Genomic DNA, 144179 nt, shown 5'->3' with positions numbered 1-144179 from the left:
AGCTACAGGTAATTTAAAATCCTGGACAGACAAACGAACAGCCATAGTAGTGTATTTTATATAAAGATAATAATAATTAAAAAATAACAAAAACAATAATACATCAAATACATATAAGCCAGGGAAAATATACAGCTGAAAAAGAATACTATGCAGTTTATTACGTTAACCAAAATGGTAAAAAATATTACCTAAATTAAAAACTATTTTTACCAAATAAATGAATTGGAATTCTGATACATTTATATTTTTGAAAATAAGGTAACAATCAAAATTATGTTGAGAAAAATATATTAAGCAGAGGACAAAATAAAAAGAATACAAAATCAAACTATTCTGTAACGAATTTAGTGGGATTTCCATCCTTCATTGCTTTACTGATCTCAGTAATTCTCAGTCTTACTTTGTGCTCTATTTTTGAAATCTGTAAACTTATCTTATATAGAGTGATTAATAATTTGTAAAGCAGTGACTCAGTCACCTGTCATAGCTGCTGTTTTCTCCTGTTTATTAATATAGAATGTCAACATAGTTTTTAAGTCTATAGGCCGGGCATGAATCGTGTTCATTTTAAAATCTATGTGATTGATCAGGCCAATGAAATCCTCTCTAATGTTGTCATCTTCTCACCTGAAATGCTGTGAGGCCTCCAGAAATAGCCAGGGAAACAGGCCAGAATTTGAATGTGCCTTCCCAGAGAAGGTGCAGCCAAAGGCAGCCTGAACTCCCACTCTAGTGCTTGCTTTGGCCTACACAGTGCCAAATTGGGCTTAATTTCAAAGGTTTAAAAATATAAGTAATATTCACAAAATATAGCACAAGACCAGTCAGAGACAGAATGACCAGAAACCTCCAGCTTGTGTCAAACAAAGAATCTTTATGAAAGATTTATTCCACAAAACTCTAACAAAATATTTAAAGAGCAAAAAAGAGGCACATGGAGTTATCAACACAGCAATCCATAGTCCCAAAATACTACCCAAAAATTAGAATACCATAAAAAGAGGCAAAAGAGTTGAAAAGCCTGTAAATTGCAGAAATAGCAATACCAAAAAACATAAACTAACCAACCACTCAGTGCATACAATATACTGCAAGGGATTGCAATTCCCATTAGTTTTTATAGGACTGGGAGCAGTCTGTCAATGGAGATTAAAAGGTGACCCTGCCTCCTGGAGAACTATGCACTAAATTCAAGGGACTTGACAGATCAAACATCTACACACAGAAATAAAACAAAAAACAAAACTGATAGAAAATACATATTCATACAAATAACTAACATAAACAACAAAAATAACATAAATGTTAATAACAAAAAGCCAAAAAATGAACAAATGAGGATATTAAAACGGAATTTACATGTATTCAAGGGTGGTGCCCTTAATGTAAACATAACATCTAAAATTAGGTGTCAAATCTTTCATTTCTGTATCATACTTTGTTCCTTCAGCATTCTGTATTAAACTTCATATTATGTCCTTGTAGAGTATATTGTAGAGTCCCATAATTCAAGCCAAACTTTCATGTGAATAAGGAAAGATACTGCTGTAGACTTAAGTTGGAGTTACATTAACCATTTAACTGTAGAAAACAAGGTTAAAACGGAAGGGTCATTCTGCTAAATGAATGTAATCAAAATGGAAAATAACAAATCTACTACCTTTATAACAGTGCATGTCAGCAGCCTGCTGACAATATTTTAAGAAAACTATGTATTGTAATAGGATTGATGTACAACCTAAGATAATGTTAATTATCTACTGGCCCTATTCTCATTTAGCACTACTGTTACTACAAGTAAGCGAAACATGTAAATGTTTATAACAGGGGTCCCCAACTCCAGTCCTGGAGGGCCCCAGTGGCTGCAGCTTTTCATTCTAATCCTTTTTCTTAATTAGTGACCTGTTTTTGCTCCTAATTAACTTCTTTTGAATTCATTTTAATCAATTTGCTCTCGAAGAATTAGATCCCTTAATTTTTCTTTTTCTTTAATTAGTTGCCAAACAATAATGAGATACAAAATGAGCCAAAACATGACCAACAAAGTGTGTCCATCATACAATATCTGAAAATAAAGAAATATGAAGGTCTCAAGGATGTTGATCTGCTCAGGTCCCCAAAACATTTTAACAGTGCTCTTAGAAAAAAGAAAATCAACAATTTCAGAAATGTATGCCATTGCATAATGAGAGCAGCACCAAGCCATGGAATTAAAGAACAGGTTTAATTAACAACAAGAATTTGCATCTAATTAAGCAACCGGTTGGCGTGAAATTAGTTGGTCTTAGTTGGCTCACTCAATTCACATTTTATTTTTGTTTAAGGAAAGAAATGAAGCAATTCAGAGGAACAATGAAGAAATTTAGGGGAAAAATATAAATAAAAAATTCAATTGAAATTGATTCAAAAGAGGTTAATTAGCAGCAAAAACAGTGCACTAATTAAGAAAAGGGTTAGAATGAAAACCTTCAGCCAAAGTGGCCCTCCAGGACCTGAGTTTGGGACCCCTGGTTTATAATGATACAATGAAATGACAAAATAATTTGCATGGTATATCATTTGGTGGGTTATTATTCTATATACTGTACTTGGAAGTATTAAAAGAAAGCAGGAATGCATGCATGCATTTTGCTAGATGTAGTTTCACTGACTGTTCACTGAGTTTGAGAAAAGGACAGTAGACAGACACTCTTTGATGGCCACCCATTTACCTTTTTGAGCAGAACAGTGAAGTAGGTGCCCATCTGTGGCCATGAACTTTAGTGTCATTTGGAAATGATAATGCAGATCGAGGATGCATGGTGGGTTTCCAGGACTGTCTATGCCAGTAACTACCACTGGCTGGAAGTCATGTGAAGCTGATAGCTTTTTCTCACCAATAATATCTATGGAGAAACTAGGAGATAATACTGACCTATTATGATATATATATACTGTATATATATATATATATATATATTTTGTGGTGGGGCCCACACCTCTTTTGTATATGGTCTGGGGCGTTGCCCACAGGTGAAGAAAAGAAAAATAAAACACTTGTTTTATCAGTGTGCCTCCTGTGTCTGTCTGTGCCGGGTTAAACGCTGGTATAGTGCCTTTGTCACACTGGCGTAGTCGGCAGGATTCCTGGCCGTCTGTAAGGGTGGGACCTGTACTTTAATTTGTGTAACAACCAAGCACAGCAGCACAAGGCATGCAGCACAGATAAGTACGCACATGCGACAGGGAACCCGCGAAAAACAAAGGAGGCTCTTTAGGACACCGCTCCAGCCTGATTGGGAGGAGAAAGGCCAGACGAGCTCCAAGGACAGCAGGCGGACCTACGCACGCCATTGAGAAGTTAGTCTGGGTCCACATGCTTGGAAGAAAGGCCACCTGGAAGACGTAAGCTCAAGGACACGGAATCTATTAGGAGGTAGGTGCTGGATCCAGGGATCATCAGTTATTCGCCGTTTCCATATGCCTACCTCCTAGATGCAGAAGTGCCGGATGCGTGTTGGTGGCATGGGCACAGTGATTCCTGGAACGATGGCGGGGCATGCTCAAGTGAGAGCGAAATGGATCTGGGCCTGCTGTTCACCGAAAAACAGCAGCGGGAAGAGAAGCGTCTGAAGTCTCTCCCCAACTGGCTTGATCCAGTGGAGGAGGGGGTGGTGGAGAGCCAGGAAAACCTCCCCGTGGCAGGTAAGAGGGTGGAGGGGGTGTGTCAGTATCCCGCTGATAAAAGAGTACAGGCGGGAACGGAACCTTCACCCCAATTCCAACGATCGCCCGAAGGCTCGATGGCTCTCCGTCACCTGCTCTTGGCTATGTGGGAGCTGGAGAGTGTGCTCCAACCCATACAGGCTCTTTTGCAGATTCAGGGTCAGCTGCAGCAGACCATAGAGAGGCTGGAGAGGAGAGTGGACGCGGCAGTACAGGTAAGTGACGCCTGCACTGTAAATAAAGAAATAAGAGCACAGGGCAAAACGGCACCAGTATTGATCAGTTCTGGTTGCCAAGTAGCCGTGACTCCTATACGGGATGCAGCTATGATGACCGATCATGCTGTGGGGGTGGGACTGGCAGAGGTACTTATGAGGAGACAGTTGTTAAGTGCTGGCTGCCAAAGCACTCCACCCCAAGGTCAGGCAGTGGTCACACAGAAGTCCACAGGAGTGCAGACGGGATGGAGTCTCTCTTTATCCCATAGGGAGACCCAGACCGTCGTTGTGCCCCAGAATAAAAGGAAGAGCCTGAAAAGGGAGAAGGGTCTTCCAGTAGTGAGCAGCATGAGCCCAAGGGCTTTCAGGCGGTGGAGAGCTTCTCTCCACGGGGGGAGAGAAATGCCAATCTGGGCTGTGACAAAGTGGACTTTACCATCCTGCTTTTACGTCCGCAGGGCATAGGAGCAGAAAGGGGGGCAGTGCTGTTATGAATGTCAAAATCGGGGTCATGTCTGCAGGTGCTGTCCATTTAAAATGGCAGTGAATGCCAGGGAATGGTGTCGGGGCAGCACCTTGCCATCCTTCTCCTCTTATTGTTTTGCAGGAAAGACCTGTGGACCCAACAGCATCAGCTCCCCGTCCTGGAAGGAATCAGCCCTCGCGGGATGGGCCGCTTCACCCCACACGGCTCAGCTGAGGAAGGGGCAGTGTACAGGTATATTGATATATCTCTGTTATATAAAACAATCCTGCAACTCAAGTCCCGCGAGTCAAGACTTTGGCCATGAGATGTTCTCAAGTCACACTCTCTTCTCAACCATTTGTGTGAATGCTGTTGACAGACACAGTTCTTGCTCTCTCAGCTCTTATAAATTTTAACACTTTCCTCACTTTTAGTTCCAAATTAAAGAAGACATATTATGTCCAAATCTTATTGAAGAATTTCATCCCGAAGGATTATAAACAGTAAGAATGAGTACATGGGCAGTCCTAGCACTAAGAAACGGTTAAGTCAAATGAATTAAGGCCAAAAATGTTGATCGGTTACACTGCAAATTGATTAAATGCGTATCAGTAGACTTTGCTGAAACAGTTGGTCGTGCAGAAGATGAAAACATCAACTTAAAATAATCTGAAGAATATCTACAACCGTTAACACCGTCCGGTCTTCCTCTGCACAAATTACTGTAGAAAGAAAGATGTATCCAAGAAAGGTAATGTAGTACATCTTCAGACGATAACATTAGACAACAAAGGATCTTGATATGCTATTCATATTAAAACATTAACAGTTTCCTGTTAGAATAGCTTTTGCAAAGACAATTTATAAATCTCAGAGCCAAACATTCAAAAAAGTTGTTTTATACAGTATAACAGGGAGAAAGATATGACATTCAATCACGGGCAGTTATACATTGCATTGTCATGATGAAAGTCCAAACACAGAATCACAATTCAATGAGATATTGACGAAAATGTAATTAAAAAATTGCTTTTACTTAAGTTTTACAGTAAAAGTGTAAGTTTAAAAAAATTTTAGCATGTTAATTTTGAAAGCCAAACAGAGCAAAATCATATTCTGCAACAAATAACTTTAACGCAACATGAAACATTATTTACTTTCAAATTATTATGTTTTACTATTTTTTAATATAGTTAATTACTCGTTGTAATGTAAAATAGTTAGTAAATTGTACATCCACATCCCTATACGCGAGCGGCAGAACCGTAAAGAGGCTAGCGTGTAGTGCAAGGGTTGGTGAGCGAAGCAAGCAAGGGGCACCCCCTAGTGCCTGTGAATATATATGTATGTCTCTAGTATAAAAAAAATCTTGGGGAGGCAGACTAGGGAGATGAGACGTGATCTTCTCGGAAGACAATTTGAAGTCCTGCGAGAAACACTTTAACTTATTCCCAGCTCTTAAAACAACGACAAGCAAAATACGCAGCTCGCCAGCAGTAGAAAGCCAGCAGATGATCTGACCGCTTCTCTTTGCGTGCGTTCACCCTAACCCTCCTCTTCACAGTGCGAGCGGCAGAGACAAGAAGTGACAAAAAGGACAGCGACTGTACAGGCTTTAAAATGATCGACAGGCAGCGTGACAGCAGTAGCAGTAACAGAAAGACAGCAGATGATCTGATGGCATCTCCTTAGTGTGCATTCAGCCAACACCCCCCATTCAAAACTCCAGAAACGTTATACGTCCTGAGAGAAACAGATTTAACAATGCCCAGGGCTGGAAATAAAGGACAAGTATTGTTTTTTACAACGTCATGCAAGACAAGGCAGTGAGCCATCATTTAAAACAAGTCCATGGACATCTCTTTCTCTCTCTCTCTCTTGCACTCACTCGCTCGCTCTTTCTCTCTCTCCTGCACCAGCTTTCTCCTCCTGCTTCCTGCCTTCTCCTGCAACCTCCCATTCTTTTCTTTTTCCCTTTAGCCGACTCAAGCTTCTATTTAGAAGAGGACGTGGTAGTTGTGGCAATCAGCAGCTCCTGGGAATAATTACGGATGCGGACCACTTCTCACCTGTGCCCTTAGGTGCCCTTAGGCCTTAGGTGAGATATGCCCACATCATGAACACCTCAGGAACCGCTTCGGCCAAACACACCCCTCGCCCCCTCGCTAAGCCGCGAGTGCGGTGATTATTTATTAAAACTGGCCGTTTTGTGGACCCGCTATACCACATGAGAAAGCTGGGTTGAGAGGAGGTTACAGTTTTGAGGGAGAGTCCCTCTGCGTGATGCACCGAGAACAATGTACAGAACAGGGAGAGACTGAACACGTACGGAAATCATCGGCACGTACTAACCGGAAGTGAAACTGGCTTGTTTGTCACCCGAGTGTGTGGTCGTGAACAGATGCAAAAGTTTGGCAAACTTTTTGGTTGTAACCCGATTTGTATTTTTTCAGGGACGTTAGTGACCCGAGGTTCCACTATATAGTATATTCTCATATATTACACTTTGAAGCAATTGCATTAGAGTTGGTACAGTCCTGTTCTCCTTGCTTACTTGTAACAAGATGATCAGTTAAGTAATGAAACATTAGAAAAATTGTGATGAGAACAGGCCATTCAACCCAACAAGCTTGTTCGTTGTTTTCAGCTTGATTGTCCAAAATGATATCAATTAGAGTTGTAAAGATCCCTAAAATCATACTACTTTATAACATTTGTGCAAAATCTGTCCTTAATTAACAAGTTTCCACCCATATCCCTGTGTTCTTGTTGGAAAATTTATTTTGAAGTCATAACAGGATCTACTAATAACTAATCATATTAATTCCTCTCAAAATTTTACACACTTAATCATGCCCCATCTTAATCTCTGTTTGCTTAAACAGAAGGTTAAATTCTTTCTGTCTCTCCTCATATTTCACACCTCTTAGTTCTAGAATATGCCTAGAAACTCTTCTCTAAACATTTTTGGTAATATAGAGACAAAACCTAAACACAGTACTCCAGTTGAAGCCACACTAATGCATCATATAACTTAAGCATAACCACCCTTGACTTGTACTCTACACATCGTGATATATAACCTAACATCATATTATCTTTATAAATTGCTTCTGTACACTGGATTATGGCTTTTAGGTCCTTCTTATAAGGTATATTTTCAAATTTCAACAGGCAGTCTACAAAGACTGACAGGTATGCCATATTTTCTTAGTTTCTTTACAGTGGAATTTAATGTCATTTGGAGGACTTTTAATACCTGGATTTTTTTTTTTGCCTTTTCCTTACAGTTTGACCAACAAGTGGAGTCCTTCAAGCTGTTTGAGTAGCTAGTACCTAAGATATTCTAATACCTCATTAAGTCATCTTAATTTTGCAGAGGTGGAATTTTTTGGCTAATTCTGGAGCTGCTAGAGATGGTTATGGCATAGCAAAGGGTAAAAATTAAATAACAGCCACAAACTTGAATAAGTTATATATTGCAGGGGGTGTAGCCACTCCCAGCAGTATTGGGAAAAAGCAAAAGCCAGATCATTACAGGATTCACTTACACACACAACCACATACACATGAAGACAATTTGGAACAACCCAATAGCCTAAAACACACATCTTTGTGATAAAAGTGGACAGTTGGAATACACAGAGAAAACACCATAAAGACATTGGGAGAACGTGCAAACTCTACTCACTGCAACCATACTGTATATGATGAACATATGAAATCAGACATTTTTTACTGTGACTACTTTAGAAAGGGTTGCCCAAATAGTATTTTCACTTTGACATTAGTTCCTTTTTTAAGTGCTGAATATTATGAATCCATAAACAACACGCAGATCATTCTCCCTAAATTGCAACCCCTTAAGGATATACACACAGGGAATGATGGGAGGCTTGAAAATCCCTTCAATAGCATCCATCTCACAAACATTTTTGATTCTGTTGATATTAGAGTGACTGGTTTTAAGGATAAGAGAAACAGTGAAGGAGAGAGAGGGAGAAGCAAATATTTGCAGTGGCCACACATGTTGTAATGTTACTGCAGAAGGAAGAAGGGATAAAGAGGCACCATAGAGAGTTAGACACTGTTAAAAAAAACTCCAGACCAATAGAAGGCAGCCCACAACCCAGAATGAGAAAGCAGGGAGTGGGTTGATAGTCAGGAATTGGAAGGGCTACCCTGGAAACATAAATTTTCAGATGAGCACCTAAGAATCTTTACTGCAATGACACCAGAGAGAGAGATATTGTGGAATGAGAGATGAACAATAGAGTATTTGATGATACTTGGTGTGGAAAGAGCAAACTAGGCAGGGATCAATTGTCCATCAAATTAGGCCCTCACAAACTGCAATTTGTTATTTTACTGTTTTTACTCCTCTGTGCTATTTTTAATCCATGTCTTGTGTTTAGTTATTCAATAAATGTTCTATTTTCTTGTATTTTATGGCCTCCATGGCATTATTTTGAGCCAAAAGATTTATTATGAGGGAGCCCTTTCATTATTACAACATGTAAAGCAGTACATCTTGTTCTCTCGTACCTGTTATATATATAAGATGCTGATGAGCATTATAGAATTATTTCTTTCCTCCAAAGCATAAGCAATGACACAACAGTAAATGCATACTTGAAATGTTTGTTATGCATTGTAATGAAAGAGGTTTTATTAATTAATGAGGAAAATGAGTCCACACAAAATGTCTTAAATTTAAAAAGTACCACCTGCAACTGCTATTTTTCATAACTTTATACCTTTATGGTTTTTCACCTATAATGAGGTAATTTACAGACATTTCTAATGTGCTAAGTAACAGAAAATGGCTCATAAAAGCTTGTGATATACATGAAATATCTTTAATTTTACAAGGTAGATAGACATCTGTAGCATGTAATACAAATATTTTTATGAAAGTGGTTTTCCTCTGTAAGGTTTATTCCAAACATCATGTCATTTGAATGTTCACCCATCCTTTCATTTTCCAGCCCACTTAATCCATTTATAAGCCTCTAGGGGATCTGAGCCTATCCAGGGAGCATTTGCTGGAAGGCAGGAGCTATGCCATGCTATCACAGGGCACACTCCTAAACACACCCACTCACCCAGGACAAATTTGAATTCACTAATTAACTTAACATGCATACCTTTGGGATATGTTAGAACAAAATCAATGTAGCCAGAGAAAAACCTATGCAAAAATGGCAAACGTGAAAACTCCACACAGAGTACTACTTATTTATAAAGTCATTCCTTTTCTGATTTTTCTTGAATTATTTTGGAATTGCTGAATTTTGATTTCACTTTGACTTTAGTATCCTTTATATGAGAGACCATATACAGCACAATGTTGCTTATTCCAAATCAGAGTCATAAGTTGGCATTTTAAAGAAAACAATTGAATTGTGTCTAGTCAGCCCAGTTGTAGATACATTTAACCTATAAAATTAAAGCATTTCTTTCAATTGATCTTTTAATATTCTTCTCCATTTCTTATTCAAATTATACAGCTTCTATACATCACAGACTTTTTCAGTGTGCCAAAACAAAAACCTGAGAAGCATTGTAGCTTTGCCAGTGTTATAGTTAGAATTTGATATGTCCTGTTATGTTTCAGCTAAGATTGTTGCCCTGGCTTAAATCTGCTTTTTGGTTTTGTTGTGTTCGTAAGGATTGCTTATGTATGATTTGAAATCACTTCAGATTTTTTGTCTCGTACCTTCTAATTCACCAATACAAGAAAACCCCCATATACAGTATGATATATCATTCAACTAATCTTTATGTCTAGTTATGGACAAAATCAGGCTTTTTTTGGGTTCCCACTATTTTTGGCTCTCAAGTTACCAAAACCCCTCATTTTTAGGTCATTTATGATCCATATTTCTTGTAGGAAATTATATCCATATGAATAAACCAATAGATGTCTGCAGCAAAAATGATTAAAAGGACTTGAAGTTGTACATATCACATCAACCAAACTCAGGGTTTACCCCCTAATGGGATATGAGGGGTCAAAGTACTTCTTTTTACAAAACTTTGAAAAAATGGGGATCATTAATAATAGGCATGCAAAGTGTCATTTTATGCTATTTTGAATTGGCTGATCATAAATATGATAATATTTTTGATATTTGATTCTTTACCAGTGATCCTAGCCCTCTAAAAGCCACCCCTATGAGGTTAACCATGATTAATTTCAAACATAAGCATGTGGGGCATTGATTCGGACTAGTTCAAGGCCAGTTATCACAAATATGATGTTATATTTTATTTTTTATCCTTTACTAGGGACCTAGGGAATTTGTCTGTGTAGTATTCATGTAATTTCATTGATATGGTGTTTACATTTAATGTTACTTTTTGTGTTTGCTTGGATACCAGCTCCAGCAGTACTTAAGTAGAAGCTAATGAGCATTCAACAATTAAAACATTAATGATGGTTAGTCATTGCCACATGTTTTGAAATCTTTTTTTTTTTTGTACTTGTTAGGATTTTTTGTTTTTGACCACTCTATTTGGATAAGGTTCTGTCTTTGGATTTTATCTGGATTTACTCAAAAAACAATTTTTGTTCTATTTTTTTCTTTTCTACCTTCTTGTTCTGCCAGTTCATGCTTCACAGATTCTTTGATTACAATGTACAGGTAAAATTCCATTGCAACGAATATCTTTACAACAAAATTTTCATTACAACAAAGTAATTCATTCAGACAGTTTCCCCATATGACACGAGTCTATAGAAATCTTGTTATTACGAAGTACATTCAGCAGATACTTTCATTACAACGAAGTACCCAAAAGACCTTGAAATGCCTGAATGAATCATCCACAGAGCAGTTTTTTCTGTGGTCACAGCTCAGTTGTGCACAACGATCCCCAAACAGAAACATTGTAAAAACAAATTTCTTTGGGCATCATGCTCACCTTGAAAGTATATTATCGCAAGGAAATGCAGAGAAAAATTCTCGTCAGCATAACTTGTAGACAGGAGATTAAAATTAACACAAAAGAAGCTATTGAAATGATTGCAGATGCCTGGACGCAAGTCAAAGGTTAAAGTAAGCACAAATACAGAATCTCATTACAACAAACTTTTCATTACAACGGGATACTTTTTAGGTCCCTAGAAGTTTGTTGTAATGGAATTATATATATATATATATATAGATATATATACAGTGGTGTGAAAAACTATTTGCCCCCTTCCTGATTTCTTATTCTTTTGCATGTTTGTCACACAAAATGTTTCTGATCATCAAACACATTTAACCATTAGTCAAATATAACACAAGTAAACACAAAATGCAGTTTTTAAATGATGATTTTGGCCCACTCATCTTTGCAGAATTGTTGTAATTCAGCTTTATTTGAGGGTTTTTCTTTTTAAGGTCATGCCATAGCATCTCAATTGGATTCAGGTCAGGACTTTGACTAGGCCACTCCAAAGTCTTCATTTTGTTTTTCTTTAGCCATTCAGAGGTGGATTTGCTGGTGTTTTTTGGGTCACTGTCCTGTTGCAGCACCCAAGATCAGTTCAGCTTGAGTTGACAAACAGATGGCCGGACATTCTCCTTCAGGTTTTTTTGGTAGACAGTAGAATTCATGGTTCCATCTATCACAGCAAGCCTTCCAGGTCCTGAAGCAGCAAAACAACCCCAGACCATCACACTTCCACCACCATATTTTACTGTTGGTATGATGTTCTTTTTCTGAAATGCTGTGTTCCTTTTATGCCAGATGTAACGGGACATTTGCCTTCCAAAAGTTCAACTTTTGTCTCATCAGTCCACAAGGTATTTTCCCAAAAGTCTTGGCAATCATTGAGATGTTTCTTAGCAAAATCGAGACGAGCCCTAATGTTCTTTTTGCTTAACAGTGGTTTGCGTCTTGGAAATCTGCCATGCAGGCCGTTTTTGCCCAGTCTCTTTCTTATGGTGGAGTCGTGAACACTGACCTTAATTGAGGCAAGTGAGGCCTGCAGTTCTTTAGACGTTGTCCTGGGGTCTTTTGTGACCTCTCGGATGAGTCGTCTCTGCGCTCTTGGGGTAATTTTGTTCAGCTGGCCACTCCTGGGAAGGTTCACCACTGTTCCATGTTTTTGCCATTTGTGGATAATGGCTCTCACTGTGGTTCGCTGGAGTCCCAAAGCTTTAGAAATGGCTTTATAACCTTTACCAGACTAATAGATCTCAATTACTTCTGTTCTCATTTGTTCCTGAATTTCTTTGGATCTTGGCATGATGTCTAGCTTTTGAGGTGCTTTTGGTCTACTTCTCTGTGTCAGGCAGCTCCTATTTAAGTGATTTCTTGATTGAAACAGGTGTGGCAGTAATCAGGCCTGGGGTGGCTACGGAAATTGAACTCAGGTGTGATACACCACAGTTAGGGTATTTTTTAACAAGGGGCAATTACTTTTTCACACAGGGCCATGTAGGTTTGGATTTTTTTTCACCCTAAGTAATAAAAACCATCATTTAAAAACTACATTTTGTGTTTACTTGTGTTATATTTGACTAATGGTTAAATGTGTTTGATGATCAGAAACATTTTGTGTGACAAACATGCGAAAGAATAAGAAATCAGGAAGGGGGAAAATAGTTTTTCACACCACTGTATATATATTGTGGAGGATGGCCGGCCGTTTATCCCGGCCAATACCCCCAAGCTACAAGGTGGAACCCTCCTTGTAGCATGGAGGCCCACAGAAGACCAGCAGGGCATCATGGACAATGTGTTTTTTATGCACAGCCTTGCTAGATACAATGGGGGCCACAAGAGGGAGCTGCAGAGAGGACCGAGGACTTCTTCATGCCCTATGACCCAGAAGTTCGTCATAGGAAGAGCGATGGGCTTCCGGGTTGGAGAAGAGCTTTTACCTGACCCGGAAGTGATTGAGAATCACATGGACTGGGGATTGGGAACACTTCCGGGTCAGGGAATATAAAAGGACTGTGGGAGCTCCCAGATGGCAAACTGAGCTGGGTGGAAGGGTAGCAACGCGTCTGGGAGCCGGAGGATTATACGTATTTGTGAGTTGTGATTGAATATTTGAGTATTGTGGTGGAGAGTGTGCTTTGTGCACTGTGGCAACATTTGGACTTTTACCTGGTGTCTGGAGTCGTGGACAGGGGTTCAAGGGAGCAAGAGCGCCCCTATCTACCACTATATATATATATATATATATATATATATATATATATATATATACTGTATATATATGTTGTGGCAGATGAACAGGGACCTTGCCCCACCAGGACGCCTAGAGATGGGAAGGGGCAATATCTTCACTGGGGCGCAAGAGGGCAGAACCCCTGGATTGCATTAGGGGCACGGATATGAAGCTGGGAAGCACAACCCTGTGGATGTCCATGGCCACTGCCAGGGTGCGTCTGGACAGCTCCGGAGCCTTGGCATGCAGCACTTCCGCCACACCTGGAAGTGCTGCCAGAAGAGGAGCTGAACTCGCATGCAGCAGGAAGCACCTGGAGCACTTCCAGGTGCAATATAAAGGAGGCCGCCTCACTCCACTCGGGGAGCCGGAGTCAGGTGGAAGAGGACAGAACTTGCAAGAAAGAAGTGGAGGCAGCAGTGAAATAAAGGAAAAGAGAGTTAAAGAAAGGACTGTGAGTGACTGGTGCATTGTGCCATGCAGAACTGAAAATAAACGTGTGTGTTTTGGACATTGTGAGTCAGTGTCTGTCATCGTCGAGGCTGATCTTTCCACAATATATATCGTCAGACATGTAAGCTTAGGGCATGTTACATAATTTTGGGTCGATCTAAAATGTTATGAGGAAGAAAACTGATGTGCCACACTAAGTAATGCAATTTCCATTTTTGTCTTGCCAGAGGACAACTGATGTAATTTTCATGTGATTTCTCTTCAACTCCTCAACTGCTGCCTTCCTCTGCTTCAAATGTTGGCATCACCAAAAGGATAGTATAGGTCTTACTTGGAGCTCCATCCAGAGCAGACCTCTCTGGGATAGAAGTCTGAAAACTCAACTGCACTTTTTTTAAAATTTTTTTAACACCAGACATTAAGCAGGGTCACTTGTGTCATCCCAACCCATTATCTGCTCTCTGCATTTGCCACCAAACCTTTGTTTCAAATCACACCAAAAGCAAATAGTAGACGTCATGTAGTATATGTGTACGAAATTTCAGGTCAATAGTTCAAACTGTTTGCAAGCTACAGGTGATTTAAAATCCTGGACAGACAAACGGACAGCCAGGGTAGCGTAATACATAAGAAGATATATACATATATAATAGTGCTGGGAATCGATTAAAAAATAAACAAATAAATCATGTAATTATATGAAATTAATCATGATTAATTACCTTAAAACATACAATCATAAATAAATAAATCACAAAGTACATAAATACTGAATCACAAAATTAATTTAGGACAACACAAAGGAATTTTTAAAAATTTATGGAATAGTTTGTAGAATGGCCAACCAGCCACAAGCTTTTCCTGGTAGGTAACCATCCAAATAATCAGATTGCCTTTCAGACCTATAAATATATATATCTCTATTATTAAAAAATCTTGAGATGAGAAAAGACTATTTCCAGGAGGTTTTTTCAAGTCCCATGAGAAGAGACTATTGCCAAGAGATTTTATCAAGTCCCGCACTACTCTCAACCATTTATAGTTAACGGCCCACACCCACGGTTTTCTCACTTCTCATTCGAGTGAATGCCTTTAGACACAGTTTCTGTGCTGTCAGCTCTTATAAATTTTTACATTTTCCTCACTTTAAGTTCCCAATAAAAGAAGACTTATTATGTCCAAATCTTAATGAAGAATTTCCTCCCGCAGGGTTATCAACAGAAGAAATGAGTACACGGGCAATCCTAGCACAGAGAAACGATGAAGTCAAACAAGTTTACGTGAAAATTACGGTTACATGGCAAATTGGTTAAATGCATATCATTAGTCTATAATGAAATAGTTGGTGGTGATTGTGCGGAAGATGTAAACATCAACTTACAATATCCCGTAGAATATCTACAACCATTAACACTGTCCGGTCTTCCACCGGCCGAATTACTGTTAAAAGAAGGATGTATCAGAATTGTATTGCGTAGTTTATGTGTAAGTAATGAGCTATGTAATAGGACAGGATTAGTTGTATTCAAAATTGGTTGAACAATTCTGACATAAAATTTTAACAGGCAACAAGAAAGGTAATTTAGTACTTCTTCCGTGGAAAACATTAGATACCAAAGTAGATCTTGATATGCCATTTGTATTAAAATGTTTACAGTTTCCCGTTAGATTAGCATTTTCTATGACAATTAACTAATCACAAGGACACACATTCGAAAAAGTCGGTTTATTTATTAGAGAGAAAGAAACGATATTCACTCACGGGCAGTTATACGTTGCGTTGTCACAATGTAACCCCAAACACAGAATTGAAATTCAAAGCAATATTGATGAAAAGTTCATTCCAAATATTTTTTTACTGAAGTTTTACAGTAAAAGTATAAGTTTAAAAAGTATTTGCGTGTTAATTTCAAAGCCAAACAGAACGAAAACGAATACCTCTAACACAACATGAAACATAATTTTCTTTCAATTTATAATATTTTACTATTTTTTACTATAGTTAATCACTCGCTGTAATGTAAAATAGTTAAGTCTATTATGCATACAGTATATAACAATTCCTATGAAAATAACAATCTATTTAAATTGTACATCCACTTCCCTATATGCTAGTGTCAGAGCCGCGAAGTGGCTAGCGCATAGTACCCACACAGGGGTTGGTGAGTGAATCAAGCAGGGGGCAGAGCCCCCTAGTATGCATATAAATAAAAAATGCAGAGTTGACTCACTGACTGAGTGACTGACCGACTCACTCATCAACAAAAGCACCATTTTCTGTTTAATTAACAAGCTGAAATTTTGTAGTATGGTATATCTAGGCCAGTAGGTATCTGTTAAAGATGGACATTTCAATATATCAATAATTAAGGTTAAAAAGCCCCCAAAATAGAAAAACTGAATACACCAAAATCTCATAACTTCTTTGACCGATTTGACTGAAATTTAGTGAAGTTATAGAAAAAAAGAAAGATAACTGACCCATAGTTTTTATTTGTCCATACTTATCCATAATATTTGTCTATAATAATACTGTACTAATGTACCACGCAGTGCCAACAGAAGCCCGGAGAGAAAGACTAGCAGCCACTCATCGGCCTGTTTGAGGCTTGTCAGTATATCCAAATGAGGGTTTCCATCAGATGATTGGTGTAGACAAACAGCACCTTTGAGCAATATTATGCACTGACGAGTTAAGAAGGGGCACTGTCTTAGACAGGAAGAGATGGCATTGATATGTGCATATATTTGGAGCTGTGAAATGCAAGGATGAAGGAAAGTTCTGCTAAAAATTGTTGTTTCCATTCAAAATGCCTGTTTTATATTGCCTTTGATAAATTAATAGTATCCTTTTTGATTGATAATGCACCAGTTTTACACTGTATAATACATGTAAAGGTGGGTAGAAATTGTTTATTTTATTAGCTATCATTGTGTAAATACAGTATGGATGTACAGTAATAGGTTTGGATACCTTTCATAAAATTGTCCAATTTGTAGTGAGACAGGGCCCTGTACAAGGTTTTCTCATATAACACAAATGGTGACATTTACAATCATGTTGTAATATATATGAATGATATGCAGAATCTCTCAACCTACGCTACCACTTGTGAATTGTTAGCTGTGTTGTAATGTTTACAAGTGTATTATTTGTTAAATTTGAGGAAAAACGGTTGGTCAGTTAAAAGATTGTGCTTTATGGTTGATTTATTCAGAGGTCATGTTGATGTTTTCAAAACTATTAACTAATAATGATCTTGCTTAAACTCAAAACTGGTTACACGAAGCATTACAAACACATCACAATTTCCCTGCTTATCTGATGTGATGGAATTATTTCCGAACAATTCTCATAAAACAGGAAAAATTAAGGGTTAGGGTACAACATGTACTGTAAATATACTGATAATTTCAGACAAAATAAATTTTAAAAATCTGTGGCTAAATTTGCACATAAAAATACAGAGAGCACGAGAGTTGTGGTTGCTACATATACACAAAAATTTCTGAAGTGAACAGATTAGGAGTTGCTACATATGCACAAAACATCCCAATTGGAATGAACTTGCAGTTACTAAATATGAACCAAAAAATCCCAAAGTGAACAGACTTGAGGTTGTTAAATACATGCATAAAAACACACAATTTCTCAGAGCTGCTTTTACTAGGTTACACAAAATATATTTTTATGAACAGAGAAACTTCTGTTTGCCGTGCAAATCAAAAAAAAATTGCCTTGGCTCAAAAATAGCAATTATGGGTTTAATTATAATTCACACATTGATTATGAATCTAATAAAGAAATTCTTAAATGGTCCATGAGTGTTACATGTTCGTATTGTTGTGCATTGAAATAGACTGATGAACCACCTAGTATAAGATGCAAATATGGTGTCACAGGTGGCTGGGGGGGGTGACCCGGCTGGGATGCTATGGTGGCTATGCCCCTACAGGGTTGAGCTTCAAAGCTCTGTATCCGTGGTCACTGCCAATGTCTATGGTGCCCTAGACCTCAGCAATTCTGCCATACCCAGAAGTGCTGGGGGGAAGAGGATCAGGGGCACCCGGAGTGCTTCTGGGTGCATGGCTGGTACTTCCACCAGCTGGCAGAATCTAATCAGGACGCACCTGGAGCACATCCGGGTGGTCATAAATGGGGACGCCTCCCTCCGTTCGTTGCCTTGAGTTGGGAGTGGAGAAGGACGGAGCTCAGGAGGAGAGGCAAGGAGGAGAGAAAGAGGCATTGTATTGTTGGCCAGGACTTCTGGGGGAGATTGGGGTTGTGTGTTTCACTGTAAATAATAGTCGTGTAAATAAACATGTGTGGGTGATTAAAACAATGTCCGCCTGTGTCGGGGCCGAGTTCCACAATGGCATCCCAGATGGAACTCTCTGCCTCTTACAAGGCAGGGACCCCAAACAAATAATTTTGTGGATGGCCCAGCGCAGCAGGTGCACCTATACACATGCCATGGGAGCGGCTTGCACACAGCCCCACGAGAGAGACTCACCCCACGGACCGCCACCGGTCCGCAGAAGGGTTGTTTCAACCCACAGGTGGTGCAAGAGTGCAGTGGGCTCCTACGAGCACGCCGTCGCTGGAGGCACCCGGGATGGCATTGCGTCTAGAGAGGCCATGCCGAGGACGTCTCCTCGGACAGACAGGACCTGTTAGTTAAGTTCCCTGTTTGCCGGCTGCCGGCCCTGGAAGGCCACATGTGTTTTGAGTTTAGCAGGCAGGGACGGCCTGGATCAGTGTCGGTTTGCGGGGCTTCAATAGCATGGCGGCAGCAGGAGAAGCTGTGGAGGAGGAGACACAAGAGATCAAGAGATCACAAGCACGCCGCCGCACCTGGAAGAAGGGAAGCAAGATGGCTGTGGACCGGAAGTCCCTCCCTGAGACAGGCACGGGATTGGGCGGTGTGTCTTGCGTGCCTGCCGATGATTGGACTGTCCATCTCGGAACGGGGAAGGACCCGATTGGGCCGGTGGAAAGGCCCCACAGCAAGCTGCTGACGGATGTGAGTGACAGCCAGGTAAGTCAATCACCATCTGACTTTCTGTGCTTGCTTGCAGCTCTGTGTGAGCTGGAGGAGTGCCTTCAGCCTGCAGAGTCGCTTTCACAGGTGCTACGTGCCCTCCATGCGGAATTGCAGAGCTAGAGAGAAAGGCAGTCACGTTAGTACAGTCGGTGCGTGGGTGGACAGAACGGCGCGACGCTGGATCCTTCGGCCAGAACGGTACAGTGGGGATGGTGAGTAGAGCCGACCCCGTAAAGCATAAGGGAGACCCCACCGAAAAGGCCCAGGAGGTGAATGAACAGAACCAAGTAGGGGGGTCTCCGACAGTGGACATGGTGGTGGGTGTTGCGCGTGTGGTGAGGTTAGAGAGAGCGAGAGGGCTGGCAGGACACAGGCTGATGTGTGCCTTGGGTCCTAGCACCCTACGTCCCGATCCAGTGGCGGCCTCGCGTCACTCTACAGGGACACAAACGGGACAGGATCTATGCCTTTGCCATAGGCAGACCCAAACCGTCATGGTGTCCCAGAGGAATAGGAGAAATTGAGGGAAGAGAGCCAGTTCCTCCAATAAGGGAAGACGTGAGGCAGGAAGCTCACGTCCAGTGGATGGCCACCCTCTGTGGAGGCAGAGAAACCCCGAAGTCGGCTGAGGCTACGGGGGTGCGAGTGGTTCCAACCAGAGGGTCATGGAAACCTCAGAGGAGGTGTCAAAGGAATAGGAACTGGGGTGCCGGTAGGAGGAGGAACGCTGCCTGTGTGAGGCACAAAAGGATGCCAGGTGGTGGTGTCCATGCAGCATCTCCGCCCCTGTTTCTGCTTCTTGTTTTGCAGGACCAGGCCCTGGAGCTGCAGGAGTAGGACCCACTTCGGGGGTAAGCTGCCCTCACGGGATGAGCTGCTCTGCCCAATGGGTCTCAAGTCTTCACTGGCAGAGGGGCAGTGTCACAGATGGCTGTGGGGGAGACCCAGCCGGGATGCCCCGGAGGACTGGAGGAGGGCTTACACTTCCCCCAGACCACGTGTGGGCGACCGCCCTGGTAGCTATGGGGACCACGGGTACAGAGCTTTGAAACTCAACCCTGTAGGGGACCATGGTCACCACCAGGGGGTGCCTCAATGCCTATGGAGCCCTTGACCTCAGGACTTCCGTCACACTCAGAAGTGCTGGGGGGAAGTGGATCGGGGACACCCGGAGTGTTTCCGGGTGTGCAGCCGTACTTCCACCACACTGGGGAGTGCTGGCGGAAACTAATCGGGAGGCACCTGGAGCACATCCGGGTGGTCATAAAAGGGGCCGCCTCCCTTCATTCGTTGGCTTGAGTTGGGAGTGGAGAAGAACGGAGCTCGGGAGGAGAGGCAAGGAGGCGGCCTGAAGAGAAAGAGGCATTGTATTGTTGGCCAGGACTTTTGGGGGAGATTGAGGTTGTGTGTTTCACTGTAAATAATAGTCGTGTAAATAAACGCGTGTGGGTGATTAAAACGATGTCTGCCTGTCTGTGTCTGGGCTGAGCTTCACAATGGAAAAATCAAATTATCACCTTTTGAAGACTTACCAGGGCCTATTAAAAGTTTAATATTTGGTTTACAAGCAGACTCAGAACACTTTCTGAGTGTTATAAGAAAATGTAATAATATGTTTCAAATGATGTAATTTGGTGGAATACGAGTAATCAAGGGCAATTTAATGCCAAATTGTACAGAAGAAAGACAGATATATCATCATTGTCTTTATAAATTTTCCAGGCAAGGCTAGGTTACACAGGTAGTATATATATATATATATATATATATATATATATATATATATATATATATATATACGCCAGGAGGACCGAGAGGGCTTGTGCCTCCTCCAGACCGCAAGGTAGCATCCACCCTGGTTATGTTGGGGGGCGCCTCAGGTAAAGGGCTTGGAAGCCCAGCCCTGTAGGGACTCGTGGCCACCGCCAGGCAGCACCCTGGTGCCTGAATATCCCTGGAGCCCAGCATTTCCGCCACACCAGGAAGTGCTGGGGGGAAGAAGACAGGGGACACCCGGACGGCTTCCGGATGCACAGCCGGCACTTCCGCCACACTGGGGCATGTCTACGGAGGAGTGCCAGGAAGCAGCTGGAGCCCATCCAGGTTCCTATTTAAGGGGCCACCTCCCTTCAGTCAATAGCGGAAGTCGGGTGGAAGAGAGACGGAGCTGGAGAGAGGACTGGAGGTGGCCAGGAGAAAGGTATTGAGACTGTGAGGTCTGGACATTGGGGAAATGGTGCTGGAGGCACTGGGGTTTGTGGTGCACGTGACTTGTAAATATTGTAAATAAACAGTGTGTGGTGGAGCCAACTATGACCGTCTGTGTGTGTTGGGTTCAAGTCCATAATATATATATATGTGTGTGTGTGTGTGTGTGCATATATATATATATAGTAAGGTTTGTAAACTCTTTTGGGACTCCCTCCCCCCAATGGGACGACATGCCAATCAGCGTCCTAAAACAGGATCAGTGCATCTGTGGAAGACAGCTTATCAGTTACTAGGGCAACTGCAGGCTCCCAGTGCTGCAGCGGCTCATCACGAAAGCAAATCCGAGCCAACCACGGTTACTCTAAGGAACATTATAAATATATTTATATGGTGTTTATGTTTCAACATTATGTTTAGTGGTTATGTTGCATTTATTTTTTATTCATAATATACTTGACATTATTGTATAAAATGCTGATTTCCTGAGTCAAAGTGTGCTTAAAGGAATACTCTAAATTCAATCTCATGTTTTCATGCAGAATGAAATAAAATAGTTTTAGGATATAATAGAACATAATGGTGACCCATTCTGTCCACCAGCAATTGATGAGAAAAACATCAATAGAAGAAAAAAAAACCTCACGTTACTCATATCTCACAATCCACATGTCCGTTATCTAGTCGAATGCTAAAATGTGGAAAACATGCATTTTGTGGTAAACTATTATTGATACTTCCAGAAAGACTGCAAACAACGTAAACAGGAAAAATGTACTCCCATAATTCTGTGACTTTGAGTAGAAGACTCGCCTTGCCTCCTTATTCATTAGTTAAGAGTCTTGTCTTCAGTTTAAAAGCATAGAATTAAGGGAATGTGCATTTCCTGTGTACGTTGTATGCTGTTTCTCCAAAAATAAATGTTAACAATAATTTAGAAAAAAATGCACGTGTTTTGCACATTTTTAGCATTTTCTCTTGTTCTGCATAAAAGAATGAGATTACAGATTTTTCTCAGCCCTCTTTGCAGGTAACATATAAATATATATTTTTCAGTTGTGTAGTTCTTTAATTAAAATAAGAATAAGGATAAATTGGATTGTATTGAACAATGGTGTTTTAAAAATACATCTCAATATTTATCAACAAAGAGAACAAAAATGACATTTTCTGAATTACTTTGACTACACAATATTTCTTTGGACAATTCAGTCTTATACTGAGCATAGTGCTGGCTCAAGGTTTTGAATTGTTCGTTTTATCAATAGTTATAGATTTTAAACGTTAAATGCCAGCCTTTTCCAGTGCTCGAGGAAGATCTGATTCTTTGGTGAAGATAAAAATTATTGATGTTACATTTCTTGACTTATACTTTTATGTTGTTAAACAGAATCATGAAAAGGTTACATTAAATGCATAGCTCAATGACAGAACTATAGGCAGTGCGAGCAGTGTGGTTGCACCAGAGTCCATAGTGGCTGTGTGGTTTTTTATTTCAAAAGGCTTTATTATTAAACCGCTTGCATAACTGACATTGAAATTAAAAAGTTAATGAAGTTATCATCCCAACAACTCCATAAAGCTAACTTATGAATATTGACCTGTTATATAGCTTATATGCTTGATGAATCTAATTGACGTTGGTCATTTCTAAATTGGATTAAATTTATGAGATGACCCTAATTTATTTTTTGCACTAGAGCCTGTTGCAAATTCTTGCCACAACAAAACATCAAATGTGTAGTAGGCCTCCAAAAACACCAGACCCACTCTAAATTACCCTGGAAACTAGCAGTCTAACCTCTGCTCAAATGGCAGTTAGGTCTTCATTCAATGGCAGATAATACACTTTCAGTGTGCGAATGATGCCCAAATCTAATGGCTGAAGCACTGCTGTGCAATTGGGTGGGAGGAATTCAACGCAAACATTATCTAAATGCTGAAGCATGTTGTGGGCAGCACAGTTATCAATCAGAAGCCGAATCATCCTTTTCTTCTTCTTCATATTGTGAGGTTTCTGAACTCTTTTGGGATTCCCCCAATCCCCCCCATCCAAAGGGAATGTCACGCTAAAGTGCGTCTTGAAGTGTGATTACTGCGTCTGTGTAAGATTGTTTGTCCATTGCTGGGGCAGGGCAACAGCAGGCTTACAGTGCTGCAGTGAAGAGCCACAGAAGCGAATCATAAAAGATCAGGGTCGTGCTATAAGTCCCTGTCTTACACCCCAAAAAACGAGTCTGAGTCTCAGTACTTAAGCAAAACCAGCTTTATTCAACTTGAAACAGGAACAGCACGGTTATTTATTGTAGCGGGATCAGCCACTCTCCTATAAAAAGACACAGCAGTCAAGCAGGGTGGTGGCCTGGTTAATGGCCAAGTAATTCTGTTCCCTGCATTACCCATCGAGTTTGCTTTGGTGAAGAGATGCAGCAGAGCTGTGAGTCTGCTGTTGCCCCGGCAACATATAAACAGTTTTCCACAGATGTGGTGATCGCACTTCGGGACGCTCTTTGGCGTGTTGTCCAGTTGTGGGAGGTCCCAAGAGAGTTTAGAAACCTTACATTTTTTTGAATGAGTGCCGCATTAATAGGAATGTTTCTTGAACGAGCATCACTGAACCACATAAAAACTGCTTTTTTAGCGTCTTCAAATTCAGCAGTTTGCATATATTTGCAACCCGAAATTTTCTTCTTTTTTTTGCTCGGTCTATCAAGAAAGTTGACAGTGTCAATGGCAAAATTCACTGGCAACGTTGTTTTCTTTTTCGAGAGTATTTTTTCTAATACAGTGATACCTTGAGATACGAGTTTAATTTGTTCCGTGACGGAGCTCTTAAGTCAAAATGCTCTTATCTCAAATCAATTTTCCCCATTGAATGAATTGAAATGCCATTAATCCGTTCCAGAATCCCAAAAAACACTGCAATTTTTTTGTTACATGTTTTTAAATAAGAAAAATGTACTTATAAATAACGATTATTGTATAAAAACACAATACAATAGAATGTACTGCAATAAACTGGTTTTATTAAGTACAGTATAATGTACAGCATTTACCTTGGAGATCAGAAGAGTTGAAGATGCTGACGGAGGTGGTGGAGAAAGGCTGAACTGAATAACTGAATGTTATTCACTGATTTTTGCCCTTTTCGCCGCACCTTCCTCACTTTCATCTGCAGGAGTTTTCGATAGAAACCTGTCCAATGAGGTCTGTTTCATCCTCTCTTTCAGAATGTTTCTAAAATGCGTTAGGCAAGTGTCATTAAATACAGCTGCTGCGCGATCAGTTGTAACTTTTTCAGGATGTTTCTTTTCAATAAAGTTAATTGTTAGGCAAGTGTCATTAAATAGCCCTGCTGCACTATCTGTTGCAATTTTTTTCAGGGTTATCTTTTCAATAAAGTCAAGCGTTAGGCAAGTGTTGCGATCAGTTGTAACTTTTTCAGGGTGTTTCTTTTCTTTAAAGTTCGAAACTTTTTCCCAAATTGCAAACGCTTCCTTCATCTCACTTTATGAGGTAATCTCCTCCGCCTCTGCCTCTTCCGCGATACCGATCTGCAGAACCTCCGTATGTTGCCGCATCTGTAGTTCCATCAAATCCTCTGTCGTCATTTCCTCGGAATGCTCTTTGATGGCTTGTATTTCAAATTTTGGCTCAAATTTATATATATACAAAATAGCTCATAATACATCCACCATTTGCTTATCAAGAGATAGCAATGATGGCATATAGGCATATATAATGATGGCAAGAAGAGTAAAAAATTGGGAAACACATATTAGTGACCAATCAAACATTTGATTTTAAACAGTCACATACCATAGAAATAAGAGTATTTTCAGCAGCAACTCAAACAAGAGTTCACCATGCTCAAATAATGAATCTTCAGCCTTGTTTTAAATGCTGAGTCCAGCAGTAATATGGTATAGTAGCTCATTCCAGAGTTTGATTTTATTCATCCTCAGAATTTTAAGGAGGTGTGCATCTTGAAATTGCCTGGGAGCACAGACACCAACAAGTTCTGTAAAGGAAAGGAAGATAAACCTTTTGCTTTATATGTAGTACTGTGGTAGACAGTAGGACTTTAGTGATCTTCAAAATTTGACTTGATGTTATTTTTGGGGAATTATGTTATTTTTTGGACTGAAAGGCCAATGTATTTAATATTCTAAAAGAAGGTGGATAAAACAATTTCAAAGTAGGTGAAATGTGTTCTGGAAGCTGGAGTTATATGGTTGTACTGGTTAGTTCCAATTTTGACACTTGTTACTGTACCTTGAATGATTAGAACTGTCTGTCCATAAAGCTTAACTGCCAATTCTGCTTCAAATATTTGAAGGAAGTCGATTTTCATGATGATACATTTAAGAAACTGCAATAATTTTGTAATACTGCAAATCTAAGATGTTTAATGCATGTGTTACAAAAGTGCTAAAACTGGATGACTGAACATTGGGGCAAAATAATTCTCATAGTTTTTAGCCAAAATACAATTCAAGCATTGAGTATTCAGAATTGCTTTACTATTGTTAAAGTTACCACTCACTAGAAGAATTTCCATTTTTCTACCTTTAAAGACAAATAAATATCATTGATCTATAGTTTTGCATAACTATGCCATGACTGGTCCCAAACCCAGATGAGAAAGGAGGAGGGTTGGACGAGGGGCCAGCAACCCCTCCCCAGGAAAAAAAAAAAAAAACTAATGCTACAGAAACACCAAGAAGCATAACTACAAACATTACAGTCCTGGGAGAGGATGGACCTACAGCTGGAAGATGCATGACACTGGACGGTGACAGTCAGAGCCATCTGGAAACCATCAGGCGGATGATCATCATTTCCACCAGGACCACCACCAGCACCACTGGAACATGGAATGTATGAACAATGTTCAAAACCGGCAAAACCGTGCATGTGTCTGCAGAGTTGAGAAGATTTAACCTCAACATCCTGGGAGTCAGTGAGTCAAGGTAAACTGGTTCCGGCCAGAGAGTTGTTGCTGGAGAGCCCGGGGAGCACTCCTTAGACAGGAGACACACAGCCCATGAATAATGATTACCACCTTTCGTACAAAGAAAAGTAGGATTAATTTGGTCATGATACAGTGCTATGCCCCAACTAATGACAGTGGCGAGGAAGAGAAGGATGATTTCTACAACAGAGTGTGAGCTACCATCCAAGGCCGACCAAAGCAAAACATTATCAACATAATAGGTGATTTTAATTGCAAGATTGTTAGCAACAACAAGGATTATGAGGAGATTATGGGGTAGCAAAGTTTAGTTGAGATGAACGACAATGGGAGAGTGATTCACCGACCTATGCGCCACAAGCAACAAGATCATTGAAGGGAGCTTCTTCCATCACAGAAGAATACACAAGGAAACTTGGGTATCACCAGACCTGTTGATGGAGAACCAGATTGATCATGTGTGCATAGAGGGGAAGTTCTGGAAATCTCATCAGGATGTATGTGTCAAGCGAGGAGCAGATGCTGCTTCAGACCATCATCTTGTAGCAAGGTTGAAGCTCAAGTTAAAGAAGAACTGGTCTGGTAGTCCCAGCCAATGCCAGCATTATAACATCACCCTGCTGAATTATAACAACAAGCAAGAAGAATTCAGCATCACCCTCTCCAACAAGCTCCAAGTACTGCTGGAAGAAGACATGGTAAATTAAAAGTGGCCCTAAAACACATAACCACAAGGAGTGGATGTCAACAGAGACATGGAAGAAAATAAAAGAGAGGAAAACAAAGAAGTCAGCAGCAAATAATGCCAGAACAAGAGTTACAAAAGCCAAAATGCAAGAGGAATATACAGGAAGGTCAAATGCAGTATCAGTTTGCACAAACGAAACTACAAAGAGATGCTGGCAACAGAGACTGAAGAAGCAGCTTACCATGGCAATACATGGGACCTGTACGCCACCATCAACAAGCTCTCAGGGGAAAATACATCAAGTCAAAGAGGCCATTAAAAGACAGAGATGGTGGAGCAATACCAGATGAGGAGGGGTAGAAAAACAGGTGGGTGGTGCTCTTTGAGGTTACTTTTGTAATTATGTACTGTTTTTTTAAATGTGCCTCCATTTCATGTATTTTCTGGGTGGAGCCCCAGAATTATATTACTACTGGTGGGTCCTGACTCTGGATTTATTTGACAGCCGGAGGGAGAGACTCAGCCAGTAGATTATTGTGTTTGTTTGGATTTTAATTTTTGAGTATAGTTATTAGGGCGGCACGGTGGCGCAGTGGTAGCGCTGCTGCCTCGCAGTTAGGAGACCCGGGTTCGCTTCCCGGGACCTCCCTGCGTGGAGTTTGCATGTTCTCCCCGTGTCTGCGTGGGTTTCCTCCCACAGTCCAAAGACATGCAGGTTAGGTGGATTGGTGATTCTAAATTGGCCCTAGTGTGTGCTTGGTGTGTTTGTGTGTGTCCTGCGGTGGGTTGGCACCCTGCCCAGGATTGTTTCCTGCCTTGTGCCCTGTGTTGGCTGGGATTGGCTCCAGCAGACCCCCGTGACCCTGTGTTTGGATTCAGCGGGTTAGAAAATGGATGGATGGATGGAGTATAGTTATTTCCTTTGGATTCTTCTATTTTTACTCTCTTCTTGTTTCTATCTTTGGAATTCTATTTACTGGATAGTGTATTGGGACTTGTTATTTTGAGAATTTAGCTATGTTTTCCTTTTTTGTTAATAAATTAAAGATTCTTATTTGCCCTTCTGCCTCCTCAGTGTGGAAATTTTGCTACATTTTGGGACATATCTTGTTAATTTTCCCGTGCCTCATATTTGGGGCTTGCTAGCTTGGAAGCCTGCAGCTGATGTTGTGGGACTACCTGAATTTGAAGTGAGTGCCCTTGGGAAGGCTGGTAAGGTTGTGGGCCTGCTCTTTTATGATGCCTCACACAGCAATATCAGGCAGTTAGAGATAAATACAGCTGATAAAGCAAAAGATGACCCAAAAAGATTCTTTAAGTATTTTCATAGTAAAAAAAACAGTCAGGAAGGATGTAAAGTGCATCAGGAATAGTAAAGGGGAATTAAAATATACAGATAGGAAAATAGCTAATGCTCTAAACTTGCATTTTTCTGATGTCTTCACATGTGAGGAAGCAGATAACCTCCCAGCGGTAAAAGGAACTACTAAGGAGGTCATGAGTGATTTGGAAATTGTAGAGGGAAAATTACTGCTCAATTAATAGGCTGAAATCAAACAATTCACCAGAACCTGATAATATTTATCCTCAAGTTCTTAAGGTGGTTAGCCAGTATGTATAAAAACCCTTGACATATATTTTTAGGAAGTCACCTACGTCACTGGGCAGATCTAAGTAACTATTGTCCAGTAAGATTAACATGCATCACAAGAAAATTAATGGAAGAAATTATTGAGGGAAAGATTGAGCAGCACATGACAAGAACAGGAGTTTTACTGAACAGTCTGCATGGATTCATAAGAGGGAGGTCATGTTTTACCAACATGGTGGAATTCTATGAGGAAGCAACAAAAGGATATGATTAAAGTGGAGCATATATTATTTATCTAGACTTTATGAAAGCAGTTGATAAGGTGTCAGATAGGTTGGGCATCAAACGAAAAGAAATGGGAGTTCAGGGTGTTGAATGCACAATGGAAGGGCTGAAAATATCGAAAGTAAGACTTAAAAGAAAGATTCAGAAGTCACAGTGGACGTGACACTACCAACTACTGAAAGTATTCAGAAGGCATTAAGAATGCAAACAGAAGGTTAGGTTATACCTGTTGTAGATGCCACACGGGCTGGAAATGTAGTCTGGCAGGGCAGCCCTGGTGGGGTCACTGGGTGCCACAAGACGGTATTCCAGGGAAACAAGCTCCCTTCTCAAATAATGGACTTCCGTGTGACCCGGAAGTACTTCCATTGGGCAATCGCCCTGACACTAGAAGTACTCTAAGGTCTGTAATAAAAGGGACTGCACTCCCTTACTAAGGCGAGTTGGAGCTGTGTGCTATAGAGGCAACGCTTGAGTGGAGGAGGGCAGTGCAGTTGTGAGAGAAAATATTGTGGAGAGAAAAAGACCAGTGTTTTGTGCGTAGTGGTGATATTTTTAGAGGTATTTAAATAAAACCTTCTTTTATTTTTGATAAAGGACTGTGTTTTGGTGATCGTGTTGGGGTTTGGGGCTAACTGATCCCTGGGGTTTATCACGCTGTATAGTACAATGTGTGGAGTACAAGTACAAGGAGGTTATGCTGAAGCTTTATAATGCATTGGTGAGGCCTCATCTGGAGTACTGTGTACAGTTTTGCTCTCCAGGATACAGAAAGGACATAGCAGTACAGGGAAAAACTTCAGAGAAGAGAGAGACTAGGCGGATTCCAGGGCTACATGGGATAAATTATCAGGAAAGATTACAATAGTTGAGTCTTTTCAGTTTAAGCAAAAGAAGATTAAGAAGTTTGAAGTGTTTAACATTAGGAAGGTTTACTTTATATAGAGAACCATAGACACATGGAGCTACCAAGCTACCGAGTAGAGTGGCAGACAGTAGCCCTTGAGGGTCTTTGAAAAGTAAACTTTGTTGGGCTGAAAGGCATATTTTCAACTAGCTTGATCTAATATTCTAATTTTTTCATTTTTATGTTCCCCTTGATGTGAAAACACTTCATGTTCCTATGCTCATGAGCTATTAATTGTGTGTGAAGCTGTGATGACTATCTTATTAATGGACAAACTATGGGTTAACATATGCCCAATTTGAATGTAGAAATAAAGGGAAGACTTCACAGTTCTTAAGCAAATGAATGATTTTTTGTTCTGGCTTTGATTCTAGGTTTGTTTGGGGCTTTGAGTTCTATATTTCCCTATGAATGTGTTTTCCGAGTTCTACTTTTAAGTACTTCATTCTTTGCAACTTCTGTTTACTCTTTGATTTATAATTTCATCTCCGCCTCTCTGACAAGCTTTTCTGAATCAGTCTTATTTTCAGATTTAGACAATCATGTTAATACTTGTTTCCAAATGATATGTCCTAATAGAAACACATACAGAAAGAGTGGATTGATCCCAGCACTGAACCAGAGGAACACCATGTTTAAGTGCAGAAATGAATGGGGGAGTACTGGCCTCAGACTTCTATTCAAATTAAATAGGAAGTGAATATGAATTAAAACAAACTAAGTACCATGACTGATATACTGACTTAATGTTCTAGCTTGTGCAGAAGAACAAGAACATGCATCAAAACTGCATCATAAAAGTTAATAATGGTGGCATGTCCTGCAATGAAGGAGATTAGAATATCATTTACAACACAGTTTATAGTAAACTCTGATTTGACCAGGACAAAATTCAAAATTCAGTACTCAGATTTCTCATAAAAACTCATTTGCTTTTCTTCAAAATTGTAAGATGAAAAGGTTATGTGGAAATTTGCCTATTATTTAACATTAAAATCTGATTTCTTTTAATAGAGGTCTATCAATGGCTAGTTTGAAACACCCAGGGGACAATACAATTGAATAATTATTCACTAAATAAGTCCAGTATTGGTTATGCAATTACTGCAAGTGTCTTTTACCAAAGTATGGTTGAAAGAGAGTCTAGACTAAAAGCAGTAGGCTTCATTATAGTAATATTAAGTGGAATTAGTTCATACATTTTGAGTTTACTATTTGTCAGCCTAGTTACTGTGTTGAATAAGAATCATGGGTTATTAATATTTTTATCATTCTGGAAAAAATAAGCAAAAAACAGCATTTTTAAAAACCCTTTAAAATGTTCATTCCATGAAGACCCATGATTTTACACTTTAATTTATGACCTTCTAATTTAAGATGTGTGCTTTTATTAAACATGGTGAAATTAATTCACTTTGATTACAACTAAATCGAGAGTAACAGATTAATTGTAATGTCTCTTTCATATTTTAATGTATATTTTTAAAAGTATCCAGGCTTAGGTTTCTGTTTTTAAAAATGTCAATAAATCTTAAAATACTACAGCGTACTATGCTGTATCACAAATAATGTATTAGTTATTTTGAGAATTTTAGATTGCTTTTTACTCAGAAATAACACAATGGCCCCAAAATAGGACAGAAGGATTTTGTAGTATCACATAAGCAAAAAAATGAAAAATGAACATTAACATTTTAAAAAATGTATGTGTGAGAATGCTATTTATAAAAAGAACAATGTCAATAGCATTGTTCAATACAGCACAGTAAAATAAACAAAGTTAAGAATGACAAACTGAACAAATTACACATCCAACTCTGCATATCTGAGATGCCTTTTATCTCAATGTTCTGGTTCCATTTCAGCATTTATTATTAAGGGAAGAAGCAAACCAAGTAATTTCATGAAATGGATTCACACACAGGAGAGATAATTACATTGTGGATGTTAATGACATATTTAAAGTATGATTCTAAGAGAATGTATTACACTCAAAATTTAGATAAACCACGCACAGAAGAAAATCAGGGAATTACTTTTATTGAGGGTGTTAGCTACCACTGCAACAGAATGTGAATATTGAAGTCAACCAGTAAGATTACTTTGATACAACCAACAGCCGAATGTTGGATAAAAGTTTAATAAATTGAAGTACGAATATGTAATGAGCCTTGTAAATTGTCATACAACTATATTAAATTTTAATGGCAAATATTTGGACCTAAAAAGATGTAACTTTTTTGTAATATTCAAAGTACATCAAAAGCAGTAATAGTAGTAGTACAACAGTAGTAGCATTAATAGTAATAGGAGTAGCAATGGGATTGTCCATCATTAATAATCACTTCTAGCCTGATTTAAAGAGAAAACCATGAGGAGAAGCCACAACTAAACAATGCTGACTTTATATTAAGCTATGCTCTAGGAAGGAAACCGATATTTGACTTGCTTCCCAAAATAATATCAGTAATTAGAACTGCTTTATTTACTAATTAACAGTTTTAAAAACAATATGTAAAATGTTATGATGCAAAACTTTTTGTTATCTGAAGTATTAATATTGATACAGGGACACCAACTGATAAATCTCACTTTAATTTTCATTCCAAACGTTGGTTTCTGTATGGTGGCTTTAATTTTTTTAGGCATTGATTTTTTGACTTTAGCAGAAAGACTGTGATTCCATTCTGAGAATCCATGAAAATTAAGGTTAAGAAATCCATCCATTCATTATCCAACCTGCTATATCCAAACTACAAGGTCACGGGGTCTGCTGGAGCCAATCCCAGCCAACACAGGACGCAAGGTTAAGAAATATTTAATTAAAAATCATTTTCACCCTTATTTTTCCTCCTTTTTTCAAAATCAGAGATGCAAACAAATGTAGCTCATATTATAGGTAAAGGACAGATAATAACATCCATCCATCCATTATCCAACCCACTATATCCAAACTACAGGGTCATGGGGTCTGCTGGAGCCAATCCCAGCCAACACAGGGCACAAGGTTAAGAAATATTTAATTAAAAATCATTTTCATCCTTATTTTTTCCTCTTTTTTTCCAAATCAGAGATGCAGACAAATGTAACTCATGTTATAGGTAAAAGACATAATAATAATACTAAAAGTATTTGTATAGAACTTTCCCATGCCCTTCTACAGTAAGTGCTTCAAATGTACATTCTAGGCTACTTCAAGCTCACCTACATGCTTGGGGCAGAGCAATTTTAAAGTTTGCAGTTGATTTGATTGTGTTTTTTTAAATATTTGAAAGAAACCATACTGTGTGAAGGTAATTACATTTTTTGGGCACACCAACACGTAACTGAATTTATGAAGGTGTTCATGTGCTGTAAGGTAGCAATGCAACCAATACTAATTACATATTTGAATGTCACATTAATAACTTGTATAATATATAAGATTAAACGACAGGAGATAGACAGGTAGATTTTCGTAAGCTTTGTGGTCCACCAGCGCAATAATCTTTAGGAACATAAAAGAGATGGACAAAGCCCAGGACTGTCTATTCGAGTTTTCAGTAACGTGGTTCGCCATATATACTTATGGCTTATATATACTTATATACATATATATATATTACAGTATATACTTTTTTCTTTTTGCATATTTAGACAGAAATTTTGGCATGTGGGGCGCGTCTGTGGCCAAGGCGCCGAGATGTGTGTGATCCGAAGACTCAGGGGCGTACATTGGCGCTGCGGTCACTCGCGGTTCTGCGTTACTAATGACGGGTTGGCTACTGCGACTCCACACTTGGGTTTAGCGCACGACTGCTCAGACTTGATTTAACGCGCCCCTTAGAAGAGCCCAAGCTGTGTGTAAAAGGATGAACTCGAAACGAACCAGTTAGCAAGAACAAAGGCAAGAGAGAAAAAGGTTGCGAAAGTTTGCAGACTCCGGCAAAACTGCCTTCCCTCCCATTAAAGCGATTGGATTAAAGTTCGGAGGCCCCGCCTATGGGAGAGCGAGCAGCCCCCTTCCCCCTATCCCTGACGATTTTCACTGGTTTCAACGTTTTAGATTTTTTTATTTTCAAACAGCGATGCAATGAAAGACTACAAGAATTGTATCGAGCCATCTATATAACTCAGAAAGGCTGAGGTGGAATCGGCAAGCTTCTCTGCCAGGCTGGCCGCTGCGGTTTGCAAATCGGGCCGTCCGAAATGCTCTGGATCCAATGTGCTACAGTCGGGCTCTACTGGTGGCTCATTATAATATTGGAGGAAACTGTACTTGGCTACCGACACTCAGTCTACTGGAACAGGACCAACAACAGGTAAGATCATGGTGGGCCGTATGTGGGGGTTTGCTGGGGCCGAGCTGAGGGGTGTACGAGGGATGGACGCTGTCTGAAAAGAAACTTCTCAACTGTAGTTTAAGAAATTAGATGCGAGTGTAGTGAGTGTAGCGCACGTCATGTGCATCTCAAGTGCCCACCTAGCCGTGATTGAAAAACGTAAACCCGCCTGACCCAATTCATTATAAAGTAGAAAACACAGCTTACATGAGGAATACCTGAGTATTAGGCTCCTACTGTCAGGGTAGGCTCGCCCCCACGCGACCCAATACCCCAAAATGAATGGATGAATAGATGCCTGGATAGTTCATTCATTAGCATCAGATTTCACTTATTTGATTTTTTTCTGATTAGTTAAGTTTTGAAATTGCAGTTCTTCAATGGTGTTTCATGCTATAGAGTTTAAGACACTTTTGGGACGTGACTGTAAATTCCGCACATACCTAAATACGACGAAAGAGAAACCGCAGAGACCTGTGGGTGTTGGTTTGAAGCTCAAAAGGGTTGTGCACGAAGCACTTGAAAATCATAAAAGACAAGTTAGTGGGTGTGGAGAGATACCCCGGGCGAAATTAAAAGTCAGTTAGTGTACGCGGAAACAGAAGTGCTATGCTCAGTGATACAGAAAATATGTAGAGGACAAGAGACGTGGAAGTGTCCAGAGAACTGGAAACCTGAAGAGTAGCTTACTTTGGCGAGGCGGTGTAGAAATTTGCAAGTTAAGTCTTGAAAAAGTTGGATCGCACAAACTGGCTGATACATTTGCATATGAGAACAGACTCATGACAGAAATATTAATGCATTTTTTATATAAAAGTCAGAAGCACTGTGGTTAAAGTTGAAGACGGTATATACGGTACACAATCTGGCAATTGAGATCAATGTCTAAGGATGCATGGTGGCACAGTGGTTAGTGCTTCTACAACTCAACTCATGGGACCAGGTTGAAGTTTCCAACCAGTTTGTAGTCTGTTTAGATGTTTTCCCCATGGACTTCAACAGATATTTTTATCTAGTACATGCATGCTAGCTTAATTGGTAAGTACATTTTAATGTGGGATTCCAGCACTAGACCAACTGCCCTGTCCAGTATTAATAACGATACTGCCATATGAGGCTCCAGCTACCTAAATGGATGCATAGATGGGTATTTAAATTCAGAAGTATTCTCACATTTGCACAAGTTAGGCAATCAAATCTCTCCTGCATCTCTTTCAGCACCACTGCAGTGAGTCTTTTTTGCAGAGTGTTTCAGTATAATCTGATTGCCAGTTGGATTACCACATCTCATTCCAAGAATTATTTTCTATCAAAAAATTGAATCTGAGTTTGGGAAGCAGAAAGGAAAAGAATGAGGAATCTTTGTGCATTTTGTCCATCATGTGTATCACTTTATGAGCAGATGGATGGTTCTTGGGCAGTTTTAGGATATGTTCATCATTTGCTTGTGGACAGCCGAGATCTATCTATCTATCTATCTATCTATCTATCTATCTATCTATCTATCTATCTATCTATCTATCTATCTATCTATCTAACTGCACGTGTCATCTCCATTCATGAGAGTCCACTTGGTCAATGGATGGTAATGCAAGTAAAATCGGTAAGGTTGGTAGCAGTTTACAAAATCAGTGTTTTAAAAAATGCTAATAAAATGTTTGTTTTTTTTAAAAAAATTTCATGGAATATACTTTTTTGATACTTTGAATACAACATATATTCAAATCTAGAAGTATGAAAGTTATCTTAGCTGGCTAGTTATACAGTGTGAGAAAAATAATGTCTTTATCAAGCAATTCAATCTTTTTACAGAACTTTTATTTTGTAAACATTTTTAAACATTTACTAAAAAATTTCTGCTGTATGTATAGTTCTGTTATGTATGTTTTTTCCACCAAATGTTGCCTGATCTGTTGGTTATCAGTGGGTGGTTAGTGCTACCTTCTTATCAGAAATCATTTATATTTAGAAATAAAAAATTGAAATGATTACTTATTGAAATTATTGTTCAAACACTGCTTGTTTTCATTCATGTGTCCTTTAAATATTGTTTTGATTATGACAGCCATCACAAATCTTAAGTGCTTAAATTTACTATCAAGATCATTAAAAACAAAAAAATCAATATAAATAGCTTTGCTAGCAGGAACGGGGCAGTAGGTTAAATGATTTAATCATGTAGTATAAAGAATGACATTTTGCAAAAGTAACCACAAATTGATAGAAATGACTGAAAGTGAATATAAGGCATTAGAGGAAACCTAGAATTCATAGAGCAAAGCAGTTCATTGTAACCAGCTGTCACACTCTGTAGAATGCCATAGAGTATTTGTTTTCATGTGGGAGTAGTCACTTTTGCAAAGGTGAGAAATTTATGATTTAATTAAAAACAATCTGACTCATTAATACTCCTTTCATTTACATGTTTTTCAGCTTCTCAAAGGAATTGTCTTGGAAAAGCAATGCACTGCACTGCAAAAAGTATACAGTAGCTCTTCCATTCCCATTTTGTTATAAGCAGATGCATTGATTTCCACAGTATTAAATGCTATCCTTAAGGATTAATATTATGTGTGCAGGTTTCCAATGTTGATTTGGTCATGAGAAAAAAAAATCAGATATCAACCCTTTATTGTCCTGATTATTGTAATTTGTTCATTTCACTTTTGTCTTGCTCAAAAAATATTTTTTCTCTCCTCCAACCCTAGCTGTCTTTGTTTAATTATCACCAATATTCTTAAATCTTTCAATATCCTTGTCCCAAATCTGCACACCTACGTGACCATTATCTACTTGACCACACCAAATGCATTTAAGTTGTTATCCGAGTCATTTAAAGCCCTACCTTCAAATCCAATAGAGTGTGTAAATTAAGTCAACCTTTGAATGAGAGTTAGCCTTGTTTTTCTTCCTCATGAAAGCTTTGTCCTCCCTATATGTAAGATAAAGTGCCTCTCTGGTGACGTTACCAAGGCCATCTATGTTTGATGCTATGCTAGTGAACATATTGGAAAGGGATTTATAGAAGCTGAATGATAAGTGTGCCAGCTGGGAAAAGGACCTACCAGTCTGTGGGAAAAGAAATCATTTTTGTGAAAAATGCTTTTATTACCCCAGACTGAATTAAGTACCCTATACTCTATCAGCATTTTCTTAAGTAATTAAAAAAAAAAATCAAAAATATTTAGTAAAAATAAAATATGTACATAAAAGTGACTTCCAACACAGCTTTCTGGACATGATAAGCAATGTAGGCAGCAACATAAGTACTGAATAAAGCTTTATGTTTTAGGGTCTAAACTTGAGGTAAAGAGTGCATGTAACACTTTACACATTTTCATATAACCTGTTGGCAACGCGGTGGCAAAGTGGGTAGCACTGCGGCAGTTAGGAGACCTGGGTTCGCTTCCCTGGTCCTTTCTGCGTGGAGTTTGCATGTTCTCCCCGTGTCTGCGTGGGTTTCCTCCGGGTGCTCCGTTTCCTCTCACAGTCCAAAGACATTTGGTTTGGTTAGGTGCATTGGCAGTCCTAAATTGTCCCTAATGTGTGCTTAGTGTGTGTGTATTTGTCCTGCGGTGGGCTAGCACCCTGCCCGGGGTTTGTTTCCTGCCTTGCGCCCTGTGTTGGCTGGGATTGGCTCTAGCAGACTCCCGTGACCCTGTAGTTAGGATATAGCGGGTTGAATGATGGATGGTATATAACCTGTTATAAAGAAAGTAATATAAAGTTTAACAACAGATTATTATTGATCGAAGGCCATTCATCAGATTAAACATAATCATGTAGGAAGAACAAATTCTCTGAAATCGCTTGGGTTGAAAAACACATAGGTGGTATACTAGTATAGTGGTTAGCACTGATGCCTCATAATTCTGAGCGACTGAGCTTGAGTCCTGGCCCTGTCACTGCAGTCTATGTGTGAGGGTCTTTGGAAACTCTAAATTGGTCTGGTATGAGCAAGTTCTAGGTTTATGTGTATGTGTGCCCTTTAGGGGACTTGTGTTCCATTCACGGAACTAGAATTGGAGCTTGGACACAGTACAAGATCTTCCAGTAGTCCTGTAATGAAAAATGTGTTAAAATAATTGATAGATACAGTAAATGGATAGTAATAAAATAAAAGGTAAACAGTTGGTGGGTGCTGATCTTGCTATCATACAACATAGCAGTTTTAAGAAAGAACAAAATATGTGCAGACATCCAAAAAACCTAGAACAGTCACACACAATCAGTTGACTTTTATGTTTTGAGATGAATAGAATCAAAATAATTCTGCAGTCTATTGTTAAATAGACTGCAGAATAACAGTTTAATAACAGTAGCTTTGGGAAAGGATAAAAAAGACAGTGAGACATACAGAATTTGCAAAGTGTGCTTTGTTTATGTGACTATTTTGATAACAGATTTGAATAGGAGCTTTGAATTATTACACAGTTGTACAATGTGAGCTTGAATTGTGTATTGGTTGGCAAAACAAAGCATGCCACGACATACTGACGTGATGCTTTTGTATTAGCAATGAATGAGAATAGCCTCTTTGAATCCTATATACTAATGTGTTTTGTGCAGTGTCAAGACCCCATTGGTTGTTATTGCATGAAATTAAGAAAAATGTTTTTGGAGCATTATTTACTGTACCTTTGATTATTAATTTGAGACAGGTGATTAATAGAGTATTTAGGTGACATTGTTCTTGCATATGTATTCAATAGCTGATAAATTGTTGCAATGTTTGTTTGAGACAGAAATGCCAGTGAGACTGCAACCACTTTGTGTTTTAAATCTTTGAAATCTTTCTTGACTGCAGCCACCTCACCCTGGTTGCAAAGCTGAATTTCAATGGGGAAACTTTGTGATATAGGCACGGTTTTACTTATGACTAATCAATTAATGCAGATATACCCTGCCCATATAATATGCCACCCACCTCTATAGTGGTACAATTTTACTATACCTTCAACAGAGTATTCAATATTTGGTATACAGGCTGTTAGATTAAAGATATGAAGGTATCTTGTTTAGTAACCGCAATTGCTGCAGGTATAAAATGGAATGAAAAACAGATTATCTGGTAAGCATAATTTTAGCATAAAACTGTGCAAAAAAAAGAGAGCATATTTAGTGTTATTTATTAAACTGGAGTGAACGTGATTTGGGAGGAACTGCCTGTTATATTAAGGTAGGGCTTCACATTCTTCCACTGCGGAATAACAATGTGACAAAAAAATTAAAGTATGTTGTATGTATTGTGTTAATTTAAAACTGAGCATTTTGCTGGTACACACCCATAGCTTTTCTGCAGTGCCAGTTTGTCTGTTCCTTATACTGATAAAATTAATTTCAGTGTACATAATATATACAGTGTGTTGCTGAGGCTGAATATGTAGTCGGGTCTTTACCAAAGATGACTGTAAAAACATAGCAGTAGGAATTTTTTTTGCTGTATCTAGCTACCAAGCAGCTCTGTAATAGATTTAAGGTTAGTGGGGAAGAAGACACAACACTACGTATGCAGTGAAAGAACATTTTGGGTAATCTTTTAATCTGAATATCATTTGATCAGTCATAATATCCAAGAGCAAGGATAAAGAAAATAAAATCATTACATCTAAAACAGATGATGTCTCCATACGTATAAATTCAGTATAATGTATTGGCTATTACTCTGTAAAGTAAGTCGGCGTGAATTATATTTATAAAAGACTGAAATATATGTACCATAGAAGTATTAGGTGCTGAAATCAAGGCACAGATCTTTCACAGTAGACATCAGACATCACCATTTCTGAATATTATATAATGAGATTCATTTTAATAACTTAAGTCTGGGAATTGCTTTAAAACACTTTTGTGGAAGCTAAAAGTATGAGGCTACAATGTAATCATAAAAGTTTTTTTACAATTAGAAAACTCCCCTAAACAGAACCACCATGGTGGAACATGAAATATAACATAACAGGCATGGAAAATACATTATCTAGGAATTAAGTGCTCCAGATGGTTTGCAGCAGGCTGGGTGATAAGAAGGAGTTAAAAAAAATGATGGGTCGAGTCTGTCACTCTACATGAGATTGGCGACAACAGCAGGAGAAAGGTGATTAAAAAGCTGATGCCATGCCTTGCTTTTGATCACACCTATTTCCCCAACAGTAAGCAGCAATTACCTGGGCATCATTTGAAGTCATTTGAGCCTAAATTATTTTGTAAACTTTTAAACCTGATTGTATCCATTCATTTGTCTATTATTGAGACCTTCCTGGCTTCATTTGTGTCTCCAGCTTCATCTACATTAATCTACTCCTAAAACTACAGTTTACTCTTTGTTTTTTTCACAATTTTGCCTAGCTTGATTCATTATTATTATTAGCCTTTTAGTACTAACATTCATTTGTAAACAAAATTGCCAGCAGGTTGTGTTCTATCATGTGTTGCAGAGTCCTTCACTTCCACAAATGGAAACCTATTTAGTAAATCTCAGGGGCTGTAGAGAAACTGGTGGCTCAATATTGGATTGACTATGAATGCTGCTATCGTTGTCTTGACTTGAGTCAAATGGAACCAACCATATCTATCCTCGATTATGCTGGATTCATATTTGACATACAAGTACCTTCTAAGGTCTGTTACTAATTTTCTAAGCTGTAAATTTAAGCTTTCCTAAATACATGTTGTTTGTGCTTACTCATTAGAAACTCTTTTAATAGCAGCTTTCCTGTTATGCTAAAGCTCACTTACACAATTCTCAGTGGGTGTTTGTTGTCTTTATACAGTAGGTACTACTCTGTGGAATCACCTTATTAGATTTGCCCAATGTATGTGTCATTATTGGGGCGGTTATAAAAGCAGATTTCAAATGATCAAATACCTGTTGAGTCTTGTTAGTCCAGGAAAACCTTTGAATGTCTTTTTAGTCAGGCTCAATATAAGGAAAATAATTTCACTGAACTTCTTGGTAAACCAGCTCTAATGGTTGACAAATCGAATGAAATGTTGAACCTGTTTAACTGATGTGGTTTCCTCCCATTACAAAGTAGTCCTAAGTTTCTAATGGTCCATATTAAAACTTAGTTGAGAAATTTGATATCCCAGAAGCAAACAAAATAAGCTACTTTTAAGTTGATTGGATAATATTGAAGTTAGTAAGCAACTTGAAACCTTTGACTTCCTGTCATCTGCAGATGTTTTATTTTCATTTTTAAAAGACTTTTGTATTCATGCATTACTAATTAGAATACACCTCAAATTATTCTTTTGTGTTTCACACCTTCACTTTTGTCAAATACATTTGATTCACACTATTTCAGTACTGACATTTCCCACTGAATGTTCTAACAAGACGTAATTTTTGCTGTCCTCTGTAAAGTGAAGTCTTAATCTATTTTTCATAAATTAAAATATTAAGTATATAAAGTCTCTGCTTTATCTGTTGGAAATACAGTAAAGTGACTGCATTCTCATATGTACCTGTCTCCATTGAGTCTGACAACATGCAACTGGGATTGAGAAGCTGGGCAGTACACTGCATCACCACACTACAAAAGCTTTGTTTACTCATTTTTACCAAAGGTGGCAGAAATTCTTATGCCCACTGTATATAGAAAGCTTCCTGATAATTGTGTTATAAGAGCATATGATATTGCATTATTATCCATCCATTATCCAACCTGCTATATCCTAACTATAGGGTCACGGCGGTCTGCTGGAGCCAGTTGCAGCCAACACAGGGCACAAGACAGGAAACAAACTCCGGGCAGGGCGCCAGCCCACCACTGGGCGCACACACACACACACACACACATTAAGTTAGAATCGTCAATGCACCTAATCTGTATGTCTTTGGACTGTGGGAGGAAACCGGAGTACCTGAAGGAAACCCACACAGACACGGGGAGAACATGCAAACTCCACACAGGGAGGACCCGGGAAGCAAACACGGGTCTCTGAACTGCAAGGCAGCAGTGCTACCCACTCCACCACCGCGCCACCCGCATATGATATTATATATCTTTATTTTCAGAACGTTGTTGACAAGGCACCACATGAAAGGCAAGGCATCAGACTATTACAAATGGGAATTCAGGACATAGTTTGTAGATGGGTATAACAATGTTTATGATGCCTGCATACAAGACGACATAGATCTTAGTGCAACATTCCTCTGGCTTGATGTGGAGGATCATCAAAAGGCAGTACTCATATTAACCTCCTCTGTTTTGACGTCACTCCTGTGCAATGTTCACTTCAGTTCTGATATTCAAATTTCAGGGACTGTTTTTATTGTTGTCAGCCTTCATGGGCTGATCAGGATTTTCATAACAGACTATATTTTAAAGAGTCTTTGTGGATCCAGTTCGATGGGACTGCAGCCTGCATAATGGGAGGTTAATAAAGAAGGACTTAGGTTGTGTATGTCTGGTCTTAAAAACCTCAGGAAAGATATCATTTGTTTCTGTCAGAGAGCTAACAGTGTGATAATCAGAAAACTAAAGCATAGTAACCTTTTTAGTGAAGCATTTTTTGGTGAAATGAATTCTGCCCATTCAGAAAATAAGCTGGGGTCACAATATAAGCTAGAAGTTAATGAAGTGGAACAAATCAGTGGAACACCAAATTAACCAGGATGGTGGCGTATTCTTCTGGATTTATGTGTTAGTATCATCTGGAAGAAGGTGAAGTTGTATAAAATATTTCAGAGCTATTATACTTCCACAAGCTCTCTCAAGAGAACTTTATAACAGAGTAACAGCTATGTAAAGATTATCATAATTATAGCTTCCCTGTGTCATGTACTACATAATTTTGTTAGTTGTATATCTGAGCAATAAAGGCAAAGTGGTGTTCTTCAGCCCTCTTGAAGATTTTGGCAATGACTCAGGAAGAATTGAATGGATATGTCCCAGTCTTGCCTGTCACCTAACTGGTGTTACATCAAATGCTTAATGATCGTGCTTTACACAGAGGTTTGAGGGCAGACCTGGGAAATGGATTTGCACTCTGGTAGAAGTAGAAGTGGAGTGGAAGTAGCTATGAGTATAGGTTTCCAGGATGCACACACACACTGGTGAGGCCTAATCTGGAGTACTGCGTGCAGTTTTGGTCTCCAGGCTACAAAAATGACATAACATTGCTAGAAAAGGTCCAGAGAAGAGCACCTAGACTGATTCCAGGGATACAGGTTATGAATTATGAGGATAGATTAAAAGAGCTGAGCCTTTTCAGTTTCAGCAAAAGAAGATTAAGAGGTGGCATGATTGAAGTGTTTAAAATTATGAAGGGAATTAGTACAGTGGATAGAGACTGCTATTTTAAAATGAGTTCATCAAGAACACGGGGACACAGTTGGAAATTTGTTAAGGGTAAGTTTCGAACAAACATTAGGAAGTTTTTCTTTACACAAAGAACAATAGACAGTTGGAATAAGCTACCAAGTAGTGTGGCAGACAGTAAGGGACTTTCAAAACTTGACTTGATGTTTTTCTGGAAGAAATAAGTGGATAGGACTGGCAAGCTTTGTTGGGCTAAATGGCCTGTTCTCATCTAGATTGTTCTAATGTTCTGATGTTCTAATGATATCAGGTGTTTGCTTCTTGTAATGTGTTTTTGTACTTGATGTCTCCTCTGTTGCTTATGAGATCCGGAGGCAGAATATCAAGACACATCAAAGGCTGGAAAAGTATTGCAGATGATGTTGCCTTGGACTCATCGGATTGTGATCTCCAGTGTATGCTGGAATGGTTTGTATCAGTATGTTATGCCGTTGGGATGAGAATCAACACCTCTAGACAGTAGTGACTTTTTGTCTCTAGCAAGGAATAGACAGCTGCCCACGCGAAGAGGGGCTAAAGTTCCTTGAGGTCTGGTATGCAAATGAGGATAAAGAAGATTGATACAATGAGAACTAAACCAGACTATAGGACTGAAGTGGTAGGTACATCTTTGAACAAAGCTTTTGATTTACCAGTCACTCTACATTCTCATTCTTACCTTTGATGATGAACTCTGTGAAGTGTCCAAAACAAAGAGTACAAGCAGTCAAAATGAGTTTGTTGTACAGGGTTTTAAGGTTCACTGTTAATTGAGGAGCAGAGCAATATTGTGGGAGTTCAGAGCAGATCTCTTGCTTTTCCACTTCAGAAGAAGCCAGCTGAAGTACACTGGGCATATGGCTAGGATGCCAGACACACCGTGTGGTACAAGACCCAGTGACACACTCAGGACAAGTTAGGGGGATTTATATTTCTCAGTTGGCCAGGGAGTTTCTGATAATTCCTCAGGAGGAGATAGAAAATATTGTTAGAGATAAGATGAACACTGCAGCCCTTCACATTGAAAGGTAAACAGTGAAAAAATATGTTTTTGTCTGCATTTGTGTTATGGCTTTCCTTGTTTTATTACAGACACATATTGCAAAAAAGCTTGAAAATGTTTGACCCAAGGTGCATTTCTGTTAATTCGTTTTAGTCAACTCTTATACAGAACTATCTTTTAGCTTGGATGGTGCTTGGGCTAATTGTCTAATTGTGGCTGTCAGTGAGGTATTAGATTTATGTGTCTTTTTTACCCAGCACATGCTCTTCTAGTTTTCTTTTGCACCTTGGTCTTTAACTTATTGGTAAGGCAGACTCTTAATATGCATAATAGAAGAGATTAGTTAAAGTCAATAGTTGTAATGTGAAAATCTTTATTATGATATTGATTCTCAGTGTTTGGATGAATGACTTGGTATCCATTTATACTTATCTTTTAAATGATTTGAGGGATTGCCGGGAGTGGAAGGAGAGTGGGAGACAGCTTACACAGTGCTCTGTCTCCCAGAGGGCACTGGATGGCAGTGATCTCAGGCTCAGATCCCTACATGGGTGCCCACAAGGCATGTTGAGCTTTGACAGTCTAGTGGGGTCCAGTGGGGGGGCCTGCTGTTGGGCTCCAACCTCACCCAGAAGTGCTTCAGAGCTGCAGCCTCATATCTCTGGAAGCATTTCCGCGGATTGGATAAATAGAGCTGCCCTCCTCATAACAGAGAGCCACAGTTGGGAGGAAGAGAGACACAGCATGTGAGGAAGAACGAAGGAAGCAGCAACCAATGACTGAGAGAAAAAAGACAGAGTATGGTATCATACTTGTGGCTGTGGTGGTGACAAACGCTTGATTTGAAGAGTTTACTAACATATATTATTTGTGTCACAAATGTAGTGTGCTCTAGATATTTGCTGTTAATCATTAACTTATTCTAGGTCTGGAGATTAATTAACCTTTAGGTTTTTACAGCATATAATTGTGTCACTGGAAATAGTAATGCAGTCACAAAGAAATTAAGCTCACTGTGTGTAGGGTACCTTATCTAGACTTTTCCATAGCTAGATTGAGCAGTATGGATTGTTAGGCGTTCAATCAAAGTTAGATATGCCAAAAAGAAATCGATAATCAACTTGGAATAAAATAATATACTCCCATCTCATCTGGGGCTGAAAGACTTATGGAATAATATAATCACACTTGTCATTAAAATATTTTGGCAAGAGTAAAATGCTTGCAAGGTAACTTCTACAAACATTTCCACAAACAAAAAAAAAAACTTGTTATATTTGATCCAGTGGCAAGGAGACTGGGAGGTTTCATTCGACTGCAGTGTTCATTTGTCAAAAGAACCAATTTGATGTACCGCAAGGTATGACTTTCTTAGTCTGTTCTGTCACTGAGGTCTCAAATGATCCCAAGAGTAAGTCACATAGTGCAGCATCTCCTTATACAAACACTTGTACGGGAGGATATGGGAGCAGAATAAATGTAAAGGAATGTATGCCTACACTTGTGCATTGTACTGTACATATGTATGCAATGCACTATATATCTTTTTTATATATATTACTTGTGGCAGGATGTTGGACTGGAAGCAACCTAGTTGCAGATATATCCCCACATCTGACTAGTTAAGGAATTATAAGCAAGTTTCTTACACTGCCTATACACAAAGCAGTATTTTGGACAAAAGGGTGCACAAGGAATGCTTAGAAATGGAGATTACCATAAAATCACTTTCTGTATATAAAATAAAGATGAACCGAAGGTTGGTAAAATCCCAATGTGTAGGTTTTTACCTGACTTCCATACTCATCCACACATAACTAATATTCTAGAAACACCTTTTACAAGGCTATGTCTTTCCTGAAGTCCTGATTTGGTGTGAGTAATATGGCAGTCATATCCATGTGGGTTTTAAAAGTTTGTATCACACACTGAAATTACACTTTCCAGTTTGTTGTCTACAGCACCTGAGAACAGCTTATAGTTTTGTATTTTGTGATGTGTTGGGATCTCTTAATCTATCTTGCTTTCCTGATACATATTCTTAAGTAGTTTTAGTATTTTTAATTAACACCCCATTTTATTTATTTAAGGGGATGAAGTTTTTAACTATAGATCATCTGTAGCAGATAATCAATAATATGCTCATCTAATGTGCCACATTTTGATAAAATTGGATGAAGATCGATCTTAAGAAAAGAAAAACCTTCTGATTGCCTCTGTGGATTTAAGCTCTCTTATGCTTTGTTATTACATCAATAATTTCATTTATTGTAATCGCAGTAAAACATCTTAGCTAATAACACACGTTGACTTCTGAATGGCTACATTGCCTAGTTAAATGGAAATCAGGAATTTCTGTAGATATCTGTACATATTCATAATATTTAAGGAAATTTTAAGTTGACTAGGTTTCATTGTGGTAAGTTTATGCCACTGAATAACAAATGCATTTTTCTGTTTAGGGCAAACAGATAATAAATAATTTTATAATATAAAATAATAGCTCTCAAACAGCGGCCACATTGTATTACCGTAAAAATTCCATAATGGATATTCTGCCCTCTCTCCTGCATTACAAAAGATGGATAGTTCCAACATTAATATTAAGATAACAGCACCTTATTTTTTGATAGCCCTACCTAAGCCTGCATTATTGGTTTTAATGTGGTAATGCTGACAGTAAAATCCGTTTATGGAAAAGTAAGAAATACACCTTAATTCATGCTTTTCTTTCTGTCAGTTGTTCTGTAATGAAGCTGGCATTTTCCACTGTGCTGAGGCAGCCTGGGAAGGTGATGAAGTTTGGGAAAATGTGTGGTCAATTAACTGGTTTACGTGTTTTTGAAATTTCTGCCCATGCTGGGAAGTGTATTTCATGTCTAAAGAATAGTGCTTGATTAGACAAAGGACAGTTCAATAATGGTCACTTTCACTTTAAAGCGTCACTAGTGTATCAGAAAGCAGATTAACTACCACTTAAGTGTTTCATATAATTTTTTTTTTCTTTTTTAAATTGACAATCACAAAATAAGTATATATACCAGACAGTAAAACTATATAAGTATTTTCTGGACCAGTGAGTGCTGTTTAAATACTTTCAAACCAATGTAAGGTCAGTCAGTACATTGAAAGTATAAATAGAAAAGATAATAGGGAAGGCATGGTAAAACATTTTTAAAACCTTATGAATTCTCTTGAGTTTTTAGCTTATACTCCGAGTCACTGTAAGTAGGTCAGAGACTAAGCAAACCAAAAATACCTGCGTGAGCAAATGCATAATTTTTCTTAACATTAACAGAAAATCCACCTGCCTGTCAGTGTGAGAAAATTCAAAATTCTGTTAACATTTATTACAAATCTACTCAGAATCATTAGCATAACAAATCATTTTATAGTGAGAATGAACAAAATATTCACATCTGTAACAAAAATAGAAAATATAAATTTATGAAGGCAAACTGAAAATATTTAAATCAAACAAATCACAATTAAATTGCTGTTTACATTAGTAGCACCTTCCTGTGTCTTGGAAGATTAAATAATTATTTAAAAGATTAAAGGTTTACATAAACGGTAAAAGAAAAAATCCAATGAAGAATACGAACAAAATTATTTTAGAGAAAATAAACTCTTTGCTCAACACTGGTTAAATACATGTTCAATATTTTAGAAACATTTAAATATCGACTGTTAAAAATAAATTCTTTTACTGAAACTGCTTTTTCTAAATAGTGAGCTGTAAAAGTAACGAAAACAACAAAGAATAGAAATGTGTTTTCCTATAATGATCAACAAAATTAACCAGAACATTTTTAGCTTTAATTGAAAATAACAAAATGGCTGCTTCTTACCACTTAATAAATTATATTTTTAAAAGTGTAAATCTTTAAATTAAATACTGTACATAAAAGTTAATCGATTATCTCTGCAGTCCAAATAACACAAACTTTCACCAAAATTTTAAAATCCATTATTGTGTCTTGTGAAACAAATGCAATATTTTTGGTCATGTACAGAAAATTGTTGTTTTTTATTTGTTTACTGTTATAATAATAAAAATTAATCACAAATAGAAAATACATATTTTCATGAGCCGCAAGAAATTAAATCAAAAGTAAACATGTTGAATCTCCTGTGCCAAACATAACCACTGTCAAACAAATTGAATCACCAAAAAATTAAGTTTTATCTATCAATTGTGTTTAACAAAAATAAATCCAACAAATGAAGAAGCTGCTCATGTGTTCTATTAACAATAACAAATAACAATTTTACCAAAAATTCCTATCAGCAAGTCAAGAATACTAAGTATCAGGCTGTGTTTTACAGCTAGAATTTACTACTAGCCCAGTGGTATTTATGATATGTTTAAAAATGGCTTAATATCGTCACTATTTTATTATTTGTATATAAAAAATTTCAGAACCAAGATGGGTACTGAAAAAATATTAACTACTTAATTGTGTCAATATGAACAAAATCTGACTTCTGTTAAAACAGTATTATCAAGAACTCCAACCAATTAGTTAACCTTGAAAAATATGGTTCTTTCAAACACATTTCAAAATCCAATGATTGTTAAGCAGAATTGTTTTTATAATTTTTGAAAGAAAATGTAATCTTTATTCATGTTATAATATTGTTTTTAACCTACCTTTCTTTTAAAATATAATTTTTATTATTGACGCTTCACCTCCCACTTTCACAGTCCAAACCCTTTGTGTGTTAGTGACATCGTTATGCAAATGAGGTGAAACCCAGTTGTCTGGTTCGCGTGAATCTGTAGGTATTAATGTTAACAGTAGTTGCTTGATAGCTACAAACCAGGCATACAGAAAATAATCCATCAAGTAGAGGATAAATTGACCTTTTAATAACAGAGAATTTGCATCCAAAGAAAAGTAATCTGAAAAATTTACTGACTTTAAAAATACATTTAACCGTGTAAATGAAAACAAAATCTCCTCCATTATGTTATAATAGTGTTAACAATAAAATATCTTGCTAGTGTCAATGCATTTATTCTAGTTTCGTGATATTCAAATTACTTACCTATTTTGTAGTACAAATTCTGAAATTTCTTGTCAAAATAAGACAATTAATCTATTATAATTTTTAACATTCTTAAGAGACACTTTCTCACTCGTATTAATAAAATACTCATCCTTTAAATATGATTCAGCTAACAAAATAAAGTTTTGTTTTTATAATTACTAAAATAAGAAAGCATACAGTATATTTTATATATATTAAAAATACCATCATTGTGCTAACTGGGAAAAACTATACGCCTATTGTAAGACAACAGCATCTTTATATAATTAAAATATTCTTCACCATTGCCACATCTGACTGTTAGCAGTAGAAAGTAAACATACCATCTATTAAAATACCTACCTGCCAAAATTCTAAAAATATGACTTTGCTAAAAATAAAAAATATTCTGATTATATATAATTTTCTCTTCAGATATACAGTTTTAGGAGATCATATTAGTCCTTCCAGCAGTGGACACAAGGTAGCAATCCATTGCATATTGTTGTTAACAATATAAGATAAACATTCTATAGAGCAACATCATAAAACTACTAAATCATACTGTCTGTTAAAAATACGCAGTCACTACAATCATTACAATGCAAAAATTCACCCACATATCACTTAAGCTATTTCCTATTTGTGAAAAATAACACACTTTTTAAGTAGTTTTCCAATAATATACGCCTCCTGTAATAGCGCTCTTCACTCTTGCTTGAAAATAAGTCTAATAGCAGTTGCAGCAAATTTAAATTTGACCACAGAGTAAGTTGTAACTCTGTTTAAAATAACAATTATTTCACTAGTAATGAATGAATCTGTAATTCTATTGAAATTAATTTAAATGGCTCTTTCACTGAAATATTTAAATAATTTGTCAGTTTTCAGGTAACTCCAGAAGCCAATATGTAATTTTGTTTATGAAACATTCTCATTACATGCAGATCCATTTGAGGTAATAAAGGAAAATCTAAAGCAGTAACTAAATTATTTCACAAAAATCTTATTAATGATTACTGATTTACCTAATAGTATATTATTAATTCTATTTATGTTAAAGATAATTTAAATATCAAGTTTCTTTAAAATTAGTATTTAAAAAGGCTCTCCAAAAAACACTTCCAGAATGTGTGGATTGGAACTATGGTACACTCAGTTTATTAAGGGCGCACATCATCGAAACATGATGTATGTGCTTTATTTTTGCACGATTATTTCTTTAAATGTAGTGCTGGGTTTGATGCTTTGAGAGACAATGTTCCCATAAATGTACAGAGTATACATTAGCCATCATCATAACTGTTTAAAGATAAATTCTTGAATGTTAGATAGATAGATAGATAGATAGATAGATAGATAGATAGATAGATAGATAGATAGATAGATAGATACTGCCGTACTGATAAACAGTGAATTAACACTTGCAATAATACTTATATTCATGATACAAAAATGATCAAGCAGCGTACATTGTATTGTAACAACATAACTTTTTTTATGGTCATACTGTAACATAAAAAGGTGCCTTTTTAAAAAATATTTAAAATGTAATAATGCTTAGCACAAAAATGTTTAATTCATCTTGTATTTTCTATGTGATAAATTCATTGAAAGCCATCATTAATTATACAGACTATTTTGTGCCTTCTGATAAACTGCCAGTTCACTGTACATTCACATGCTCTGAACACACATAGAAAGAGACTGGTACCTACAAAAAACAAAGAACAAAGGCGTACATGCATTTGATTTCCTTTTTTCATTTATTGTTTTCTTCATTTACCTCATTTCTTTCATGAAATTTTCTAGTATATATGTGATTAGATTTGTTGATATTCTTCTTTTAATTAAGAAATGAAATTACCAAGCTAAAGCAAGTAGTCAGTCCTTGTGTTAGATGGATGGGAGAAACATAATTTTTACTTTAATATACCAGGTCCATATTTATCCTGCAACAGCAACCAGTGGATAACCTTAATTAAGTATGTCTATCTAATGGAAACCTAATTTATAGTTAATATAATTTGTAAAGAACTGCCCACCTTACTGTGACTGTGGTTTACTCCCTGAAAACCTTTAGTAGTCTGATATGGCTAGTTTCCCTGGCAAATTCATGTGAAGGTGTCCTCTTCATATGCTGTGCATATCCCTAGTGACTGGCTATGATTGCTCACTTACGCAATTCTTGTTTCCGTTTAGCAGTTTTATTCCAATTCTTTCCAAGCTTGCAATTGTTAGCCAGTGACAACTTGTCAATAAGAAGTTAAGATTTTGTGGGTGCTCGGAATAGCTAACAAAGCATATTATCCAAAGGTAGGGTAGCAAATAAATGATAAATCCATACCAAACATCTTGCCTTTGTCTTTGATTAAAGATAACAGGATAGGGTTCACTCCGATAAAAACATCCCTAGGCACAGTTGGAGATCAGATGAAATAAGTGCAGTCAAAAAAAAAGAAAAAAAACATCCTGGTGTTTCATCTGAGAAAGCAACTTCCATGACACGTTGAAACAGGGAGTCTGAAGCACTAAAACTAAGATTTTCTGAGAACTGTTAGGTGGTTTGGAAATTAGGAGTGAGGGGGGCACTGAAAGAGATTAGCTAGGGGTTGAAACACCACATGGCGGAGATGGGTATAGCAGTACAAAGATGGTACTTATTATTACTACAATAAGTATGTATTTGATGGGGACTGTTTATGCCTGTATTAGCTCTGGGCAATAGTATCCACTTGCTGAAAAACACAAAGAACATATGACAGTCCCACAAATGCACTTTCACAGTAATATCATTCGAATTTATACACAGTTGCTTATCCAAAAAGGGATTAAAGTCCACTGCCTGGAAGTGTTATAAATCCAAAAACTGAGCTTATTCATCTCATCAGGCCATCCCGAGGGAGGAGATGGATGAAGAGTAAAATACTAGATACATCCATCCATCCATCCATCCATTTTCTAACCCGCTGAATCCGAACACAGGGTCACGGGGGTCTGCTGGAGCCAATCCCAGCCAACACAGGGCACAAGGCAGGAACCAATCCTGGGCAGGGTGCCAACCCACCGCAGAATACTAGATACAGTGGTTTGGAAAACCTGGCATTTGTACCAAACACCCTTATCTAAGTAACTTTAAATTTTGGTATCCTAATTCCATATCCAGTGACCTTCAGTATTTGGTCTGTCACTATACTGTAGGTTACAACCACCTTCTTTCCATTTTATCTGCCTGAAGAAACTGATGTGATGCTACTGCTGAAGTAAGGGTATCATTTTTTCTTTAACTCATAACCCTCATGACTTTGGCTTCTTCCAATTGGTTATTGACTTAATTTCAGACTAGCATTTAGTCTCAACTACCACCTTCAATTTGGCTGATAACTTAATCTCATACAGAAACCAAAGGTTTAGGCAAAAACAATCACAGAGATAGCTTACATTTTTTTTCCCTCACTGTGCCCCATAAAAATTTACTTTAGGGTGAATACAGTGAACTATTTACTCACTCGCACTAAATATAACATGAATTAATGATTTTTATAAGACATGAAAAGGAAAGTCATGGTTTAAAATCTGTTTCTGCATATCCAGATATCTTGGTAGTAATTTTATTTATTTAATTGTATAACGTTTCTTTCAGTTTCTTATTTCTTCTATTGTTCAACTCAGAAAGCAAACTTGTGTTAAGTATGTTGGATGTCATCCATTATAGGTCCTACAACTCAACAGGGCCTACTACTGGTAGTTAGGATATGTTTAGCATCAGAGACCAACAGTGATTTTCGCTTTGATAGCAGTTAGAATCTCTGCCCCTTCTAATGTTGTGTCTAAATCACAATGAACACTATTGTACTTGCATATAGGTGTAAATATGACATTGAATCACTCCAGTGATTTGGTTGTGTGTCATTTTCAGCCATATCTCAAATAAAGAGCCTTAACAATTAACCTTCTAATGACTCATAATAAATACACATCAACAGTAAATTCTCTATGTGCATAACAATTTAGCAATTGAATTTAGTACTACGGTGTTGTACCGTGTTAGCCATTATAAATGTCATGAGAAGTCTAGCAAAATGACATCTTTTATTGGCTAACTAAAAAGATTACAATATGCAAGCTTTCGAGGCAAATCAGGCCCCTTCTTCAGGTGATTACATTTTGCCTGAAGAAGGGGCCTGAGTTGCCTCGAAAGCTTGCATATTGTAATCTTTTTAGTTAGCTAATAAAAGGTGTGATATTGTAATTGAATTTGAAATTTTGAGTGTTACAAAACTAATTGTGGATGTCACAATATGGCATTGCAACCAATTTGTTGTTCGGATTGTATAGCAACCATGGCTTTCAACAAAATATCGGTTTTCTGTCCAGCAAGAAAGATCAGGATTTTCTGTTACATGTGCAAACTGCTCTGTGGAGCCCCATTAGGATTAACTTCACTCTTCCTTTCAACTGGAGGAGCCAGTTAGTGCATGGTTCTATATTGTTTAAAATCAAGAGAACACAGAGGTAGGTGTTTCAATGCACATAACGCCTAGATGAAACTTGTCTTCTCCTTGTACACAAATTATTATAATAAAGTCTATGCCAAAAGATACACGTAATGTTAGTGCTAGTTCCAGTTTTATACATATTAGGGCACAGTGAGTGAATTTGGTTAATATCATACTATGCTGGTTAATTTGGGGTTTGTTATACACCTGTGTTGACAGAATATGTGTATGTGTTTGAGTGTATATTAGTCCATTTTAGGCAGATCGGCAAATTTAAATTGGCCCAGCATTGTAAAGTGTCTGTGAGAGAGATGGTTCCTGCCTTGTACCAAATGATTCTGGCGTGGACTCCAGCCCTCCACAAACCGGATTTGGATTAGATGTATTTGAAAATGTAAGGATTCTGGGAGTTTTGTGATTTTTTACATTTTTATTTTAAACACTTGGGCAATGTGAGGTTGATGTCATCATTGAGAGCATTGCAGTTGATGTGTTGCCATGCACTTGCCCCTGTGTGTCATTGTGAAACATCATTGAGGACACTAAGTATGCATTTAAACATGTTTGGAATAATTAAATCAGCAGTCACATTACATCATTTTTGAATAAAAAAATGTGACTTGTCTTACTGAAGCAAAAACGTAAGATAATTTTACATAACAGTTTAGAAATTGCTATAATGTAATATCATTACATGTATTTATAAGATATGCATTCCCCTATGGTCAGGTGTTACGCTTTGTCTTTAAGTGAAAAGAAATGTCAATACACAATACTGTAAAAAATATCCAATTATTTTCACACCAAACTTACTCACACCTGGCCTATTAAGCCCCTTCATTAAAGTATACATATTTGTTTTTGGAATGTAGGAACCAATCAGAGCACCTTGAGGAAAATACACTAGTACATGGAGAGAACCATGAAGACAACATCCAGAATCAACCCTGAGTTGTTCACACTGAGAGGCAGCATCATTAACCACCCAAAATAAAGATGAAACAAGAAAACATTAATTTATAATTGTTAGTAGACTTCAAACTGTAGTTTATGATAGCAACTTTAATTTTGTTCATTGATACAAATGCAAGTCTACAGCTCTTGTGCTGCAGTTGTTTGTGCTTAACTAAACAAGATTAAGATTAAGTCAGGACCTGACAAGTTTGCACACTATTGAAGGGGTGGGAGTCCAACTCAGGAATTAGCTGTTCTCCTTGACCAAAGTGTTGCAATCATTAACAACAGAGACCTGAATATCAGCATTCGTAGGAGGAACCGGTTGCTTTGCATGTGACAACAGAGTTTTGCTGCTGGAGGTGAGGTGAGTGTGAGGTTGGATGCATCACATTATATAATCTGAGAGACCTCTGATTGTTCTTGACAACCTTCCACAAAGGCAATGTGAAAATTATTCTATTGCAGTACGAAGTGTTTGGTAATGTAGATATAGGTATTGGTTAAATGGCAACGTACATGGAGTTTAACAATAAATAAAATGTGAGCATAAGTGAAGAGAAAAACAACATATAATTTTATTATGATCCATCAGTTTTGGAAATCTATGCAGTGATATTAAAGCAACAGGAAATGTACTTGTTCGAACACTGCTGTTCTAGCGGTTGTCATGAGCACGCACAGCTAGAAGTCTGTACCTAACTTGACTATTTACCTTTACTTCAAATGTTTTAGCAGCTCCAAAGGCAACATGTGAAAAAATAAAAGATAGATAGATAGATAAAAGGCTATAAAAAAGGAGTCATGTTTGTCCAAAATGGCAAGAGCCCTTGGTACAAGTTTTTCAAAGATATTGCTTTGGCCTTATGTTTTCACAAAGCATTATGGGTGGGCTCTTGAGTTTATTTTTTTTTTTTCTATTGCTGTGCATTCAAAATCCCCTCTTGGCTACAGGCCTCAAGACTGTCAGTCTGCCCTGCCATCTTGGGGCTTCCTCTTGAGTCAGGAGAGCCAAACATTTCTCCCTGACAGCCGTACAGATCTGGACAAATGAGTTTTTTGTGGTGCCGGGGCACAGGGAATGTGTTAAGCAAGCAGCACTTTGATCAGATTCCGGTCTAACGGGCTGACACTAATGGGGACTGATCAATGTTTATTTAACCGGTTTCACGGTCACTGCCTTTCAGATAGAGAGGGGAGCTGTCTGCTTTCTTTTTTCCTCCTCTCACTCTCTCTCTCTCCTCTCTCTCTCTCTCTCTCTCTGTCTCTCTCTCAGTCTTATTCTCCCTGACTTTCCATTGTTTTCTTGTTTGACTTATTTACAATTTCTAGTCTTATTGTTTCCTTGTTCAGCATCTGGCCTTTATATTTATTTATTTTTTTAAACAAATTTTATTGTGAACATTGCTGAATCTTACACCAAGAGTCAGGTAGATAAAAACTCAACTAAACTGATAATGGAGCACCTTCACTTATAAAGAACCAGCCAACCTTCATATTGAAGCCCAACTGATTTTCAGGTATTTTCTGACCACAGTAATACAGCATCTTTATAATGTTTAAAAACCAAATTTTGACAAAGTTCCTGTACCCAGCTTGGTTCCAGTGCAGGGACAGAAGTAGGTAGCAGCTTTTGGTCAATCTCAACCTGGCTGTGGAATTAAACTGATATACACAAGTTTTAGATTTGGCAAGAGCTTTCAGAATTTAAACATGTGAACAGGAATTAGTTTACAGATACTGTATGTGTCTTTAATTTACTAACTTGGAAATTATTAGTAAAATGTATGAAACCAAGTCTGTTTGTAAGCAGTGTATGGAGAACTTCCATTTCCACCCTTTTATGTCTATTAATTTTTTTCTGTAGGTCACAGTCATTGTACAGTGATTTCTGCTCAGTATGTGAAATCTCTGCAAAAGCCTTCAGTGAGGCCAAAGCATTGTTGCATTATCCATCCATCCATCCATTATCCAAACCGCTATATCCTAACTACAGGGTCACAGGAGTCTGCTGGAGCCAATCCCAGCCAACACAGGGCACATGGCAGGAAACAAACCCTGGGCAGGGTGCCAGCCCACCGCAGCCATTGCTTTATGTTTCTTTTTAAAACACTTGCTTGGGTTTATATTGTTTAGTGCAAAAGATACTCATCAGTGCATTGAAACACAGATACAGTGCAAGCACCTATTACACTTAGGCTGAGGAAAGTGTTCAACACAGCCTTGGAACCCTTTAAGTCCTTAGTGAAGAGCAGCATATATGTGAACATCTAAATAGTCTGAAGTGGTAATGTGCATTATATTTTATATACTGTAGTGCTCGTCTTACAGCACACCATTACAAGGTGCTGTATGTCAGGGCAAGGGTATAAAAGTAACATTCAAGGTTATTCAATATGTGATATATGACAGAGAAATAAACTTAAGTAACCATAATTAAACACAAATATATATATATTTGTATACAGTATATACTGTATATATACACAGAATGGGCCATAAGTTTCTATACACAGGAAAAATAATCGTTTTTTAATGAAAAACCATTTTTATTTATATAATATGCTCTACATGACTGCCATTGTTTTGAAAACACATTTCAATCCTGACCTGGCAATCAGTATGATTTCAATTCGTTGCTCTTTATTCAAACACATTTTTTAGGATATTTGAAGCATAAATCAACTTAGGGAGCATATCACCAACACCATTACAAGCATAACTCCAGCTGTGCTAATACGTTTTCATCAGCAGTGGCGGACACGTATTGAAATGTGTTTTCAAAACGATGGCAGTATAGTACAGTCTCAACCTTGGTGTGGAATCAGTGAAACAGATTCAAATTCAGTCAGAAACAATGCCCCAGACATACCCCAAAAAGTTTTTTTCTACACCTTTTGGTTTAGCATTGTGCCAAAGATGATGGTCTTCTTTCTAAATCCAAAGTTATTCCTACCAATATATGGTTGACTCAATTTTTATTTCAAGCAATAAAAGACATTATTATACTTTTGTATATGAATGTAAAAAGTTGACTATTGAACTGTATATTTCTAACTAAATTAAATTGCTGGGCATTCATGTAATGTCAAATGAATACACCCATTAGGCTATGTTGTTGTAGCATGGGAGTCAATGGGCTCAGTAGGAGATGTCATATCTGGATGAAACATCTCACAAACAACATTAGAGTTTTGAAGCAATATTAGCAGCAGTCAAAACAGTGGGTAGGGGACCCTGTGGCCTTCTTTGGCCTCCTAAATGTTTCACAGGAACTTTGTTTACAAAAAGCAGTGCATGTAAAAAAATATTGATGCATAAAGGCACAGCATTACATGGGCAACCCAGCTAAACTAAAAAAGTAAAGTCAAAATTTATTTGGTGTCTAGGCAGTACACATTTGAAACAAGTTAGAATATGTAAACATGGCATAACATTAAGATATATATGAGGGCTGTGCAGGCATTGTAGCCTACAATGAATGAATTTGGTTGCGTGTGCCAAAACTATGTCACCAGGATTGGGCAAAAGGCACACTTAGCTAACACACAAACACATACACGCACACCATATTCACACGCAGTGAAAATTTGCAACTGTCAATAAACATATTATAAATAAAAAAAAACACCTTTGTAATTAATTTCTTTTTTGCTTGAGGATGTCTGACCATTGTTACTTTCATGAAATGGGACTTGGAAAGCTATTCATTTATGACAAAGTTTTTGGGGGAACCCCCTTAGAGTTTCTTATGGGCTGTTCTAAATATATTGTGAGGATATTTGTTTCAGCTCAGAAGTGTTTTATTAGATGAACAGACTATTTAAACCTTTTTGTATTCTTTAGTTATTTTTCGGAATGTATAGCCTGAAATCATGACTGTCCATGGCATAATTGACCACCCTAGTAAATTTTAGTGCCAGTGAAATAGTGAATCGTTTTAAACTGCAGATAATGGAACTTTGAGGTTGGTTTAGTATTAGGTAAATAGTACTTACTATGTATTTATTTGCTCTTTGCACAATGACTGACATACCACAACGAAATTCATTCATATCTAGACAACCCTTTGTTTTCCTTGCTTGTATTTTATACTTTCACAGTTAGTAAGATCATTTAATTTACCTATTGTGGTTTAAAATATTGGGAAGAGGGAGATGGTGATGCACTGGTTCTCTTGTGCTTGGTCTCAAGCTGCTAGGAAGACTTCATTAAGCAGAAACAACTTGCTGAGGCAGAGGTTTCTGCAAGTGCCCAGCTGGACTTTCTGATAGAGGATTGCCATACAGCATGTGTAAGTAGCCAGGGACAGTGAGTTACTGCCCTACACATGCAATCTGCTGGTATTTTATTTACTTGCATTAGGCATCTGTTTTCTGTCAGTAGCGTCTATTGAACGTGAAAAAGAGAATAACAGACAAAACATACAAGACGGTATGACTAGTGTCAAGGTAAAATGAAAATTGTAAACTAACTCGTAGTTGAAGTCACACAAAATGTTTTAGAAACAAGTTCACATATTCTACAATTCTTTTCAATGGGAGAGTTTGAAATGTCAAAACTGTGTACAGCACAATCTGTTTAAGATACCTCAACGAAAATTGAACTGTCTCAACAAATTTTCTTCAAAAATAGTAGACCACATTTCAACAAAATTTGTCCACGGGAGGGGAAGTTGTTACTTGTGGAGAGACAGACATAGCTGTCATAATAGGTGCTTTGTGCCTTAAATGTGAACACACCTCAAAAATGAGATTAAAATTGAACCACAAGGATGACAAGAAGTAACCAGTGACCAAATGAAAAAACAGCCTTTCTTTTTTTAATTCTGTAGTGAAACAAAAGTAATTGGTTAGCAGACCAGACAATCTTAGAATTCCTCTAAAGTGTTATAATGGGGCTCTTAGAACAACAAGACTTTGTTTTTTAGTCATGTTTTTCAAATAATAGAAATTTTAGAATTGACCTGTTTTAATGTTATTTATTGCTCTTGTGGTAGCACAAGAAATCTGTTCAAATTCCTAGAGTAATACAAATGTATTACACCAGTTTTGGGCTGCATGCAGATTGTTAAGATGCCAAACAAAAGTTTTGTCTATAGTATATTTTGTGAACACAGTCACTTATAAGCTTGAATCTGACTGTGCTGGGTCTTTTCTGTTTGAATAAAAACTTGGGACAGCAGAGTTAGCATAATGGTTAGTGCTCACAGCATCAAGACACTGGACTCAAATACTTGTCACAGTCTGTGTGGGACTTTCATGTATCTCTAGTGTACTCTCTTTTCTTTTCAACTCTCATACTAAAGATGTGCTTGTTGACACATGTTGTTTAATGGCATTATTTTAGCTCCAGTGTGAAGATGTATGTGAATGTGCTATGTGCTGACTTGTGTCTGTCCCAAGGTTTGTTCATACCTTGCTCTTGATGCCGGTTCCAGCACCCTGCAGTCTTGCAATCTGACTAAATGTTATTGAAAATCAATGGATAACAGCATTTATAATGGGAAACATTGAAAAGCGTAAGTGCTTCTAGACTAAGGAAACCAATGCATCCTTTCATTTTCAAGCTAGTGGGGGAAAACTCTCTTTCGTTAATATTAATTATGTCCATACATTATAGCTAGGCTTATACCAGTGCTGGCTTGATGTTAGAAATGCTACCTCTAGGTAAACTTTGTATTTCTTAATTGTGCCACTGTCTGTGGAAGGAAGTATAAATATATGTGACTTTTGGGTCAGAACATCTAGGCATTATGCCAGCCCAAATAACCATCTGCCAACACTAACCTAGCGTGTAATTGTTTCAATGAAGGCCATCCTTTGAAAGCTACCACATTATTTTCTACAGTTTTTTGAATTTCAGTTTAGAGTGTAAAATTTTTATGTTTCAGTTAGTAAAGACTTAGTAAGACTATGCTACAATGGTTATAATCAACATTCAGCATCTCCTAATACTGAACCACTGGAAAGACTTATACTCCATGCTACTTGTTATTCTGTAGTTTTTTTTTTTTTTTTTACAACAGATTCATGTTTTCTTCTCACATCCCCAAGGTAAAAAGAAATTTTTGTGTAAATGAGCGCGAGTGTACCCTGATGCCTGAAACAGACACATGCTTCTCACAATCCTGACCTGGAGAAGTGGATTAGAAAATGGATGGGTGAAATAAACCTCGTATTAAAAATATACAGAGTCTGTCAACACTGTGCACAGTAAAGTGGGCCACACAATAAAGCCACCAGAGAAGCTAATCTGATTTCTATCCAGTTGCTGCCAGATAGGCTTGCCTTAGTACAGAAGAACATAAAAACGTAAAAGTAACAAATGAGAGGAGTGAAAAATGAGAGTAGACTTTTCAATAAAAAAAAAAATCAAAAAATAACAAAAGTACAGTACCTGCAAAAGACACATAAAATATACAGTATATACTGTATTGTCCTCTGGGAACAACTGAAGAGAGGAGAGGAAACCTCTAGACTACATACATTCCAGACATAATAGTTCTTTTGCTCTCATTTATTAGGCTCTCTGTAAACATTATACTGGGCATTATGATGCTTGCTAGTGTCTATTAGTACGTGACGTTCTGGTGTAGAGCCTACCATTGGAGATAACACATATGCTTCAAGGCTCTCTTCCAAGATCTAGCTAAACAGGTTGAATAAAAAACCCAGTGACATCAAGTTAGGGGTATGCTGGGGGCCATTTGTGTTATTTGAATAATTAACAAAAATAAAATACCAAGAGTTAACAGTTTTACCAGTATTGTCTCAGGTAGTAGTATAAGGCAATGTTGTGGTTGTTTTTTTTTTCATTTAAATATTTTAAATGCATTTTTATGTAAAAACTGCAATTTTTAACTTAAACAGTGCATAATGGTTCAGTAGATTATGAAATATGCAAACATATATAATATTTCTGCCTTTTAAGTAAACAATGTAATTTTTCGTACTTAAACAAAAAATGCACATTTACATGTAAACACTTAATTGCAACAGCAGACCATGAATAACAAATACACTGCTTGTTAAAATGAATAACAGCAAAACTGCAATCTGACATTTTCAAAAACCTAAGTTGAGGATTTTAGGTTTCTTGCCAGGAAAACCCCTATAATTGCTTTATCTGGTTTTTAATGTGAATCTCTTTGAAGTGACAGTGTTCCCAGCTGTACTGAACATTCATTCGAAAAAAGTGTTTCTGGTGCAGATACGCAGGTATTTTCTACTATTTCTGACAGCTTGGGGAATCTGTTTTTGTTTCCCTTCCATCTATGAAAGGGGTTAGTTGTTGTATCCAGTACCTCCTTCGGTGAATATTTCCCAGTTTTGTTGTTTATGCACATCTTGACTACAGTGCAGTTGAAGCTTGTGGTTTCTCTTTTCAGAAGTACACCAGGAGACTTCTTTTTGGGAATATGTGGCTGCTGTGCCTTCATCATTTTTGTTTAGTTTGAGAAAATATCCACGTTCTATGCCTTTTATTATCCTTATCTAAAGTCACTAGCTAGACTATGTCTTTTTTCTAAGGCAGTTGTGCCAAAACCACTGCAACTTAAAGAGAGAAACTGTCAAATCATCACTCAAGAGACTGTTATCCAATGACATTGATTTTTGGAGCTTTAGAAAGCTTGCAGAGCATGGGCATAATTTTGTTCATCCTGATTGTCAATTCAAATAGCACTGATGATGCCTATTGTGTGTTTAGTGTTGTAGTGTTAAATATGTATTTGTAATACCCCCTACTCATTTTTGAATTGTACATTTCCATCTCCATTACTTGATGATTTTAATTTTATCAGGACACTCAAAATTCAGTGTTCAAATTTTACCAAAAAATTTCTCAGATAATGACTGATAAGATAAGATGACTGTATATTAGGGCTGCAACTAATAATTATTTTTCTTAGTCGACTAATTGTTCAATTTAATTTTTCAATTAGTCACGATTATTTCATGCCTGACTATTTTGATGCCTGCAACCTGTTCTGCTCACGCCTGTTCTGGGCTGAATGGCATTTCTTACCTCATCTGCTCACGTCTGTCAACCTGTGAATGTCACCCTGATGTCTCTCTGTATTAACACGATTAAAATTAATAATAATCAAATTAAAATAACCAGTGAAACATATAAATTTGAAAATAATCAGATGTTTTTATAGTAGTGTGACCATCACAATAAAAAGAAATACATTAAACAATACAATCTAAAGTGCATGTAGTCTTTAAACAAAAAAAGTGCATTTAACTTAAGCAAAAAATACATTGTTAAAACATAATAAATAGCAAAATGTAGACATAAAGTATATAATGTGTAAAGCCTGAAGTGCAAAGATCAGATAAACACTTTCACAAAATGTTCAAGGACGATACAATAGCTTCCATGGTGCAGCGGTAGGAATTGCTGACTTATAATCAAAAGTCCCCCGGTTCGATCCTGACTGCCTTGTATATTTATCGCTTTGAGTAGTGCGTTGCTCTTATTGTTAATATTATACAATAAACACATTTGATTTGCATATGTAACAGCCACTGTTTTAAATGTATAGTAATTGTAAAAGTTACCTTTTTTTTTCACTTTTATTCCCTCAGCCACGATCACGATACATACTCCCGCCCCCCAGGGATCTGACCCTGATACTTTTTATCTGTAACTGGGAATAACTGTAGATGTGAGTGGTGTTTTGAGACAATTGAACTGGAAATTCTCTGATCTGGATGGATAAAAGCTGACACAGAAACGCTGGCGAATCTGCCTTATTCGTATGTCATTGTCACTGGATTTTGTTTTATTCAATTTTATTGAGTGTTCCTGCTTACGCTGAATTAGTATACACCTTAAGGCCCGTGATGTCAAAGCCGCACTGACAAAAAAACAGATACATAGGTATATGTGATATTTGGAATTATTCATTTTATGACCTTATAGTACATTTCGGAAAAAATTGTGGCACAGATGCAACATTATTCATATTCATTCTCGTACTTTCTTGCGGTTGTAATCAATGGCCGAGTTTTTTTTACCCCCCCAATCTTGCCCAGTCTGCACAGGACTCATGGACATGCAGAGGAAAGAATGTTCCTCTGCAAGGTGTGTCATGAGCGCTCTTCTTTTCTCAGTGGACCATGTACATGCCTTGCACAGTGCATGTGCTTTGATCGCCGCCAGGTCAAGCTTGTTATAGCACAAGCAACCGGCCACCTGCATGCTGCTGCTAGCACTGAATAAGCTCATGCCTTCTGGTGTCAGTGCGCAGCACTGGGGTAAAAATAAAGAGACAAATATATGTGACATTTTGAAGAAATCATTGTATGATCTGAATAGTACCAATCAGAAAACATCATCGCACTAATTTGAAAATGAACAGATCAGGTCAACAATGTAACCTCTGTTATGAAGTACAAACATACCTGGCCTGATACTTTCTTCTGTGGAGCTGAACAGAGGCTTTATCTTATAAATAATGTCATTTGCCCTCCACATTCAGCCTTAGCATGGTTGTCTCAAAGAGCTTGTACAATGGCGTGAGCTCTTGGTTAAGACTCTCTGTAACCTCAGCACTATGAGTCATGTACCTGAGTTCCAAACTCGTGACAGATTAAGGCTAGAAAAAAAGAGTCCAATGAGTGTTATAGGGATACACTGAGCATATAGAAATTGTTTAATTGTTATTTAAACTGTTTCTTCCAAACATATAAATATTAAAGTAATTTACTTGCAGTTTGCTATTGCATGGTATTATCTTTATTTTAAAAAGCCGTTGGCTATCTATTGGCAAAATAATAAAAAATAGCCATTCATTCATTGTAAACCCACTTAATCCAGTTGTTAAATTGTGGAGTGGCAGAAACTATCGCAGGATCTGGAACTATCCTTTGATAGGACAATAGTCTATCACATGACACACTCTCTCATCACAGCAACACTTAACTCATAGTGATCCAATTTGTTACCCTAACGTATGTCTTCAGGAACACATAATTTTAATTTCTTAAATATACTTTTTAATCATTATATGGAATTGTAAGGCAAAGTCTGATGTCCATCCTTTTCCTTCATATCTGGAAAATCCAGTACCTTCAGACACTGTGCTTCTATGCTGTATTATTTCTTTTATAGCTAAGGCCACCTAGACTCTAACACAGCTTGATTTTGTCTGATAAAGTCATTGATGTGGTTTGAAATTGGAAAATAGCAGCACACACTTCTCTGGGGAGGAAGAGAAGACTGTCATGGGTCAGCAGTCAAAAATAGTGTATCTCTGCTGAAGAGGCTGACTGCAGTCCAGAAGTCTGATTGTACCTTGTTAGTGCTTCTCTCCAGCATCTGGCACTCTGGACTGTTTCTAGCTTGCTGAAGTAGAGAAACACGCATACTCCATTATTTGATCCACAGCCCATTGACTGACACAGCTTTGTGTTTTTGTGATTGTGTGACGATTATATTCATTTTCACTTCCAAGAGTATGCTTGAATTAACTGCTTACTTTATAATTTGCTACCAGTCATTGAGATAAACTCCAGTTTGTTCTGTGAAGCTGCCAATATTGAAACTGGATGCACACTACTTTCCTACTAAGTAGCAAGCGCTGGTGTTCATTAATTCTGGTCTTTCTGTTATTCATACTTTTAAGAAAAGGTCCCTGTTGCTCTGTCTCATATTAATGTCTCGCTAGATTATTTGCTTAGTGCAGACAAGCTAAATGGCTACTGCATCACTGCAAGTAGATCACCTGAACATATGAACAAGTGTAACCTGGTGGGATTCTGTTTCTTTGTCTCTGGTTCCCTTTGCATGCTCCTTTGCGTCTTTGCATGCTTCTTGTCACTTTGAATAAAAAAAGCAACTACCAAATAAATGGAAACCCTTGTCTGTATCTGCTCCTTCATGTCTCTATGTGGCCTTTTGTGCCTTTGCATGACCTGCAATTCATTAAATTGAATGATTTTGCATTTTATTTAGATTTTGGTGGATTCATTATAGTGGTAAACTCTTACTCATATCTGTCTGCATCTATAGGTTTCAAAACACCTTCATATGTGTCTGTTTTGTATGCAAGTCTCAGTGATTTTAAGGATGTCCGATGTTCCTTCTTGTTTTTCGAGTGCCCTTCCAAAGCAAGGCAGATTGGTTCTAAAAAAAAAAGTGAAGTATGCTGTGTGAATTCTGGGGTGGATTGAGCACTGTTTGATTTTAGCATGGCCAAGAGCAAAAGTCAAGCATGCACAAAACATAATGACATGCACTTCTTTTCAAATCCCAAATCTGCACAGAAATGGTTTAGACCAACAGACAAAGGCACTTGGTGGAATGCCTGCCTGCCCTAAAAGCTGGAGTGATCTTTTGGTGGTAAGTCAGTTTATTGATGGTATCATCAAATACAGTACTGAGTTTACATTTTTTTAATTACTTTTTTCCAGATTGTGAAAAATCTTACTCACATATGCAGTGATATATTAGATATAGTTACCACTCATGGTTTAACATTCAAAATTCCTTTTTTTTTCTTGTTACTAAAACCATTTGTCTGGGCTCAGAATTCCAGGAAGAAAGAAATGGTAAACAAAAAAGGAGGTGATGTTGTGACTGCCAGTAGATTTCACAGTTTGATCCAGACAGGCCAGATTTTAAATAAAACAACAGAAATTTTTAGGGACTTTGGAGAAAGTGCTGTAAGTCAGAAATGTCCAAAGCTGAAGAATAGAAGGCCAGGACATCATTCATAAAGGGCAAAGGGGAATTGCTAATTGCAATCTCACCACCAAGCCAGAGTGGTAATCAAATATTCTAACCAAAAGAATGTCCAAAAAATTACATTTTATGACTATGTTACTCCTTGACTTCGCAACACAATTTGAATGCAGTTTAATGAATGATTTGTGTTTAATGCCTAGCAACCACGTAGCATGATAGTGACATAGAGACATACAAAATGGCAGTGCCTATGAACCACAAAAACACAAAATGGTTATTCCCATGAAAAAATCTTTCATAACGACTGTGAAATTAATTCACGTCTCATAACAGTAAAAATGATAATTAAACAATAAAACAAAAACTGAGCATTATTTGCATGTATCTGAGGGGTGTGAGAGAGCATGTTGAGAAGAGGAAGGAAATTCTGTTTCTTTATAGCTAAGACAGTACATATTTGCTGGGTGTCTTTATTTTATGTGTTCTATCTTTTATTGTTTTTCTTCCCTCTGTCACTCCAGCTATTTTTGTGAATTTATGATAGTTTATTTTCTTAAAAAATAAAATTTTTCTGAGAAGGTATTAAACGTGATTCGGTACAAAAGAAACGTGTTTTAGAAAAAATGTGTTCTAGCCAGTTATTTTTAGCATATTTGCATTCAGGCCCTGGCTGCTCAAAGTGATATTATATTACAACATGTATTTGCATTTGTTTTTTAGTTTTCAATCTTGATTTGTCATTAGTATCTGTATACCTCTACGTGCAGTCTCTGTCTCTTACAGATTGCACATTCTCCTTTTCCTTTAGGTTCTTCTTTTTTGCATTTTTTCTTATAGATGTATTTGTGTCCGTTTACATTAATATGTTTACTTGTTTTTTGCAGCCTTCCTTGCATGTCTGCATATGCATATGTACCATAGTACATAGTGAATTTCTTCTTACTGACCATTTGATAGCTACTTTGCTTGAATTTTCCTGTTCTTACCTTGTGTTTTTGGTAAATATTCAATAATAAATTTATTTTAATTAAATACATTTGCATTATTTGTTGTTATTTATTACTATTGCTTTGTTTTCAAATCCCTGTCTGCTGTGCTTTGCTGTTGTACCATGTACTATGTTATTGCTGCATTTTTTTATGTTTCTGTACAAGTAGGACCAAGGACAAATACAGTTAATTTCATTGTACTGAAAGGTGTACAATTATACTGTCCAAATATTTTAATGAGTACAGAGTGGTATTGATTTAGTACAAATATCACATTATGGTTTTGAAAGCAGAAGTTTTTCACTTTAACATTGTCAGAGGTTTTGTGTTGGCTTCTTATAATGATGCTTATAATTTAACTTTCTGCAGGCTCTTCAAGGATGACTATGCTGTTCAGTTGGAGATCAATGACTTTTTGGACATCTACTGTCCGCATTATCCCAGTGATGTGCCTATAGAAGATACTGAATCTTTCTCCCTCTTTCTAGTGAAGGATGAGGAGTATAAAGGTTGTTTCAAAACTTCTGGGGCCTTGAAACGTTGGATCTGCAATAATCCTCATGCCCCCTATGGACCAGTCCGCTTTTCTGAAAGAATCCAACTATATACCCCTTTCACACTAGGAATGGAGTTTATTCCAGGCCAAGACTACTACTATTTTTGTAAGTATTACAGAATTTGACCAAACAAAATAACAGCACCGAACAGTCTTAATTAAACTTGAAGAAAGACCATTTCTGAACAGGGTTCACTCAGTATAATCTTTTTAAAACAGGCAGATATGTACTAAAAACATAATTATAATAACTTAAAACAGAGAGAATGTGATGCGTGTGTGTTGCTCTGCCTTATTTAACTTTACTCGTTGACATTTCTCAAAAGTTTCCCATTGTTAAAAGTCAGAAATAAGGAACTCCATTTTGGTGAATGGAGAATGGTGACCATTTCTGACACAGATCATTAAATCCTATTTACATCTTTTTCACTTAATGTTCTACTTTTCATAATGGATAATTATGTGTTTTGTGTCTTTGTAGTATACATAGTATATACTTAGCCAAATACATAAAGTATGTGATGAGAAATGACATAATGTAATGCTGTTTAGTGTGGGATACCATAAATATACACTGTACTTTGTACTTGGAAAAAAGATTTCATTTTAATGTATTTAAGCTTTTATTTTTTACAATTATATGTAGCAAGTTATAGATCTCAAAACCAAATGGAAACCAAAATCAAGTGGAAAAGAAACAGTTTGGCCATAAAGTAGATAAATTGAGAGTAACCCCTACAATCCTTTTTGTGTGTGTCTGATGCCTGAATGACAAAAGCACCTAGGACAAATGAGTGCCATTTGAAAGTATTGCTCAAACACATGTAGTTTTAAATGCACATGGAAAAATATGTGTATTAAAAGATGCATGCAGCTAGTAGGTGTTGCTCTTTCTCAGACGGACACTGTGGAGAAAAATACTGGAATTTAATTTAGTGGACGTTTACTAAAATGAAGAAAAGGTATCCCTGCACATTTAAGTGTTACTAGCCTTAAGTCTAATTCTATGTGATAAAGTGCCTGCAGCATTTGAAGAGTTTGCGGATTAGATTCATACTGGCCTGTTCAGATCGAGAGAGAGAGAAAGAGATGTTAGGAGCATGACACGACTGTCCACCTGGATTGGTTGCAGCAGGTGACACCTCAGGTTGTTTTTTTTTGTTTTTTTTTTGCAGTGGCTGGTGTGCCAATCCTGCCACCAACCCCCATGTTTTCCCTGTAAGCTGGAGGGCCTGCTTGCAGGGATGGATGCAGATTCACGTCATACCCAGGACAGAGCACTTGCAGTCAAGGGCCTTGCTCAATGTCCCAATGGGGTGGAATGCTGTCCAAAAAAAGATATGCCCAACTTAATTAACGTAACAAGCTAATTATAAGAGCAGGCTCAAATATGGGATGCATTAACACCTTGGAGAAAATAGTAAAAGAAAGAATTTAGAAAAAAACTGAGTGCTATTATGAACAATGATGCACATCTTCTCTCTGATACACTAACACTAAGTACATTTAGCCAAGAAATTACACAGCAGAAGTGTGACAAGAAATGCTACTGGGTCTCCTTTATACTAACACAATATGGCTTCATAATGTCTCATTGTGACCTTGACTGCCTAGTCAAAAGTTTTTTCTTTCTCATTTTTTTGTTTAGCCATTCTGGTGTGTGTTCAGACCATGGAGTGGTATATGTAATTTCCTACTTCAACAGTTGTCCCTGGTCTTCGTCTCCCCAGCACTTCCGGGTGTGGCAGAAGTGCTGAGAGCCAGGGCTCTTCAGGTGTCGGGGCTTTCCCTGGCATTGACCACGGGTCCCTATAGGATTGAGCTTCCAAGCTCCTTTCCCATGTTCTTCAAAGCCACCAGGGCAGCCACCCCCTCGTGGTCTGGAGGAGGTGTAATCACTCCTCCGGTGCTTCTGGGCACATATATATATATATATATATATATATATATATATATATATATATATATATATATATATATATATATATATATATGTATAGCTTCTCTGCTGCATCTGGTAAATAGTTAACCAAGGATCAGGCTTACAGTGTTACATGCTTGTCACATGATGTTTAGAACATTTAACACCGGGTTTTGATCTGCTGTTCCTCGCAGTCTCCAGGGGACTCATCCATAACATTGTGTGTAGAATTCACACTATAATATGGCGTATGGACAATGCATAAATCTGTGCGAACGCCAACTTCCACGTTCTTCCACTCCATAAATCCCAGTCAGCGTGAAAAGTAACACCTGCTGTCCCGCCCCATCTCCTCCCAGAATTACGCCTCTTTTCATATGCAAATCAATATAAATATCCCTTAAGCGCAGCGTTCTGTGAAAAGGCAATGGCAAAAGCACAGGGGGAAATAGAAGAATTTCAGTGAATACCAAGTGGAGGAAAGGAAAAACACAGTGTTGGTTTAAACAGTAGTATAAAGAACAAAAGGAAGTTGATCGAGTGACATAGAAGCTCAAAAGCTCAAGTTCACAAAGTCGCACAGTGCCTGAAATAAAAAAGAAGTTGTCAGATATTAAAGTCGGTGTGAAAAGGCGAGTCGTAGCCCACCGTCTGAGTGTCATATTAGGGTACAGAAATGTCAACTTTAATTTCGAAATTTCCATTTTAATCATGTACAGTGAACCCTCGTTTATCACGGTTAATCCATTCCAGACTCTACCGTGATAAATGAATTTTTGCGAAGTAGGATTCTTTATTTATAAATCGAATATTTTCGCAGTTAGAGTATAGAAAACCTGTTTATGACCTTCTAAATTCGTTTTTTTAACATTATTAGAGCCCTCTAGACATGAAATAACACCCTTTAGTCACCATTACACTCGTATTACCCAATATATTAGACAAAATAAGAGAAAATAAGACATATTAGACGTTACAAATATCATATTACTAGGCGCACTTGCCTTTTAAGGCGACTGACTTTTATCCTCAATTTTTCTGCGCTCCATGTGTACATCAGGCATGTAAGTGTAGGGAATGAGAACATCAAAGTGCCCATTCATAACATCTCCCGAAAACCTACGTTTTTTTTTATCCCCTCAAGTGCCTGTCCAAAGTCGTACAATGTCAGCCCGAAACTGTACCGCTAAAGACGGAGTTTCATGCACTAAATAAGCTATAGATGAGAATAAGCAAGCACCATCTCCCCTGATATTTACTACGCGGTGAGGCATTTGTACTCCATCAACATTAATTATTTCCAGAGACATAATTTTGTCTATTTTTCCAGCGCATCGTGCACAAAAGCAAGGGAACGGTGACAGCACCAGAACTCTGCTCACATCACGTCACTTCGCACCTCAAGCCACAAGTAGCAAGTCTGTAATAAACGGAATACCGCTACGCTTTGCACTCACGGGACGGAAGGACAATCCCGAACGCTTTTATATAGTAGATTATTGTACTGTCCATTTAATTGCACACAACCACTAACCTATGAAGGCACGACCTCAGTAGGAGAGTCGTCAAAGGTGGTGCAGTATCTTCAGCAGGTGCGTTGTTTTCTTCAGTGAAGAAGTACTAGGAGTAGGCAGTGGGTGTCTGTGTGCGCAGCTGAAGAACATCTTGATAGGCCGTTGCTGGCACTGTCTTTTCATATGCATGAGGAGGCTTTTGTAGGTTATTGCCATCTTTAATCATATCCAAGAGTTTCACCTTCTCCTGGATAGTAAGCATCTTCCTCCGGCGCTTAGTTTTATTGTCAGAAGGCTTAGAAAAAGCAGCACGTTTAGGAGCCATCGTAGGGCTTAGATAAAAGTTCTCAGAAAGCGCATGCATAGTGACGTAAGCGTGTATTAGAAAAAAATCGTGATATAGTGAAGCTGCGAAAGTCGAAGCGTGATATAGCGAGGGATCACTGTATTTTATTTTGTCATTAAAGTAGAACATTATAAATTTAATCTTTAAATCATTTAATTTGCTAGTTTCTCAAATCCCATCGTAACTAAAGTAGCACATTAAATGCTTTGTTTTGTATTTGATCTACTATGTGCTCTATGTGTGTGAATCACTACGTGCTTCCAGGCTTTCTCTTCCTCCGACAGAACACAAAATTCATTACATTCATGATATTACAGCTCTCTAAATAATTGAAATACTGAGATGTATACTTGATATCATTTTCATGATGATAGGAGTTAAAGCATGTTATTAAACATGGGAACACGGTGGCGCAGTAATTGTTCATGTCTCATGCAAAATGCTTGCTGCACAATGCTTGACCTTCGATGAAATAATTTACTGGACCAGTACTTTCTCTTTCAAAGTACTAACCTCCAATACCTGTCCTCACTTTTCTTTCTCCAAATACCCAATCGGCACACAATCAGCTCTGTAATAGACGTTAAGCCATCTGTAAGCTTAGAATGCCAATTCTTCAAAACTTTTAAGGAACATTGAAATATCTTCATAGTACATGTTTAATTATTCTATTAATCTATCCTTTCAGTGTTGCACCAGCCCCAGCAAGAATATAGCGCAAGTCAGGAACAATCCGTGAACGGAGCTCCAGCTCCTCGTTAGCACTGCGGCATTGTGTCCTCCACATGTTTAACTATTAACAATATAGATTATTTAAATGAAGTTAACATTTTATCTGTATAATATAATAAACATATTTTGCTGCATTTCATTGTCATCATATGTAAATATATGCTTTATAAAGTTGCTCATGTTGTGCAATATTATAACTGTATCTCAAGTTTACTGTGAGTTAATTGTACTTATAAGTACAAAGCGTTCTACAAGGAGAACTTGATGTACTGATTGAGTGCGTTTATAGTTCACGGCATGAAACTGTTTCTGAACCGCGAGGAAAGGCTCTGAAGCGTTTGCCGTGTGAGAGCAGTTCAATAGACAGCATGGCTGAGGCAGTGTGTGTTTGATGCTGTACAGTATTCCCCCAAAATTCGCAGGGGGTACATTCCTAGAGCACCCGCGAATTGTGAAAAACCGTGACTTTTGGATGTGGTTAAAAAATGCCTTTTAAATGCCTATTTTTATAGTTTCAACCCTAAATACAGTATGCCCCCAAAGCACTTTAATTTCATTGCAAACTCAGCTTAATACATTAAAACATTACCTAAAAAATTACCTAATTACATCACCTTAAAACAGAATGTAAAGGTACACCCTTATACTGTACAGTACTGTACTGTTATGTCTCCCGCGGTGAAGAATGTAAAATACCAATGTTATACGTACTGTAATTCATGCAAGCGCGTTTTCTTTGGTATGTGCTATAGTTTTCTTTGTTATAAGTAGAGTAAATATATAATTTAATTTAATTAAAATACAGGAAAATTTACGGGTACTCACCAATAATGAATGATATTGATGATGGTGAAGTAGCTGTGCAGTACGATGCACAGGATTTAAAACTCCTCGGGTGGCGCTTCTTCAGACGCTTCAGGATGAGTCGTATCTTTGTATGGGTCTTCTTCTGGTGGGATTTCGTGCTGGCTTTTCTTTATTTTTAGGAACATTGTGATAGGAAGTTGCTACATTGTCTCCTATAGTGAACTGCTGGTACAATTTCCGTGCTTTCTCACAGATGATGTTACCGTCCAAGGGAATGTTCATCCTGCAGTCAGTGATCCACAGTGCCAAGGCAGATTCTATCCTGACGATATTTTTATTCCTTACGGTCGTTACATTTTTGGCACTATCACATAAACTTACAGATACGGTACTCCAGATCGCTGCTTCATTCTTCTTTATGCAGCATACGGTGCTTTCATTAATGCTATAGTGGCGCGCTACTGCAGCATAACTTTTTAGTTTCCGGAGCATATCCAGTAGTTTAGCCTTTTCCTGGAGTGTTTTAAACTTCTTCTGGTGCTTAGGCTCAGTTCCAGAAGCCTTGGAAGGTTCAGGGCAATTTAAGAATAACAAAACAATAACAAAATGGAAAACACAAGAACACTCAGCTGGAGACGCTTCACAAAGCAGCAGTCAATCATCAGCAAGGAGAAATGAATAACGCTCTCGGATTGGCTACTTTCACCATCTCAAACCACGTTTCCCTCAGTGGTGGTAAACCCACTCACCAGGGTACGCGTCACATGGCAGCAGTCAATCAGCAGCAAGAAGAAATGAATAACACTCTCAGATTGACTACTTTAACCATCCCAAACTGCGTTTCCCTCAGCAGTTGCTTCCTGTTCCCTCTACAGCACAGTATTGCCACGAAAAAAGCCATAAAAAATTGCGAAGGATATTTGCGCTTTCCACTAACAATTAATAGTTAGGTTCTAAGAAAAAATCCGCGAACGACTGAGTCCGTGAACCCTGAACCGCGACTTCGTGGGGGTCTACTGTATACCGATAATTCTCTTTCCAGTCAGCTGCTGTAGAGCTGTGATTCCCCACTCAGATACAGTGATATAAATACTCTGAGTGGTGCAGTGAGAGTAATGTGGAAAAAGATGATCCGCTGTGGCAACAACAACAGGTAAAGCTGACAGAAGAAAAAGAAAACGGTGCAGTAAGAGTAACAACGCTAAAGCAGCTATGGCATTTAGAATAGTTTTACCATTCTGTGGACCATTATATTGTTACAGGTTAATTACAATCAGATGCATTGAACTAATAAACAGTATACGGTTAATTTCAGTGTATTTATAAAGCCGCGTGACGGATGCGGATCTAAAAAAGAAAGGGAAACCACACTGGAACAGTAGCACTGCTTTGATGGTGGGTGCCGCCAGTTTGCAAAACTGAGCAGAGAACTTGCGTACGCCAGGATTGGAGCTACCATGGAAATGTGCGTGGCTTTACGCCAAGTTTAGGTTTTATACATTGTGATTTGAACGTGGAAACATTCGTACGCAACATTTTTGTGCATATGCACCATTTATACATGAGGCCTCTGGTCTGCCACAGTGGTGAGTCTGAGCTGCTTGTCTTCATCTAATCTGAAGATGGGAGCTAAAGCAGGATGATTGCCTGTGATGTGGCTCCTATCTTGAGTATTAAAGAAATTATGTAATTTTGTATGTAAGTAATTTTGAATGAAGTCTTGGGATTGTACCTGCCTTCTCTATACAGTAATAAAGAACCTGTACTTTATGTTATTTGAAAATGAGACGTTAGATGCAACTTTTTTTTCATAGAAATACAGGTATGAATACAAAACAGTACAGTATTCACACATGACACAACTACTCACATTGATGCTCAGTGGAGCACTGACTCAGAATTCAGCTATTAGTATGATGTTGTGCCTACACTCTCGTGAAACTGCCCGGGACTGGGAATTTTGGTCTAAAATGAAAGAGACGCAGTAAAAAGTGTAGGTGCAGCATCTTCCTGTGTAGGTAGAAGGCTGAAATTTGGCGGGCTCATTCCTTACAGCTTACTTACAAAAGTTGGGCAGGTTTCATTTCGAAATTCTACACGTAACGGTCATAACGGTCGACAACGTCCGCCATGTTGAACTTTCTTATTTATAGCCCCATCTTCACGAAATTTGGTAGGCGGCTTCCCTGCGCTAACCGAAACTGATGTACATACTTATTTCAATGGTATGACGTCACTGTCGGCCGCCATATTGAACTTTCCAACATCACTAATTTTCCAACTTCCCGTGTAGGTAGAAGGCTGACCCCATCTTCATGAAATTTGGTAGGTGGCTTCCCTGCGCTAACCAAAACCAATGTACGTACTTATTTCGGTGGTATGACGCCACTGTCGGCGCCATATTGAAGTTTCCAATGTCACTAATTCTCCAACTTCCCGTGTAGGTAGAAGGCTGAAATTTGGCAGGCTCATTCCTTACAGCTTACTTACAAGAGTTAAGCAGGTTTCATTTCGAAATTCTATGCGGAACGGTCATAACGGTAACAAACGTCCACCATGTTGAACTTTCTTATTCATGGCCCCATCTTCACGAAATTTGGTAGGTGGCTTCCCTGCACTAACCAAAACCAATGTATGCATACTTATTTGGTGGTATGGCGCCACTGTCAGCCGCCATATTGAACTTTCCAACGTCACTAATTCTCCAACTTCCCGTGTAGGTAGAAGGCTGAAATTTGGCAGGCTCATTCCTTACAGCTTACTTACAAAAGTTGGGGAGGTTTCATTTCAAAATTCTACGCCTAATGGTCATAACCGGAAGCTATTTTTCTCCATATACTGTAATGGAGTTGAGCTTGATGGCCGTGGGGTCGGAGTTTCGTGTGACATCATCACGCCTCCCACGTAATCACGTGAACTGACTGTCAACGCGATGCGTAGAAAACAAGGAAGAGCGCCAAAAGCTGAAGAAAACATGCATTATACAATTGAGAAGGCAGCGAAACAATAAGAAGTGAGCGAGTGACATATACAACCATATTCATGAGTGCAGCTACTTCAGAAACAAAGCACGGTGTAAACCTAAAGTTTAAATTAAGTTCATAGACGGGCTTCCGCTGACGTTTGTCATGCCCACGGCTAATGCGGGATACAAGTTTAATGAGAGGATGCAGGATATAAACGAGAGTTTTGATCACTTTGTAACTAAGTTAAAATTGCTGTTGAAGGGCTGTGCTTATGCAAATTCCGAGAGACTGTCTTTGTGGGGGGATTGACAGTTAAGGGTGGGGGAGTCACGGCATCATCCCCCCTCCCATTCACCTCATTTTGCTCTAAGCTGAGCTCCGCAGTTAACGCAGTCTTGCGGAAGCAACTTTGTGACGCTGCCACCAAATACTCACAGAAAAATCCACAAGTTAATACACACGCTGTCTCTAGAGTTTCTCCACACTCTGAATCCTCCAGGCACTACTGACAAAAGGTTACATTGACAATCGCGTTACGTTATTTTTGAAATGTTTCCTTTTCTTAGCACAAGCACAGCTGAGAAGCTTTGATGCATGTGCTCCATAACGTGTTAAAAATAACGCATTTAATCACACTTTGCATTCCAAGCAAAGGGGAATTTCTGTCAATGCATGATTTCCTGGTACACCGATGACATTGATGCACACATCAGAGCTACAAAAATGTAACAGTCGTAAGAAAGCGCGTTGCTACGACTGATTGGAGGAAAATTTCATTTCAAAAGATTATCCTACGGAAGCATAGATAAAAGCGGGGTTTTGTGCACATATATATATACAGTGGCGTGAAAAACTATTTGCCCCCTTCCTGATTTCTTATTCTTTTGCATGTTTGTCACACAAAATGTTTCTGATCATCAAACATCATTCATTTCGAAATTCTATGCGTAATGATCATAACTGGAAGCTATTTTTCTGCATATACTGCAATGGAGTTGAGCTCGAAAGCCATGGGGGCGGAGTTTACGTGTGACATCGTCACGCCTCCCACTTAATCACGCAGTATGTAGAAAACCAGGAAGAGCTCCAAAAACCGCTGAAGAAAACATACATTATATAATTAAGAAGGCAGCGAAACAATTAGAAGCGAGTGACATATAAAACCATATACAGCGGCTCAAGTGAACTGACGCAGTGCGCAGATAAAAAGCAACAGTTCCAAAGAGTGCTGAACAAAAACCGAATTACACTGCTACGCTCAAATAGACAAACCACACGCCGTGGCTAATAGTAGAGCTTTGCCTCTAGTGCGGCGTCAGGTTCGATTCGAGAGGGATGCACTGAGTATGTGCAGCGTGCTTCCGATTTATTTTAGCCTCGCATCCCCTTGGTTTGAGGCGTATGAAAAATATGCGGTTAACGCAGAAAGACAGGTCAACAATTGAAGCTTTATGAACAATGGATACTTTATTTGCGATCAATGATTGTTTTGGTAAAGCCATACTCAGTGTATTCATTAGATGAACGGTAAAAAGTAAGAGCGAGGGGAGGGTAACTTATTGAGGCACGCAGGCAAAACCACAATAGCACGCGGGCTCGATGTACTGTAGTGCGTCAACTCGATCTGAATTGCGATCACATTGAAAAAATATATCTTTTCAAGTTCTATTTAGTCCATATGTGTCAAACTCAAGGCCCAGGCCACATCCGCCTGGTGTGTAATTATATCCGGCCGCGAGATCATTTTATATATTATTGTTATTAATGGCCGGGGATATGAAGCGCTGGTAACACAATAAACTACAGATCCCATAATGCAGCGCTTCAGCTGCCTTGCGAACACTTACGCGTTAATCAAGTCTAGCTTATGATGCTGCAAGTTATTGTGAAGCTAGCCACACGATGCCGAAGAAAAGGTGATTCTGAACATAGAGCCTTTAAAACCGATGGGAGGCTGAGTATATGTTTACTGACATTGCCGGTAAACCCGTGTGTCTCATTTGTGGAGCTAATGTGGCTGTAATTACAGAATTTAATCTAAGATGGCACTATGAGACAAAACATCAAGATAACCTGAAAGACCTGAATGCAATGCACAAGATACAGAAAGCAGAAGAGTTAAAGAAGAATCTGACACTTCAGCAAACGTTTTTACCCGTGCAAAATCACAAAGTGATTTCAAGTGAAGCTACTTTTATGGGAGACACAAATGCACCAGTGCAACTTGCCCCCTTTCCCTGTTGCCAAGTAATGTTGAACCAAGTCGGCACTACGGTGTTCCCAAATCGCACTTTGCTGATAAACTGGCGCACTGCGCACTGAGTTCGCCGGCGCTTTGGTGACTTTGAAGAACAAAAAGAATTTTGAGTTGTTTCGCAACCCATTTGCCGTCGATGTGGAAACTGCACCTGTGCAGATTCAGATGGAGGTGATTGAGCTGCAGTGTAATGGCACACTGAAGGCAAAGTACGATACTGCACGGCCCACACAGTTTATTCACTCCATTCCTGCAGAAATGCTCCAGCTCCGTCTACATGCGGCTCGAACCTTGTGCATGTTTGGTAGCACATATCTGTGTGAGAAGCTCTTCTCAGTCATGAAGACTAACAAAACAGCACACAGGAGTCGCCTCACTGATGAGCACCTGCAGTCCATCCTGAGAATCTCCACAACACAGAACCTCACACCAAACATAAATGAACTTGTTGCCAAAAAAAGATGCCAGGCGTCCGCTCTGATAAAATGATATAAGAGCAAAGACAACTGAATGATTTGATTTGTTATTGCTGAAAAGAACAAATTTTATTTATATTTCCAGGTTTTGTTATGCACCATGTTCATATTTGAATTTGTATAATTTTGACAGGATATATTTTTATGGAGAGCAAAATCTTTTGGGATATTTAAAATTTAAGTTTATTTTTATATAAAATTACATAAGAGTAAAGAAATTTGAATGTTTGTTCTTTTAACGTTTACTTTATTTCTAACTTGTATAATTTAGACAGGATATATTTTTATGGAGAGCAAAATATTATAAGTTATTTAAGGTTTGAGTTGATTTATTCCGGAATAATATTCTGTCGGTTTTGTACAAATAATGTTTTTCATTTTTCTTCCTTCATGGATTCTGGCACCCCCAGCAACAGTTGCTTTCCCCAAAGACTCTGTATATATATATATATATATATATATATATATATATATATATGTGTGTGTGTGTGTGTGTGTGTTTGTGTATATGTATATATGTAGATATGTATGTATATATATGTTTATATATATATGTGTGTATGTATATGTAGATATATATATATGTATATATATATATATGTGGATGTATGTGTATATATGTATGTATATATGTGTGTGTGTATATATATATATATATACTGTATATATATATATGTATATATATATATATATGACAGCAACACTCATCACTCACAACAGTGACAAAACAATTAAATTGACAATCATGTTACGTTATTTTCAGAATGTTTACTTTTCTTTTTCATTACTTCTTTAACACACTACTTCTCCGCTGCAAAGCGCGGGTATTTTGCTAGTAAGTATATATATATATTTATTTATTTATTTAAAGAGCTTCTGTAGAAGGCATAATTTCTTCCTTGGGGACAAATAAATAAAATTCAATCTATTACCAAGGGAAGTATGGCATATGGCACAAAATTTAAAAATATCTTTTGCACTACATGCAGATGAACCTTTCATAATTTTTATATTTGTTTTGTAAATTAAATTCTTGTACTTTTCTCCATAGTGATTGTCAGAGCTAGAAAAGCAGCTTACTAGCTGCAAGCATTTGTCACAGTGTGCATTTTATCTCCAAGCATTTGTCAGCATGCTTTTATCCTGTATAGTTTTGTCAATATTTCCAGCCTTCCAACAGTGCTCCTGTATGTATGGTTATACCATGCTTTTTCATCTATTTTGGGAGCATTATAAAATGCTTGGTGTGAAAATTTGGTAAAATGCTACATTTTTTAAAATGGAAAAAGTTTTCAAAGCATACACTTAAACACACTCTTTTGTGTTTTCTGTACTTTAGCAACTTAGATCGTGGTTTTACCCCATAACACTAACGATACATAAATATAAGGAAAGAATTCAGGGCTGCAGTGGGCTGTAGTTTATCTCAGCTGCACTAGAATCAAGATAGTAACCAAGCTAGAATTCAGCACCATCATGTTGCAGGGCCCAGTGACACATATACTCACCCACAGTGGACCAATTTAGAGTTGCCAGTCAACCTGATATCCTACCATATTTGGTAGGAAAATCAAAGTAGTTGGAGAAAAAACATGCAATCACAGAGGCAACACTCAGCACAAAACTCTGGATCTGTAAGGCAGCAGGACAAATCTCTGTGCCTCACCCCCTGCTCCCCAGGAAAAAAAGAACCACTTCCTTCACTGTCATATAAAATACTTTGATATCTATATGCATTGGAAGAAAAAATGTTAAAGAAGTTTAAAAGTACCACAACAGTGAATATTCAGGACCATGTGTAGGAATGGGGAATGCAGTTCAGAAATTAAGTGCCCCTTCATGCCTGGTAGCTTTTAACACAAATGACAGTTGCCTGTACAGATTGTCACATTCTTTTTTTTCAAATAATAGTTTCAACCCTTAATGAACAAAACTTACTCAATGTGTGCATTCCATAAATGGATGGAAAGATTTTGCAGTGGTTAGCTCTGAAGTCTCACTGCCTGAACCTTGTCTTTGTGAGGGCTGTATGTTCTTCCTGTGTTTTTGTCTTCCCAGTACTTTTGATTTCCAAAATACATTTCAGATATGTTCAATTTAGATTAATTGGAAACTTACAACTGACCCCAAATAAGTGAGTGTTTGGACATATGTGTTAAATGTTCCATACTGTTTGTTGGACTGGTACCACATCCTCTGGCTTCCTGCAAAACACCCAGTGCTTCCAACATATTGTTAGGACACTGCAATCTTGATGTCAATTAAATGAGTTAAAAAAGAAATGAATGGGAAGCTATAATGAGAGACTTGGAAAAATAAACACGCCCTAGAGTATGACATAACATTAAGTGAATGACAGTACATTTACAGTACATTTCTGTAGCAGTTACACATTATCCCGTAAGGCAGGCACAAAACTGATGTTTTCTAATTTGTATATGGAATACAAAAGATGAATTCACAAATGGGATTGCCACATACACTTTACAAGTAATGAATGACCTTTGAGACCAGGAATCCTTTTGTGAGCTACCTACTTGTCCAGTTTACTCCTCTCTTGAAATCAATGCATCCTGCTCAGCTCAACTTCCACCTGTTCATCTTTCCTGTCAGTGCAGAGAAGCTTGTACTTTAATGAGTTGTGGGATGTACTGTATGTATCAAAAATCTGCACAATGATGAATTACAAGTTGTCTAAGTTCAATAGAAATAAAACGATTAGGTGTTGCAAATTAGACTTTGCATTTATAAATTCAGCTGCTTGAAAAAATGCTAAGGTTTCAATGAAAAAGCTCAAACCTTTTTTTTTATGTAGCACATTTAAAAAATATTAATAGAATAAGAAAAAATTAAACTCAGAAACACTACAAAATGGAAAGGAGACCAGAACATTTTTCATGGCCCCAATAAAACCTTTCCAAAGCCCCCAGACCAATTGACAGCTTGTGACCAAGTGAAAATGTCATAAAGTATTTTGGGACCAAATGAGATCATTGGAGAACTTATTTGTATGGTCCTAAGCTGGTGCTCTCCGTGCTCTACATAACATCATCCTTACAGGCAAAACCTGAAAACCAATTATCAAAGTGATTTTGAAAGGCACTGTATATATTTGTTTTATTTGCTCTAAGATATATTTATGCCCCTACTTACAAGAAACCCTGAGGAAGAAAGATCCATTGTGAAGTGTGCATCTCTGCTGTCTTCCCTGTAATAGAGAAAGGTTTAGCTGAGGACACTTCAAGGGGCTGAATTTTGAAGATTTTTCTCCTACTTTTGGATATTCTTCAAGCCAGTTAAATGAGGTTGGAAATATTATAGTGCGCATTTGAATTTCAAATGTGACTAGTTTCATCCATCCAGCCATTTACTAAACCCCCTCAATTCAGTTTTACGGACAAAGGGGGCTGAAACCTGTACTCTATTTTATGCTCAAATAGATAGCACTATAGATAGTCAATCCTTGCCTGTTCACTATCTTTGTGAAATTTGTAAGTTTATTTGCGTTTTTTTTTTTCTTCTTCTTCAGGGTTTCTAGTTATCCACCCAGTTCTCAAAGACATACAGGATAGGTTGACTGGCAACTCCAAAATATTTCTGCATTAATGAATGTGTCTTGAAATGGGCAGGTGTTCTTTCTTTGCAAACAATGCTGCCATCATAATCTTTATTTTCTCAGTACCTTCTGATGGAGTAAGCAGCTCAGAAAATGAATGAATGGATTTATTTAATCATATGGTAAGAATATTAATCTTTGCCTGTGTAAACATCTTACTAGTACATACTTTTACAACATTGTTCCCAAGATTTAAATGACTCATGCATGAAATTAACACTGCAGAAGATTTTGTATACTTTAGTCTTCCAGTCAAAGCAACAGCCTTAGAACATGCACTTTCCAGTCTTGCCTTTGCTCCTTTGCAGAAAAGCATTTGGCAGTGACCTTCACAGGTAGAGTGAAAGGGAATTTGTGCGTATATTGTATATAGCTTGGCTTTTTCAAATTATTTAGATAACAACTTGTACCACATGAGAGCAAAAGTATATGGATGATATTTTTGCTGGTTTTTTTTTTATTATTTTGTTTTAGCGTTTTTTCTGTTCTGGTCCAGTGGCCTAGCATACCTTTTCCAGGGAACCAGAATCAATTGCTGGGTTTATAGCCCTCTTAGGTTGCATGTTCCCCCCCATGTCCATGTTTCTGAGTGTATTCTGGCTTTCATCTATATTCCAAACAAGATTCTTATTTGAACCCAAAAGAGTGAGATGTGATTTTGTGCTTCTGTGCACCCTGTGATGGACTGGTATAGCTGTATGCTTTGGTGTGTGCTGTAACAGATTACTGCTGCCATCAATTTGGTTCCTATCTTGCTCTCAATGCTGAAGGGCATGCCCATGCCACTCTGAAATGAATGGAGTGGTTTTGGAAATGGATTAAATGATGTGCTTTTTCATTTGACTTTTCATTGTTATTGCTTAATAATTGATAGTTTTGTGTGGCATTTCCACAGGGCACCATGCAGTACAGCAGTATAGAAAACAATACTGTATGTGCCACGCCACTCTGCCTTAATGGATGCCAGCATGGACTTTTGAGTAATGATCAGTAAATTGCATCCTCCCCCACCAGCATTAAATCACCACAGTTTGTACTTTCTTCTGACACAGTTTGTAACTAAAAACTTGTAAATGGTAAGAATTGGATGGATAGTGCTCACATAAATTTCTCAAGTGCTGTCAACACAGGGTCAGTCTTACTGTCTATCTGCGTGGGCTGAATACCCTTCTTCATGCTGGTGATAGCTGCTTCCAATATGCAGAGAAAAAGCTGCTGGGAAAGATGCCTCACCAGGGCTCACTGACTTCCTCTGGGTTTTGACCTGACTACAGTGGTGGAACGGGGCCTCAGATAAAGTGGGCCGAGGTTTTTCTTCCATGGAGATCCAAGTGAGTGCCTGGGAGAAGGAGGAGAGCAAATCAGCGATTGCATCGGCACAGCTGTCCACAGTAATGAGCACTGCGCTGGTGTCTTTCACGGCTAGTTGACTAAATTTAACAAGAGGTTTTCAAAGATCCCTCAACCAAATCTCCATCTACATCTGCATGAGCCGCTTGCGAGCTGTCAGACTAACCCCCACCCCCACCTCACCACCACACTATTCAGATTCAATGTAGCATAGCGTCTCCACTGCCATGCAAGAAGCCCAGCAGAACAACACTGCCTGTTGAAGTATAGAAAACTCAAGTTCTCTCATCTTCCAGGCAGGAACCTAGGGCTTGGGGGCCTAGAAGGGGCAAGCAAAGTGGCATTGCAAAGCAAGACCCCATCTATGTATAGGCAGCTCACTGAAGAAGCACTCTCTTTCTAATTGGGTGATAATCTAAAACATGCTGGCCTTAGTCATTCTGAGACAAAACATCAATACAGAACGTATCTGTTTTGTTTGTAGTACCAGGAAAGCCTCACTCGTCTACTGTCTGCATTAGAGTTGGTATATTTTCTCAGTAATTACATGTCCATATACTGTATTTTGTTCTGTACATTTATTGACTCAACAGCAACTGTCTCCCACCCCTTTTACCTGTAACCCCTATTCTATATAGCTACCTACCTCCCAATATTTCCTATTCTGTTTTCTTACATCCTGTTAACATTTCTAAAACCTCCTCAGCATTATTTGCTCTGTCATCCTATACACAGAAACTAAAACCTCTAGATATTTTACAAGTTATCCATCTGTTCATTTTCTAACAACATGATTGTCCAAATCATAGGGAATCAGTGTCTGCCCCAGCAGTACTGGGCTCAAACCAGGAAATCAACCCTCTTTGTAGCTACATTTATTTCTAGGGTTTCCATATATATATATATATATATATATATATATATATATATATATATATATATATATCATAGCATTCATAGTCTGAGTCCCGATCTGATTGTATGGGTGGTTAACCACCAGGCAACGCATGTGGTTGGTCTGCCAGTCGGCAAACATCCGCCACAGGCCCTCTCAGTTGCGAGAAGCAGATCATCGCCCTTATTTGGGCTCATAAGGTGTACACACTCTACTGCACCCGTCGCAGGGATCGGCGTCAGAGGCGAACATTCTGTGATCTACTTCTCGCAACTGAGAGGGCCCATGGCGGATGTTTGCCGACTGGCAGACCAACCACATGCGTTACCTGGTAGGTAACCACCCATACAATCAGATCGGGACTCTTTGTCTTTTATTTCTGACCCCAGGCATGGTTAAATCTTTTGGCACAAAGTCTCGTCTCGCGGAACGTGAGTTCTTGATATTTCTTTGTTTATAATTTAAAAACAAAATAAGAATCTGAAAATCTGACAACATCACATTTAAGTTCAATAAATTCTGAAAAGAATAACACCATATATATATATGTAGTTTTTCAAATAAGAGCGATTTAAAGGGTGACAAAAAACGTTGCATAAAATGTCACATAAAACTGTTGCACAAAATCGTTGCACTTTTAGGCTTATGATTTTATATATATAGAGTAGATGTATATATATATATATATATAGTATATACAGTATATATATTATACACATTAAAATTTTGAGTTAGTGGTTAACATAACAGGCATGTTTTCAGGATCTAGAAGGTTAACATATATAGACATAGTGGAAGACAAAAAAATCAAATAAGAGGTGCCCAGGACAGGAGTGGACATTGGGCTCTTGAGCTGTGAACCTATAGCTTAGTTAAATTTATTTTTTACAGAGCATTTCACATTACAGGGGCTCAGAGTTACATATATTTTACAAAAAAAAAAAAAGAAATCTTATTATACATACTACTTTTCCTGGTGAACACTAGCGTAAAACTATTATAGGGGAAGTACAGTTATTAACACATTTTTATAAGTGGAGCATATGCTGATTAAGTGACAGATGCTGGACTAATCATAAGGACTAATCCTGCCACATTGAGACATGAAGTTCAGCTTCTTGGTTCATAGACCATACAGTCCTGCTTCTGTAGTTCCTTGCAGTATAACTTTCCCTCGTTGCTGAATTATGCCTCCTTGTTTATGTTGCCTTTGCTCTTCCCCTTTAGTGTCTTTTTTCATAATTCTAGAGCAGGATTTCCCGTCTATCCCTTTAGTGTTTCCTGTGTGGACAGAAATTGAGGAGACCTCTCAACCCTGTGCAACTCCAGATGTGATAGTAATTACTGAGTTCAACAGTGGCTAAACTATCACTAGTTTAATTTCTTCATCTTCATGTGTGGAATCCCTGGGGTTTCAGAAGTCTGGATGTGAAACCAGGAAAACCAGATGCTTTCACTGCCTCTTTACACGCCACGGACATGCTGTTTCATATATGGACTCTTTACAAACTTTGAAATCCCTGTCTTCTATCTAAGCATATCCTCCACCTCCTTTTAAATCTTTTGTGTGGCTTGGTCCAGTAAGACAGCATAGTAGAGTTATTCTCATACCCTTTATCTGGGGGCTGGCAGCTTAATTTTAGAATGTCATCTTCCTTCTCCAAGTTTCTCCAGTTTTGCATTTGGATGGTCTGCCCTGTTATTTGGGAGAGGTGAACTGTATGGCCTTATTCACTTAAATCCTATCAATGGGACATTAAAATTTATTCTGTAACACACCCACAAGGCAGTTTCCTTAAGCCAGTATGGAAACCAATATTTTTTTATTTTTTCAAATTTCATGTATATGTTTTGGGGGCTTCACAAAATACTTTGATATTGTTGTTGCTAAGCTACTGGTTTTTAATAAGCACCAACACGTGAAGTGTGTAATTTATGTTTTTAATACAGCAGTTAAAAAAGATGCTCAATTTGGGCAGCAAATGCTGCCCTTTTTTAGAGGGCTGATTGGCTGCTCTTTAATCCCCATTTGGGGAGTTACTCTAAGTCCTGTGGCCCTTGTGTTCAGAATTTAAAAAAAAAAATAAGAAGAAACTGTGTCTTTACATAAATTACTGCCTCTGTCACTCACAGAGGCATACTTCCTTATATCAGTGTATAAAGGCTGACTCTCTCTGTGTGCATGTGAATGTTTTCATCCTTGACTAAGGTAAACTAAGGAAAATAAATGAGAGACCAAACAGCCCCCTTATGTTTATTAGCTATTTTTGTAAATATGCAAGCTTCTTTAATGTGTTTGATAACCTCTTTTGCTTTGGGTGTGCTATTAAAATTATGGTTCAGGGCTTGTGTGTTTTTCAGCATGCCCACAGTAGGCTGTCTTCTAGCACAATAAAGGAATTATATGTCCACCTGTTGTAAGCAAAACGGAGGCTATGCATCTGTGGCCAAGTCTACTATACTCACACTGTTTGCACATGCAGATCATAAGGTTCTTGCACTGTATACTGTAATCTAGCTGTCAGTTTCTGTGAAAGACCTCGTCTGTGAGCCATGGTACTCCCTTGTGCCCATAACCAGTGACCCTGCAGAGTTGCACCTATTGATCAATGACTGACCCTGCATAACCACAGCAATTAATCAATCGACAAACTGCAGAGTTGCAGCTATTGATGAGTCACTGACCCTGCATAACCACAAGCTATTGGTCAATTAGTGATCCTGCAGGGCTGCAATTATTGATCTGTCACTAATGAGGTTGCTTGTGTATTTTGTTACAGCCCTGCCAAGTGAGGACAGTGAGGGCCTTAACCCCTGCCTGAGACTGCGCGTGACAGTCTGCTGTAAAAGTGAGTAATTTCTGCACAAGTTGCTCTTGTTTTCCTTTAGAGAGCCAGCCTGAAGGCAGTCACACTTTGTTTATAATAATATGTGTTCATCTGGATGAGAAATGTTATACTTTTTTGTTTGTCCACATACCCTGCTCTTTTTCTCACATGGTCTGATGATTTTCTGTCTAGAATGCTCACTTCTCATTCTAGCATTATACTTGGACCAAAGGTGGCAGCACTTTGGTGGAAACTTGATTCCCTTCCAAATGTTGCTCTAGGTGATGTGCTGCTGCTAGTGCATAGTCATTTCTTAACATCTGGCTCTGCAGGCAGCAGCTCAAGTTCTCCACATCTTTGACATTCTGATTGCACCAGAGCAGGACTAATCCCTTGGCCTTTTGGGCAGTCAGTCACAACGACAGGTCTGGCATTATCGGACACACAGACTAATCTCTGGCTCTGTGGGGTGCCAGCCTGACAATGCATGATCCACAGGGGGTGCTGAATCTTTGTGCGTGTGAAACCTTCTCACGGCAAGCTGCAATTTTATCTGTGGCAGGACACGGTCTTCCTGATGGTCACGCAGGTGCTCAGCTTGACTACATCTTTTCTGCTCTTCTATTTGTTCTCTTGGCTTATTCCAGGCATGTGTCTTTTACATTATTATGCCCTTTTTCTTTCTGAAAAATATTTAAAAAAAAGCTCCTTTTGTCCTTCTGTTCACTTTGTCCAGGGTCGGCAAGCCTTTTTTCCAGGACCAGGCATCACGGTTTGTGCACTGCTTTGTCAGACCATCAAACATCATTTGAGCAGAGCAGAACCAACTGGGATTCTTTTAACACACAGACACACTGATTTCACATGCACATGCACACACACACACACACACACACTTACACTTACCTGCATTCTGAATTGTTAAAGTTTTTTTAAGCTTTGTTCATCCAGATGATTACCTTGTCTTTTATACATATTTAACAGGAGCTTGCTTTGTTTCAATCTCTTTCAGCTACTGTTGCACAGGAAGAAGTCATAGGGGGTGAGTAAATATAATTGCATTTGAAGAGTAGACCCCACTTTAAAGAGTCTGGGGTACAACTTGAATGTAAAATAAAGAGTCTGAACTAATGTACTGCAGTAGTTATCATACAACTTGGTGAGTGGGTGGGGGATTTCGGGGGAGGGGGGGGCTCGGGTAGGTGTGCTGGACTATCCTAAGCAGAGCCTTGTGTGTTTGCACATTGATGTGTCCTGCAATAAGAGATCATAACATTGTGGGCAAACCTTAAAACTTTATGTTGTGAGTAGAGATGAAACCTAAATCTAGCCTACACCTAATCAAAAGAAATGTATCAGATAAACATGCAGTGCTAAGTGTGGTAACAGTGGAGTTAAAAATATAAATCTAAGAATAATTATATTAGTACAGTCAATCTTTAAATTACTGATGAGTGTGGAAAGCCGAGTTGATCAGAATATAAAACCACTACTCTTTCCAATATCTCAAACTTATATGCCAGCTTCATTTCTAATTTCTCTTCAGCTTCTAATGGCTGGTTCCCCAAATTAGTCATTTTAACTATGGGGCTTATTATATTCAATTGATTAACAACATCATATATTTTTTTAATTGTGGAACGTTGACCTTTAAAACACAAAGTAGTAAGTTTAGTCAGTGTATGACACTAATTAGGTCATTTAACCTGCCTGTGCTTCTATTATAAATATAAACATTTATATGGTTGACTTCAAATTATCAGTATATAAAAAATTAATCCCAAAAAAAATCTGCAAAACATGGTGGTTTTTAAAATACATCAAATTTGAGTTTGGTGAAGGGCAGTTAGTGTGTTTTGAAATGTGTTCGCCTTCCACTGTTTCCTTTTTCATCACAAAATATTAAAATGTTTAAGGGTGTTCCCCAACACACAGAGATTTGTCTTATCAAACACTGTATGCATGTTTTGTCCTAATAAACATTGCATTCTCAATCAATGAGTTCCCTTTGGTGCCATACAGCAACATCATGTACATATATGTTGTGGTCTTATAAAGGTGTTGCTCATGGCTTGTTAGTTACTGCATGTTGAAACAATATAGCTCTATACTTAGTCACCGTGCCTATTTTTGCCAGAGGACACTCCTCCCCTTTCCAAACAGCTATACATATGAAGGATAGTATTAATGGTGCATTGTAGATTCAGATATTAATAGCTACTCATAAAGATCTAAAATATTTTTCTAGGAATAGGTCCTGTGCCCAAAAGTACAATCTTCATTAGTAATAACAGTAATAATAATGATGATGATGATGTAAATGTACCAGAGCAAACTAAAATCCTAAGCATATGTGTTATGCTTTACATGGACAAGCTGGTTTCCAAAACAGCACTCCTGGAGGTTTAGTAATTAAGCTAGGATGCTTCTCCTAGTAGGTGACTCGATCCTATACAGTCTTTCAACATTATGCTCTCACCCTTGAGTCACATAACCACTTTAAAATATTCATTAAAACTGAATTCTTGAAGTTATTTATCACATGACTCTAAAACATATGCAAATGTAAAGTAGAACAAAATAGAAACCATGCAGTTTGTAACTCTAAAAGCTCTGTACTTCTACACGATAATTAATTACTATTTTACGGTCTTTACGTTTCATCCATTCCTGCATTGTCAGCCCTACAACTTAAGGAATGTTTTCTAGCTTAAGGAATGTTTTCAAACAAAAAAAAAAGTGCTAAAGTATATTGCCTCATTTTCTCACTGAATACTACCATACATGACTATAATTGCATAGTACATTTATCTTCACACTTGGGATGCATTTTATAAAGCATTTATGTGCCGGTATGTGCAAGTTTTAAATGAGTAAAGATATTTTGTTTTTTTGTTTTTTTGGAATATTATGTCATTTTAGTGTGTGAAAAACAAATATGCCCTGCTGGTGAGAACTGGAGAAGTTAATACTTGAAACCATTACATAAGGAGACAAACATTTAAGTAAAATGATAAATAATAGAAATTTAAGTAAATTTCCATATGAACAGATGAAGCTGATCGACTACTGAAAAACAAAAATGCAGCTCAGTAGTACACCAAACTCTCTTCCTGACAAACAAGCACATATTTTGCAAAGAATGATTAAGGATTTATTGTCAGACCATCAGGAATATAGTAAATGAAAACACTATCAAAGCAGACACCAATAATAATAGTGATGTAAAGCAGTGTTGCCATCCAAGTTTGCTGGTTTAGTCCAGGCAACTGTATGCCAATCTGACCGTGAGAAAATCTGTCAGCCAGCCTGTTAAATTTATGTCTAGCCATCTTCTTACTAAACCTGCCTAATTCAGGTTTCAGGGCTGCAAATAGATGGCGTCTTTCACTGAAAGATTCATTTAGAAAGGAGAAAAAAGTCCCTTGACATGACACTAGTGTATTGCAAGGGCACCTGAATTCAAACCTAGCTTTCTGCACTTTTGAAACATTAACACTAAACACTGGGTCAGCCTTCTACATGTCTTCTACTTCTGGCTCTAAAAAATGTATGGACACAATTCTGTAGATATGCACTTGTAAAGAACACAGGGGTGGAGGTCAGTATAAAAGGTGCTACATAAAGAAAAGATTACTTGTTTGTTGGCTCTAACACTTTGCTTTCCTGCCAATTTAATTAAGCATCTTGAATTAAACATTAAATTAAACTCTTTCGTACCAGACCTTACTAATTCAGCTGCCAGACTAGGACACATTTCCCACTTTAATTGTCTCGTCTTCAGCTCAATTGGACAGCAGCAAACCATTCTCCTTGCAAATTCTGAACTCTTTTAAGTACCCTGCAACTGCCTTAATGAACTGCTCAAGGCCAGATTTTAATTAAAGTATAATGAGAAGCATATTCTAGATTAATAAGTCAGTAATATAGGCAAAATAATACAAAAAGTAGCACAAACAATGCATCAGATAAACATTCTCATTGTCCCTGCCAGCACACCAAAGTACTCTGTAATTAGTAAGTGGCCACATTATTTGGTGCCACCAGCTGATGGCAGGGTCCTTATCAAGGACGATATGGATTGTACAAGGAATGGTGTCATATTGTATTTTTTCAGTCTGATAAATTGAACAAATAATATGTGTGAATTAAAACAAACAGAAATATGTTGAGTACCAGTTTGTACTAAGCTCAAGTTAGCTTAGATTATTTTCATCTCGAGAATCCGTAAAACATATTTGACTGGGGTGTCCCAACTTAGATGTACAACAATAACTGAAATAGCATTCGATAATTATATAAAGGAATTTCTTTTTTTTTTACATTTTTATGTGGTCAAGAATAGTGAATAGTAAAAGGTGTAAATAGTGAATTGTAAAAGGTATACATACATAAAGCAAAGTATAATGTTTTTTTTTACATGAAGAGCTAACCTTTTATCAATGAATGTCTCTCAATCAAATCATGGTAGGTTTCAGTGCAGCTTAGTGTCTATAGACATACTAAATGCTGCTTCTCTTTTCTTGAAATGCCTTATAAACCATTATGTATTCAGCTTTACTGTAGCTGAATACTTGTGCTCCTTGAACTAAAATTGTCATTTCCAACATGGCTACTGAATATTGAGTTTGTCACAGCTCAGTAGTAATGGGTGCAGTTTTGTCACTCCTAATGTAGTGTCTACTAACACTAGAATTCCTGAAACCTACGAAAAAACTTGTAATCCCGGCCCACGTTAAATCCCTTCACACCTCTCCATCAGCGTCTTTTGTTTTGTAAATGTGTCGATCAGCACAAGCAGCAGGCAGCCTGCTGTCCCATCCCCCACCTTGACAGAGCTCAGCTCTCCCAGCTCAAGCCAAGGCTCCTTATCTGCATATGAGGTTTGTGGAGTTTTATAGGGAAAATAATACAGTATATTGTTATTTGGAATACATGTATTTCATGTTTGTTCCATGTCTACAAAGATCTGGGTAAGTGTAGGATGTAAAGAAATGCAAGAAATACTGAACACATACCTAAAGCAGAAACTTTTTCCATGCTATTCTAATAATGACGTGAAGTGTATAATGTGTGAAGACTTTAGTCCAAGGGGGCTGCTGGTGGTTCAGTTTTCTTTCATCAGTGTTGTGTATTCACTCTGTTACACAACACTGATAACCAGGGCTGTGTCATCAGAAAATTTCTACAGATGACATTATTTAGTATTGTATCTAAAGTATACAGTGTACAGTGTAAACAGGACAGGGGCCAGTACAGTTCCCTGTGGAACCCCTGGACTACAGATCAGTGTACTTATCCTACATTACCAGCAGAACACTGGTGCTAAAAGATTCATAACAGGCTTCAAATAGAAGTTAGTGACAGTGTGTCAGACAACCTCAAATCTTGTATTATGTGTGGTATGGCTTGATTTGGTTATCACACTACACAGTGTCAATGATAGTGTGCACAACGTGTCCTTAACAAGCAAATCCATTTATAAAAATGTAGTGCTTCAGCTTTATAAGTCTTTGTCTGTCTTCACCCAGATAAAAGGTTTCTTACTGGGAATCCATAAAGTTAATTAAGCACTCATTTACTTCTCTAGTATTATGTGTCCCCTTTTAACATTTAGTGAAGTATGCTACGTGAACTAAGGTGCTACAGAGCAGTTGGTCACCAACAATTAAAGGCATTGTCAGATTGTGTATCTGTTTGGACATAGCTAACCATCCATCCATCCATCTTCTTCCGCTTATCCGAGGTTGGGTCGTGGAGGCTGCAGCTTGAGCAGAGAGGCACAGACTTCCCTCTCCCCGGCCAGTTCTTCGAGCTCTTTTGGGAGAATCCCAAGGCGTTCCCAGGCCAGCCGGGAGACAGTCTCCTCCCAGTTGGACGTGCCCGGACACCTTACCAGGGAGGCGTCCAGGAGGCATACTGATCAAATGCCCGAGCCACCTCATTTGACTCCTCTCGATGCAGAGGAGCAGCGGCTCTACTCTGAGCCCCTCTCGGATGACTGAGCTTCTCACCCTATCTTTTAGGGAAAGCCCAGACACCCTGCGGAGGAAACTCATTTCAGCTGCTTGTATTCACGATCTCGTTCTTTCAGTCACTATCCATAGCTCATGACCATAGGTGAGGGTAGGAACGTAGATCGACTGGTAAATTGAGAGCTTTGCCTTACGGCTCACCACCTATGGGAGGGGCCAAGGAGGTCAGGTGCAGTGTGAGTTGTGTGATGGCTGAAGGCGTGGACCTTGGTGGTATGATCCTCGGCTACAGAAGCTGGCTCTTGGGACGTAGAATGTCACTTCTCTGAAGAGGAAGGAGCCTGAGCTAGTGCGCGAGGTCGAGAGGTTCCGGCTAGATATAGTTGGGCTCACCTTGACGCACAGCTTGGACTCTGAAACCAATCTCCTTGAGAAAGGCTGGACTCTCTACCACTCTGGAGTTTCCCCCGGTGAGAGGCGCCGAGCGGGTGTGGGCATACTTATTGCCCCCCCGACTTGGAGCCTGTACATTAGGGTTTACCCCGGTGGACGAGAGGGTAGCTTCCCTCCACCTTCGGGTGGGGGGATGGGTCCTAACTGTTGTTTGTGCATATGCACCGAACAGCAGTTTGGAGTACCCACCCTTTTTGGAGTCCCTAGAGGGGGTGCTAGAGGGCATACCTACTGGGGACTCCCTCGTACTGTTGGGAGACGTCAATGTTCACGTGGGCAATGACAGTGAAACCTGGAAGGGCATGATTGGGAGGAATGCCCCAAGATCTGAACCTGAGCGGTGCTTTGTAATTGGACTTCTGTGCTCGACTCGGGACGTTGTGGGTCAGTGGGGGGAGTACTTCGAAGACCTCCTCAATCCCACTAACATGCCTTCCATTGAGGAAGCAGAGCCTGGGGACTCGGAGGTGGGCTCCCCCATCTCTGGGACTGAAGTCACAAAGGTGGTCAAAAAACTCCTTGGTGGCAGGGCGCTAGGGGTGGATGAGATACGCCTGGAGTTCCTCAAGGTTCTGGATGTTGTAGGATTGTCTTGGTTGACACTTCTCTGCAACATTGCATGGACATCAGGGACAGTGCCTCTGGATTGGCAGACCGGGGTGGTGGTCCCCCTCTTTAAAAAGGTGGACCGGAGGGTGTGTTCCAACTACAGAGGGATCACACTCCTCAGCCTCCCTGGAAAAGTCTATTTGGGGGTTCTGGAGAGGAGGGTCCGTCGGATAGTCAAACCTCGGATTCAGGAGGAACAGTGTGGTTTTCTTCCTGGTGGCAGAACAGTGGACCAGCTCTACACCCTTAGCAGAGTCCTGGAGGGTGCATGGGAGTTTTCCCAACCAGTCTACATGTGTTTTGTGGACTTGGAAAAGGCGTTCGATCATGTCCCACGGGGAATCCTGTGGGGGGTGCTCTGGGAGTATGATAAGGGCTGTTTGGTCCCTGTACAACCATTGTCAGAGCTTGGTTCGCATTGCCAGCAGTAAGTCAAACCCGTTTCCAGTGAGAGCTGGACTCCGCCAGGGCTGCCCTTTGTCACCGATTCTGTTCATAAATTTTATGTACAGAATTTCTAGCCACAGCCAGGGTGTTGAGGGGGTCCGGTTTGGTGGACTCAGGATTGGGTCACTGCTTTTTGCAGATGATGTTGTCCTGTTTGCTTCATCAAGTCGTGATCTTCGGCTCTCTCTGAATCGGTTCGCAGCTGAGTGTGAAGCGGCTGGGATGAGAATCAGCACCTCAAAATCCGAGACCGTGGTCCTCAGCCGGAAAAGGGTGGAGTGCTCTCCCAGGGTTTGGAGCGAGATCCTGCCCAGAGTGGAGGAGTTCAAGTATCTCGGGGTCTTGTTCACAAGTGAGGGAAGAATAGCTAACCATAATAAGTGAAAAGAGTAAAACATTTGATAGATATATTTGAACTAAAATTTTGAAGATAAATACATAAATACAAACATACAAGTTTTAAAAGCTAAAGAAAATGGTTTTTGGGCAGAATTTAAAAATGACCAAAGTTGGTGCTAACCTATTATAAAAGGGTAGACTGTTCCAAAGCTTAGGGGCAGTTACTGCAAAAGCATGGTCTTCTATTTGTTTAAGTCTAATAATAATAACAATAACTTTATTTATATAGCACCTTATACATTTACATGCAACTCAAGGTGCTTTCCACAAATTAATCAACAAAAACAAAGATATTCTACACATACTTGAATTATCATTAAATGATACTGTGATAATTTCTAATAAATATAAATATACTAAATACAAAATCAACCAGGTATTGTTAAGCAAAATATATCCACTGAAGCTTTTCTAATTAAAATATTTATTCATTAAGGCAGACAATAGAACCACCAAATCTAATTAAAATATATAAAAATAAATATGTACACTATCTATCTACATTTTACCTAGGCTTATGTACATGGCAACCCATTGAGTAGAAACAATTTGATGCTATTATTGTTAAAGAAAGGATACAAAAGCAAATAAAACAGTCCATATCTGTTTCCACTTATTTAGGATATATACGAAGTTCTTGATTCCTGAATGTGATTGTTTGTTTACATGGAGGAGAAGAAAACAAAAAACTCATAGGAGTAAAATAAACCTCTGGAGGGCCACGGTCGTAAGACAGAAATGAGCAAATGAAATAGTTAGGTGTGATGGTAATCAGCTTCTGCCTCATGAAAATCAGATTGACCTAGATCAGCTGGTTGCCCCCATACCATCCACTTGGCACAGTTGATACAGTCAACACAGCTGATAATAAGGTTTCCAAGTCATCCTCGTTTCCTCCACTACCCCAGGTGAGTGCAGAATAGATCACTCTGAGCAGTTGTGTATGGGCGCATAGTGCCACCTCAAAGGATGGGAGACAAAAAACATGAAAAAGAAATGGATTAATGCTAGGTACTTATTAACGCATCAAGGAGCTAAACTTATCATCAGATCAGTATATTGTGATATACTTACTGGAACATCAGATTATAAAAAAGGGTTTTTATAAGTTTTTTTTAATGTTCCACAGATTTAGCCTGGCATATTTCTGTTGGTAAGTTTTTCCAAATTTTAGGTGCACAAGAACATAAAGCTACTTCACCTGTTCTTTCATGCTTAGATCTAGGAATAACGAGCATAACAAATTTGCAGATGTAAGACTGTGATTTGGTAGATAAGGGAACAGGCATTCTGAGATGTAGGTATGGGCAGGATTGTTTAAAGCCTTATATATGTTACCGGCAAAGTTTGAAATCTGGCATTGTATATAATGCCCAAAACTAGCCGGCATGTATGAAACGATTAATATTTCACACATTTCCTAGGCATTCTATAGAATGCCAAATGAGAAACCGGCAAAGTATGAAATACATCTCCGATTCGTTTCAAATATCAAGTGGCAAGGCACGTGACTTTTAACATGCGTCCTCAGGCTTAGAATTTTTCAGTTGCACTTTGCGTTTTGTTCGGGAGTGTCAAAATACACAATTTTACTTAAATTTGTTCAACAAAAAATTATTTTTTTTACTGTGCTCCATGAAGGTGATTCGCGCAATATATTGGCAGTTGTAATGAGTGTGACAGAGGATGGTTTCTACCGACTTGGAACTTCTGAAAGAATTGTAAAACAAACATATACGAGATCACAATTCACTTTATGCCCTAAGAACTTGCTTAGAATTGAAGATATTCCTGACCATGAAATTCCTCTGCAGTCAGTTGCAATTGCTCAGTCCAGTGGAAGCGGCCAAGGATTCGTCAAATGTATGTGTAAAACAAAGTGCCAAAATATGAAATGTCTTTGCGTGAAAAATGTAATGAAATGTAATTCAAAATGTCATTCAAGCCTACCATGTTGCAACAAGTAGGTTAATTTTAATTTATTATATGAAAATTTTGTTTCCCTTAATAAGAAAGGCATAAATTTTGTTTTGTACAACTTTCATTTTTCTTTACGTATTTTGAATATTTTTTTTTAATGGCACTCTCATTATTTTTTTCAGAATAACATTTGTGTTTTTGAGGAATGCATGTCATTTATATAATAGCCTTATCAGGACCTTTTTTCATACTTTGCCTAAATAGCATTTGTCATTCTATAGAATGCCTAGGTATTATATACAATGCCTAGGGAAAGTATGTAATAATTCTCATATTTCATACATTGCCTAAAAACGCTGGGCATTATATACAATGCCTAGGTATTCTATAGAATGCCGGCTTTTCATACATTGCCGATAACATATACAAGTAGAAGTTTTTGATGCATAATAGACAAAAAATTTCCTTCCAGTTATATATGATTTCAACTAGACTAAGGCAGTACCCAGAAGCCCTACCTACTAGCTAAGGTGGTTTATAAGAATATCGTGATCTATATTTTATTTGCATCTGCGAATCAGATCATTTACTAATTTCACTAGAACTGTTTCAGTACTATGATTTGATCTAAAACCTGACTGGTGCTTAATCAAGAAGAAAATCTTTATTCAAGTAATCCCCTAACTGTCAAAAAAACTATATTTTCTAGAATTTTATTGAGAAAAGGGAAATTGGAGATTGGCCATAGTTGTCTTAAGATAGCAGATGTTTAATTACAGTGGTTTTGAAAGAATCTGGGAAAATGGCAGAATCTTATGAACAATTTACTATGTCAAAAATATTGTTGTTAAGTGAATCGGAACCACTTTAAAAAAGCTTGTAGGAATTGGGTCTAATACGCAAGTGGACTGATTTAGTTGAGTAATTATTTTTTGAAGTTCAGATAAACTCATTTTAGTGAAACAGCTTAGTTCACAATGCTTAGCTTGTAGAGGCTCAACAAAATTTTTATTTGAATTTGTTTTGTTTTTTAAATTTTATTGATTTTATTGTAATCATTACAACAAATAGATCAATTTTTACAAAAAATAGGATTAAAAACAAGTCAACCCCCACCCCTGAGAAAGAGAGCATGGCCAACGGAGTAAAACTTAAAGCTAGTAAAAATAAATAAATTGATGAGTTTAATAAGCAGATAAAGATAAATGGAGAAGAAAAAGAAATGGGAAGAGAATATACTTCCTCAGTGCTTTAAGAGCTTATTCTAAAATATTATTGATTAGATCCTACCAGGTTTTAAAAAAGTTGTGCACAGATCCTCTAAGTGAGAATTTGATTTTTTCCAATTTCAAATAATATAAAACATCAGTTACCCACTGACTTAAAAGAGGAGAGTTAGGATTCTTCCAGTTGAGCAAGATAAGTCAATAGTGTAGTGAAGGCAATCACTGTTTGTCCTTCTCCACTTTAAGCCTATCTGGAAGAACACCAAACACAGCTGTTAATGGGTTAGGAGAGATCGTGACACCAAGGCTGTCTGAAAGGCACTTAAAAAATTTTGTCCAGAATGATGTTAATTTGGTGCAGGCCCAAAAAATGTAACCCAGTGAGGCTGTAACTTTATTATCACAGGTTGGATCTTGTCCTGGTAACATTTTGGACAGTTTTAATCGAAACAGATGTGCTCGATATATAATTTTGAGTTGAATAATTGTATGCTTTGCACATATGGACCTCGAGTGACTTCTCTGCATTGCTACCTTCCACTTATTTTCTGGTATATTAAGTGAGAGACCCTTTTCCCACTGTGCTGTTGCGTCTTTGAAAGGGAGGGACTGTAAAATAATTTTATATATTGCAGAAATGCTGTCTGAGTCCTCAAAACCGAGCAATATTTTTTCCACCATAGAGGAAGGTGGGAGTTGAGGAAAATCGGGCAGGTTCTGTTTAGCAAAGTTTCTAATTTGAAGATAGTGAAAGAAATGTGTTGCTGGAAAGTTAAATTTGCAATGTGATTGTTCATAGGATGCAAAGATGTTGTCTATATAAAGATCTCTAAACTAATTTTAGTGAAGCAGCTTAGTTCACAACGCTTAGCTCATAGAGGCTCAACTAAATTTGTATTTGAATTTGGTTTTATAGTAAGTCTAACATTATTTATCTTTTTTTTAAAATATGCTTTGAAATCTTAACTTTTAGACTCTAATGCTTTCAGTGCTAATGGAGCTGGGTTTAAAAGGCGATCAACAGTTGAAAATAAAACATTTTGATTTCCTGTACTGTTATTAATAAGATGCCCTCTCTAGGTGAACTGCTGAGATATATTTAGCTATATGATTCTTTAGGATTTCATGATGTACCATTAGTTTAGTCTTTCCCCATTGACATTGTGCCCTACGGCACTCCCTTTCAAGTTTGCAGACTCAGTTTTCCATGGTACTACAACTATACATATCTTCTTAACATGTTGTTTGGGTGCTACCAGGTCTGACACAGCCCACATCTTTGCATTGAAATGCTCAAACATATTATTTACATCACTGCCTGCATTGGAAAAGTCAGTGAATTCAGGTTGACTATTAATTATATTAGAAAATCTGGCAGCAGAAGTGGTGTCAAAATAACGTTGCTTAACTATACACTTCTCTTTGGTTCTAGTCACAGATAGTAATACTGTAAAAAGAATAAAGTAATGAGCAGAGATACTAATGTCCAGGATCTGTGTTACTTTAATATGAATGCCCCTTTGATATGACTAAATTAAACATATAGCCCCCTTTATGTGTTGGCTGGGTGACATGCTGATTAAGATCAAATGATATGAAAAGGTTCATAAATTCACTTACCTTGGCATCACCTAGATCTATATGAAAATTAAAATCACCCACTATTACAAACCTATCATAAGCTGTTATTATTACAGATAATACATTTGAAAATTAATCTATAAAGGCTGTGTTATATTTCAGCGGACAATAAACAGTAAGTAGCAGAGAGTGTGAAGCTCCTTGAATAATCTGAGAAAGATATTTGAAAGATGTAAAATTACCAAGATTGATAACATTATAGCTTAACTGGTTTAGAAAAAATATTTGCGAGGCCACCTTCTTACTTTCCTTGGCGAACAGAATGAAAGAAATTATAAATTGGAAGAGCAGCTTCTAAAAGGACACTAGCACTATTTACATTTAACCATGTTTCACGAAGAAATAAACAATCTATTTTCCTCTCTGTGATAAAGTAAATTATGTAAAATGTTTTACTAGTTAAAGCCCTAATATTAAATAAGGCTATATTAAGGGTTGTGTTAGCACACAGCTTTACAGAAGCCTTGGATTGACTAGAGATACATATTACATTTTTTGTATTTACACCAAGAAGCCTGTACTCTCTAGCTGATCTGTTCTTTTTTATAATTGGCTTAGTGCAATTTATTTTTTTAGATTAAGCCCCTATGTATTTATTATATTTTAATACATATTCAAGTGTGTCATTAAAAATATTATTATTCGATAGTGAAGGGCAGTGTATTACCTTAGCAGTGGTTTCGAATAGGACCCGAGCTCCAAGTCTCCTGGGGTGTAGGGCATCCCACCTGAAGAACCATGGTCTCACCCAGAAGAGATCCCAATTATCTACAAAACCAAAGTGGTTCTCTTCACAGAAAGTCTTTAGCAAGTTGTTCAGGGAGTGAAGTCTGCTGAACGCTTCACCTAATCTTCTCATCATCAAAGTGGCCTTAAGATAACAATCCTTACAAACGAAGTCCTCTCCATGATGGCATGAACAAGCGATGAGAATTCCTTCTTCAGTATCGCCAACTTATTACTGTGCCAAATATCATTTACAACAACACTTCCAAATTATGTTCGGAAGTCTAGAACTTAAAAACAACTGTTGGAAGCCTTGCTTTATTTTTTACACAACTCTCCAATGTATGCATATAACCAACAGTCTTTCGAATGACCTAAAGTCTATCATTGATAGTAATTATACATCATATCAAGAATACTCGAAGAGGTAATAAAACATAGGAATGACTGACTAAATATCAACATTTAACAGGCCTTTGGAAAATATCCTTGTTCCACTAAGAGAACAGTCCCTTGGCATTTCCAAAGAACAAAATGATCTTTAAATCTGCAATTTGTAAATCCATCTATGGTTCAAATTAAGAAGAATGCACATCATACAAACAGAGCTATGGCAAATAATCTCAGCAAGGCTGCCTGTTTTGTTGTTTTAGACATCCAAATAACTTACAAGAAATGTACAATTAACATATAACATACCATCTGTAAGAAAAGGTCATTTTAACTGAGTACTTTTAAGAGTACTTACAATTGTATACAGAACTGTCTAATGGATTTGTTGGACTGTTCTGCTACTACAATCCTGTTGCACTAGAAATTTTAGTATACTGTATATGGATGACCATAGTGACCCTAAAAAATATGAGTTATCTTGGGTCAGCAGTTTCATTGTTCATAAATCTCCACTGCGTGCATTACCTCCTCATCTTAAACAAGCCATTGAGTGACTGCTTAATTAATCCCCCTTCACATCTTACTTTTGTTGCCATATCGCTCATGCTTATTGAATGATGTTTCTATATTTGTAGTTGTCTGTGTGTTGTGTTGCTTAGGTCACTGCCACAGTTGCATCTCAGCTGAGTGGTTAATGTGGTGACGTTGTAGCCTTTGTTGCAATATATTTGTTTTGTGCAGCTTTGCCAAAAATGTGTTGCTTTGACTGTTAGCATTTTTAAATCAAAACCATCTTCATATTGTGGAAGTCACACCACCCTGTAGAATGAGATCCTCCAAGCTCTCTTGGCATTTTTCAGAACTTGCCAATATTGTTATGTTATGTTAATGGTAATAGCATGCTAATTAGTAATTGAAAAAGAAATGTACATTGCTCCTGCTGAGCACATTTGACACTTTTTTGTTTAAGGAGAAAAATAAATATATAACAGAATTTTTGTATGTTAAACTGTAGACTGTTGGCTGTTATAATCGATTTACAAGTAGGCAGAAATTATATTGTATATGAATTGTAAAAAATGAAAGAAACAACTACAGTATTTAAATTGGATTAGTATAACATAGGCTGTTTTATTCTACTATTGCAATCTGAAGGCTACTGATTTAGAATTGAACTGATTGATGCTTTTAAATCAAGTGGTACCTTTCAAAACAAAGTAATCACTATAGTTAAAGGATAAAGTGACAAGTCATCAATTATGCCTTTCCACAAGTATGTCTTGATATCATTTAACTGAAGGTCTCAATGCTTTGACATTTTTTTTTCAATGAAACAAAGACACTTTACGAATGAGCTGATTTCTTTTAAAACTCTAGCATCCAGTACACCTTCAGAATGCTTAATTTTTGTTACAGCTATCCCTGCGGCTTGAATTCTGCGTAAACAATATGAACTACTGGTGCCAACCAAAGACAGCTTTTGATTGACACTGATTAAAATATAACTTTTTAAATTCAGGAATGTTGTGCACAGTAAAAAAAAACAGGGTGGCATGATAATAATTTGAACATTCACATTATTATTTCTATATATAACAGATAGTAAAATAACAATAATATTGTAGTACATCTCAACATTGTGATGCACTTAGGCAGTATATAGTGAAAGTGCTCAGACCAGTGTCCTTGCCTGAATATTTGTTTTAAGACTTATTCCCTAACACACAACTCTTGCTACAATAAAGTACAATAGGCTGGAGACACCTGAAAGTACAGGCTCATTCATGCACATGCCAACACTAAAATGAAGCCAACTGTACTTCATAACCAAGAGCCTCCATTTTCTGTGCCTACTAATAAACATTGACAGTTCATAACTGTGTACCTCCAATTTTGATGTTTGGTTGTTATACAGTGCTTATAGGCACGTTTTTTGTCCTTTTTTATTCACTACCTGATGTTTTAGTACTTGGTGTAGAAAAACTGCAACACAACATTTAATGACCACTGATAATGGAAATTTTGGCATTTCATAAGAAATAACAAAAGGATAAAAAAAATGGTAGTATTTTGTACTTTAAAATTTATAAAAGACTCTCAAATCCATCTGTTTTTATTGGAAAGGACTGAGTGGTAAGAACAGAAAAAATCTGTGTGATCAGGACTACACAGCTTTAAAGTACAATACTTTAAAAAGCATTCCGTTAATCTCTTTAATTCTGTGTAGGAAAGTTTGCAATTGGATAACCATACCAGAAAAAAACTGTCAAAATAGCAAATATTACAAGTGTGTACAGTGACAAACAGTATATGATTGTTAGATTTTTATTACAGTTCTTAACTATATTGAAGAATTTTATAAACTGTATTATGTAACCATTCTGCTAGGAGTATATTTCATAAAAATTCGGCATTGTGAATTGGCACCTGGCTGCATATGTCTTCTTATTTAACTGCTTTCCTTAATTCTTTACTGGGCATTTTAAGGGCAGGATAGTGAAATTTAATGGCTATGGCCTACCGTGTGACCCTGAACAAGTCATTTAACCATGCGTGATCCAATTGCAGGAGTGAGTTTCTTTGTCAGCTTCACTGTTCATTTTAAGAGCTTTGGTACCATACTCACCGTGAGAGATGTAATAGAAAATAAAGACTTAGTGGTATCCCTTTGCAAAATGCAACACAGGTTTGTCACATTTTTACAGCCTATCTTCACTTCAAAAATTGGTAAAATGATTTCTCCTATACAGCATATATCAGTGCTGCTGTGTTGTAGAGTGTGAAATTGCAGATTTGCTTTGCTGTGCTATGGATAAATCGTCACTCCCACTTACAGCTGTAATCATAAGCCCAGACATCTATTTCTTTTTTTACAGAATGATTCTGTGTGCTCATCTAGTATATATGTGTCCCTTATATTAGGTGCACCCACCAAAAAGATAGTTTGTTTATGCTTTGTCTTCAGAATAGCTTGATTACATTCAAAGTAAGACAAAGCGCTGCAGGCTAGTGTTGACTCCAGTATGTCCCATATTTCACTTCATAGAGTGCTACTCTTGAATCACTTGTTCCAATTTGCTTAGAATGAAATTTTGTAACTGGTGAGGTCAGTGCCACGTTCCTAGAATCATTATAGGTGTTTCCTACGCTCCCATAGAATTATCCTGTTGATAATACCTATTCTCACATGAATCCACTGCTGCCTTGGAGAGATGTGCCTGATCATCTAGTATCCCATGGCATTTAAATACTTAGGTCAGCTTCTGTTTAAAGACCCAATGTATGCCTTAAAAACTGTTGCATCACCTGTTGCATGTTCAAACACACATATAATTCCCAGAATTGTAAACCTAAGTTCAAGTATATTCATATATTTACTTATTTTTAATTTGAATATTCAGACCTTATTTTTTGGCTAATTTGATTTAGACTTAAACTTTTATGAAAGTTGTACATACCTAAACTGCTATTTTATATGCAATGTCTTATGTTTCTTTATTCCTTCACATTACATTGAATTCTATACTGAGTAACACTAGGTGCCAGTTGGGGGACAGTTGTACTGCAGTTGGCCCATGACAGGCATCTTGGCTTGTATGCTAGAGTATGTTTATGTTGGCCAAAGGAATTTCCACTTCTGCATATAATAAAGGCAGTCTGACTCTATCCTGCATTTTATTCTGAAACTTGATTTTTCCTTGGCACAGTTCTTATGGTAATATTAGTGAACAATAACTTTCAAGTCCAATCCCACATTCCTAATTGGATTGTTATCTAGACTTTGACTAGACAGCAGATTTTAGTTTTTTGGGATCATTGATTGTCCTGTTGAACGATAGATTTTTTTCCCCAAGTCCTAGATGTTTTGAAGATTGCTGCAGAATTTCCGTTAGGGTTCTCTGCATGTTGCTTCACCCTTCTACAATCAAACAAGCATGTACATAGTGCAGTGTTACCACCCTTATGTTTCATAATAGTAGTGATTTTGTCTATGTGATGTTATGCTTGTACCACACATTGAGGACAGTAAGATCAATTTTGATCATGTAAGACTGATGACCAATGAAATATTTGGTTTGGTTTTAGTTTAGAAATTGAAGCCATGCAGTACACAGTCTAGTTTCAGATAGGTGAAAGTGTCCCTTTTCTACTTTAATGAGACAAATTTTTAGCTTCCAGATAAAAATAATAGTTAACTTTAGTACTAGAGGTACAAGCTGAAAATGATTTGAAATTAATTTAAAAAATCCAGTAATATACAATTCGATAACATGTTAGAATTCACTAAAATTAAAAGTTTAATCAATACGTAGCACATATTTTTCTAAGCACCAACAACAGATTTAGCAGCTCAACTACCTGTAGTCTTTCCATTCCCACCTTCCCTGGCTTTTCTTTAGATTGCACAATTCTTTTTTCCTTGTATAAATAATATTTTGAATGTAGACGTAATCCTAGCTATGTAGTTTTCGGCTCTTGTTAAATGTGAAATATAAGACAAAATATGAATAATGTTTAGCCTTACCCAAAAGTACTTTTTAAACCTTTGTCACAATTTCATATTTGGAATTAAGCAATTTAGGTTATCTGCTCTGTAGATCAGATCTTGCAATTTTGTTCCATGGTCTCAGACTCTCATAGTGTGTAATTGGAATTTTTGACATGTGAGCTTTTGTTTTTCCATTCAGGCAACGCTTTTCACATATACAGTTTAGCCCAGTGCTGTTGTGTAAAGCTGATTCATTTAAAAATTTCATTGGTTTCTTGCCAGCTTTCTACTGTTCTGAAAAACCATAGAGCTACACTTGAGAACTGCATTCAACTATTAATCTAATTCTTAAGACAGTTAGTTTCAACAGAGACTACTTACGTATGTCAGAACAAATAGGTTAAATTTAAAATTTAAGTAATTTTCTGTGTTTAATTTAGAAAAATATGAGTAATTTCAATTTGACTTAACTTTACAGGGTTTTTGTTTTGTATTGATCAATGGCAAATAAGTCCACTGGTTCTGTTCAGGGCTAGTAACCTGACATGCACTCCATGCATGTAAAATGTAATAAAGAGTGTTAAGAAAGTGAAAGAATGACATTTCATGTGCTTACTTTAAGTGCATTACTGTATGTAAAATTAAGAATGATTACTTATTGTGAGAAATTTAGTATGTAAAAAATCTATATATATAGTTCAGTAAGGAAAGACACCCATGGAAAGCGCGCCAGAAGGGGCGTTGATTCACTAAGCCGCCGACAAGTATGACACCTATGGTGCACACAGGAAGGAGCCACGCCGGAGGTGAATCGCCATATGCAGCATGTAAAACGGTTTGTGAGGGGTATCCCATGGGATCCTTAAAACAATCCTTTACAACTGAGGTTAAAACACAATGAAGTAAGCAGTCTTTAAAAACCGAGATTTCGGTTATGACGCACGACCGCGTGCACCTTAGCAAACTGTTTTACACGCTACATACAGCAATTCGCATCCGGGACAAACATGCGTCTTCTGAGATGCTCCTGCATGAACACGGAAAATTCTATGTGAGTCACAGGTGCATCTGGACTGTGCAAAGACGACAAAGGTGGGCACATGAGCGATGGCGGTCCAGTTTTCAGTCACGGACGATTGTGTGTTGGTTCATTCCGTGCATTGTTACAATGTTGCTTTTCTTGCTGATTTATTACATTACCGATTTTTCAAATGTTAATTTTCTCCCTGTGCTTAAAAATCATTAAAAAACCGGCCTGATTATGCGGCGTATGGTATGCCGTGGATTGGCTAGTATGCTATGTTTTATTCCAGATAAAACCTTGTACTTCTTATTATATTTTAACGTCTGTCATTAGACTGTCATGGTGTCCTTGTTACAGTTCACATTCATTCTCCTCTCTGCCTGTAGTTTCCTAGCACTTTAGAATAGAGCAGTGTTGGACTTATTTACGATTTTAATTAAGATACTGCTTTACTTGATCACACTAGAGTGTCATAACAGAAAATCGTTGTGGAAGCTGACTGTCAGACACCTTACCTAATCAGAAAAGAAATGAAGACATAGTGTAGTAGGAGTCAAACCATGATGCTCTGCTGCTGCAAGAAATTTTCCATGCTGTTTTTCCCTAACTACTGGCAGATATACACATGCTAAAATCAGAGCTCACTGCCTGAAAACAGTGTTTACTGTTCTTTGCCACTAATAAAATAACAATAATAATAAAAATATACAGTATGACAAATAAAATAAAGAGCATATTCATGCACACTCCCACACTTGAGCAATCTAGAGTCGCCAGTTAGCCAATGTGAACATCTTTTGGATAAAAAAGAAAACCCTAATGTGCAAATCTCACATAGATAGTGACCAAACTGATAAATAAAGGAAGTGATCTTTTGTGCAGTCTATGCTGCACATCCTCTGTCTGACACACAAGAAATGAATACTTTCAGCCAACAAATTATTATTGCTTTACTACTTATTATTTGGCTGACGTCATTATCCAGGGTAACTTACAACATTTAAGATATAATTGATTGCATCTCTTTGTTTTTCCAATCGGCGCACAAGCAAGGAAGTTACTTGCTCATGTGTTATAAAGTGTCAGTAGTGGGATTTGAGCCCACAACCCAAAGATTCAAAGTCCAAAGTAGCTACACTACACTGCTTGTTATATTATTCAGCAGAAATGCAAAGGAACACTACTGAGGCTCTTATAATAGTCTTTATAATGGCTTACTCTGACCACGACTGTTCTATATATCTTTAGCCCTTTAGCCAAGTCAGGTTTTTTTTTGTTTGTTTTTTCATTTTAGTTTTCTTAACATCAGGCTGAAGGCAGAAACCAGGTTGAATAGCATGCCAGATCATCACAAGGTCATCTGATGTACACACCCCTAATCACACTCATACTTGTCCAGTTTAGAATTACCAGTTAATCTAACCTTTACATGTTTTTAAAGTGAAAGGAACAGTTGAGTAACTGGGCTGGAAGAAACACACTAACATGATAAGAATATTCACACAAGCAGTAATATTTTCCAAAGCAGTTGTTAGAGCAGATATTAAAACTCATACCAGTGTGGACAAGCATTTGTCAGGAGTCATATTTTCTTAGTCTTATAAGATTTCAAGAATAATAAAAGACAAAATAAGTATACAATATCACATTTCCTATCATATTCTACTTCATGTCAATCCCTTCTTATCTGGAAAACAGTAAAACCATACATCCAAGTATGTAGTAATCTTCATAAGATACTGAATCATCTATAGTAAATGATTGTCAGAGGTCCAGCATGTTTATTTTTGGACAACGTTAATACATGTTGGAGAGCTCTTGCTTATTTTTTTAATAGAATAGGACATTCTCTTCCTACAGTGCAGTGCAGTTTAAGGTACTGGAGCAGATTTTTCATTATACTGTGTTATCCCATAAGGTAATACTCTGAATATAGCTGTAAGAAGAATAGGAGCTATTGTAGATTAATATCGTCTGACAAGTAAACAAAGTCTGTTTTAACAATATGGTCTAAATGCAGAGCAATCCCAAAGTACTGTATATGACCAAATGAAAAAGGGTCTTGATTACAGTGCTCACACTTGGGAATATAAATTAGGTGCATTTTGGATAAATGAGATGTCAAGATAAGTGCAAGCAATGCACAGATGTTAGTTAACATGCTTTGAACAAATTGTTAGTGATTGTATCTTGTCAGTGAAACATTTGAAAATTAATGGCAGAGTGTAAAAATAATTCCAATATCTTCATTATTACAAAGAAATATGGTCTTACTATCTGTATTCCAGGAAAATGTGGGAAATGTGGAAGATACCGTTTTCCAGAATTTCTAACTAATATTTAATAGAAAAAAATGGGTTGCTGGCAGGTTAAATTTCAGATGTAAGAGCTGAAAGGGTGTAAATATATTATCAGTACAGAAATCTCTATTTCCTGTTTTTTTTTTTTATTTAGGGCTGCACTAATATAAAAATTCCAAGCCATTGCTGATAATGTCTGTGTATCTATCTACTAATGCCTATCCACACATTTGTAGAAGTACAGAGTAAAATTTCCATTAATGAGAACTGAAGAGGAATGTAGCATTTATTTTTATATCATTCCACTTGTGCAGACCATGTAAAGTTATTGAAATAAATGATATCTGCTGAAACATATTTGGCTGGCTATCTGATCCTTAAATAGTGAATAGTTTTGCAGGCTATATTGTCCAATGCTACTGTACATAATAGTTTCCTCTTTCTTTTAGACTGAAAAATCTTAACCAAAATTGAAATATTGAAAGTTTACAAAAGGAAAACAATACAATGATAATGAAATACAGGAGATCCTCGGGTTACAACACAGTTCCGTTCCTACAACAGTGATGTAACCCGAATTTTGGTGTAAGTCGAAACACAACATAGCCTAAGTCACTTTTACCTATTCTAACACATTTTTAAAATCATAATCTAGAACATAAAAACACAACTAAGCCATAGAAAAAGGAAAAGGACATAAATATACTGTATTGTACACTGTACTGTAGTAACAGAAAAAAATGACAAAAAAGTAGTGTAAAAAAAAATTCCTTACCTTTATTCGTTCTGATCTCTTTACAATATCTAATTTCACTTCCATTGTGATGGCTTTCCTCTTCTTCGAAGCATTACCATCTGAAGACTCTGACTTTCATTTAGGAGCCAACTCCCTCAGTCATACGCCGCGTTACTGCGTATTCATCCACTGGGTGCAACCAAACTAGTTTGCCCATGTAGTCTGTAAGTACGACGCTAACAGTGTAAGCCTAAACACTCACGTCTCAATTTTTTTAAGTTTTTATGGGAGTGAGTGTTGTAAACTCGAAACGTTGTATGTCGAGATATTGTAACCCGATGACCCCCTGTAAACATCAACACTTAATAGTAACAGTAACCTGTTTTTTGGAACTGCATCTTTCTTTTTTTAGCAGAAGAACGGGGGCTTCTTTAACACATTATTCTATCTCTGCCTTTTTAAAGAAAAGGTTGTTTCTCTTCTAGCTGACCACATCAGAAATTGCACTAAACATCTCTTGCTGTCCACACTGTGCTGCTTGCGACTTATGTGTCAATGTTATGAACTGACTCCTGTGGTTCACTGATGGAGCAGACTCTTTTTCCTTTGGATTGGCGCTTCAGACAAAAATTCTTGCACCTGCCTAATAATTACACATACATGAATATATAACATATTTAATGCCATCTTTCATATCGTACAGGCAGAACTAACAGTTTGGTTACTGCTAAGGCTGGCAAATTACTCAAGATCTGAATCTTTATATTAATAATAAAAGTGCTACATGTATGTTTGTACTGTATATGCAGTTTTAAGATTTTATTATTATTATATGTATTTCTACTTTTTCATTCGTGGTGCATCAGTAAAGCATAAGATGTTTACGACTCAAGCATAACTAATTAGCACACAGGTGAAAACCTTTACTCTAGTGAATGTGACATTTTTAAGCACAGCCCTTCACAAAAATGTAGCTCTCCTGCACACAAAGTAACTTAATCAAAGAGAACTCAGACACATGTTATAAAGCCTCTTTCTACTGTAACTATAATGCATAAATGAAGTCCAGAAAAAGTCCCTCGTGGTTGCTTGTAAATCACTTGTATTAAACACTGTCATTAATCATTTTTTTTCTTTTTCATACCTATGCTTCTTTTTTGCTTGTAGATGCCAAAAAACGTGATGTCCCTATGTATAACTATTTTACAGTATATAAATTTAGTACTGTGAGCCTTCACGTTTTACAGATGAAATAACTGAATGTACAAAATGTTTTACTGTAATGCTCTTTAAGCATTTCTTCCTAATTATATGTATTTATTTGGAAAATAGCTTTATTCAGAGCATCTTAAAACCTATGAAATGGTTTTCAGTTTTTATCAGGAAACTAGCAAGTTAACAAACAATAAAAAAAAAATTTAAGGGTAGGCCTTAGTTAGATCCATGGCTAGGTGAAAACTAGCAGTCTTCATAAACAGGTTTTGTAGTGCCTGACTTGAGACATTTGCAGCATGGGACAACAATTGTGTCCTACAAGCATGAGCCGGTGGTCAAGGAATAATACAGTATATGGTACTAAACTAAAGTTTCAGTTTCTTTTTTTCCCCTTTACAGTTGCAGCAAAAATGAGTTGACATGAATATATTTGATATTGCTTCATTGTTTTAGGCAAAGTGTATCAGATCATTGTGTAAAACTACATATTGGCTAAAGTAAGCAGTGCTGACTCTTTAAAATGATTACATGATGCCGTTTTAATGACAAAAGAAAAATTAAAGTATGACAGCTTTCTCCATCAATTTAATGTGACAAGATTTTGTCTGCTATGGTGGATGATTAAAAGTCAGAGCATGGAACAGTCAGGGATCTTAGGTCCATGGCCAAATCAGAGTATTAAAAACTGGTTCATGGTATAACTGTTAATCAAAAACTAGAGCAGAAGGGTAGAAAAAAAAAATCAGTTCTAATACATTAATTTTAAGAAACAGAAGACTCTTTGTTTTACTAATGTCAATACAAACTAATCATTCAGAAACACAAGTTAGCTGATCCTTGAGGTGATATGAAAACAGGTCTGTAAAAGACACCAGTATTGCATAGAGCATTTGAGTAACACAATTTTGAAATTAGTATGAAGTAAAACAAACAAGTGTTCTTTTATATTTCAATGTTCGTCTTTTTAGAATATATTCAATTTTTATTTGTTATGTTTCAGCCAAGTTTTATTCCCTGGCTTAAGCACATTTTCCCTTTTGTTGTCATTTTTTGTTTGTTTTTGATTTACTATTTTTCTTGTCATTTTGAAATTTTTGTTAATATTGTTTTGTTTAAATATTATTTAGCATTTAAGTATTGCATATATGATTGCACATTCTTTCATAGTCTTTGTAATGTAACTTGCATTGTCTCTGATACAAACAATCTTTCTTTTTAAACATTTTTCACGTTTCAAACAATCTTTTGAATGACACATCGAGCACAATGCGAATGCACACACAGAGCATTCTTGTGCATGCAAAATTATTGTTGTTCCACTGCAGTTAAACTAAGCATACCCACAGGACTCATATCAGGCAGGTGACATTTTCACCAAGGAGTCTGTGTATATGTCCTCCCGACAAGAACAGGGTATTGCTTATCGGGGCTCAAGATGCTCAGCCAGCCATCAATTCCCTGTATCTTCTTCAACAGAAAAATCACTGATTGGTAAGAACAATAAACCCCATCACATTTGCTGTAATTATTTTAGTCATTGGACTGTCTTTGTCAAATTTCTTTGATTTTTCAGGAAACTGATAAATTAGCTGAGTAGCTGCAGCTTTCTTTTTTTTGTGGTGGTGGTGTAGGATTTTTGTCTTTTGCTTTGAGTAAATCTGTATATTTGTCTTGGTGGTGTGTCTTCAGGTGTGTAATTGAAGGATAATTAAGAAGTGGATCCATACTCAATAACACTATTGGCTTGAAAAATCAATGTATTCAGTACATTTAAAGGCTTTTCTTTTTACACATTCCCTTGACCTTCATTTTAAAATACAAGAAAGACTTTTTGAACATTTGTGTGGCAAATTAATATATACCATGAATGTGAAGAAATAACTTTAAAATACAACACCTATCCTTTAAGATTGTGGTGTTAAAATTTCATATATTGGAACCCACCACTGAAGACATTAGTTAAGAAAGTGTTACACACGGCATATTTTATGTCACTTTGTCTTACTTTGAAAAACCTCCACACTGCAGACATTTTCATGTTGTAGCAAAGCGTCGCCTAAACTCCTCTAATGCGGAACATAGTAAATGCCTCATGGCAATGGTAGCGCAGTAAGGAGATCATGGGTTCACGTCCCAGGTTCTCTCTGCGTGGAGTTTGCAAAGCACTTTGAATAGTGAGACAAGCGCAATATACATAAGAAATATTATTATTAAATATTAGCTTGAATTATTGGCCAAATCTAAACATTGGTCCAATGGTGATGAAATTATTTTAAGTCATTATTTTCCCAAATATATTGTGGCTGGATCCCTTGAATACACACTGGGTTGCAGTGGTATCTCAGACTCCCACAGAGCTTCATGGGAGTTGGAGTTTGGTGCAGCCCTTTTGGGATCCGCGGGCGCCGCCAGGGTCCTTTTGGGCAGTGCTTCTGCAGTATAAAAGGAGCCAAAGTTGGAAGGAGGGAGACGAAGCTTGACCAGAGGAGTGGAGAAGAAGAGAAAGAGAGAGAAGAGTATTGTGTTTGTGCTGTGCTTGTGCTGGAACTGTGTTGTACTTGTGGGACATGCTTGTTTGTGTCGGGTTCAGGTGGCAGTGCCAGCCTGGTTCGTCCACAATATAGATATGATTCTGATTTCATCATGTAATCCTCCCTTAATTTTGTTTGAGATTTATTTTATTTTTACTCAAGAACGTTTTTTATAGCACCTTTCAAAGTATACATCTTCCACAAGGGAAAAAAAGATTAAGTAAACAGGACTATAAAACAAGATAACATATATTACTAGAGTTCACTATAAGATAAAGCCTAAATCAAATCACAGGAAAAGGTGACACTCTTGGCAGAGCTTCCAAATGTCCATGCATCAATTTATGAAGATAAAAACTAATTGGTAGGGAAATTTTTATAGACAACATAGCATCATTACCACTAGCCAGTAATTTAAATGAGTTACAGTTTAACAGTAATATACATTCAGCCTTCAACATTATGAATGAACCTATTTTATTACAGATTTACGGAGGGTCAATGTCTATTCTAGCCACAGTGAAGTAAGGCAGGAGTCAACACTGAATAGATCCTTAGACTACATCAGGGCACAGTCACCTAGTTGCAAATACTAGGCCTCTTCAGAGTCACAAGTTAATCTATTCTACAGTACTTAAAGCATCATTGAGATGTTGTGTGAAGCAAAACAACTGAAGAAAACCCATGAGGGCCACAATAGCACATAAACTCATAACACAAAGCATTTGGGCTAAACATCCAACCCAGGTGTTTCAAGCTGTGAGACAGCAACACTAACTGCTTTTCCACACTGAAACATTTCTAAAATAAATGAGACAAAACAGGCACTTCCATGTGTTTTTCATTGGACTAATCGATAAAGAATAATTGTCATTTGCAGAGAGCTACTTAGCAGGGCCTTAGTATAGAGAGGTCATCATTGTATGATGTTGGAGCAGTAACAGTTCAGAAGCAGGTATGCGTAGAGCTGACAGTTTCAAAGACATTTCTAAGAAAGATGAAGTTAACTTGCATTGTCACATGTTGTCACGAAATGTTCTAGCAACCTAAAATTCAAGAACTACACATTTCAGTGTAAGGCTGTATTTTTACTTTGTTGGTGGGTTTATAAATTACATTTTGGTCAAATATAAACAGCCAATCGCTTAACAGACACATTTGACAGTTTACGTTTGACCCATACTTATGCATTTTTGTTTATTGTTTATCTGATAAGTATGTAAATGATTAGATGATGGATTGAAAGTCGACAGTAAATTCTGGAAAATAAAAATGTCATTTTTTTGCTTCATTCATTTAAATTTATGACAAACCCACTGCTGTATGTAACTACACTGCTGTCATTGCTTGGTGTTAAAGATGTGTGATGAGATGGGAGAAAATAAGATCATTAATTTAAATTCTCTTCAAGTTGTGTCAGAAAAGCCAACAAAGAGAGGCTTAGCAATTCCATCGTAAATTTCTTCTGACATCTCAGATATGGAAGAAGTCGGGTTCACTAGCAGATATAGTACGTAAAAATCAAAGCCTCCCTTATAAAACTCGTGAAGTGTCCACTTTTTTCCGGCGAGAATCTTTCACAGCCTCCAAGATCTTGGAGGATGCATGGACTATGTGTGCTTTAAGAGTTCGTGGTCAAGCTGATTTGATAACAATTTGCATATTTGTGTAAATTCACAAACAGAAAGAGATAGGGTCAGCATTTGCAGCCAGACTACAAATGTTCCCTACTAGTGAGCAGGATTAAATACTTGACAGCAGAAGGTGTTCAAATAGCAATTATCAGCCAAAAGATGACAAAAATGCAATTTGGATTTTTCACAATATCTCATCAACAGAAGTAATTTATGTATTTAAGTGTTTACAGAGCTGTTTTTATTTTTTCTTTTAAAATAATGATTCTAACAAATCAAATGCAAAAGGAGTGAGATTTGTCTTTCTGAAAGATCCATATCATTAATGTTTCACTAATGTGGCATTGTTAGCATGAGCATTTCATGAGTGTTAAATGAATTCCACAGCAGACCCTCTTGTACATGGAAATGTAACAAAATGTAGGCAAGCATGATGCAGATCTAAAGAAATCATAGAATTAATAACCCAGTAACAGAGAACACATAAGGACTGCCCATTAAAGAATACTTATGCATATGAGCCCACACTGGGCCAATTTACAATTTCCGATCAGCCTGTCCTGCTTGTTGTAAGGATGAGGGAGGAAAACCATAGTACCCAGGAAAAACCATAATTAACAATAAGAAGTATTTGGGTCTTCTTCTGGATGGTTTTCCTCCCGCATCCTCAAAGATGTACAGAATAGGTTAATTGCTAATTGCAAATGAATGTGTGTAAATGTACCTTTTACCGGGCCATTTCCTGCTTTGCAGTTAGTGATGCCTGGACAGGCTTGGTGCCTCAGTGGCCTTAAATTAAACGAATGAGCCTGACAGTGGTATGTTATGTTATGTAAACATCTTTTTTTTATCTTTTATTGAATTTATTAAAAGCATGTAACATTCCATATAATCAAGTCAAACTTAACAAAACTAATATCATTTCAACCCCTTCAGCCATGAGAAAGAGAGAAAGGCCAACAAACCACAATAAAACTTTTGAGAGTAGTAAAGAGGGAAAGGAGTCTTTCTCCTCAATATAAATGCTTATTCTAAAATGTTATTGATTAGATCCTGCCAGGTTTTAAAAAAGTGTTGAACAGATCCTTTAAGAGAGAATTTGAGTTTTTCCAATTTCAAATAGTATATAACATCAGTTACTCACTGACTTAACAGAGGTGGGTTAGGATTCTTTCAGTTGAGCAAGATAAGTCTATGTGCTAATAGTGAAGTAAAGGCAACTACAGTCTGTTAGTCCTTCTCTACTTTAAGTCCATCAAGGAGTACACCAAACACAGCTGTTAATGGATTAGGAGAGATTGTGGCACCAATTCTGTCTGATAGGCATTTAAAAATCTCATAGGCATTTAAGAATTATGTTAATTTGGTACAGGCCCAAAACATGTGGCCTAGCGGGTCTGGAGCATGATTGCAACGTTCGCAGTGGTATGTTATGTTATGTAAACGTCTTGCATGAAAAGTTATGTTTTGATAATGTTGTTTCAAGGCACAGATACATTGGTTCCCATCTTACTAGAATGAGAGGTAGTTGGCAGGTTAATTTCATAATTAAGGATGCTCATTCTGAGTTTAGTGGAAAGAACTTTAGGCATTTGTGTAAGAAAGCCTTAATAATCCTACACTAGGTGACCACTAACCTCTGATGCATGTCTGTCTGTTTCTGCAGATACCACAACACCAAGAAGTGGAACTTTATCTACCCTACAAGCCTCATCTGTTGTTCCTCTCATGTTCTTTAGTTCAGCTATGTTTTCCTTCCCCCTCCTTCTACTATCACCTTTTCTCTGAAAAAATAAACTAGTTCCATGAGATCATAGTATGGGAGCCAAAATGCAATAATGTCCATGGAAGAAGAAGACCATACAAGGCAAGCTGTGAATAAAGTTAATCTCAGGAGGTGACTGTGGTTGCAAATGAGGGAAATGTTGAAACTGACCCAAAACATAACTGAAGATTCATTCTGGGACTGGGACAAAATGGCAAGGAGAATGAACTTTGAACTTGATTAAAACGGCATGAAGAAAGAAATATAAGCCTGAATAATAAAAACAAAGACACTGGTTTGTGGAAGTAAACAAAAAGCATGAATCATACTGTATCTCAAGAACTGGACGCTGCACATGGATTCTAAAATTGACACTTCAGAGTGCCATACCTAAAACCTGGAACTGAGCGAAGAGCACTGTGAGACGATACCTTCTGAGAATGACAAGTCTTCAGCTGGACCATATCCAGTAAGAAAGTGGTATGTACTCAAGTAAGTACTCAAAGGTGACAAGTTGTTGTAAATGAGGCAGAGGATCACAACTTCTTGAAGTAGGTGATTAGAAGATTTTAATCACCACTGGTGCTGGTGCTACATACACAACTATATGTATTATTATAGTGGGTGAACATTTATCATTTTTAAGTTAAAAGCTGTGGTTCTTTCTGAATCCTTTCTGTTGATCAAATTGAGGCACGCAGCTTTAAATGAAACTCAGGCAGTTTTCTTCCTACATCCCCCAAAATATGCTGGTAAGATAGACTGGAGATTCCAAATTAGGCTGTGACAGATAGGGGGCGCTGTCATCCCCTTGAACCCTCAGACCAGATTCTAAACACCAGATAAAAGTCCAAATTTTGGATTTATTACAATAATAAAGTACACAAAGCACCCTCCACTCCACTATACTTATACACAATAATAAATCAATAATCACTACAATAATCTTCCTCTCCCAGACGCGTTGTTCTCTTCCTCCTAACTCAGCTCATCCGTCTGGGATTTCCCAGAGTCCTTTATAGTCCATGACCCGGAAGTGCTTCTGAGCCCTCACTCCATGTAATTATCCAGCACATCCGGGTCAGGTAAAAACTCCTCTTCTTCAAACCAGAAGCACGTCATTTCCTCTGTCCATGTGACTAGGACGTACTTCTGGGCTGTAGGGAAAAATACAAGTCTCTGGGCCTCCCTGCAACATCCCCTGGTGGCCCCGACGTTATCCAGCGGGGCTGTACAGGAAACTCCACTGTCCATGATGCCCTGCTGGAATTCGGGGCACCTCCATGCTTTAGGAAGGGCTCCATCTGGCAGCCTGGGGGTATTGGCCGGGATGAATGGGCGGCCATATATCACAAGGCCTTATCACAAATTGTCACTCTGTCCTGGGCTGTTTCCTGTCTTGAGCTACCAGGGCGTCTAAGATAGGCTCTGATTCAGTGTGATTCTAAATCTAATTAAGTGTGTGAGAATAAAAAAGATAATTTTAGAACAGCTTCAAGAACTCATTTAGAGTTCATGAATATGTGCTAAGAGCTACACTATAACTGTATATCTTTTCTTGCTTTGGATTAGGTTTTAATATTGCATGGTAAACTGTATAGTCAAACAAACACTCAAAGTAAAAAAGATGATAGAAAAATACAACACTTATGTGGCCACAATTCAACATAGAGTTATTTCACTAATTCAAAAATGTTAGACTATGATATGTGTCATTCAAAATCAGACAAGGAATAGAAATTTCTTAATCTATGACTTGGGCAATTTTTTGACATAAGAAGTCTCAGCGAACATTTGGGGCCTTGCAGCCATTGTGAAGCCCCCACATACACAACACATATACAGAAGGGGGGTGAAGAGAGTGAGTGGTTGTCAAAATAGGTGCACACTTAGTGCCCCAAATGAAGCGTTCCTGCGTAACACACTAAATATACAGTATGTGACAAAATGCAGAACTAGCACACTAGGCACTAGAAGTTCCAGCTTTACATTGTTCTCAGCATGCTTTGTGTAATCTATCAGTCTTCATTTTGTAAATCACCTTTTGCAGTAACCAGTTTCCCCATGTGAAATGCCCTATACTTTGAAATTATGCTGTAAGAAGACTGAATTGATACTGCACTTTCACTACATAGAGAAATGTATTCATTCAGTTCTGCTTACCTCCATGCGCCTCTCTCATGAGCTTGTCATGTTTCAGGTAGTTTTTAGTTGTCATTTCACTTTAACACCCTTAATTAGAAGGAAACTGTGCAGTTGTTGACCATGTACAATACTGATTTTCACACATTACTTTCTTGAGTGGCCACAGAATCAGCATTGCTTCTCATTAAGTCCTTAAACTGGATGAGGTGGATGAGGATGTTGCTGCTAGGGTCTGTCAAATGCTGCCTACCACCTCTTGATGAAACACCAGAGGGGAGGGATTTTCCTTTGTGATACTCCTTCAGTTATTACACATTGAATAAACATTTAAGGCTTAGAATGGGGTCACTCCAAAGAAAAAGATTGTGCTGTTTAGAAGAAGCAAAGCCCCTCTAGCGATCTGGAGCAGACAGGCATTTAGGATTGGCACGCTTTGCCTCCTGTCTGAAATAACTGCAAAATAAGCAGAGACACGTTTTAATGATTACACTTGAAAAGTGTGTGGCAAAGACAGGTCAGGATCCTGGCTCCCAGATACAAACAGATGTTCTCAGTTAGCACTGCATTCTCCCATGGGCAGGGCGTATTTCCAGTGCTGGTTGATAGCCGTATAGGAGGAGTGTTGTTTCAGTTCTTACCAGGAAGTACTGTGGTACTTTTTATTAGTCTTGTAACTGTGGGTGGAACGGAACAGAATAATTACCTCCTAATGCGTTCACAGGCAGAAGAAAAGTGACCATAAAGTGTCAACCACCACACCACCACAATTGCATTTAGTTAACACCCCCCATCCCCCCCACCAAAAAACACACACACCTCCACCAAGGGAAAATCAAATAAACATACACTAACTGTGCTCACTGAATACTGGGTGTGGAAGGGATAATTCCTTGCAGCACAATGGGGTGTTTTTTCTGTTCCTTCTTTTTATAGCCATCTGTAGGGGCATTCAGTACCTTGTTATATTGCACTGGAAGAGAGACTGTAGTGAAACTACCTTTAATTGCCCAGGATACTGGATTTACAGGTTAGAGAGATATGGCCAACAAGAACCTGAGCTGCATGACAATTTGGAAGAATAGTTGTGCTACTGTGAAAAGGCATTCTCAAAGCCATTTAATTTAATTCCAGTTCACAGGGAGACAGTCCTGGTAGCACTGGACACAAGGCAGGAACCAGCTCTGAACAGGACACCAGTCCATAGCAGGGCCCATCTCAGCTCTTTCTGTGTCAGCTTCTACCTTTTCTGTGCAGTGTTGCCACTACAGTCCAGAAATCAGGATAATTAGACAGAATAAAATTAATATCATTAAAAATATACAGTATGCTAAGTTGAATATGCCAGGTATGTGAGTGTTGAAGGTTGTTTTTCCTATCAAAATAGGAATCCACAAATTGCTAGTGGCCCTTATATATGGAATGATTGTAGACATAATTATAAATCTGAGACAAATGTGTATGGAATTGAATTGTTATATAAACCTACAACTTCAAATTTGATCACAATAAGTTATCATTTCTCTAATTTCTAACCAGCTAATTTGTGTCAGGGTCACTGGAAAGCACCCATCTGTGCCAGCCAATTATAGTGTGCAAAATTCACTCATAGTAAGCAACTGGCATGTGTATGTTTTTATACAGTTAGCAAAACAGCACAGCTAAATGTTTACGAGTAGGAGTCTCAGACATAAAAAAAGTGGTGAGGTCATGTCAGCATGGCCCTGTCTCCTGAGGTTCCATCGACAAAACACATAGAATGGTTGAACATTTAATGAAATAGGGCACAAATGATAACCTTGACCGAAATTAAATGAAAAAAATAAAAGTAATAGTTGAAAATTTACAAAAAAACCACAATAAAACAAAAAAACTCTGGCTGTAATATAACTCTTAAAGGTACTGTACGTGCAAAGAATATATCTTTAAACTGTTGACATAAGATGACTGAACATAAACCAAAAAAGAGTTACTCAGCTCAACTCACATTGTTTAGGTACTACATTTTCTAACAATGTTTAACTAATGCAATCTTTCCTCATGTAAGAAACCCAATCTGTAGACCAAACTCGGTCCTGGGGACCCCTGTGGCTGCAGGTTTTTGTTCCAATCAGCTTCTGTTTTTAATTGGACTTTTGGGCTAATTAAGTGAACTGTTATTTCCCAAATTCTGTGGTTTTGGGAACAATATAGAAATTAGAAAACTAAGTTTGGTAAAATAAAAAAAAAAATATTAAAATGTACCAATCAGTTATATGGGAATAATGTATTTTTTCTTTTTACCAATATTTTCATCTTGATTTTCCTTTTCCAGGTGTTCTAATTGTTTAATTAATTTATTATTTACATATTAGTGGGTCTGACGCAGAGTCAGTCAGTCAGTCTGTCAGTCATATTCAAACCCGCTATATCCTAACACAGCGTCACGGGGGTCTGCTGGAGCCAATCCCAGCCAGCACAGGGCAGGAAGAACTCCCAGGCAGGACGCCAGCCCACCGCAGGGCACACCCACACGCCAAGCACACACCAAGAACAATTAAGGATTGCCAATGCACCTAACTTGTATGTCTTTGGACTGTGGGGAGAAACCAGAGCACCCAGAGGAAACCCACGCAGACACAAGAAGAACATGCAAAATCCACATAAGAGATTTAAGCATTTAAATCTATAGTAAAAGCAGAAATGTTTCTTAATGTCCTATAAATGTAAAATCATGCTGGTGTGCTTTTTTGAATGTAGAATAACAGAAAATAAATATCAGTTAATTAATTGAGATCAGTGTTATCAGGTGTTGTCACCGATTATGAAGCTGGATGGAACAAAAACCTGCAGCCACAGTGGGTCCCTAGGCCCGAGTTTGGGAAGCACTGCTGTAGAATATTAGAACTAAAAAAAATGATCACAATGTGGACAACATAATTCAACTCACAAGAGTTCTAGTGTAATAGCATTCAAATCAATCACTTCAGGCAGGTTTCTGAACCTTTAAGTCTATAAGTCTAAGTCTAAAGGAAAAAGCAGCTTGAAGTAATGTGGAAATGGATAGTAGTTTTATAATATATTTTGACATTCAAAGATACTTCCATCATTTGGTTAATGGTAATGCCTTCACAGTTTAATATTGATTAGTCTTGATTATATATTGCAGGGATAAACACAACACATCCTAGGAATCAGGTTATTGATGTTGTACATAATCAATAAATCAAACTGTCATTTGGGTTTGGGTCACAAGGTTTGTATACAAGTGCAGGCTATTTCTCAGATCAGAATGCAAACACAAAGGGATATTTAACATTTACATCCAGGAAAGGTATATCAGAGCACAATTATTGCACTAAGGCATCACATTTCAGCATGTATCCTGAAGTTATGCAAAGGGTCCAGCTTTTCAGGCTGAAGATCCATCCATCCATTTTAAAACCCTCTCAAATCAGTTCTGTGTTGTGGAGGCTAGACACTGTGCTTGCTGCATTAAGATTAAATTAGTCAGCATCCCTGGCCAGGGTGCCAGGCATTGTCTTTGGATTTAGACTAGTAACCACAAAATCTTTAAACAACAGCAACTGTCCATGCCCAAGGCCAAACATTTTAATGAGAAAAAAGAAAAAAACCTCTTTAGATTCTGACAAATGTATTCCTGAATTATTACAGTTGCTTGTAAAAGAAACGTTTAGCTGTTGAGAGATGTGAATCATTCATAGTTATTTGCTGTTGTAGTAAATGCTGACTTGTCTTTTGTGTTTTTATAATGTTTAGAACCAAAGCTGTCACTATGTAAATAGGACAGAACAAATACTACGCTTGAAACGCATTTGCAGATAAATTACATAAATAGATATGTTTTTGTTAAGACAACTACTATTTTTATGAAATGGATAGCCTTCTGTTCCAGGAGAAACAGCAGCTTTTGTGTTTGTCAAGAACAACTTGTGAACACTTTGAAATCATTTCAGTTTTGCTCTGTCCAGCACCTCCATACAGGTATATTCAGCTTGATGTTTTGTTATGCAAAATGTCGAGCTTTTGGTGTTACCCCCTATTATTTTTGGCCATTTGTGGACCATTGTTTGTGCAGGAAAGTACATCCTCATAATAAAGAGTAAAGTAATAGTGTCTTCAGCAAAAATGATCAGAAAGATTTTACGTTATACTGTATGTGCCACAACAGCCAACACCAAGAGTTCATCCCCTATTGAGATATGAGTTGTTAAAGATTGACAGATAGGTTGGAAGCAGGTACTGATACAGTGCCTTGCTACACCTACCACAAGATGAACAACCTTAGGATCCTAAATTAGGACCCAAGTACAGCCATACAATGAGTGACACCTCAGCACCATACTAGTTCAAATGGATTGGAACAGTGTGAGATTTTTTACAGTAGCTGGAGTGCCAATCCTGCCACCAGTCTCCAAATTTTTCCCTGCAAGTATCCACAAAACTACAAAAAGTGGAGTTTGGTTATATAGGTATATAGAGTGTCGTTTTATGTTATTTCGAGGTTGCTGAATATATTTTTGACATCTTATTCTTTACAAGTTGTCATAGCCCTCTAAGAGACACTCCCAGAAGGTTAAAAATGACAAAATTTAAAAATAAGCATGTGGGGGTATTACAGTATTTTAGACAGGGCTGTGGAGTCAATATGCAAAACCTTTGACTTTTAACTCCAACTTAATTTTATGATACCACCGACTCGGACTCTGATTTACTATGTTGATGGAAAGCACATCACATACAAGACACAAGGCATTTCATCACTGCTAATGTGAATTATCAGGCTACTTTTTAGCACCCTAACCTGTTAAAAGTTTGGGTTTAAAGGCTCTCACAATATCATTGTGGCTTTTTAATATTACGTGTTAAAGAAGTTACAAACATTGAGTAACTTCAAACAAAAAAGCAAACTTACAAAATTAAAAAGGGGGCTTATTTTTAGCAAAAGTATAGAAGAAAAGAATAGTTTAATCAAATTAGTATATTCATATATGTGAAATTGTAAATTTTAAAAAAGTTATTACAATTTACATTTAGTTGCAGTTGGTATATTTTTTCTGACTCCAGTAATGCAATAATTACTTTCAAAGGTTTTAGACTATTTCAAGATCATCCATCCCGCTATATCCTAACTACAGGGTCATGGGGGTCTGCTGGAGCCAACACAAGGCAGGAAACAAACCCTGGGGTGGGCACCCAGCCCACAACAGGGCATGCACACACTAGGGACAATTTAGGATCGCCAATCCACCTAACCTGCATGTCTTTGGACTGTGGGAAGAAACTGGAGTACCAGGAGGAAACCCACACAGACACGGGGAGAACATGCAAACTGCACGCAGGGAGGACCCGGGAAGCGAACCCGGGTCTCCTAACTACGAGGCAGCAGCGCTACCCACTGCGCCACCATACCACCCCTATTTCAAGATCAGTGATTACAAATTGAATTATGATCCTTTACTAGGGATTTAGCCCTCTGTGCCCTCAATCAGAGGGTAAAAAATTACAAATTTCTAGCTTCAATTGAGAATATTTAAACTTTAAACATTTAAATTGAAGCGCATATTTTAATATTTCAGATATCTAAAATAACTATTCTTGTTTATTATATACTTTTACCTCAGGAAATAAGTTATTCAATTTCTTAGGAACTCCCTAAATTATGCTAATTCGGTTTTTTTTTCCTTTTTAAATGCAAACCTGCTCTATCGATAGAGCTCAAAAGGGCTGTCTAGAAATTTGTCTAGAATTAACCTAAGTTAAATTGCACATTTTGCATATAGTCAGTATTGAACACATATTTGTTGTATTTAGTTATTCTTGTCTGGGTAAAAGGAACTGGTATACATAATTCTTCTGCCATTTTTTTATTATATAAACTGGAATTTTATGAGTGTTTCACATATCTAACTGAATGTTCTAAATGTCTAATCATCAGAGAGTAGTTTGTCATTATTTTTATTTATTTTACAGATGTCTGTATCTAAAGTGATTTGTAAAAAATGATGTAAAGTTGATAAATAGAACTTAATTTTAAATTAGAAAACCAAATGCTTAGCACTACAATTAATTCCAAGACTAATGAAAAGTAGCAATCTAACAAGACCTCAACTTCTTGACAGTTAGTAAGATCACCAAGCAGTCCCAAAATGCTTTGCAAAATAGCACGTTTCTATGAAATGCTTACCACATTTATATTGGAGCAGCACCACTAAATCAAGAGCTTAAACTACAAGCCTTTAATGCTTTGCATTTGTTCTTCCCATCCTAACCAGCCAAGGTTCACCAACATGTAAAGTGTTAATTCAGCCTGAGCTGCAACAAAACTCTTCTAATGCAAGAAAACATATATAAATATATACAGTATACGCATGGCCACCCTGCTGTGAGATGATTCTACAATTAAATAAAAATAAAAAGAGGAATAACCTTGGATGTCAATCTTCACCCTAAAAATGGATAGTGGACGTCACATAGTATATGAGTACCAAATTTCAGGTCAATAGTTCAAACGGTTTGCGAACTACAGGTGATTTAAAATCTTAGACAGACAAACAAACAGCCACGATAGTGTATTATATATAAAGATTTTTTTTTTTTTTGGTTCCTTGTAATGTTTAATTGACACGGAACTTTTATTCATAATCAAACTGCATATTTTTTGCTGAAATGTGACCCACAAAATGGTATGATAACTTACAAAAGCTTAATGAAAGGGCCAGTTCCAGGGAAAAATCAGTTCTAATTAATTGATATTTGATTATTTTATTCACGCCAAATGTAATACAGTTGTGTCTTTGACTTCCACCATCATTTACGTTTTCCTTAACAGATGCGTAATTGTTCACAATTATGTTAAATGATAAGTTAAATGTGCATATATGAAATGTCCACACCTATTGCAATTAGGAAACTCAATTTACTTTTTAAATAAAAACTACTGACTGAGAAGAAAAATAAAATAGAAATGAATGCACTTTACCCCATAACAGATACAGAAATGTTGAGAAATTGGTGCAAAACTACACAAGCTGCTCTGTTTTTATTCTTGCTTGTGGATGAGAGTTGAAATCTGTGAACTGGACAGATGAACGCTCTGTGGGTGTTTTGCTTTTGGGATGAATTTTGGGTTAGTGTGGATTTTTCTGCCGAAGGTAGAAGCATGCCAGGTTTAATGAATAAGAGACCAACAAATTTAACTCAGTCGGAAAAGCCCATGAATTGAGATGTTATGTGGTGGAAACCACAAACAAACACTTACAAAATGGCTTCATGGAAAGATGTGAAATAAATTGAGCTACTAAACACAAAAGGAAAACTAGAGGTAAATTATATACATGGGTTCACCAACTTGCAAAACCCCTATATAATTACAAAATATCCTGAAAAGGACATAAAAAACCATGTTAAAAAATTATTGAACAGTCCAAATCACAAAATCAATACCTTGCTACTAACAATGTACAAATGTGTTTTAGCACTCAATTTATCTAAGTGAATGTATGCCAGAATTCTTTCAAGGGGACAAGGTAGTGAAGTAGTGAGGGCCCCTTTGCCCCTTCAGGTACAGAGTCTGTGAATATTGTAAGCACAATTTGCTAATGATGTGTGTAAACCACAGAAAGAATGTACAAATAGCATAATGTGTCTGAACGAATACCTGTTCTTAATATAAAACATCTGAATCTCAGCTATGCGCTCAGATAGCAGTTTTCTCCTTTCGAACAAGCAAAAGCAAAAAGAAACTACCATATAAATAGGCAGAAAACGTGTTTCCCTGTTTTGAAACAAACAGGATTTGACAGAAAAATGGACTAAGAGTTTAAAAGAGGGAACATAGTAAAACAGTCATCAAAAAGTCATTACCAGGGAGTTAAAACAATCAGGCACCAAAACCATAAAAACAGAAACTAAAAACCTTAGTAAGGGGAGCAGAGCAAAGCCAAAAATCAGCTAATGAAAAGTCAAAGTTCAAAATAGGGCTGTCTACTGTCGATGATATAGTCCATCTCCAATTGGCTGAACATATCATTAATGTAAATAAACTTTTTTGATTGCCTCCAAACATTTCTAGACATTCCTCGAAGTGACAAAGCTCAACCGTCACTTTTTTTTTTTTCTTGCACACCTCACAAGAAGGTTGTCAGGCACTCATATTTGCAGCAGGAGGTACATGAGATTTCTGTACTCAGCTAGTTAACAGAAGTGTGCTGTTGCTGAGGGAAGTCATCCTGATCACTGCACCACCACAAAGTTTAAATGGAGAGAGTATACGTATTTCAGTAGCACCACACCGCTATTGTACTCACTTACTCAGAGTGCTCTGAGTACTTGAAGTAGTTACCGGTGTTTTCAAGGGCATACCCCCTCCCTTCAATATCATATAGTAATATAAACATACTCCAACCTCCATATGTAAGTAATAACAAATTAAATAAAAATTCTAACTAAACAAAGAACTTCAGTAATTTGGTTCCACTTCAAGCACTGCTTGTGGGCAAATAGTGTGGTGTCAGAGCTGTGAAATGGCACCTCTGTAATCTTAAGAGTGACTCAAGTAAGCATCTCTTTTGTGCATCGGCCAGTATGAAGGTCAGCGGCCCACTGACTTTAGCGTATGCAAATTAAATCCAGTGAAAGAAACTGAGGACTGAGATCACCGGGATCGCTAGTGCCACTTACACTTACAGGAGAGAGCCCCATGCGGGTATCTATGCAAAGAGGCGAAAGGGTTAAAAATGGGGGCCAGAGCAGGCTACGAAAGTTGGAAGGGTCAAAAAGTAATGAACAGGACTGAAAGGAGCAAAACATCACGATAGCAAAAGTGTGCTTTTCTCCATGGTCATATTTATTATGTCTTTTAAAGGAGAATAAAAATGTCCATTTTTTATTATTTCCACAATCCACATTGTCCTCCTTTCTGTTCTATTAAAACAGAGGGTCACTATAATACCAATATAACTGTTCTGTGTACACAAGATAATAAATCATACATCAATAAGAGGAGCCTTCTCTTTGGACTGTCCGGCAAGAGTAAATTAATGCAGTAGATGTTCGAATGGTTGGGGCATCCAAATATGGTCCCTCTTGAACCTCCAGTCATAGTTATAAATGACTGAGAACAAGATGTTTAAAAACTACCATTTGCTTTTTTTTTTTTTTGTTCATCCTGCACACATGCATGCAAGCCTCCCTGCTCCACCACACATTAAACCCTCTATTAGAGTGTTTTATTTATATATATATATATATATATATATATATATATATATATATATATATATATATATATATATATATATAATCAGTCATTTTCCAACCCACACAGAGTCACGGGAGTCTGCTGGAGCCAATCCCAGCCAATACAGGGTGCAAGGCAGGAACAAATCCCAGGCAGGGCACCAGCCCACCACAGGGCACACACACCAAGACTGTGGGAGGAAACTGGAGCACCTGGAGGAAACCTACGCAGACACGGGGAGAACATGCAAACTACACACAGGGAGGACCCGGGAAGCGGACCCAGATTTCGTTACTGCGAGGCAGCAGCACTCTCACTGAGCCACTGTGCCGCCCCTATATATATATATCACCAGCCCCCCACTCTTCAAACATGAATGTGTGTGTGCGTATGTGTGTATGTAACGATGGGATATATTTTTTTCATTTGCCCAGCCTGCATGCACATGCACCTCCCTTCTCTGCTACATAATCTTGCCCTTACCTTGTGCGCCAGTTGATAAGAAGAGCCTCCTGTTTGGATTATTCAGCTCGTTTACATATATATACATATACATTCAAATAGTAATTTGGGGGCCTTTGATGATTTGAGCTAGATTTAAATACGTATATTAAAGTCAAACAGAGAATGATCCGGTCACACATAGAAATGTCAAGGTGCTTGAAAAATCATTTACTTCCAATACCAAAATGAATGAACTGCTGGTGCCATACCATTTTAAAAATGAGTTTTTACTGTACTTGTTCAGTACCAGTGAACTGCGCAGCCCTAGTGCCAGTACAGAATCTTGATTTGTAGCAATTTTCAATGAAGTTGGAATGGAATGAATCATCATAATAACATTACTGAATACCTCTACGTGTGCTGAGCTGTGAGACAACAAAACTACTGCGTCCCAAATGAAAACGTCTGTGCGCCAAAACCAGCCAGCAATGGTATCACACACCACTGATGTTTTGAAATGACAATTTGATGATTTTAACTTTTAAGACATCGCAGAGCCCCAGTTAAAAATAATCACAAGGTAAGACTTTAGGTTTCATCCCAGTACTAGAATGCAGACCTAACAGCACCTCCACCATCAGCAGAACATAATGTCACATGTCATATGACACAGGTCACACAATTAGCAACCAGAAGGTCCAGAAGGAGAAACTAGCATCATCCATGAAAATGAAAAATGGAGCACAGTAAAACAGAATGAAATAAAATAAACATTATCAGAATTAAATGTGCAAAATGAATCTTTAATATTGTAAAATGTAGTGTCTAGACTACTTTTTATTGAAATGCCTGCTTTCATTTTTTCATTAGTTTCTTAATTTGGAATTTCTACCTTGTGCCATCAGTTGATCTGTCAATAATGCAGTGTTTGTGTTTTTGTGGTCTGACTGCCCATTTACTGCACAGAGTCACACAGAGACCTGTCAGTAGTTTTTCTTCATTAGTAAGCTACAGTTGTGGGTACCTGCTTCAAGTAATTGAGTTTATTTGAGGGTTGTCTACCTGTTTTTTGACATTGGTTAATCTCCCCTTTATTAGAAATTTATTGAAGAGCATCTTTTGAATATTTCAGAAATGATTTTACATCCAAACATTTTGCAGAAATTGAAATGATGATTAAGGAACATTTCAGCAGTTACATGCCTTAGGTAAATGCATAGAAAATCTCAAATGAGATGAAATACACTGCTTACCACTAGGAATATGTTTCCTCCAAGCCAGGAGGTGCTGAGAATTTTGTGTTGCCATACTATTAATTTCAAAGTGATGACTGCTAAAGTGAAAATGGAAAAGCATTTTATTTGGGCTTGAAAAGCACACACAAGTATTACTTGATTTAAAGTGTTTTTAATTTTAAGAAAGCACAAACATTTCTGTAGGGTGTTTTGCCTCCTGATTAGTCTCCCTGAATGAGAGTCATGGATAAAGTGGGATTGGTTATAAAAGAACTTGTACAATGTGAGATTGTAAGAAAAGATAAAGAACATTTTAAGAAAATAGGAATACTCGTTTTGAGCTTTCCTTTGTTCTGAAGAGGTCATGCTGCCTATTAAAGAATGATTTTTCACATTCCTCTCTTTTGTCTTTGTTGCAGGTGTTTCCAGCTGGCCTTCTACCTTAACACATCTGTGCACGGCAGTAAATTGCACTATTTTCTTTCCATCCTTCACCCTGGAGTGATCTTTTTTTTTTTTCGTGACACTATTGCAGCAGTGTGGTGTACTCCTGAGCACTAGCCAACAAGTGAGCTAACATTTTACTCACTGTCACCGGACGTTGACAGAAAGCCCAAAAATATAAATTGCGCTGATGCTCAGAGGCTTTCTGTCCTGTCCTATTAATTTTGTATGGTATAAGGATTGGAAACATACCACTACAGCCCACCTCAGTTGGACAGTTTTCATTTGAATCAGTCTTTCCTTCAACAGAATCATTTTCAACCTCATCTACTGTTTTGGATGCAGGACATCAAAAATGAAATGCTGATAAAAGGAGGCTTCAGAATGATGAATTTAATATCAGCACGCTTGCATAGCTGTTAGTAGTCTTTATTTAAACTACTTTGCAAATGTAAATACCGATTAGCAGTGTCTGGAGTGAAACTTCATTCCATGCCAGCCCAAAAGATGACAGAGCTGCTCCACTTGGGAGTAGTTCTGTCGATGTGGGATCAGCACTCATCCAGCCTGTTTTATAACCCCTCCTCAACCTTGTAGAGAGCCTTGAATGAAGGCAACATTAGAGATATTCGCATTATCACATAAAACAAAGTGTTTACAAAAGGATTTTAAATGGTCCTACTTTTAAAGATTCATGTTTAATTTGAAAATGTTTAAAATGCAAAAAGCAAAATCACAACTTAACTGTGAGCTGACACGTGTTTTGTGACCATTTAGGAACAGCCCTTAAACCTAAAAAAAAATATTTTCGCTTTCTTATAATGTGCCTGCATTCTTTATTGTAAAAGCAAGGCTTTTGGGCAGTCCACAGGTGGTTCAAACTCATATCCTGTTCATTCAGATCATTGTTCCAGTCACTTTATCCATCTTTTTTAATCTTAAGATTCAGCGCTCTTAATTGCTTCCGTTTGTTTAACCAGCTCCCAATTAACAATGAATTTACACCTCTCTGTATTTAGTTTAGAACTTAGAAATACTAATTCACCTAAGACCACAAAATATTAAGCTGATATTCTCAAAAAATAAAATCTATAATATTAGAACTGCCTAATGTGGCAGAATGAGAGCACTCAAAAGTCTTAAAATTGTTAACAGGAACAACTTGCTACTAATTAGAAAACTAGCAAATAACTGCTGGCTTCAAGGAAAGGATTTTAAAACTGCTACAGTAGAGGCTGGACTTGCCCGATCACTTGATCAAAGCAGACCCTTCTCAAACTATCGGGCCCCCTTTAGGTACACACGTCAGTGCACTTCTGTGAGCAGAAGATGCTAACCCATGTATGCTTAGGATCGGCCTCCTTGCCACCATCTCAAAAAAACTGCCTTTAATTTTTGAGATTATCCTTCTTTTCATTCTCAAGTGTTTAGGGGCATTTCTACAACTGATTGATAAGACCTATCCAGGGCAAGTCTTTAAAAGGGTCTCACATTTAGGCCTTTGAAATGCAATGCAACTGTAGCACCCTGTGGCTGTCTATAACCATCCATACCTACTCACAGCCATTTGCAGGGCTGATTGTGAGATAAGCACAGTGCTGTATGGCCTCTAAGCATATGGACGTAGTAAGAAGTAGCAAAGTTACAAAAGAGACAAAGGGCTCACAAATCCTAAGTTTGCCTTGTTAGCTGGTGTAAAACCTAAACCTGAATCTCCAGGTCCAGAAACAATTTGTTAAAACAATTTTATTTTATTGAATTGTAATCGTTTTTACATTTTAGTAAAGATGGATCATTATCTTCTGTGAGGATGTTTTAATCTTTCTGTCTCCTGTGGGGTAGAGAAGACTTTTGAATAAAGAGATAATTGCTGCTCCCAGGTACTCCGTCATCCTTTCTGTTGTTTATACAAAGTGTATTTTGTATATCAATCCATACAAAAAAATGAATCAATAAAAAAAATGAAATGCTTGCCTATTGTATCTTTACATTTTTGCTCACAACAGATATTGCCTAGTTCTGCCAGCCATTTTGGAAAGTGCTTAACTCCAGTTTTTAGAGTCACTTAAAGTTGTAGTCTGTCCAAACAGCATAATTAGGTGGAATGGTGAAAGTTGGGAATTTCTACACCACTGTCAAGCATTATCCTAGCACAGGGGTGGCGAACTCCAGGCCTCGAGTGCCGCAGTGGCTGCAGGTTTTCATTCTTACCATCTTCTTAATTAGTGACCAGTTTTTGCTGCTGATTACTTCTTTTAATTAACTTCACTCAGGCCCCATAGTTGTTTCTTTTTCTTTAATTAGCAGCCAAACAATAAAGAGACACAAAACATGCCACCACATGACCAGCTCCCCTGTGCCCATCACACAATATCTGAAATTAAAGAGAGGTGATGATCTTGGTAAGGCTGATCTCTCAGGTCACCAAAACATTTTGACGGTGCTCTTAGGAAGAACAGAAAAGCAACAGTTTTTGAAATGTCTGTTGTGGCAGAATGAGAGCAGCAACAAGCCATGGAATTAAGTAACAGGTTTAATTAACAGCAAGAATTGGCTTTTCATTAAGAAAGTAATTAGAGTGAAATTGGTTGGAGTTTGAAGCTCCAGTTGAGCTGTTCATCTGTTAGCTCGTTTCATATCTTATTTCTGCTTGCCTGTCATTTAATGAAGAAAGGAATCAATTCAGAGGGCTGAACTCTTCTAACAGGGCCTTTAAAGTGATTAAATTTAATTAGCAGTGAAATCTGGTCACTGATTAGGAAAAGGGTTAGAATGAAAACCTGTAGCCACTGCGACACTCCAGGCCTGGAGTTTGCCACCCCTGACCTAGCATGTACATCTTTATGATGCAGCAAAATTGAACGCAAAGGGTACATAGAAACCCTATATACAATACAATACAATACAATTTATTTTAGTATAGCCCAAAATCACACAAGGAGTGCCGCAATGGGCTTTAACAGGCCTTGCCTCTTGACAGCCCCCCAGCCTTGACTCTCTAAGAAGACAAGGAAAAACTCCTAAAAAAACACCAGAAGGGAAAAAATGGAAGAAACCTTTGGAAAGGCAATTCAAAAAGAGACCGCTTTCCAGGTTGGTTGGGTGTGCAGTGGGTTTCAAAAAGAAGGGGGTCAATACAATACAATACAATACAATACACAGAACAGAACAAAGCCTCAATACAGTATAAAAATAAAAAGTTTAGAAGTACGTAGCAGAATTTAACAATGGATGACATCACAAAATATGATTTGGCTTTGTTTATAAGGAGACCTCATCCATCAAGCTTCCTCCCCCATTTGGCAATTCCACAGCTGAAATAGTGCTGGGCCAGCCAATCCAATGAAAGGACCCCTCTACCCGATGATTCCAGCGATCCTCCATCAGGGATGACTTTAACTTAGGCAGACAAAACAACTTGGCAGGTGGGCCGTGGCACCAAGTGCCACATTTGAGTACCGAGAAGAGAAACAGAATAGGTTTGAGTTAGTATCAAATTATAACTATTATGTTACTTATGTTTTAGTGCTAATGACTAACAACAGAGATGCAGTCTGTACAGTTAATCAGCAGCTCTAGTCAGGATATGCTAAACTGAAGTAGTGAGTCTTCAGCCGGAATTTAAAAGCTGAGACTGAGGGGCATCTCTTATAGTAGCAGGCAGACCATTCCACAGTTTAGGGGCCCTGTAACTAAAAGCTCGACCTCCCACTGTTATTTTATTAATCCTTGGAATCCTAAGCAGACCAGCATCTTGAGATCTTAATGTGCGCTCTGGTTTGTAAGTCATGATAAGTTCAGATAAGTAAGCCGGACCTCGGCCATTTAATGCTATATATGTTCAAAGGAGGATTTTGAAATCTGCTCTAAACTTAACCCGGGAACCAGTGTAAGGATTTAAGAACTGGAGTTATGTGTTCGTATTTTCTTGTTCTTGTGATAATTCTTGCAGCAGCATTTTGGATTAACCAGAGGCTGTATAAAGAACAGTTTTAACATCCAGTGAACACCACATTGCAGTAGTCAATCCTACTACTAAATAGAATTAATTTCTCAGAATCCTGTTTATTTAGAAAGCGCCTTAATTTCCTAACATTTTTAAGATGGAAGAAACATGATTGGGACAACTTTGTAATATGCACTTTAAATAACATGCTGGAGTCAAAGAGAACTCCGAGATTTTGGGCTGATTCAGTAAAATTAATGGGGATTCCAACGGAGTTAATTGATGACAGAATATTGTTGTGATCAATGTCATATAGTCATATAGACAGGCCAGGAATCAAACCCATTCCCTTGATGCTGCTAGACAGCAGCACTAAGCACTGTGCTGCCACACTCACACAGGACCACAAAATGTAATCAAGAGGTTTGCACAGAACATAAAAGGAAATGAAAAATTGGTCCATGCACTAATATTACTATCTAGAAAGTAAAGGAGCATTTAATGATGTCTGTCCACAAGAGAGTCCGCCTTTATTAGCCTTCCTTATTCTTCATCGCTTTCTGAGGTTTGCCTTTCAGCTTGCAAATTGAGAAAAGCTATACATTTATTTCATATAGAGGCAGGATCGTTCCAGATATAATCAGTAGTTTTAGGGGCTCCACAGAGAGACCCCCTGAGGTGTGGGTGTTAGGCGTCTTTATTTGAAAGCAGAGCCATCTGTGTTCTGTGTAGGCTTATAATTAGAGCTGAATTCTCAGTACTGCAGGGAGTGTCTGTGAAGTCTGTCAAGACAGCCATCCTGAAACACTTGAAAGAGTCATTTTCCCTGCAGGGCATACCAGGTGTCTAAAGTGCCCTGGGTTTCTGGCCGTAAGGCTACACCACCTTCCTTTTAGTTAGTTTTCTTACCTGGGTGAAACTCGCTGCCTCCCATCAGCCAGTTGTATGTATTCAACCAGACACCGGTAGATTATTTTCAAAGCTCTGCTTTACATTTGTCATTAATTTAGCAATTAAAAACTAACAGTGTAATTTTCAGCTTCCTCATTTACATTTGAAACCTGAAAACTTACCCAATTAATAGTTATAGGGCTTCATGGAACTGGAGCCTATCCAAGCAGCAATAGGAATAAGATACCAACCAGCCTTGAGCAGAGCACTAGTTCATTACAGGACACATTCATACATTGGCACACTGACATATGCAGGACAAGTTTATATTATTATCAATAGTGTTGGACCAGAGTCTTTCCCACCAGGTAACAGCCCTGGATGACCAGGAGGGCCCACACATAATCATGAAAGGCTAATATGAAATCATCAAATAAATGAATCAGCAAAGGATGTGGAAGGAAAACCCAAGCACACAGTGAGAATGGTAAACTCCACATGGACATCCAGACACGGAATTTGAACACAAGATGCTGAGTCAATGAAGCAGAAGCATTGTCCACAGCAAGGGCTAGTTTAAAATCTTTACTATGACATGTACAGATTATCTCAGTTCTTTTAAGGTCCCATTTAAGATTCAAACTTATGATGTAGCTGTAAATTAGTTTAGGAAGCATGATATCTGACACCAGTTGTCCACTCAGGTCTAGGAGGTTTCACTTGAATGGCATGTCCTGATTTGATCAATTGAATTTGAAAGATGATGCACAGTAGAATATTTGACCCAATTTGAAGTGATCACTAAAAATGGACCCATGGGGCATGACTAGATGACAGCTACAAAGCAGTGAGGCTGAGTAAGCCTCCTGCCTCTAAGCGTATATCTGATGGAACCTTGAATGAAGATGCTCGACTGCCTTCACTGTGGTTACTTGAGTAACCAAGCAGATTCCAAGACTGTGAGTTATGCGGAAAGATTAAGAGCTTTGACGCTTTTTCGTTTAAGCAAGTGACTTAATCTAAGTGCTCAAATTATGAAGAGAATTAGTATGGTTGATCCCAGCTTTTACTTTAGACCAGAGGTGTCCAAACTAAGGTCCGCGGGCCAACTGTGTCCTGTGGTACATTTTTAATTGGCCTGCAGCAAATTCTAAAAATATAATGAAATATGGCTCACACATGAAACTTGTTTTTAACTGTATTCTACATCTTACAGTGCATCCGGAAAGTATTCACAGCGCATCACTTTTTCCACATTTTGTTATGTTACAGCCTTATTCCAAAATGGATTAAATTCATTTTTTTCCTCAGAATTCTACACACAACACCCCATAATGACAATGTGGAAAAAGTTTACTTGAGGTTTTTGCAAATTTATTAAAAATAAAAAAACTGAGAAATCACATGTACATAAGTATTCACAGCCTTTGCTCAATACTTTGTCAATGCACCTTTGGCAGCAATTACAGCCTCAAGTCTTTTTGAATATGATGCCACAAGCTTGGCACACCTATCCTTGGCCAGTTTCACCCATTCCTCTTTGCAGCACCTCTCAAGCTCCATCAGGTTGGATGGGAAGCGTCGGTGCACAGCCATTTTAAGATTTCTCCAGAGATGTTCAATCGTCTGGGCTCTGGCTGGGCCACTCAAGGACATTCACAGAGTTGTCCTGAAGCCACTCCTTTGATATCTTGGCTGTGTGCTTAGGGTCGTTGTCCTGCTGAAAGATGAACCGTCACCCCAGTCTGAGGTCAAGAGCGCTCTGGAGCAGGTTTTCATCCAGGATGTCTCTGTACATTGCTGCAGTCATCTTTCCCTTTATCCTGACTAGTCTCCCAGTTCCTGCAGCTGAAAAACATCCCCACAGCATGATGCTGCCACCACCATGCTTCACTGTAGGGATGGTATTGGCCTGGTGATGAGCGGTGCCTGGTTTCCTCCAAATGTGACGTCTGGAATTCACACCAAAGAGTTCAATCTTTGTCTTATCAGACCAGAGAATTTTGTTTCTCATGGTCTGAGAGTCCTTCAGATGCCTTTTGGCAAACTCCAGGCGGGCTGCTGTGTGCCTTTTACTAAGGAGTGGCTTCCGTCTGGCCACTCTACCATACAGGCCTGATTGGTGGATTGCTGCAGAGATGGTTGTCCTTCTGGAAGGTTCTCCTCTCTCCACAGAGGACCTCTGCAGCTCTGACAGAGTGACCATCGGGTTCTTGGTCACCTCCCTGACTAAGGCCCTTCTCCCCCGATCGCTCAGTTTAGATGGCTGGCCAGCTCTAGGAAGAGTCCTGGTGGTTTCGAAATTCTTCCACTTACGGATGATGGAGGCCACTGTGCTCATTGGGACCTTCAAAGCAGCAGAAATTTTTCTGTAACCTTCCCCAGATTTGTGCCTTGAGACAATCCTGTCTCAGAGGTCTACAGACAATTCCTTTGACTTTAAGCTTGGTTTGATATGAACTGTCAACTGTGGGACCTTATATAGACAGGTGTGTGCCTTTCCAAATCATGTCCAATCAACTGAATTTACCACAGGTGGACTCCAATTAAGCTGCCGAAACATCTCAAGAATGATCAGGGGAAACAGGATGCACCTGAGCACAATTTTGAACTTCATAGCAAAGGCTGTAAATACTTATGTACATGTGCTTTCTCAATTTTTTTATTTTTAATAAATTTGCAAAAACCTCAAGTAAACTTTTTTCACGTTGCCATTATGGGGTGCTGTGTGTAGAATTCTGAGGAAAAAAATGAATTTAATCCATTTTGGAATAAGGCTGTAACATAACAAAATGTGGAAAAAGTGATGCGCTGTGAATACTTTCCGGATGCACTGTAGGTTTAACACAAGGCGGAGGTACTGTCTTGACCAAGGCATCATCTTCACAAACAAGTGCAACCAAAGAACAATTTTACTATGGGTGACCAGAAATGAACCAAACCAACCAAAAGAATGAAATAAAATGCATAATAGCAAGTGAGTACAGAAAATTTCAGACATGGTGGGAAAATGAATATTTCTTCCTAGAAGTCAAGGGCAAGTGTGACTATTTGATTTGCAATGAAACTATTGCAGTGATGAAAGAGTATAATGTGTGTCGACGCTACAAAGCCAAACATCCAACCTACACGTCCTACACTGGTGCCAAGTGAGAACAGAAAGTTAAGCAAATGGCAGCTAGTCTGCTAGCTCAACAACAGTATTTTTTCCCATGCTAGCAAAACACAAGAAAATGCCACATCAGCCAGTTACAAGGTAGTGAAACTCACTGCCTGACACGGGAAACCTTTCTCAGATGGTGACTTCATAAAACAGTGCCTCACTGGAATAATGTGCCCAGAGGAAATGCAAGAATTCAATAACGTTTGCTTGTCCAGAAACGCAGTTGTGCGGTGAATTGAAGATTTGTCAGCTAATTTAAAAAATCAAGTGTCAGATAAATCTTGTGTTTTTGATTTTTACTTGATTGCATGTGATGAGAGCACTTTGTAATGCAGTAAATGAAAACCCATTAATGGAGAGCTGTGATGCTGTTTTTTCTTTAAGCATATTCAATTATGAAGCATAATTTACGTATATTTAATTGATTTTTTTTTTTTGCTAGCTTAATACACAGGAGGTAAAGCAATATACCTCACCTCTAGTGGGTGGCCCAGCCCTTCGTATATTCCTCTGTATGTGGCCACCAGTGAAAAAAGTTTGGACACCCCTGCTTTAGACTGAGCTCTTCACCGGGAACAGAGACACAGTTGGAAACTGAATAAGGGTGATTTTTGCACCAATATTAGGAATGTTGTTATTATGGAGATCCACAGGCCCATGAAATAAATAATCTAGTGTGGTGGACAGTGAGATTTTATGGCCACTTAAAACTGGATTTAATGCTATTTTGGAGAAAGTACTCCAATAGAACTGATGAGCTTTATGGGTTGAATGGCCTGTTCTCATCAAAATGATCCTAATGTTGAGAATTATACAGGAATGTACAATTAGTAGTTGATTCCCTTCTCCCATGTGGATCAGTGCACCTTGATAAGATGCAGCCTGAAAGGATCTTGTTTATCATTTGAGCAGCAAAGTAAGAATATGGGCTTGTCACATTAGATTAGTTTATACTGGACAAGATGCGGCCTTCCCTCATGGATCATTTTATATTTTAGCATATTGATCATTTTATCCAAAACTATAGAGGTTTCACAAACATTAGTGAGCTCAACTGAATAAAACAATTAGATAGTAAGCCAGCTCATCTAGGCCATCAGATGTGGCCTAGCACTGAGGCCCAGTACAGTCTGGTCATTTCTTAAGTCCTGAAACAGAACGGCAGAGAGACAGGGAGAAGGAAAGAGATACGCATGTTACTGTCAGCTGAGGTGAAACCTGACTGCAGTGACAGCAATCGATTGAAGGCATACTCTCGTGGACGTGCAACCATTCTCTGGAGCTTTGATTTGCCGAAGGACTGCTGAGCTGAAAGCAGAGAGGAGCTCAGCCTGAAGCCACTCACTTGGCTCCCTCATGCTCCCTCTTGTGCCAATGTGCCAGAGACATTCTGTGTCGACCTCTGAATTAATATCCAAAATTTAATAATAAAAAAAGAATGTAAGGCATGTGGTCAGAATGTGTTTTTTATTTTTCTAAGCCCCTGAAACTGCTCCTGACAAAAAACCTTGAGGTCTGAATACATATGAGTCCATTGCCCTCTTGCGGTGTTTGATCAATAGAGTCACAGGTATCTGAATTTTTAAAATAAGTGCTACCCCATTAAAACCAAATCCACATTAGGGAGAGAATGAGAATGTTACTTTTAAAAATAGATTAGTTACATTATACTTTACTTGCAAAAAATAATTATGAGATATGTTACATAGTCCCACTGTTGTAATATGTTATAGTGTATTACATTTATGTTAATTTAGCATTTGTTATTAAATCCTAAGCCCATGTATAAACCTTCATGAAACCGACCAGACACACAAATGTGAAAATATGTTTTTTCTTAATCCCCTTTTTCCATCCCCAACTTCAGAACCCAAAGATTCACAGTATGAGGACTGACCACTGTGTCACCAGATCACACTGTTTCAACACATCAATAGCAGATAGCAAGATTAAAACTAAACTAACACCTTCATTTTTAGGTTTTTTGATACTTGATTGCACGCAGTGCACTTTTTTCTGATTGGCTATGCAATTGTGCCCTGAATAGGATCAGCGTTCAGTCCAGCACATTTAATTTCTGCCTTCTACCCAATGCTACTGCGATAATCACTGGCTTCCTGTGACCCTAAACTCGGCAGATTGAATTTAACCCTCAGCAAATGCAAATGCTTGGGGTACCAAACAGGCAAAAACCCGTTTAATTCAAATAAAAAAAAAATGGAAAAAGGTAACAAAAATATGCCCTCATAGACACTCTATTTGCTAGAAACAGTTCATTTGAACCAGTTCTCTGTCAGGGTCGCTACTTACTGTCTTCCTCTCCCTCCAGTGTTCTCTATTGTGGTCAAGACCGTAATGAGACGGCACCTTCTGGGAGCATCTCCCTTTTATATTGAGCAGATCAGAAGGGTGGGGTAACCTCTGCTTCGTTGCCCTCAATGGGCAGTTTCTTGAGGCTGAAAGGAAAAAGGAGACAAGACTTAGCAACAGCGTCCCCTTTCATCCCAGGGTAGTGCCACATACCTCAGGCGAGCCTGAAAGGCGACCTCCTGGTGTGCATGTGTGACAATGTATGCTTACAACTTTTGTTCAATTCTTGTCACATGATTATATGCTACACACATGCTTAACTTAACCTCTTCCTCACTAGCTGTCATGAGACAGCAGGAACACCCAAGTACACAGTGTTAACTGAATAAACATTTTGTTTTTTTGGAGTGTCAGGAATAAGCTTTGGTAGTAATGCAGGTACAGTATTTTAATCCAGCTATCCATCCGTCCATTATTCAACCCGCTATATCCTAACTACAGGGTCATGGGGGTCTGCTGGAGCCAATCCCAGTGAAAACAGGGCGCAAGGCAGGAAACAAACCCCGGGCAGGGCACCAGCCCTCCACAGGACACACACACACACACACACACACCAAGCACACACTAGGGACAATTTAGGATCACCAATACACCTAACCTGCATGTCTTTGGATTGTGGGAGGAAACTGGAGTAACCGGAGAAAACCCACGCAGACACGGGGAGAACATGCAAACTCCACGCAGGGAGGACCCGGGAAGCAAACCGGTTCTCCTATCCAACTATCTCTTTATTTATTTTTTTATTATTTTTTTGTATTGCCCTTGTAAGCTACATTGTGTTTTATCATTTTATATTTTATCTTCTTATATACATCTTTTGTATTCTGTGTTGCCCTTGTATGTTGCACCAATACTTCTACTTCCTAGCATTTGACGCAGGGTTTGCTTTTCAGCATATCGTTCTCCACTTATTCCTGTCCAAGGCATCTTCAGGTGCAGCATTGGTTTGTTTCATGTCATTGTTCAACTGATCCAGCCATCACTCTTTGGGTTTTTCACATGGCCTTTTGCAATTAGGGTTGAAGTGAAGGGCTTTCTTGGCCACCATCTGGTCGTTGCTTCGAATCAAGTGACCATGCCACCACATGCGTGTTTCTTGTATTTTTGCTGTGATTGGCACCACTCCCATTACTCTTAGTATGTCTTTGTTCATTACATGATCCAACCGGTTCAGGCCTGGGCTTCAGCATAGCATCCATATTTCCATGACAAGCTCATGGTTGGTTGTTGCTGGCCAACACTCCCTACCGTAAAGGGCCACTGGTTGGACGATGGACTTCTATATCTTAGCCTTGAGGTAGTTGGGCATTCTACAGTCACAAAGGACACAGGTAATCTGGAGTCATTTCAGCCAGGCAAACTTGACCCTCGCTTGGGCATTGGGAAAAGAGTTGCCATCTGATGAGATAAGTGAGCTGAGACATTTGTAGTCGTGGCTTTGTTGAGTATGCGTATGGTTCTAGATGTCTGTGGGCCACATTGCATGTATTCTGTCTTTTGATGTTGAGCTGAAGTCCATTTTCATCCAGCTGGTCTTTCCATTGCTGCATGATCACTTCCAGCACCTTGGTACATTTCCTCATTTTCAGCGTAGAGAAGTGTCCATGGAACCTCCATGCAGTTGAGGTGTTCATGCAGATGATAAAGAGTAATGAAGATAGGGCCAGTCCTTGGTGGACACAAACGCTGCTGGGCAGCACATGGCACTGGTGATGCTGTCGTAGAGGAGTTGGATCCACTACACATACAGTACATGCCATGCCATCTGTGGGCATACGAAATGAACTCACAGGGAGGCATTCTCCAGATCCAGAAACACCATGTGCGGCTTCTTGTTTTTTAACTGATGCTTTTCCAGCAATAGGCATGCTGCATGAATGGCATCTGTTGTTCCAAAGCCTTTGATGAAGCCGCATTGGCTCAGTGTCACATTGATGATATTCCTAAGCCGACTCTCCAGAACACGTTCAAAGATCTTCATTGTGTGCCAGAGTAAGTGGATCTGTCAGTAGTTCGCGCAGCAAGTGACGTCACCTTTGCCTTTCCAGATTGGCATGGTGATACTGGTCGAGCATGACTGAGGTACTGCGCCATCTTCTGTGATCAAATTGAACAATGCAGCAAGAGGTCTGGCTCTTTGGCGTCCCAGCATCTTCCTGGTCTCAGCTAGGATGTTGTCAGGTTCCGTTGTCTTCCCATTTTTAATTTCCTGGATTGTTGCCCCAAGCTCTGAAGTCTTATTCAGAGGGACTGGTCCATGGTCAGCCTCTGCAGGTGATATGGGCAGTTGCAGGTGTTCCTTGTTTGAGATCTTTGAAAAGTATTTGTCTTCAGCGCTTCAGAATGGGCGATGGGTCCCACAGGACTTGCTGGTTATCGTGTTTGATGTTCTTGACATGGTGGATGCCTTGGTTTGCACGGTGTCCAGAGTTGGTAATGTAGTAGATGTTGTTGACACCTTCAGGCATGTCCAGTTGGTCATAAAGTTCATGATGTTTGGCCTTTTCTTTGGCTTCTGCTTTCTTCGCTGCTGCCTTGGCCATCCTGCATTGTCGGTGGTCGGCTTCGAGGCATCGGCTTCCATATCTTTTGTGTCATCCTGTTCTCCTTGACTGCGGTTTCCACCTCTTTTCTTTTCAACAAGGTGCTTGTCAGGCTTCTTCTTCCCAAGGATCTCAGAGGCAGCGTCACAGATGTTCCCAGTGGCATCATTCCAAAGGGTTTCTGCTGGCTGTTCAAGATTGATACTGAGGGTGTCAAAGACTTGCAGTATCTGGTCCTTGTGTTGAGGAAGCTTTCACCACTTGATTCTTTCTAAATCGGTCTTTCACACTCTTGAAATTATATGAAATTGAGTTGGAGAACCAGGGTGGTGTTGTGGGGCGATGTTTGTAGATGGGATCACCTTTGATACTAGCTTCAGGTCACATCGCTGTAGTAGCCAGTAGTCGATTTGTGTGGATCATCCACTGCTGGCTTAGGTGGCAAGGTGTGCTGGTCACTTCCTGAGAAAAGTATTGGCAACTGCGAAATGACG

General features: G+C 38.0%; 1 protein-coding gene across 2 annotated transcripts; it reads left to right on the top strand.

Moving 5' to 3' along the window:
* The first annotated feature begins 33562 nt into the window (after positions 1 to 33562).
* Positions 33563 to 132743, top strand: si:dkey-246i14.3 (ephrin A4). 2 transcript variants are annotated; one of them, XM_039763371.1, is made up of 6 exons: positions 33563 to 34017; positions 67889 to 68181; positions 87736 to 87804; positions 88796 to 88825; positions 117168 to 117746; positions 130748 to 132743. In XM_039763371.1, the coding sequence occupies exons 1-5, from the start codon at positions 33905 to 33907 to the stop codon at positions 117287 to 117289; spliced, it is 627 nt and encodes a 208-aa protein (XP_039619305.1). In that variant the 5' UTR covers positions 33563 to 33904; the 3' UTR covers positions 117290 to 117746; positions 130748 to 132743. The 2 variants fall into 2 exon arrangements, with proteins under 2 accessions (XP_039619305.1, XP_039619298.1); XM_039763364.1 differs by having other exon boundaries at positions 117168 to 117758.
* Positions 132744 to 144179: the final 11436 nt, after the last annotated feature.

Source organism: Polypterus senegalus, chromosome 1 (assembly GCF_016835505.1).
Source record: "Polypterus senegalus isolate Bchr_013 chromosome 1, ASM1683550v1, whole genome shotgun sequence".
Lineage (NCBI taxonomy): Eukaryota > Metazoa > Chordata > Cladistia > Polypteriformes > Polypteridae > Polypterus > Polypterus senegalus.
This window is presented reverse-complemented; position numbering and strand designations above follow the sequence as displayed.

What these genes read in the sequence shown, in the direction of transcription:
- si:dkey-246i14.3 (XM_039763371.1), top strand. Translation starts at nt 33,905, where the DNA reads ATGCTCTGGATCCAATGTGCTACAGTCGGGCTCTACTGGTGGCTCATT. An exon ending in TGGAACAGGACCAACAACAG is followed by an intron (nt 34,018 to 67,888) that starts GTAAGATCATGG and finishes AACTTTCTGCAG; the next exon opens with GCTCTTCAAGGATGACTATG. An exon ending in CCAAGACTACTACTATTTTT is followed by an intron (nt 68,182 to 87,735) that starts GTAAGTATTACA and finishes ATTTTGTTACAG; the next exon opens with CCCTGCCAAGTGAGGACAGT.